Source organism: Canis aureus, chromosome 28 (assembly GCF_053574225.1).
Source record: "Canis aureus isolate CA01 chromosome 28, VMU_Caureus_v.1.0, whole genome shotgun sequence".
Classification (NCBI taxonomy): Eukaryota; Metazoa; Chordata; class Mammalia; order Carnivora; family Canidae; genus Canis; species Canis aureus.
The window spans coordinates 32,443,599-32,567,867 of record NC_135638.1 but is presented as its reverse complement, the minus strand read 5'-3'; the positions used below and the strand labels follow the sequence as shown (position 1 = coordinate 32,567,867).

Below are 124,269 nucleotides of genomic sequence, written 5' to 3'. Positions count from 1 at the left end.
GATGGTGAAATAGGTGATTGGGATGAAAGGGTACACTTATAATGAAAAAAATAATAAAATAATTTAAAATAAACATGTAGGTGAGGTATTGAAATTCTCTTTCTGGCCTTATTTTGTTTTCATTAATTAATTAATTAATTCATTCATTCATTCATTTATGAGAGTGAGAGCACACATGCCCAGAAGCCCATGTGAGGTAGGGGGAGGAGCAGAGGGGGAGAGAAAGAATCTTAAGCTGACTTCATGCTCAGTGTGGAGCCGGCCACAGGGCTTGATCCCATGACCCTGAGATCATGACCTCAGCTGAAATTAAGTCGGACACTCAACCAACTGAGCCACCTGGGCGCTTCAAGTTGCCTTTAATTGCATAGGCAATCTGCTGCTTATCTTGTGGTTTTTAGTTACTTCACTGTGTAACCTTTTAAAGGCACTTTCCGTGACAACAAGGAATCCAGACTTTATGTTAAAAATTTAACAGCTGGAGTGGTAAGAATGCAAACAATGCAGCCAGGTGACAAAGCGTTCAAGGGTTACTTCTGGGCATGGCTACATGCGGAAGCCAAAAAAACGTCTCAACTTACTCTCTTTGGCCTGGCAGCTGAAATAGTCTATTGACATTGATTATTACAGAAATCTTATGTCCTTAGTTGTTAAAATGTGAAAGATAATGTGGATCCTAGGAACAGAAAAATACAGTAATTCTAGCATTATAGAAAAATTTCTGTTCCTCAGGCATTGTGCCAAGCATCAAAGACCATTTCAAGCGTCGCCCCAGCCCTCAGGAAGTTTCTATAAGATGAAGTAATGATTACACAGAAGAAACAACAGGGAAGAAAAGCAAAGACAAAACCACTTCTGATTACATGTAAAATTATATGGTAAGGACTATGGCAAGAGCTGAAGGATGAGGGTGCCATCCAAGGGTCAAATTAATACAATTGCCTCATTATCCACACACAAGAGACTAAATGTTTGAAACTATAGTAATTGTCCATATGAATACAGTTCAGAAATTAAGCATTTTCCTGGCTGTCTAAATGCAACTAATACGGTTGATTCTGAACATCTGGAACACTTTTGGCCAAGTGGAACTTGGAACAAAGCATTTGGCATCCTTTTTTAGGGTGTGTGCTTTCACAGTTTAGGGAGGAATCCCAGATAGAATCCCACAGTTAATAGCAAATACAATTTTTACTATACTGAAAGAGTACTGTCCTGTGTGGTAGAGGAACACCCAGCTAATAACTGATGGAGCGCAGGGTAACCCAAATATTAATTTGGCACATCTCCTGTGGTCCATGGATGCATTTAGAGACTTTAATGATTTTACTTTCTTAATAGAACCCAGGTGCTCTTAAATAGTCCAGGTATTATAAAAAATTAAATCAAATATAAGTGGACTCAGTGTATTATAGTGCTCCTTTAATGATTGTTTTGGACACCGATGAAGAAAAAGAGCTATGTCCTTTTACCAACATAGCTATTTCAAGTGGGCTATAGCAAATTCTTGTATATTATTGACCATTTCTATTTCTTTATATTTTCTGTGTAAGAATCCATAGATCAAGTGCGTATTAAAATATATTTAAATTCCGCTCCTTGTAAGAATTATTCATCATGGTTAGTGAAAGAATATCGAAAATAAAACCTTGGAATAAAGCAAATGACCCAGTTGACAACTGCAACTCCTTTTTTAAGTCACATTTCACTTTAGTTTTGCTTGAAAAATTTTCAGCAGACCCCTAGAATATTTGTTTTGTGGAGGAGAGAACTTTTTAAATATGGTAAAATTTAAATATTTTAGGGAAGCAGAATTCAACACACATCTTTGAAAGGAAAGTCAAATACCATACTGTAAGTTAATTTAATCATTTTTACAAGTTATATTTAACATATTGGTATGTCATCCAACAATATTTTTATTACCTGTGAAAGGTGTGCCTCATGACTATGACAGAATTTTTAGTACTGATGACCACTTCACTCTGGCAAAATAATCTATGATGAAAAAATTTTAAAAATAGCTTTGTAAAAGAATATAAGAATACTAATTCAAAGGGATACATGCACCCTTATGTTTATGGCAGCTTCATATACAATAGCTAAGATATGGAAGCAGCCCAAGTGTCCCATCGATTGAGGAATGGATATGGAAGATGTGGTATATACATGCTATGTATATATACTATGGAAAATTATTCAGCCATAAGAAAGAATGAAATCTTGCCACATGCAATGACACGGATGGTACTAGAGTGTAATGCTTAGTGAAATAAGTTAATCAGAGAAAGACAAATACCATGTGATTTCACTCATATGTGAGAATTTAAGAAAGAAAAGAAAGCAAATAAGCAAAAGGAAAAAAAATAAGAGAGAGAGAGAGACAAATCAAGAAACAGACTCTTCTTAATTATACAGAACAAACTGGTGGATGGTGGGGGATGGGTGATATAGGAGATGGGGATGAAGGAGTGTATTTGTTGAGATGAACACAGGGTGATGTATGGACGTGTTGAATCACTATATTGTTCCCCTGAAAGTAATATAACACAGTATGTTAATTAACTGGAATTAAGATAAAAACTTTTTAAAAAGTAGCTTTGTAAGAATTGTAAGTACCTGGGAAAATGGTAATTTAACAACAGAGACTATTCATATTTACACATGAATGTTATATTATAAAATAACCAGTTATACTAACTCCAAACTTAAAAAGTAATATTTACTAAGAAATAATTGCTTTTCACAAGTGTCTTTAATTCAATGTTCTTTTTAAATAGGGAGCACCCCATGTACATTGAAAAAGTGACTGACTTGACAAAATATAATTTATCTGTTTTCCAGAAAGATAATCTCTTTTAAGTGTGATTCTCTAAAATATGCATAAATAAGTTTGTTTCAAGAAAGTCAGCTGAGGAGCTTTCTAGTGGTGGTTTAACTGTTCAATAAAACATTGTTCATAATCGTGTTGATGTAAAACCCCGAGGAAGGAAATGTGTTCCGGAATGAAAGCTAACATCATAAAGAGTTTAGGGGAGTCTGGTTTGTCATGTGGCTGGGATTTTAAAAAAGAAGAGGAAGTTGCATAATTCAATAGAGCAGGTGACCTGTGAGTGAGCAACTATTTTTGCTCTTTATGGTAAAATTAAATCTTTAGAAATAGCAACAATGCTAATTAGGATAGTACTATTCATTATTAGTATTTCAAGGACCTTAAAAAGACAAAGTTCTCAGTTCTGAAAATTGAATAAAAAAGTATCATGATCATTCTTATCTTTACTCCTACCCATAAACAACATTAAAAGCCAGGAAGAGATCCAAGAGGTTATTTTTAAAATAAGAATACTGAACTTTATAGCAAAGAATATAAAGAAATTTTATTTTTTTTAGGAGTTTATTTATTCATGAGAGACAGAGAGAGAGAGAGAGGGCAGAGACACAGGCAGAGAGAGAAGCAGGCTCCTCACAGGAAACGTGATGCAGGACTCTATCTCCAAATCCTGAGATCATGAACTGAGCCAAGGGCAGATGTTCAACAACTGAGCCACCGAGGTGCCCCAAAGAGATTTAATACGTAGTAATATCTTTGGTTAGGCATACCCTACCATGGTAATTGTTAGAGTATATTCATATTTGTGGATCTGTTTTTGTATCAGACCAAAGTCCAAAGAAAATAACATGTTCTGGAAAGTAACTACATTAATGTCTGCAGCTAACCTGCGATCATGGTTTGGGTCTAAACTAATAAATAATATGTTCATCTTACTGTATCTACATAAATATTCTTCAAAGATGAGTCATGTAAAGTGATACGATTATATGTCTTTTCTTGGTCAATTTGCCTCATTTTTTTCCGCTGCTTTGTACTCTGATTTATTAATTCATCTCCCCTCTCCCAGAAGCAGGAATCTCTTGTTCAAATATGTTACTTTTCCTGGAGACATTCCCTCTAGAGCCCTCTATCATCCAGCTTCAAATGGGATTGCTCCTTTTGCCTTTTGCATAGCTGTCATTTGAGGATCTCCCTTTGACGACATCCTTCAACTATGTTTGCCTTTCTGATGCTGAAGCCTCTGTGTTGTGGGAAACTCTTCACCCCCTTTTCCTTGCCCTTATCGTATTCTTTCATGCCACAAATGCACATTTACTTTGTCAGTTACCTTCTGATAAAGAGAACACGAGACATAGACTATGATTTTTAAAAAAGATTTTATTTATTCATGAGAAACACAGAGAGAAGCAGAGGCACAGACAGAGGGAGAAGTAGCCTCCTCACAGGGAGCCTGATGTGAGACTCAATCCCTGGATCTCAGGGTCATGCCCTGAGCCGAAGGCAGATGCTCAACCGCTGAGCCATCCAGGCATCCCTGACTTTATGATACTTTGTAGTATTTATACAAAAGTCTTCATTTATCACTCTCAAATGATCTCATCTGCTGCAGTGTAGACTTCTAGGTTAGAAATCACTGCCCTCTTTTTATTAAAGATTTTATTTACTCATGAGAGAGACACACAGAAAGAGGCAGAGACATGGGCAGAGGGAGAAGCAGGCTTCCTGTGGGAAGCCTGATGCAGAACTCGATCCCAGGACCCCAGGATCATGACCTGAGCCAAAGGCAGACAGACGCTCAACCACTGAGCCACCCAAGTGCTCCAGAAATCACTTTCCCTTGTGATTTTGAAGGCATTGTTCCATTGTCTCCTGGCTTCAAGCATTTCTGTTGAGAAGTCCAATCCATTCTGATTCTCAGTCATGAGCACAGGACCTATTTCTTCTATCTGGAAACCTGTGTATGAACTCACTCTCCAGTGCACTCTCTTCCTTAAGTGTGGGGAGCTGGGGCTAAAAGTTCCAACTCTATTCAAATGCTTCATCTTCCTGGCAACCAGCCTCCATCCTGGAGTTATCTAGGGCTCCTTCCCCCTATAGCCATTAGCCACCTCATTAGGACACACCTATCACTTCTGAAACTCAAAAGCATTTCTGAAGCATTGATCCAGGAACTGAAGACAAAGACTAAATATATATATATATATATATATATATATATATATATATATATATATACACACACACACACACATGCACACCACATACTGTTGTATGGCTTTTGACAAATGCTAATATTATTGTCTACCATTATGATATCATACAAAATAGCTTCACCGTCTTGTGTTTTACCTACTTATCTTTCTCCTTATTGCCCAAACTTCTGGCAATTATTTCTTTACTGTCTCTGTAATTTCACCTTTTCCATAATGTTATATAGTCAGAATCATGCAGTATGTAGCCTTTCTACAGTCTGCTTTCACATAGCAATGTGCATTTAAAGTTCCTCCACGTCCCTGCATGACTTGATAGCTCATTTCTTTTTGTTGCTTATTAATATTCCATAGTATGGATGTACCACAGTTTATCCATTCACCTATTAAATGATACCATGTTTGCTTCCAGTTTGGGAGCAATTATGAATAAAGCAGCTATAAATATTCATGTGCAGTTTTTTCCATTTGTTTTTAAAGATTTATCTATGTCCTTGAGAGAGAGCACGAGCAGGAGAGGCAGAGGGAGAGGGAGAGAAAGAATCCCAAGCAGACTCCATGCGGAGCATGGAGCCCACCATGGAGCTTGATCTCAAGACTCCAAAATCATGACCTGAGCAGAAACCAAGAGGCAGAAGCTTAACCTGCCTGCTACCCAGGGACCACCATGTGCAGAGTTTTCTGTGGACATAAGTTTTCCACTCATTTGAGCAAATATCCATGAGCATGATAACTGGTTTATATGGCAAGACTATGTTGGTCTGTGTAAGAACTTTGAAATTACTTGCATAATCTAAAAACTAAATTAAAAAAAAAAAAGAACTTCCAAATTACCTTCCAAAGTGGGTGTACCATTTTACATTCCCACCAGCAATGAATAAACATTCTTGTTGCTCCATATCCTCACTTCACATTTGGTATTGTCAGTATTTTGGATTTTAGCCTTTCTAATAGGTATGCAGTGGTATTTCATTGTTTTTTTAATTTGCATTTCTCGAATGTCCTCTCCATACACATACTTGCCATTTGTATATCTTATTTGGTGAGCTGTCTGTTCAGATCTTTTGCCCAGTTTTAAATAGGGTTGTTTTCCTGTTGTCGAGGTTCAGGTGCTCTTTGAATATTTTGAATACAGTCCCCTTATCAGATATGTATTTTGCAAATATTTTCTCCTACTTTGTGGCTTGCCTTTTCCTTTTATAAACAGCATCTTCCACAGAGCCAAAGTTTTACATTTTAGTGAAGTCTAACTTGTAAATTTTTCTTTCATGGATTGTGTTTTTGTTGTATCTAAAAACTTGTGACCAAACCCAAGGTTACCTAGATTTTCTCCTATGTTATCTTTGAGAAGTTTAGTTTTGCCTTTTAAAATTAGGTAGGAAAAAAAAAAAAAAATAAATAAATAAAATTAGGTAGGGCAGCCTGGGTGGCTCAGCAGTTTAGGTGCCGCCTTCTGTGGGGGTGGGGGGGATCCTGGAGATCTGGGATGGAGTCCCACATTGGGCTCCCTGCTTCTCCCTCTGCCTGTGTCTGTGTCTCTCTCTCTCTGCGTCTCTCATGAATAAATAAATAAAATCTAAAAAAATAAAAAATAAAAGAATTTAAAAAAATAAAATTAGGTTAATGATCCATTTCAAAGTAAGTTTTGCAAAAGGTGCAAACTTTTTTTTTTCTTTGCATGGGGCGTTCAGTTGTTTCAGCACCATTTGTTGAAAATACTATCCCCTTAGTGCCTTTGCCAAAGATCTACTGAATGTATTTGCATGAGTCTATTTTTGGGCTCTGTATTCTGTTCCACTGATCTATTTTTCTAGTCTTTTGTCAATACCACACTGTCTTGAATACTGTGGTTTTCTAGTAAGTCTTGGTACTTTGGCCTGTGACTTTATTCCTCTTCTTCAGTGTTGATTGGCTCTTCTGGGACTTCTGTCTTTCCCATAAAAACTTTAGGATTACTTTGCTTATTTTGTTGATGTCCAAACAATAACTCGCTAGGATTTTAATTGAGATTGTGTCAAATCTATCAAGTTGGGAAGAACTGACATCTTGACAATATTCGATTTTCCTACTCATAAACATGGGCTATTTCTCCACTTATTTGGATCTTCTTTGAGGTCTTTCATCCCAATTTTATAATTCTCATCCTATGGATTTTGTACACATTGTGTTAGATCTAGACCTAAGTATTTCATTTTTTTGTGCTAATGTAAGTGACATTATGTCTTTAATTTCAAATTCTAATTGCTGGAATATATAAGTAATTGGCTTTTGCATATGTTAACTTGTTAACAAAGTTGTATCCTACAACTCTGCTATAACTGCTTATTAGTTTTGGGGGGGTTGGTTAACTTTTTTGGATTTTCTTCATAATCATGTCACATGTTTATTATTTAAAAACAGAAAAAAATAGGTATATTTCTTCGTTACCAATCTATTGTCTAACTTTAAATGTCTTTATCAGCTAGACCATAAACTCTCTAAGTTTCCATCTTGTCATCTCTTTTATGCTCAGATTTTTATTAGTTTTACCACGTTAAATTGTTGCGGCACTAAATAACTAGAAATAAAATGCTTCTAAGTTAACGCTATTTCGTCAAGTACTCTTTGTCGCTCTTTGGTAGCTACGGTAAGCCTGGGTAACTTAGTGCCTGTTCCTCTGTGCGCTAGCAGGGATGTAAGGACTGAGGCCATACACATCAGGTTCTTAGGTCGGTACCTGGAATACAGCCCTGAGAAACACAGTTTTTTAGCGTTTGCCTGAGGATATGGGTCATGACCTGTGCGCTGTACCACACATAACCTCGAACAGCCAATGAACTTTCGCTCAGATGGACAAAGAGTAATAAAAGCCAAGGAAAAAAGTTGTACCGAAGAGGCCAGGGGTAGAGACGGGTTCGTGCAGGCAAGTCTCCGAGCCCGCGAGCGCAGAGGTCAAGTGAGAGGTCAAGACGGCTGGGGTAGAGAGGCGGGAGGAGGTCCCCAAGGATGCGATCTCGGCCGCTCCTCGGGCTGGAAGCGGAGGGAGCCAAACGGGCGTCATCGCAGCCGGACACCGCCGAGGCCGCGGCACCCGCCCCCGCACCGCCCCTCGGCCGGAGGAAAAGGCGCGGAGCCGCACCCGGGGAGCTGGCGGGCGGCCCTCCGCGCCCCAACCCCCGCGCCCGCCGGAGCCGCCCCCGCCCCCGCGCCCGCCCCCGCCGCCCGTTACCATGGGGACTGGGTCACCTGACCGCGGCCGCGCGCCTGCGCGGGCGGAAGGCGGGGGAGGCGCCGTGACGCGCTTGGCGGGCGGTCCTCGGGCGCGCGCGGCTCTCCCCGCCTCGGGTCTCGGCGTCCCGGCCAGTTACCGGAGGCGGCGGCGGCGGCGGGTCCTGCGACCGAGGTGAGCAGCCGTGGGCGGGCGAAGGGGCGCTCAGGCCGCGTCGGGATGCGGGGACCGCGGGCGGGGGCGGGGGCGCCGCGGGTCGCTGGCGGAGGGCGTCTCGGCCTCGGCGGTGTTCGGGGGGCGGCGGCGACGCCCTCTCCTCGGGGGCCCCGCCCCTGCTTGCGCCCGGAGGGGCCCGGGGCGAAAGTCGGCGCGAGCCGCTCGCTCTGCCCGCCCGCCCGCCGCCGCTGCGGGGTTCGAGGTCCCGCCCGGGCCGGGCGCCGGGGGCGGGGGGCGCCGGGGGCCGCGGGCGACGGACGGCCAGTGAGGCCCGGCCCGCCCCCGCTCCCCGCCGCCCCCGCCGCCCCCGCTCCCCGCCGCCCCCGCAGCTCGGGCGCCGGGGTCCGGGCCGCTCCGCCTTTTTGTTCCCCTCGGCCGAGGGCCCCCGGGAGCGGCGGGGCCGGCGGCTGGCTGCGAAGTCGCGGGGCCAGCCTTCCGCGGACGGCGCTGCGTCCCGACCCGGGCGCGGGGGCGGGGGCGGGAGCGGGGGCGGCGGGGCCGGCGGGGCCGAGGTGCGTGCGGGGCGCCGAGCCGCGACTCCCGGGCAGGGTGCGGAGGGGGGTTCGCGGCGCGCCTCTTCCTGGAGAAGTTGGAGCGCAGGAGGCGTTGCGGCGGCTGTGCGCGCGGGGAGCTATCCCCGGACGTGCCGTGACTCAGAGTTTTCATTGCAGGATTTCCTGGTAATAATGGGAAAGTGAAGGCATATGGATGTGGAAAGTTTCCGTCCTTACCGAAGTGGAGTTATTTAATCACGGGTCTTCCAGTGTACCGGGCTCGGAGGCGATTTCTGGGTTGTCTAGTGTGTGTATGTTCTCCGTCTGCTCATTTACTGTGTTGTTCTTTTTTCTTCTCTGTGTGAGTACATTCCTTCGAGAGTACCTTGGGGGACGCCTGCGTGGCTCAGGGCTTGAGCGTCTGCCTTTGGCTCGGGGCGTGACCCCGGGGTCCCGGGATCGAGTCCGCAGCGGGCTCCCCGCGGGGAGCCTGCTTCTCCCTCTGCCTGTGTCTCTGCGTCTCTCTGTCTTTCTCATGAATAAATAAATAAAATCTTAAAAAAAAAAAAAAGTACATTTGGTTTGCCAGACTTAACATCTACGTGTCTGAAAAAAAAAAAAAAGATTAAAAAGGAAAATTACATTGAAAACAGCTGCAGGCTGTTGGCTTTATCTTCAATGTATGTAGGTGATTAAAATTCACATTTTACTTTTTTTTTTAAAAGTTTTTTATTCGTGAGAGACACGGAGAGACGCAGAGACACAGGCAGAGGGAGAAGCAGGCTCCGTGCAGGGAGCCCGATGTGGGACTCGATCCCGGGTCTCCAGGATCACGGCCCGAACCCGAGGCAGATGCTGAACCCCAGAGCCACCCAGGGCTCCAAATCTAGATTTTCCAATCTTTAGCTTTTGTATTTGAGGTTAAGGGCAAACAGTAAAAAAAAGAAACAAAAAGTTTTTTCATGTTTTCTGTTACCAGTTTAGTTTTATCAATTTTTCTTCCTTCGGTGGTACTAGGAGCGCCTGGGTGGCTCAGTCAAGTATCTTCCTTCTGCTTAGGTCATGATCCCGTGGTTCTGGGATGCAGCCCCTTGTCTGGCTTCCTGGTCAGTGGGGAGCCTGCTTCTCCCTCTCCCTCTGTTGCCCCCCCACCCCCGCTTGTGTTCTCTCTCTTGAATAAATAAATTTTTAAAAATCTTAAAAAATAAATTAAAAAAATAAATGGTGTGTAATATTATAGATCAAGTGGTTTGTGCCACTAAGTGAAAATAAGGAAGTGGAATGTCTTTTAAAATGTTCAGGAAATAGTCCATTATAATCCAGATTTAACTCTGACAACACTAATTTTTGAGTGTTATAAGGACATAAAAATCATGACCAGAAGAGGATGAATTTACAAATAGTTGGCAGGTGAATGTACTCTTTAATAAAACCATTACCTAAATTAAACATGACTCAACTTTTTTTTTTCCTGTTTTTGTCAGATTTAGGTACTTTTTTTAGGTAGTAAATGCCAAGATTTTATATAAAAAAAGTTTCTTCTGAACAACTTTAAAATATGTCCTTTATCTAGTAATAGTTACATTATTAGCATTTATTAATTTCTTTTCCAGTGCTGCCAATATTATTTATACATTTAGATTTTGAGGAGGTCAGTAGTAACATGGCTCAAAATGTAGTTTCCTTCCTTCTAAAGGTCCTCCAGTTGGGGATGCCTGGGTCGCTCAGCGGTTGGGCGTCTGCCTTTGGCTCAGGGGGTGATTCCGGAATGCCTGGATTGAGTCCCGCAATGGACTTCCTGCGTGGCGCCTGCTTCTCCCTTTGTGTCTCTGCTTTTCTCTGTCTCTCTCTCTCTCTCTCTCTCTCATGAATAAATAAATAAAATCTTTAAAAATTTTAGGCACTGGGGTGTCTCATTTGGTTAAGTGTCAGCCTTTGGCTCAGGTCATGATCCCCAAGTCCTGGGATCTAGCCCTGAATTGGGCCCCCCACTCAGCCAGGAGCTTCCCGCTCTGGTCCTGCCTCTGCTCATGTCCGTGCTCTCTCTCTCTCTTAAATAAATAAAATTAAAAAAAAAAAAAAAAAGTCCTCCAGCCAACCACATTTCCTTTCTATAAGAGCCAACTGCTTTGTGTTTCTTAGGTATCCATCCAGGGATATCTTATAACTGTACAAACATAGAAATATATTCTGCTCCTTCCTCTTTTTTTATTGTAATAAAATACACATAACAAAATTTATCATCTTAACCATTTTTAAGCATGTAGTTAAGAGGTATTAAAAACATTGACAATGTTGTACAATCCTCACCACCATCTGTCCTTAAATAACTCAACTTGTACAGTGGGAACTCTGTAACCATTTAGTAATAACTCCACATTCTCTCCTTCCCCCAGCCCTTGGTCACCATCCTTATATCTTTACAATTTTGAGTAAGTACCTCATATAAATGGGATCATACAGTATTTGTCATTCTGTGATTGGTGCATTTCACCTAACAAAGTCTTCAAGATTCATCCAGCATGTTGCAGAAATTCCTTCCATTTTAAAGCTGAATAATGTTCCATTTTATGTGCATACCACATTTTGCTTGTCCATTTATCCATAGATAGATACTTGCATTACTTCCATGTTTGAACTTTTGTGGATATTGCTGTTATGAACATGGGTGTACAAATATCTCTTTAGATACAGATTTTAATTCTTTTGGATGTATACCCAGAAGTGGAATGCTGGATCATATGGTAATTAAAAAAAAAAAAATATATATATATATATATTTTTGTGTCTGTGTGTGGAACTACCACACTTTTTTATAGTGGGTATACCGTTTTACATTCCTATCAACAGTGCACTGGGTTCCAGCTTCTCCACATCCCTGCTAATTAATACTTAAAAAAAATCCAATATAGTCAGTGTTGTACTAGTTTTGGATATACAGTATAGTGATTCAATGATACCATATGTCACCCAGTGCAAATGCATTCCTTAATTCCCATCACCAATTTTACCCATCTCCCACCCATTGCCTTTCTGATAACTGTCAGTTGTTCTCTATAGTTAAGAGTCTTGTTTTTTTGGTTTGCCTTTTTCCCCCTTTGTTCATTTGTTTCTTAAATTCCACATATGAGTGGAATCATGTGGTATTTGCCTTTTTTCTTATTTTGCTTACTGTACTGTCTAGCTTTATCCATGTCATTGCAAATGACAGGGTGTTATTCTTTTTTATGGCTGATTAATCACTGTGTGTGTGTGTGTGTGTGTACATCCTTCATCTTCATTCATTTGTTGATGGACACTTGGGTTGCTTCCATATTTTGGCTATTGTAAATAATGCTGCAGCAAACACCGGGGTGCCAGTATCCCTTTAAACTCATTTTTGTATTTTTTTTTAGGTAAATACCCAGAAGAGCAATTACTGGATAATAGGGTAGTTCTATTTTTAACTTTTTGAGGAACTTTCATAGTGTTTTCCAAAGTGGCTGTACCAGTTTGCATACCCACCAACAATGCAAGAGGGTTCCTTTTTCTTACATCCTGGCCAACACTTATTTTTTTCTTGTGTTTTTGATTTTAACCATTCTGATAGGTGTGAAGTGATATCTCATTGTAGTTTTGATTTGCATTTCCCTGGAGATGAGTCATGTTAAACACCTTTTCACGTGTCTGTTGGCCATCTGGATGTCTTTTTTAGAGAAATGTTTGTGTCTTCTACCCACTTTTAAAATGAATTATTTGTTCTTTGGTCTTTGAGTTATATATGTTCTTTATATATTTGAATACTAACCCAATATGTCATTTGCAAATATCCTCTCCCGTTCTGTAGGTTGCTGTTTATTTTTGTTGATTGTTCCTTTTGCTGTGCAGAAACCTTTTATTTTGAGGTAGTCCAGTAGTTTATTTTTGCTTTTGGTTCTCTTGCCTTAGGATATTTATCTAGAAAAATGGTGCTACAGCCCATGCGAGAGCCGTTACTGCCTGTCCTCTTTTTTGGGATTTTATGGTTTCAGGTTTCCCTTTTTAGGTCTTTAATCCAATTTGAGTTTTTGTGTATGGTGTGAGAAATTGGTCCAGTTTCATTCTTCTGCTTGTATTTGACAAGTTTTCTCTCCATGTCTTTTTTTTTTTTTTGATAGTAGCCATCCTAATCTCCCAGTTTTGATTTGCATTTTTGTAATGCTTAATGGTGCTGAAGATTTTTTTTTTCATGTATTTATGGGCATTCTTGTATCTTTTTTGGAGAAATGTTTATTCAAGTCCTTTACCAGTTTTTTTTTTTTTTTTTTTTTTTTTTTTACTTGTTGAGTTTTAGTAGTTCTCTATTCTAGGTATTAATCCTTTATTGGATAAGTGATTTGGAGATGTTTTCTCCCATTCTGTGGGTTGCTTTTTTGCTCTGTTGATGCTGTCTTTTGATGTACAAAATTTTAAATTTTTCATGAAGTCCAGTGTATCTAGATTTTCTTTTGTTATCTGTGTCTTTGGTATCATGTCCAGAAAAATCACTGTTAAGTCCAAGGCTACAAATCTTCTTTCCTATGTTTTCTTCTAAGAGTTTTTATTGTTTTAGGTCTTAAATTTAGTTCCTTTATCTATTTTGAGTTGAATTTGGAAATAGTATTATGTAAGGGTCATCTTCATGCTTTTGCACATGGATATCCAATTTTCTCAGCACCAGTTGTTGAAAGATTTTTTTATTCATTGAATGGTCTTGGCCCTCTTGTCAAAAACCATTTGACCATATAGGTGAGGGTTTATTTCTAGGCTATTTTTTCCCGTTGATTTGTATACCATTATACTAAAAGATTAGTTTTGATTATTGTAGCTTTATAATAAGTTTTGAAATCAGGAATATGAGCCTTCTGATTTTATTCTTTTTCAAGATTATTTCGGATGTTTGAGTCCCTTGAGACTTCATATAAATTTTAGGATGAGTTTTTCTATTCCCCGAAAAAAAAAAAAATCACTGTGATTTTGATAAGGATTGCATTGAATCTTGAGGTCACTTTAGCTGATACATTTTAATAGTATTAAGTCTATCAATCCATGAACATGGGGTGTGCTTCATATTATTTATATCCTCTTTGATTTCTTTCAGCAGTGTTTTGTAATTTTTTTTAAAATGATTTATTTGAGAGAGCATGGGCATGAGCACAGGCAGTGGGGTGGGGTAGGGTGGGGGCGAAGGGAGAGGAAGAGAATCTTAAGCAGACGCCCTGCTGAGTGCAGAATCTGACCTGACTCAATCTCATAACCTTGAGATTAGGACCTGAACCAAAATCAAGATTGTATACTTAACCAACTGAGCCACCCAGTTACCCCTATAGTTTTCATTGTACAAGCCTTTCATTCACCTCCTTGATTAAATTAACACATTTGTTAATTTGTAAGTATTCTTTTTGAAGCTATTGTAAAATAGTAACAATTTTCAGATTATTTTTCATGTATAGAAATAAACTGATTTTGTGCATTGACTATACCCTGCTACATTGCTGAATTTATTAGTTCTAACAGCTTTTTCTTTGTGACATCTTTATAGTTTTCTAAACCTTAAACATGTAAATCAAATAATCTGCACAGATCATTTTACTTATTTTTCAATTTGGATGCTTTTTATTTCTTATTTTTGCCCAACTACTCTGGCTAGAACTTCAATATGTTGAATAGAAATGGTAAAAGTGGGTTTCTTTGCCTTGTTTCTGATCTTAGAGGAAAAACAGTCAGTCTTCATCATTGAGTTTTTGGTGTGGGTTTTTCATATGTGGCTTTTATTATGTAGATGTAATTATCTTCTATTCCTAATTTGTTGAGTGTTTTTTCATAAAAGGTTGTTGAATTTTATCAAATGTTTTTTTCTGCATCAATGGAGATGATCATGTGTTTTATTTCCCTTTATTTTGTTGATGCAGCCTATTATATTGATCAGTTATTTGTACGTTGAACCATCCCTGTATTCCAGAAATAAATCCCACTGGTTAAAAGATGTATAATCCTTTAATGTGCTATTGAATTCCATTTGCTAGTATTTTGAAGATTTTTTGCAGTGTTCATAAGGGATATTGGTCCGTAGTTTTCTTTCTGGGAGTGACTGACTTGGATATCAGGTTAATGCTGTCTTCATAGAATAGGTTAGGAAATATTCCCTTCAACTTTTGCCAAATTTTAAGAAGGATTGGTAATCTTTTTTAAATGTTTAGAAGAATTCACCAAGGAAGCTTAAGGTTTATGGCTTTTATTTGTTGAGAGATATTTGATTACTGATTCAGTCTTGTCAGTAGTTATAGGTATATTGAGATTTTTAATTTATTTGTGATTTAGTTTTGGTAGGCTTTATATTTCTTGGAATTTGTCCATTTAATCTAGGTTATACAATACTTTGGTGTACAGTCATTCATAGTACTGTCATAATTTCTGTAGAATCAATGTGCATATTCCCATTTCTCATTTTAGTATTTTGACTTTTCTCTTTCTGTCTTTGGCTAACAAAGGGTTTGTCGATTTTGTTTCTTTTTTTCTCAGATCATGTTTTGGTTTCATTGATTGTTGTTGTTTTCCTCTATTTTCTAGTTCATTTATCTTCTAGTTCATTTATCTTTAGTCTTTATGATTTCCTTACTTCTGCTAGCTTTAGGTTTAGTTTGTACTTTTTCTAGATCTTTAAGTTCCCTCTTGCTTGTAAGACAAATATTAGCATGTTTATATACTGCTCTCTAAAACATGCTTTGTTTTTTAATGTTATTTTAGACCTTTCTATTTTTATGTATATAGAACTTCCTTCTTTGAAGTATTTTGCTATTGCAGTTGGTGCTTCAAGAATAAGCTTTTACATATGTCGCTTTTTATGTGCAAATATATTTGTGGACTGGATGCTGCAGGGTTGGAGGGTATCTGTATTCATAATTTTGATAGATACTGCAAACTTACTTTGTATGGGAATTGTACTTCCATGAGTAATATATGAGTGTCTTAAAAAACCTTACTATTGAAGTCTGTTGTCACACTTTGGAGTTTTGCCAGTCCAATAGGTCAGAAATGGAACCTTATGGGTAAGAGGAAAGTATTCTGCTTAATAGTATATTTCATATGGCCACATTTCACAATGGCTTATCATGAGAATTTCCCTGGCTAATTATTAAAGAGTTCCTAAGTCCTTCCATGAAATCTGTGTCAGCCTGGGAAGCTATTTTTAACTTGTGCCCAGGTAATTCTGATCTGATGATTAGCCAAATTTGAGAACCATTGCTATAGACAGCTGTTGACTTTATCACAGTGAGTTCATCGACGACATTTATGAATCATCTAGAATGCTTAGTGTACCATAAAACATAGTCATCACCATTTACCATCTGAGCCCAATGGACACTTCTTTTTTTTATATATTTTAGTTCATCTTCAGAAAAATTTGCCAAAGTGATGGTAAAGGGACGGTTGAAGCACAGTTTTGCCAGAAATACAATTTAAGTAACAACTGGAACACAAGAAACCCATAGGTTTTTGTTGTTTTTCTGTTTTTAAAGATTTTTAAATTTATTTATACCATGAGCTGGATGGGCAGGGACAGAAGGAGGAGATCAGAGCATCTCAAGCAGCGCATCTGCGCTGAGTGCAGAGCCTAATGCAGGGCTCACTCTAATGACCCTGAGATAATGACCTGAGCTGAAATCAAGAGTTGCCTGCTTAACAGACTGAGCTACCCTAGTACCTCAAGAAACCCACATTTTTATTCTAAATTTCCTGGATTTGAAAGTATATATAGCTGAAATGGGCAACATCTTTTTGAGTACAACTAATTGCTCATCAGTTGGCACGTGTGAAATTAGCACGTCCCTCTTTTATTGTTCCCAGGTCAAATACATCTCTGATATGTTATAGTTTATCATTACATATGGTTCTCCTTCATGAACTTGGTTGTCAAACTACAATACTGATACTAGATTTCATATACATCTCTAATAGATTCTCTTGTTACCATCTGGTACTTTGGACTTGTATTTCCAAAATGTAGTACTTTTACAAATTTTAATGGCTTATGATTTTATGGCAAGGTTGACCCTTTTTCTTCTATGTTTGCAGAGAATTTTCATCTATATATTATAAACACCAATTAGAATAACCAGTGTGATGACTTTAAAAATTTTTCATTACATTACTGTTTTTTTCCCAGTCATCTTTGTTTAAACACCAACCTTCATTTGGCCACTTAAAATCCATTATCAAGTAAATTTTGGTCTATAAATATAAGGGAATAAAATATGGTAATATTTTATTTAGTAAAAAGGATCGAGGGACTGGTTTCAAAATGTTGCATGATAATGTTCTTTTGAATGAGTGAAAAATTTTATTTCTTTTATTAATTACAGGTATGTTTACTTATTAAACTTGAAAAACTTTAATTAGGAGATCATCATGGTCTGAAAATTCATAGTCTGTGATTTGCGTATATGATCGGTTTCCTCATTATCATAAGAATCTAGCATACAGTTACTTGTATTCTGATTTGTCTCATAAATGTCTTCCTCCTTCAGTTTCCTATTCTCTGCCATCATGGGTGAAAAATGGAAAAATTCCAAGTATTTAAGGAACACTTTGGAAAACAAGCTACACATATAGTGTCTTCAGAGTTTATATGTTCTTGAAAGAAGATGCAGTACTTTGGGTAGTACAAACTGAAGGATGAAAGAATGCAGTATTTCACTGTTGCATCATTCTGGGTGATCTTATTTTTTTGTTATTTTAGTTTCTTAGCATAGTTGCAAATAACTGATGAATTCTTTTTTTTTTTTTTTTTTTTAAGACTGTATTTATTTATTCATGAAAGAGAGAGAGAGAGACAGATAAACAGCCAGAGGGAGAAGCAGGCTCCATGCAGGGAGCCCGATGTGTGGGACTCTATCCCGGAAATACAGGACTAACCTACGCCCCAGGCCAAAGTCAGGCGCTAAACCGCCGAGCCACCCAGGGATCCCTACTGATGAATTCTGATGTAATTCTGAATTGATGAAATAGAAAGGTATTTCAAGGTGGAGGAAAATAAATTCACTAAAATCCTATAACAGATGTTAGGTTTATGAAAAAGTCCAGTTGAACTCTTATCAGATCGAGTGATTTTACTACATTTAAAGGTTTTTCTTTCTTTTTTTTTCTTTGGAAAGATTTATAAGAAAGAATAAAAGTCACTAAATAGAATGCTAAAAAGAAGGAACTCAAAATGGGTCCATTGGACCCTGATAGTATACAAAGGGTTGAGGACAGATTTCTGAACCTTGGTCTAGACTTGATTGTTTTAGTTTCTGGGCTAGGACTCCAGAATCTTTATTAACATTTCTAGTTTATACTTAACGGACTTTAAACTTGAAGAAATCCTATTTTAGGGCCTTAATGTGATTTTTAATTTGCTATTATATGTTAGTATAGTAGTTCCCCCTTATCTGCATGGTCAACTGTGGTCTGGAAGCTGATGATCCCCTTTCTGATGTATCATCAGAAAGTCAGTAGTAGCCTAACACTAGGTCACAATGCCTATGTCATTTACCTCACTTCATCTCATCATTGTATCTCTAATATCATCATAAGAAGGGCAGGTACAGTATAGTAAGATATTTAGAGAACACATTCATACAAGTTTCGCAGTATTTGTTTTATTGTTAGCTATTGTTATTAATTTCTTACTCTACCTAACTGTAACTTAAATTTTATCATATGTATATATGTGCAGGAAAAAGCATAATATATAGTTTCAGTACTATCCCTAATTTAGATATCCACTGGGGGGTCTTGGAATGTGTCCCCTTTGGATTAAGGGGACAGGTAGGACTTTACTTTAGATTACTTTCCTGATGTGCATTTGTTGTTTCTTGTGCTAATTTAACGTATTATTGAAGCTAATTAGTCTTCTATGTTTAAATAAGGGAATGGTTTGATGTGGTGTTCCTTTGAAAATAATTTATGGAACTAGAACATTCAAACCCATTGCTATTGAAGAGTTCCAGGAATATAGCATATAATGACGGCTATTTAAAGAAAAACTGTGTTCTAAGTCTTTTGCCTTACAGAATAGATACTTTGTTGATTTACTGTATCATACATTAAATTGAGACCCTGGAAAGAAGCTTAAGTTCTTGACAGAGCTGAAACTAAACTTGGCTTTTATTCCAACAGTATGTTTTTTAATTTTTTAAATTTTTAAAAATTAAGATGTAATAGATCTATAACATATTAGTTTTAAATATACATCTAAAAAAATCTCACAGAGACAAATGTCAAGAAACTTAGCATCCATATCTTTTTTCTAGGGATTGTTAGGCCTTATGTTCAAGTCTTTTAATACATTTTGAGTTGAATTTTGTGTATGGTGTAAGATAATGGTCCAGTTTCATTGTGTTGCATGTGTCTGTCCATTTTTCACAGCACTATTCATTAAAAAGACTGTCTTCATTGTATATTCTTGACAACTTTGTCATAAGTTAATTGACCGCATATATGTGGGTTTATTCCTGGATTCTTTTCTCTCCCATTGATCTGTGTGTCTGTTTTTATGCCAGTAGCATTCCCTTTTGATTACTGTAGCTTTGTAACGTAGTTTAAAATCTGGAAGTGTGATGCCTCCAGCATTGTTCTTTCAAGAGTGCTTTGGCTGTTTATAGAGTCTTTTGAGGTTCCATACAAATTTTAGGATTCTTTATTCTAGTTCTTTGAAAATGCTATTGGAGTTTTTGTAGAGATTGCATTAAATATGTAGATTGCTTTGGGAAGTATGGACATTTTAACAGTGTTAATTCTTCCAGTCCATGAACACAGACTATCTTTTCATTTATTTGTATTCAGTTTTTTTCAGCATTGTCTTATGGTTTCAGTTTATAGATCTTTCATCTCTTTGATTAAATTTATGCTTAAATATCTTATTCTTTATCATTAGATGCATTTGTGAATGGAATTATTTTAATTTTTTTGTTTTAGCTTATTAGGATGTAGAAGCACAGATGCTTTTGTACATTGATTTTTTTTTTTTTTTATCCTACAGTTCTACTGAGCTTGTTTATTAGTTCAAACAGTTTTCTTGGGATCCCTGGGTGGCGCAGCGGTTTAGTGCCTGCCTTTGGCCCAGGGCGTGATCCTGGAGACCTGGGATCGAATCCCACATCGGGCTCCCAGTGCATGGAGCCTGTTTCTCCCTCTGCCTATGTCTCTGCCTCTCTCTCTCTCTCTCTGTGACTATCATAAATAAATAAAAATAAAAAAAAACCAAACAGTTTTCTTGGTGGAGTTTTTAGGGTTTTCTATAGATAAAATATCACCCACATACAGGGACAGTTTCAGCTTTCCTCTTTTCCAATTTTGATGCCTTTTTTTTTTTTTCCTTGCCTACTTGCTCTGGGTAGAACTTCCAATCCTGTATTGAGTAAAAGTGGCAAGAGTGAGCATCCTTATCTCTACATTTTTATTCTTTTCTCCTTTTATATTTTTAATGTCACAATTTATATAATTTTTATCTTCTGTATTCCTCAGCAAGTTATTACACTTAAAGTTTTGTGTTGGGGATCGCTGGGTGGCTCAGCGGTTTAGAGCCTGCCTTTAGCCTAGGGTGTGATCCTGAAGTCCTGGGATCAAGTTCCACATCAGGCTCCCTGCATGGAGCCTGCTTCTCTCTCTGCCTATGTCTTTGCCTCCCCCCCTCCCGCCCCCATGTCTTTCATGAATAAATAAATAAAATCTTAAGAAATAAGTGTTTTGTTTTTTTTTTTAAGATTTTATTCATCCATCTGACAGAGTATGACAGTGGACAGAGGGAGAGGGAGAAGCGGGTTCCTCACACAGCAGGGAAGGCTGACGCAGGACTTGATCCTAGGACCCTGGATCATGACCCAAGCTGAAGGCAGACAAATAACCGACTGAGCCACCCAGGCACCCCTCTTGTACTTAAAGTTATTTTTATTTTTGTTTTTTAACATTCATACTAGCTTTGTAAGTGATTGCCTCTTTATGGAACTAGATTATTCTGAATTTTACAATATATTTATTTTTACCAGTGAGATTCGTATTTTCTTATGCTTTCCTAAAATTAGCTTCCTTTGGTTTCTTGTCATTCTCATCTAGCTTTCACTTGTCTGGAAAACTTATCTCTCCTTCAATTCTAAAGGACAATTTTACTGAGTAGAGTATACTTAGTGGCAGTTTTTTTCTTTGTATTATGCGACTTCTTCTGGGCTGCAAGGTTTCTGCTAAAAAGTGTGCGTAAAGTCTTATGGAGGTTCCTTTGTACATAACAAGTTGTACCGAACAAGCTTTTCCTGCTTTTAACATTCTTTCTCTCTTTTAACTTTCGACATTAGATTATAATGTGTTTTGATGTGGGTCTCTTTGGGTTCATTTTATTTGGAACTTTATGGACTTCCTGGACTTGGATATCTGTTTCCTTCTTCAATTTAGAGAATTTTTTTAGCCATTATTTTGTCAAATTTAAAATTTTTGCCCCTTTTCCTCTTCTTCCTTTGGGACCTTTATAATGAGGATGTTTGTTTACTTGATGTCCTGTTAGTCTCTTATGCTATCTTTGCTTTTGCTCTCCTTTCCTTTTCTTTTCTTTTCTTTCTTTCTTTCTTTTTTTTTTTTTGTTCTACTGCATTTAGTCTGTTCTTGAATCCTTCTATTGTATTTCTCAGTTAAATTATTGTATTTTTCAGTTCTGTGATATTTGCTTGGTATTTTCTTGTATTTTCTTTTGAAATTTTCACTTTTTTCATCATTTGTTCTCTGAGCCAAGTGAGCATATATATTGACTGCTATTTCGAACTATCAGGTGAATTGTTTATCTCCATATCACTAAGGTCTTTTACTCAGGTTTTATTTTGTTCTTACTTGAAATATTCCTTTGTTTCTTTATTTTACTTGACTTTCTATTGATTTCATTGATTAGATTAAGTCATCTCTCTGTCTTGAGTGACACACCTCACTTAAGAGATGAACTTCATCATCTGAGTTCTTGGTTGTCTCATACTTTTTTAATTGTCCAAACAGCCTACTTTATTCTTAGTTGCTCCCAGTAGTTGAAGGTGTGCCAAGATCTGTCAGTGTTCCAAAGGGGAGGATCTTAGTCAACGCTTAGATTCAGGGACCTCAGGCAGCAGCTTTTAATGTATGCAAAATACCTCTTTGAGGAAAGACTTCTGTCGGTCCATTCTGTGTTGTGCCCTAGGGTGATAGTTCACTTGGTTTTGTTTTGTTTTGTTTTGTTATAGTACTGTGGAACCTGTGAATACAGGCTTCCTCACTACCAAAGCCTGTTTATCCAGGGATGTGCCCTATGGGAAACATTTTGTGTGCCAGGCCTGTACACTAGCTTCTGTCTTGGAGACACCAAAGACTTGGTAGGGGGCAAAGGAGAGGCACCCACTGGCCTTCTCAGTCTTTGGAGAGTATTGTAGTCAGCTCTTAGATGTGTGTTTAATTAGAAGCCTATTCCTCAGGCTATAGCTATGAGGATAAGCTAATAGACTTCTTTCATAGAAAAACTGGAGGTGCATTTATTTCAGTCCGCTGTCTCTGTGTTGTGCCTTGGGGAAGATAGCCTGTTAACAACTGTTTCTGTTTCTTATAGTCTTATGGGATTGATGAATTTAAGCCTTACTGGCCACCAGAGCCAGGCAGTCAAGGAGTTATCTTTGGGCAGCAGCTACAAAAGCTAGAGTACCAGATGTGTTGTATTGCACTTTAAGATTACTGATTCTGCAGTCCCGAATTTTTATTATCCTATGATTTTTTTTTAACAGCTGGGATTAAACAAATACTATTTTAACTTAAACAATCACATGTCATTTTAAAAAAGACCAGTTTTCGTAGTTGGTTTTATTGAGGGAATGCGGTCAGCAACTCAGAAAATGATATGCATTGCCATTCCAGGTGATATTATCTGGAAAGCTTTACTAGTATGTTTCTTACCTCATTTGCCAGAGTATAGCATCTAAGAAGCAAATTAACTAGATGTTCCAAAATATAACATATGGTATTTGAGTTATGGAGGCTTTTAGTCTGCACATATGTAAAGACTCTAAGGAAGCTACCCTGACATTGCCCTGAGGATATGGGAGAGCCAAATAGGAAAGTTGATACTCAGAATAGTCAGGTATTTTTTTTATTTTTAGATGTTCTAAACAAACCCTGAAAGTGTTCCAAGCTCTGAGAAACATTTTAGTAGAAACTAATTTAGGGGTTATTTCCTAAGGCCTAGTGGTGCACTGGGTGCAGAGGTTTTTCATTACGCATGGAGAGAGTTTAGAATGGGCCAAACCTAGTCTAGGGGTAAGTGGAGACCAGTTCTTTCCAGGAATTAGACCAGTGAAACAAAGCTTTACAGTCAGGAATGTGCTCAAACTCTGGTAGAGTAGATGGCAAGATGTTTTGCCTACTAATTTCAGGGTCACTGGGATCTATACCTTATTATTGATTCTCAGTCAGCTGAAGGGGAGGCCTAGTAGCAAAATTCTGTAGTCAGTACAATAATAGTGTGTGAGAGGAGTTTTAAGTGAAAGTAAAATGCGAGTTCACATACTGATATAATAGAATTATTTTCACAATCCCTTTGAATCTCATTATTGGTCATTCTGAAATTCCAACCGTACTTGAAAGGATTTTTCAAAGGTAGTTTGGTAGTTCTTAAAAAAGGGCTAATTGTTTTTGACATTAGATCAAAGATGAACTCACTCCTACTTAATGGAACCCTTAAGAAAAATAATACAAGAATTTATTATTCTCCCAGAAAGCTTTTAACAGTTTGTATTCAAAGATGTAGACTGGAAAGATAAGAAAATTTGAACTTTTCAATGAATGTTTGAAAGATATCTTGTTTACTGCTGTTTTGGCAATATTGATCAAAATTTAGTAAATATTTGACTTGTTTTAGGATAAGGAATTATGCTAGGGAAATAAGAAATTAAAGGCCTTGATTTCAAGGACCAGAGAAACATAAACTTAGCTGTATAACAGGGAGAGTGAAACTGCTGATGTTAGAGAAACCTGTTAGGTTGAGGTCATCAAAGGTGTCCTCACAGAAGTAGCTCTTGACTGGGGTTTTGAAAGAGAAGTCCTCAAAAGGGATTTTGGGAAGAGGAAGCAGCTTTTGCAAAGATAGGGGGCACAGAAGCACTTGACCAGGATGGGAAGTAGCTGGGAAACAAAGGGTGGAGGGGAGGTGGGCGGGGGTGGGGGGGTGGGGTAACTGGGTGAGGGTCACTAAGGAGGGCGCTTGATGGGATGAGCACTGGATGTTATATGTTGGCAAATTGAATTTAAATTAAAAATTTAGGAAAAAAAAGAAATAGAAGGCTGTTGCAGCTAGAATGTTGTAATGTTTAGAAAGAAATTATGTGAAATGAAGCCACAAAAATAGTTTGTGAAGTAAAATCGTTGAGGAATCCTTCGTACCTTAGAAAAATAATGAGAGTTGATTAAGGTCACATACTTCGAACAATCCTGAAACTAAATTTTTTAAAAAGTGTAAGTTGTGATGATACTTTTTATTTAAAAAATGTCTGAAAAGCCCATTTCTTTTCTGGGATGGAGTTTGAATATTTGTATGAGCATGAAGTAATTTTTAGGAAATGAGTGACCTCAGGGTTGTTCAGACAACTTCAGTTAATATTTAAGGAAAAGCTTTATGAGGGAAATGTTTGAGAAAACTCACTGATTTTTGAAATTTACTCATCCAATTCACTTTTCATGAGGAAAAGGGGATCTTGTATGTGACCAGTGGCAGAAGTAAAAGTAGAAACCTAAAATAGAAATAGTACTACATTAAAAGCCAACATTTGGGGATCCCTGGGTGGCGCAGCGGTTTGGCGCCTGCCTTTGGCCCAGGGCGCGATCCTGGAGACCCCGGATCGAATCCCACATCAGGCTCCCGGTGCATGGAGCCTGTTTCTCCCTCTGCCTATGTCTCTGCCTCTCTCTCTCTCTCTCTGTGACTATCATAAATAAATAAAAATTAAAAAAAAATTAAAAAAAAAAGCCAACATTTGTTCCAGTGAATTTAAAATAATTTTATGATACTGATAAAATGGTTGGAAATGTAAATAAAACATGTTTACAGGGGGAAGCTTAATGATTTTTTGAGACACAGAAAGGTTACTGCATTTTGTTTCCCTGAATTAATGGAATTAAACCATTTCTTACTGTATTTTCTCACGAATTTGCATTTTATTCACATATGTAAGCCCTGTTTTCTCCTTAAAAACTGTATCAGGCCATTTTTTTTTTAAAAAAAGATTTTATTTATTTGAGAAAGAGGGGAGAGCACGAGCATGGATAAGAGGGAGAGGGGGGAGCAGACTCCTCACTGAGCAGGGAAGCCTGATGCAGGGCTTGATCCCAGGATCCCAGGATCATGACCTGAGCAAGATCATGACCTGAGTGGAAGGCAGACACTTAACCGCTTAACTGACTGAGCTGTCCAGGTGCCCCTGTATCAGGCCATTGTTTATTTGGCATTTTATTGGAGGTTCTAGCCCAGGAAAATTAGGCAAGAAAGAAAGAAGGGAAGGAGGGAAGAGCAGACAAAGGATTTGAATTGATATTTTTCCAAAGATATACAAATGGACAATAAGCAAATGAAATAATGCTGAACATCATTGATTATTAGAGAAGTACAAATCAAAACTACAGTGGGATGCTATTTCACATCTACTAGGATGGCTGTAATAAAAAAGACAATAGCAAGTATGGCAAAGATACAGAGAAATTAGAACTCTCCCTTATATGTTGCTGATGGGAATGTAAAATGGTACAGTCACTTTGGAAACCAGTTGGCATTTTTTCAAAAAGTAAAATAGTTACCATGTGACCCAGCAACTCTACTCTTAGTTATAAACCAAGAGAATTAAATATATATATGTCTACACAAACACTGGTTGTAAATGTTCATTAGCGTCATTAGTAGCATTATTCATGATAGTCAAAGGCTGTAAAAATCCAAAATGTTACTGACTGATCAGTGGGTACCCAAAATTTAGCAAGTCCGTATAGTCGGATGTTATTCCGTCATAAAAAGGGGTGAAGTATTGGTATGCACTATAGCATGGATGAATTTTGAAAGCATTATACTAGGTGAAAAAGAGACACAAAAGTCCACATATACTGTAATTCCAGATTAAATGTTCAGAATAGGCAAATCAAGAAGCAGAAAAATTTTTAGTTGCCTGGACTTGGAGGGAGGGGAGAATGGATAGGCATAGAGTTTTTTTTTTTTTTTTTTGGAGGGGGGCAGTGATGGAAATGTTCTAATACCAGATGGTAGGGATGAGTGCACAACTGTAGATATATTAAAACTGAAGAATTGTATACTCTAAAACTGTGAGTTTTATGGTATGTGAAGTGAAGTATATACATTTTTTAAAAGATTTATTTATTTTGGAGTGCACGAGTGGGAGGAGCAGAGGGAGAAGGAAAGAGAATCTCAAGCAGGCTCTGCACTGAATGTGGAACTGGATGTAGGGCTCGATCTCATGACCCTGAGTCATGACCTGGGCCAAAACCAAGAGTTGGCTGCTTAACTGACTGTGCCACCCAGGTGCCCCCAAAGTACATAGATTTCTTAAAAAGTGGTGTTATTCAGCATCCAGCTAAGAGACAGAAACTATAGTAACTTGAACAGTGAAAGTTCAATGTACAGAATTATTAACCTGAACATGAACCGGAATTGGTTGGTAAAAAGTAAAGAGAACTTTAATGAATATAGGACAGATTTAATAAGTATCTACTAACCCCTGGGCTGAGTTAGAGTACCCCAGGAAGAGACTGCCCTCTTCTGTGCCTGAAAGCCAGGCCTTGTTGGAGAGTGCAGCTGTTGGTCAGTGGATGGTGAAGTTGGTTTTCAAAACTAGTTTACTGGAAAGTCTCCCTTTGGAGTGCTGGTGGAGGTCAGCTACAGGAAGGGTGCTGCACCTTGGAACTTGGTGCACATGAGAGGAGTGTTAGGGAAAGCTACTTATGGGGAGATGCCTTGCAGGTGGCACCATGCTAGTAAACTGCTCAACAGATGTGGGGGTCAGTGTTGGTTCTGTGCACGGCAGGAGTTGAGTGCTTAAAAAGCTGTTTTCTGCCAGGAGCAAGATGCTAGAGAAGCAGGTACTGCAGCAGCCTACCTGGAGTGGTATCCCAGAACCTTTAAGGAAAAACCTTTTCTCCTCCAGTGTATCTCCAGCTCCTTGCACTGACGAAGCGCAACCTCATGCTAGCTGGCCACAAAGCAGTATTTAAGGGGACTGGCTCCATTTGCAGAGCCCCCAGTAATGTGTGGATTTGGGAGGTGGGAGGTAATACATTGATAGCCAGCTCAAGAACCTCTGACATACCCTATGCCAATTAGAGATAAATTCTATTTTGTTGGGTTTAAAGGAAGTACCAGATCTCATAGTTATGACTAAACAAAATTTTCAAGTACATAGCCTTGTAATACTTTGAGAACTTTGTTGTAAATTTTTACAAAAAGCAATTTATGGTTGCTAAAAAACATTGAGCAGTATAGAAATGTTTAAAATGTAAAAATTTCTCTTATTCCTCAGTCCCTTAATATCTGTATCATTTGTCTCCTAAAATTAAAACTATTCCTAACGATTGCTGTTAAAAGTTATTTTTTCTAAGTACATATATAATAATAGATGTGTGCATACATATATACGTATATATATATATTCCCTCTCCCCCCCCCCCCCCCCCAGTGATAGAGATTTCATAGATAATTGTATAGGACCTCTTCTAGGTTTTTGTTTGGATATAGTCTTTTTTCATTTGCAAGCACTTGTGTAAGCTAGGGTAAGTCAGATAACCATTCTCTTTGATTTTTTTAAACTTTTGAAATGAAGGGACTTTTACTTGAAGGGAAATTTAAAATCTGCAGTGGATATAGTTTGATAGTAGTAACGGAGGATGAAGTAGTTTAGTAACCAGTAATCAGTTTTTAGTGTAGGCTAGATGTTCATATTTTTCCATGTGTTCTACAATTTAAATGTTTCTTATTGTGTTAAAAATTTACATATGTTTATATATATTGCTGGTTTATGTATACTATTTAAATTTCAATGAAATTTGAAAGTTACAGAAATTTGTTTGTTTTTTCTTTAGAAAAATCTGCAAAAATGTCTCTCTACCCATCTCTTGAAGACCTGAAGGTAGACAAAGTTCTTCAGGTATGTCTAAGTTGTTTATGTGCTTTTCTTTAATATATACATTGTCACACATTCTACTTATAGGTGAAGTGAAGCAAAAAACTTAAATAGTGGATGTATTCATTTTTACATTAAACTTTTCAGTTTATTAATTGCAGACTAAAAAGTTATTAATTGCAGACTGAAAAGTTACAGAAAAGCTACCAATTCTTTTTCATTTCACTATGAATTAATAGATATGGGATATTATTACTTTAAAACTGGACTTAAACTCAAGATAGCTTGATTTTAAGACTCAAGTTTAAATTAAATACCATATATTTATGTTGGTAAAATACACTTCAACTTTTTAGATGCTCATAATTTTATTTAAAATTAGTATGTAGTTCTTTGGATCTTCAGATAGGACCTATCTTTAAAAATAATTCTTTGCCTTTACTGAGAAATTAAAAATTATAAAAATGGTGAATGCTATTAGAAGTAATATAAAGCACAATGAAAGTGATTTCCTTTAAGTGGCAGACATTTCATGTGAATATCCTCTAAATGTCTGAGTGTTAGAGATTATAGTATTTCTAATTTTATGAAGTCAAAAACTTTTTGTAGTTCTTCAAGGAAGTATTAGCTTTCAAGATAGATGCTTCTGCTTAAGAAAGTTTGAAATAGGGGTCAAGTCTTGCTGTTTTGTAAGTTTTTATTCTTTTTAGCTGGGGATAATTTGTAGTACTTCAAAGCTTCTTATTTTGAGGATCCTTTTACTTGAGGCCTTGGCCAGTTTACTCTAAATGAAAATCAATTATAAATTTGTGAGAAGTCTTTATTTTTTTTAAGGATTTTATTTATTAGAGAGAGAGAGAACGAGATAGTGATAGAGAGCTCAAGGAGGGAGGAGAGGGAGAAGTAGGCTCCCCGCTGAGCAGGGAGGCTGATATGGGATCCCAGGATCCTGGGATCAGGACCTGAGCCAAAGGCAGTCAATTAATGGACTGAGACATGCAGGCGCCCCTAAACTTGTGAGCAATCTAGACTTAAGCAACATCAAGTATAAAAGTGTCTTTTAGGCTAAATTGGCCTTTTTAAGGTATAAACCCCCAGCAATAATAGGGGCAGTTGTATGGTTGGAATTGTTACCTTGTAGCAGTGATTGGGTAAACATGTTCATCAACACATATTTTCCATCATAAATCCACTGAGAACATTAAAATGTGGTTTGTAAAACCTGAAATCTGTTCAGCTGCTAAAGGCTTTGAAGCTTCAATTTTTAGAGATTTGTCATCTTAAATGCTCTATTCTTTCTTCAGTATTTTGTCAGTATTTTTCTTATGGCATTTTTATTTCTGCAAAGTTCATCCTAACAAGAATACTTTGTTTTTAAAAAGCTTTTATCTGAAATACGTAGCCTTCAAGAATAACAAGACATTAATATGACATCAGAGCAGTGAGTGATAAGGATCTGCAGACAAATCTAAAAGAATGACTAATCTGTTTTTGTTCTTTATTGGTTTTTTTTATATATATTTTTTTAATTTATTTTATTTTATTTTATTTATGATAGTCACAGAGAGAGAGATAGAGAGAGAGGCAGAGACATAGGCAGAGGGGAGAAGCAGGCTCCATGCACGGGGAGCCCGATGTGGGATTCGATCCCTGGTCTCCAGGATCGCGCCCTGGGCCAAAGGCAGGCGCCAAACCGCTGCGCCACCCAGGGATCCCCTCTTTATTGGTTTTTATAAAATTGAATTCTAATCATAGTTGACTTTGACAGAAATTTTTGGTTTTTAAAACTTAAAAGAGAAAGTTGATTTTTTTTTTAAGATTTTTATTCATTCATGAGAAATGCAGAGAGAGGCAAAGACATAGGCAGAGGGAGAAGCCGGCTCCCTGTTTGATACGGGACTCAATCCCAGGACCCCAGGATTTGACCACAACCAAAGGCAGACGCTCAACCACTGAGCCACTCAGGTGCCCCAGGAGAGTTGATTTTGACATATGTTTGGAAAATAAAGAGAGCTACAAACACAACATACTGACCTCTTTAAGGAGAAGCAAGTTATATAGATGTTCTGAGCAGGAAGTTTTAGCTGCTTGGAGATGTAACCATGAATAAGGAGGGAGAAACATCAGTTTTTATTCTTTTGGTGTTTGAAAATATTCTTCCTCAGCACTATACTCTTGGGCTGGTTTTTCTTGTTGTTGTTTCATTTTAGGTTTATTTTTGTTCTTGAGGTGTCCCTGCACAGGTAGCATTTATTTTCTAATCTTCTGACCTTGTACACGACAGCAAAGCTAAATTGCAGCAGTGAATTGGCAGCTCCTATATTTTATAAACTACTTTACAAAAGCTGTTGCTTTTAGCATCATAAAATCCCTGAATCTCTCTCTATTGTGAATCCTTCACATAAACCTGTGGTGGTTACACCTATATAAAATAAGCTTTTAGAAACAGTGTTGTAACAGAGACTCAGTCTTCTAAGACAGTGAGCAGAAGTCAACACTATTAACTCCACACGCAGGCCTTGGTGGTAACCGTGTGCTCCTTGGGAGACCCCATTCCTTTTCTTTAAAAATTGTTTGAGATTTCACGTAAGTCTGAAATAATTTACCACATTTAATGGCATAAAGTCCTTATGCCCTTGTTGTACCATCTTTCTTCTGGTTTTGTTTTGACTATAGATTACATAATACATATATAACTGTAAGCTTTCTATATATATTCTCACTTCAGTATTCCTTGGATAAGAACAAAAGCAACGAGTAAGCAACGAGTAAAAGAATAGAAAATAACCAATGGAAAAAGGAACAATTTTTTTAAATGAATACATTTTATTACTATTTTTTATTTTAGGAGACTGAGCAGGGGAGAGGCAGAGGGAGAGGGAGACATGGAGGGAGAGAGAATCTTAAACAGACTCCACATTGAGTTCTTGGGGCTTGATCTCACGATCCTGATGTCACATGACCTGAGATGAAACAGGCGCTTAACCAAGTGCACCGTCTGGGCGCCTCAATACATTCTATTTTTAAAGCAGTTTTAGGTTCACAGCAAAATTGAATGGAAGATAAAAAGACTTTCCATCTTAGTTGTGCCTCCCCCCAACACACACACTTAGCATATCTTCCCCTACTATTAATATTCTCACCTGAGTGGTTCATTTTTCACAATTGATTAACATACATTGACATATTTTTACCACTCAAAGTCCATAGTTTACATTAGGGTTCAGGCTTGCTGTTATATATTTGGTGGTGTTTTGACAAATGTGTAATGTCATATCGCTACCATTGTAGTATTGTATAGAGTCTAGTATCGTATAGAGGTCCATACTGTAGACTACTGCTCTAAAAATTCTTGTCTATTCTTCCCTCCCTCCCCACTCATCTCTGGCAACTGCTGATCTTTTTACTGTCTCTGTAGTTTGCCTTTTCCAAAATGTCATAGAGTTGGAATTATACGGTGTTCAGGCTTTTCAGATTGGTTTCTTTCACTTAAATAATGTGCATTTAGGGGATCCCTAGGTGGCTCAGCAGTTTACACCTGCCTTCAGCCTAGGGTGTGATCCTGGAGACCCAGGATCAAGTCCCACATCAGGCTCCCTGCATGGAGCCTGCTTCTCCCTCTGCCTGTGTCTCTGCCTCTCTCTGTGTTTCTCATGAATAAATAAATAAAATCTTTTTTAAGAAAAGGTGATTTAAATTTCCTCTATGCCTTTTCATGGCTTGATAGTTCATTTTCTTTGAGTGAACAGTGTTTTTTTTTCCTTAAAGATTATCCAAGAAGTAATCCACTGGCTCCTAGCTCACTTTTAGCTGATAGCTGGTGATAGAACTTTGAAAATTCAATATACATTGAGTCTTTGGACTATTATTTAAAATTATAGAGATTTTTATTGCATTTTATTTCAGTTTAGAATGTGACAGATTGTAAAACGATAAATACTAAAGTATGACGCAATAACAGTGTCAGAACATTTACAACCCAAATGAGTGAAGTAGCATTTAATGCTTTTATAGGCTATACTTATTTAAATTAAGCATCAATCACTCCAAGCATTTTGGGACTACTCTTGGCATTAATTTCAGGGCTATAAACATAATAGTATAATTCACATTTTTTTTCCAATTAAGTAAAAAGTGATATTAAAGATTGGCCATACAGCTTTAGCAATCTTGTCTCTAAATGATATATGGCTATTTTAGAAAGTCAGATCTATCTATATAGGAAAAACGATTTCATCTTGGAATACTTAATGTGACATGGGCTGTGAAGGGCAGCCTGAGAGGAGTTCCTGGCATACTTGAGCATGAGTAGCATTTTGATAAATATATATGCTGCAAAATGATTTTAACAAGTTTGTTTAAGTTACAAATTAATTATTTTAGTGTTCTTTAATGTCAGTGATAAAGTATGCATTTGCATACTTTGTAATTTTTTTGTATTTAGTATAGTGTATTCCTTTCTTATAGTTGCTAAAATGAAGATGAAGATTATATCAGTGGGATATGTCAAAATGGCAAAATACTAACAACTTAGTATTTAAATTTTTAGGTGTTTTTCTGATATGTGACTTGTATGAATATGGTTGAGCTTTTTCCTTAGGCAAGTATTATTAGAGTAGTTGGTAAAAAAAAAATAATGAAAATTTAAAATATGCAGCCATACATTTTGTAATGCATTTTGAAAATGCTACTTTGTAATTTGCAGCACTATGAAATATTGGTTATATGGTACTTAGTCAAATTTTATATCACAGTGTTAAAATATTTGGAATATGAAATGTATTTTAGATTTGCAGATTTCCTTTTTTTTTTTTTTTTTTTTTTTTAAGATTTTGCTTATTTATTCATGAGAGACACAGAGAGGCAGACACACAACACAGGCAGAGGGAGAAGCAGGCTCCTCACAGGGAGCCCTATCCGAGACTCTATCCCTGGACTCCAGGATCACACCCTGAGCTAAAGGCCGATACTCAACTGCTGAGCCACCCAGGTGTCCCTGCAGATTTCTTTTGAAAAACTTGTTGAAGTGTTTAAAATTAAACTATTTTAGAGAAAGAGTGAGCATGAGCAGTGGGGGTAGGGAGGAGCAGAGGGAGAGGGAGAGAAAAAACCTCCAGTAGACTCCACCCTGAGCATGGAGCACACATGGACCTTGATCTCACAACCTTGAGATCATGACCTGAGTTGAAATCAGAAGTCGGATACTCAACTGACTGAGCCACCCAGGTGCCCCCAAATTAAACTTTATTGAATAATAAGACTTCAATGTTTTAGTTTCTTTTTGGAAATACTGAATTTAACTTATAAATTATATAAGACTTTTAAGCAAGTGTATATATAGCATTGTTAGAATTTTCTTTTCTTTTTCAGGCTCAAACTGCCTTTTCTGCAAATCCTGCCAACCCAGCAATTTTGTCTGAAGCTTCTGCTCCCATCTCTCAAGATGGAAGTAGGTTTATACTTTGGGTGTATTCTTCTTGAACTGAAATATGTTTAAGCCTTCTCTTACTGAAATAGGGAATCCAAGATTTTTTTTTTTTAATCTACAGCATAAAAAATGTGGCTAAAGTTCTTGTAATAGTAAAAGAATGTTTACTTCAAAAAATAATCTTTAACCAAGAAAGTGAACTATGAACATGAAGGATAGATTTTATAGCTTAGTCAGAATTAAGTGAATTAAGTTAAATCTCAACTCTCATAAGTCCCTAACTAATGACTGATTCATTTATGAAGAAAACCTATATGTGCACTGTGCCCAAACTGCTGCTCTTGAACTTGCTAAACTGTCCTCCGTCTGTGTGGAATGAGGGTGGGTTTTGAAATTTCCAGCCAACTCCTTTTGGGGGAGCTTCCCAAATTCTGGGATTTCTGCTAGGTCTCCATATACTTTTCTTTGGTTCCTTTTCCTTCTAAGTTTATAGAGACTTAGGACAGAACCCCTAAATAATATGATTTAAAATAAAAGTATTAAATAGGTTTTTGTAGCCAGTCATAACTATTTATAACATTCTTTTAGACAGTTCATTTTAAGTCACAGATTATATAAAAACACTTTTGGAAATACTAATTTTGCTACTAAGTTATTTACTGTTAATATTTGAATATATTTCTAAGATTTCATTAGAATGTGTTTAATGTTTTTTTTAAATAAGACACTAAATACACTTATAAGCTTTGCTTTTTTTATTCAGAAGAATCATTTAATAGCAATCAGTGTTTATTAATTGAGTTGTAAAGTAGCTGGTTGACAATAAACATTATAGTCAGTTGTTCAGCAGTGGAGAATCAGTGGTATGCTTATGAAATTCCTAACCAAATAGATTTATTTTAAGAAAGTAGGAAGATGATTTATTTAGAAAAATTATTTTTATCTTGACTATTTAAACCTTTTCTATATTTCTCATTTCTAATTGTCATTATAGACATAAGGAGATGATTTTCCAAGTTACTAATATAGATTCATTCTAGATTTTATAAAATACATGTAATTTCTTAACACAAATAGAAGCCCATAATAACAACAGTTTTCATTTTAAATATTCTGATTTTTTTTTCTTTATTCATTTATTCATTTTAGATCTCTATCCTAAACTATATCCGGAGCTGTCCCAGTACATGGGCCTGAGTTTAAATGATGAAGAAATCCGTGCAAATATGGCCTTGGCCCCTGGAGCATCAGTTCAGGGGGTATGTATACTGTACTTAATTTTGAATTGTATATAATATTTTAGAGATAAAAGCTCTCCTCTTCATGGGCAACTCACAAATTTATAACTTTAGCATTGGCCTCTCTTCAATTTTAGATTGCCTTCTGGGTATCACTTCTTAAATGATTTACTCTCTCTTAACCTTTTACCACTTTTCTACTTTATTAGGAGTTACAGATCCAGATGCTTTTGAGTAGTTTATTCTCCTTAGTCTTCTGCATTTAGTCAGTTATTAAGACTTGGTGATTCTGTCCTCCTCAGGTTTCTTGTATTCACTTTTTCCATTCCAGCCCTATAATAACTGCTTCAGGGTTTCTGTACTTCTAACATAGATTATTGCAGTCATCGCTTAAATTTTCTCTGGTAACTTCTTATATCAAACAGTGCTAACCTGCTGCTAGATTCGTCTTTCTGAAGTACAAGTCTGTCATATCTTTTTTTGGTCATAATCTTTTAACATTCAACATTCTGAAGTTTAAAGCTTTCTATAAGACCTCCCAACTCCAGGCTTTTAAATGTTTTTTGTAGCTTCTTACTAAGGTCCTTGCTATAAGGCCATAGCACTTTATAGTACTTACTATAATTGTAGTTAAGTCATTAAGACAGGATCCATATCTGTCTTGTTGCCATAACCCCAGTGCTTAACATAGTACCTGGCATTTATTTATTAACTGTTTATTGAAAACTTATTTATATTATTCAAGGCCCATTTGGTAGACAGTAGGTATGTCAACAGAAATGATTTAAGAAATTAGAAAGGTTAAAGAATTGAATAACCAGACATTGAAGAAAGATGTAATTGCAGAAAGTTGCTGCTCCTTCTAGGACTGGGGTGACACAGGGAAGGGTTTTGAGTTTTGAGTTTTCAGAACGTAGAAGCTTGTGGGAGGGGACCACTGCTGTCAATACTGATACCTCTGAGGGGTTGCAAGTGAGACAGGTGCTGAAAGTGGCAGTAGAAGCTGGAGAATGGAATCAACTGCTGCCACTAGGGGTTAAGGGCACAGCTCATGCAGTTGGATAGAAGCTGGTAACAGAAAGAAACAAAGCACTTGTCTTCTTCCAGCCTCCTGTGGTGGATACTTACCAGAAATCAGGAATATGTATTTTGCACAGTTCAAGCTCTACCCTCACCAAGTAGAGTCTAGAAGCATGGGTTTGGAGCTGACAAATAGTAGCTTAATACCCAGCACTACCTACTCCTTTGACTACATATATCCACATACTTTTTAACTTCAAATGACAGCAATAACTGCAGGGTTGCCCTTTAAAAGATGCAATTCTTGGTAAAATTGGGGTTCAGCCTACTTTCTTCTGTTATGGGGGACTCCGTGAGTGGTAAGCATTTTAAGCTTTGCTACCCATGCGTGGTTTCTCTGGTATTCTTGTTTGTTTGCTTTACAACCTTTTAGAAGTACAAAAGTAATTTTTAATGCAGGGGGTACAAAACCAAGCAAGTTACTATCTCTGATATAATGAAGTACCTCCTACCCTTAACCCCAAAATGGGACAATGCCAGTTATCATAACCATCTCTGGGCAGTGGCCTGTGATATCAGTTACTGTACAGTATTAATTAGCCCTTAGTAGTCACATTTCCAGCTGAGTATTTTTGACCTAAAGACAGAAGTATAAAGTTCACTGTTATAAAGAAGTCGTGTATAAAGGTAAAGGAGGTAGGCGGGAAACAAAAAGTTGTCATATATATGTATGTGTCATATATATATATATAATTTATGGGTATAATCAAAGAAGGTAGTCATAGCTACTGGGATCCAAAATATTGGTGATTTGATCACGAGGCTGTAGTTAGTATTATGACTTCCTTTGTCTGCTACACATTCTTTACACCATTGCCCTTGAGCTGGTCTTTTCTTAGTATATACTGGGGTGACCTAAACCATTTTTGAAGTGTCAGCCCCCCTTTAAGTATCTTGTTTTTTCTTTTCATTTTTGTTTTATTTTACTGCTGGCAGTTTCTATTAACTGTTTCCATCTAGTGAATTTTTCATGTGTGTATTTTTCTTCACTAGATATGTTCCATGTGGTTTTAAGTCCTTGAGTGTACTGAACAAATTTATAGTAGCTATTTTAAAATCCAGTCTGCTAATTTTATGATGTTATTTCCGAATTTCTATTAACTGATTTCTCTCCTGATTATAGATTACATTTTCCTGCTTGTTCACATGGCACCTGTTTTTTATTTTATTATTTTATTTTTTTTTTATCAGAACAGGACATTGTGAATTTTTTTACATTTTTAGGTGCTGAATTATGTTGTATTTCTTTAAAGAGTGTCAGCACTTGTTCTGGCAAGCAATGTAACTACATGTGCATCAGTTTGGTCCTTCTGAGGCTTGATCTTACATATTGTTAGGGTAGGTATGAAGCAGCCTTTATTGTAGGGTTATCATAGCCTCATTACTGCAGCTGTGTGTCCCCTCTGGTTCTTTGCTGAAGGCCTTGGGTAATCAGTGAGCACACCACTTTTGCTGGTAGGATCTTGGATGTCTCCCAACCCTGTATGATAATGCAGGAAGGCTCAGCTTTCAGCTCCCTGCATGACATCTGGAGCTTTACCTCACAGATACGGAGATTAACATTTAGCAGAGGGTTCAAAGCAATAGATCTCTGGAGATTTTTTTTCTCTGTGTAGCTCCTTCCTCTTTGGGAATCAGCCCTGAAAGTTCTGGCTGTTTTACTAGCTGCTTCACTCTTCCTGATTTTTGTCTCCTCGACTTACAGGAACACATTGCTCTGCTTGAGATTTGTACTTCTGCGTTCCAGTCCAGATAGTGGTCTGGGTAGAAAGCCAGGCGATGAAAGGGCTCACTTCATGTGTTTCCTTTCTGTCAGGGTTTACTGCCCTACACTGCTTACTGCCCAGTGTTTAAAAATTGTTGCTTCCTATTTTTCCAAAATTTTTAGTTATTTATAGCAGGAGAGTAAGCCGGGCTCCATATGACTGCAAGCAGAAGTCTGTTTTTCTATTAATTTTACTGTTGTACATGGCAGACCTAAAAGGCATCTCAAAGAACCTCCTGGATTCCACACGTAGTCCAGAATCCATTATCTAGCAGCAACCTAATTTCTTCTTGGTAACTAGAACTAATCACACTAGCCAGTTCAGTAATCTCTTCTTGCCTTTGTGTGAGTGGCATATAAATCCCAAACAACAGTTAGGTGATGACCCTTCTTATTCAGGGGGAAATATTGTATTCCCCAGTGGAGGCATTCCTCCCTCATAAATAAGACCTTCACACTGTAGAGCTCAAGATGTGGGGACAGGACGCAAAAGTTTTGTATATGGTTAGGTATAAAAATGAAAGGAACCATTCCCAGGCCACACCTTGGTTTACAGACTTTTATTTGGGCCTTGGAAGAAACTGCATCATGCATTTGGTTGCTCATTCAAAGCATATGTTGTATCCTATAAGGTAGAACCCCTTTCAGTGTGTTGTCTCCCACTGGCACCTTAAATGGGTGGAGATAGGAGCCAGTAGCTTAAGAACCCACATGTTCCAGGCACTCTGCCAGGTGTGGTAGATGCAGTAGTAAACCACAGCAGTGCCCCCCTCCCTGCCACACACAGTACTGGAACTCACATTGTAGACTGATAAACTGGTGCGTATAACATGAAACAAATGGAAGGAGAGTTAAGTGAATAGTGTTAGGGCTCCATTTCCATATAGTGAGCATATATGTTCTCTCTGAGGAGTTGACACATGAGCAGAGAACTGAAATGAGGGAGTAAGGCATGTGAGTATCAGGTGGGAGAACATTCTATATAGACAGAACCTGAAGGCTTTCAGGCAGAAATGAACCAGGTGGACTTGAGAGACAAGAGTTGTGTGGTGAGCAGAGGAAAGCAAGGCAGGACATGGCAACAGATGGCATTGGAGGGGTAGGGAGGACCAGGTGCTCTGTGGTCTTGTAAACCATGGTAAGGGATTGGGATCATAGTTGTGGGAGTGGTGTCATCATTTGGTTTCTTTTCTTTTCTCTTTTTCTTTTTCTTTTCTCTTTCTCTCTATTCTAGATTTCTGTGCTTACTCTGTGGGGGGAGAATCAGGAAGATGATCTAAGTTATTACAGTCCTTGCCAGAAATGGTTGCTTGCTTACAACAGGGTAAAGGGACAGAGATAACATGGTCATAATAAGTAAGAACACCTAGTAAGTCAAGTACTTTAAAATACTTGCTGGAAAAAATAAAGATTTTTCCAAAAGTAAAACCCATTCCAAAGCTCTCAACCCTTTTTCTATATGCCAGCTAAACTAAATAATTCATTTGCTTAAGTTTTCCTGTTTGTATCACATTTCCTGATTTTCCTTTGTTTTTTATAGCTGTAGTCATTTCTTTTAAATCTTTGTAATCTCGCAACTAATATTTTCTGGCATTACGTGTTCTGCTTTCTAGCCTAATTGTGTACATTACTCCTGTTAGACTGTCAGCTTTAGAATATGCTATCATAATTACCATGAATTCTGAACAAAAAATTTGCCATCCATGGGGATTATGTAGTTGAGTTTCCTCTTTCCCTATTATTACTGCTCCAAGCATTACAGTTATTAAGTAGGTCAGAGGGTTTTTTTTTTTTTTGACAGATTCCAACTAAGACGACTTTGATTAGCTCTTCCCTCACTATCTTTTTAGTCTATTCAGTCTCTCTCAAATAAAATCTTAAAAAAAAAATTAGTAAATAAAAACTAGGGTGATTTTTGCATAAAACAAACTTTATTTGAAGGAAACAGAATACATATCCCTTTTTGGGAAACCACAACTGAGTATATTCAAGTCAATTATCATTTTAGGTTTTTTTTTCATGGAGAATGTTTCTACGTATTGACACATTGTGTTTTTATCAGCAGTTGGTAGCAAGACCTTCCAGTATGAACTATATGGTAGCTCCTGTAACTGGTAACGATGTTGGAATTCGTAGAGCAGAAATTAAGCAAGGGATTCGTGAAGTCATTTTGTGTAAGGATCAAGATGGAAAAATTGGACTCAGGCTTAAATCAATAGATAATGTAAGTATTTTTAATTCTATTTCAGTTTGTCCAATAGCTTATGAGATACTAAGTGATCAATATTAGAAGAATTTACAGTGGAAATGTTTTAATTAATTGTAATATTTGATTTATAATCAAGATCATTTTAAAATTGTTAATTTTTTTCACTTGGAGATGCCTTATTTTGAAGAGTCAGAGTTGGTAATTTATTACTTTAAATGAATTTTGTTTTTGATCTTTCTGTAATAAAGTTCACTGGTCTTCATATATTATAACTTGGTTGTATAAATAAAATGGCATTCAAAAAGGGCATTCTATGTGATGTTTAAGAAACTGAGAATGAGAGGGGCGCCTGGGTGGCTCAGTGGTTGAGCATCTATCTGCCTTTGGCTCAGGGCATGATCCTAGAGTCCTGGCATCAAGTCCTGCATTGGGCTCCCCACAGAGAGCCCGCTTCTCCCTCTACCTATGTCTCTGCCTCTCTCTCTGTGTCTCTCATGAATAAATAAAATTAAAACAAAAAGACCAGTGAGAATTGGTAGCCTTTATAGTATGTATTTTTAAATTAAATAATGATCATTTAACTTGTGAAGTGGGTTTGCACGTTTGTTATTTCCATCCTTCATTTTGAATTTAATAGGTCATTTTTTTGAGCAAAAGTGATTTTCTAATTAGGGCAGCCATTCCTTTACCTTTGTAATTTCCCAGGGTTACTCTCTGAGGAGGCATTTAGGATTGTTACGGATATGCTGAGTCTTTACCCCGATTTGTGGTTTCAGGCATTATGTCTTAGATTCCTTATTAGTCTTAAGTCTTGTTAGCTCAGTGTGTCCAACCTTTTCACACAGGAAGTGATAATGAGTGTCACACTGGTAAATGACTGAGGCTCATCTTGGCAGGCAGGCCCGACCGACCTTGCCTGCCTGCCCAGAGAGCTGAGGTCATCTATGGCTCTGCACATGCATAACTTAGGACACATCAGCATGCTTCTTCAGGAAGCCCTAATGTTACTGCTCTCCCTTTGTTTTCAGTAAATAGTATATGTTGCCCTCCCCCCCCCCTTTTTTAAGAGTTTGTTTATTCCTGAGAGACACAGAGAGAGGGGCAGACATAGAGGGATAAGCAGGCTCCTTGCAGGGAGCCCAATGCAGTACTCAATCCCAGAACTGGGGTCACAACCTGAGCCAAAAGCAGATGCTCAACCACTGAGCCACCCAGGCGTCCCATATGCTGCCCCTTCTGTCAGGATTTCTTCTCTGCTTCTTCCTCTGTCCTAAAAGACAGGACACTCTTCACAGGCCCCTATCTCCATTGCAGATATCCCTGCAGTAGATTTCTCCATTTGGCCAGTACTCATTGCTCTGAGCATTTTACAGGGTCCTGCCTAATTTTCAGTACTGCTCTAAAGCAAACTGTAAGACACAGAAGTTGTATCTGACCCAGCCTAGGAGGATAGAAAAGGTCCAACTTTGGGATCCCTGGGTGGCGCAGCGGTTTGGCGCCTGCCTTTGGCCCAGGGCGCTATCCTGGAGACCCGGGATCGAATCCCACGTCAGGCTCCCGGTGCATGGAGCCTGCTTCTCCCTCTGCCTGTGTCCCTGCCTCTCTCTCTCTCTCTCTCTGTGACTATCATAAATAAATAAAAATTAAAAAAAAAATTTAGAAAAGGTCCAACTTTGTAGATGCTTTCATTTTTTACCAACTTTACTCTTCTATACTTATATTTTTTTCAATATCTAAGATTGGGAGTTTATAGAAGTATAAATATCATGTAGGTTTAGTTCTTTGTCGACTAAACTTGAGTTTTCTGTATTTCATAGGGGATTCCTTGTATGAAAGAATTGGAGTGGATCCCTGAGTGGCTCAGCGGTTTCGCGCCTGCCTTTGGCCCAGGGCGTGATCCTGGAGTCCGGGATTGAGTCCCGCATCGGGCTCCTGGCATGGAGCCTGCTTCTCCCTCTGCCTGTGTCTCTGCCTCTCTCTCTCTCTCTCTCTCTCTCTGTGTCTATCATAAATAAATAAAAATAAATCTTAAAAAAAAAAAAATTGGAGTAGTATTGAATGTACTCACCTTTTTAGGCTATTAAATAAACTCTAATCTTATTTATTTTTAATTTAGCAAATGGGTTAAGGAGTCCTTCAGCTGCAAGGAGAGCTATGACCTTACACTAAACTATCATTTTTTTAGACTGTAAATGAAATCATAAAATTTCTAACAGTTGACTTCCTTTTCCCTAAACAAAGACCCTGTTGCCAGTACCTATTTTGTATTCTACCAAACTCATAGAAGCTTAGATATATTATGGAAACCTTACTTTTTCTTTTCCCTCTTCTCTTCTCTTCTCTCTTCTCTTCTCTTCTCTTCTCTTCTCTTCTCTTCTCTTCTCTTCTCTTCTCTTCTCTTCTCTTCTCTTCTCTTCTCTTCTCTTCTCTTCTCTTCTCTTCTTTTTTTTTAAAGATTTTATTTATTCATTCATCAGAGACACAGAGAGAGGCAGAGACACAGGCAGAGGGAGAAGCAGACTCCATGCAGGGAGCCTAATGTGGGGCTAGATCCTGGGACTCGAGAATCATGCCCTGGGCCAAAGGCAGACACTCAACCACTGAGCCACCCAGGTGTCCCCCCTACTTTATTTTCTTTAGACTTTTTATTCCAAGACAAAGGATGATTGAAGTTGGTCAGGTGGGTGGTGGTGGGTCATGATTGGAGGTAGAAATTACTAGTGAGATCTCCCATTTTTGCCTTATTTCTTGGGGCTACTGCCTTGATAAATTTTCAGTTTTATTTATGTAGTTTTTGTTTTTTTTTTTAACTTGGGCAGATTTCTAACATGAACAGTTGATTCCTAATTTTCCAGCGTTTTTAAACCATATCGTAACAGTGGTAAATGACTGTTATTTTATCATTTCCTAGGGTATATTTGTTCAACTGGTCCAGGCAAATTCTCCAGCCTCGTTGGTTGGTCTGAGATTTGGGGACCAAGTACTCCAGATCAATGGGGAAAACTGTGCAGGCTGGAGCTCTGATAAAGCTCACAAGGTGCTCAAACAGGCTTTTGGAGAGAAGATTACTATGACTGTTCGTGACAGGTAAGTTGACTAGACAGTTCAGATGGAAATTCAAGACTAGTTTTCCATTTTCTGGGGCTTCTGAAGATTCTGTGGGTATTATATTGTGTTTCAGAAGATTTCATGTTATTGATTAGCCTTATACTCTGGCAATTGGCAGTTGTATTGCAGATTCTTCTTACATAGTTTTCTTTTTAATAAAGCATTCTGGTTTTGTATGCATCTTATTTCAAAGTTTATCAAATTCATCTTCTAAGAAGTTACTTTCCTGTTTCTATAGATCATAGAAAATGAATGTTGGAAAAGTAAGCAGTATGGCATCTCTGGCCATGCTTTCTAGTTTGCTTAGATATCCAGCATAGGATGGATAAGTGCCAGGGGCCCTGCAGAACTCTGAAGTGGTATAGGAGGAGTTCATGAAACCAAATCTGGCCTTTTGAGGTGGTAATGATGTTCTAGTTCTCAAGATAGAATATTTTATTTAGCAGTCAGTTAATAGCCTAAACAGCACATGAAGTAAGGGCCTCTGTTTATTTTCTTGCCTTTTACTAACAAGTGTTTAGGGTGGACCTATCTCACATTGTTAACAGTTAGCTTTTGGATTTTTATTCTTCTCATTTAAACTTAGGTTTTATCTAACCTTGTTTACAGTTTCTCACACATGGTAGGTATTTAGTAAGCAAGATTTCAAAGAATAAGTTGGACCAATAGGAAGAATGAAATTTTTAATTTCATTCATTATGTTTATAGGCCCTTTGAACGGACAGTTACCATGCATAAGGATAGTACCGGACATGTTGGCTTTATCTTTAAAAATGGAAAGATAACATCCATAGTGAAAGATAGTTCTGCAGCCAGAAATGGTCTTCTCACAGAACATAACATCTGTGAAGTCAATGGGCAGAATGTCATTGGGCTGAAGGTAAGGAACAGAATTTTTGTCTTACTCCTGCAGTTTTATTTTAGCAGATGTCTTTTTCCATTTGTCTGTTGAGGTTGTGTTTTCATGTTGACCTCCAAAATAAATAGAAACTCCGTGGGGGGAGATGGGTGATGTGGCACGTGGGGCTTGGGCTGTGCTCTCAGGCCAAAGGAAATTGCCTGGGTCATTTGGAATTAACATTCCTAGAGCAGAGGGCTTGACTCTTTGATCTCAGCAGTCCCTTGAACTAGAATTCTGTGGAGATGTGGGCATTGAGATTTTGATGACCTTCTGAAAGGATGATTGCTGAGCTTTTTCAACCTAGGAATAGTAGGAAATGAGTAATAGTTTCTGTTTTATATTAGTACCTTTTTTTCCCTCTACAGATTCCTATGTGTGGCTATTTTAAGGTGTAAATATTTTCATTAAGATCTATTCATTTCATAAACTTGGTTAAGGATGCACTATTAACTGGGGGGATAGGATAGTGTATGTAAGGAAAATTATTTCCTCTTAAGTAATGAAAAGATGATTTTTTAGCTAAAATATTTACTCAGCTTACTTAGTAATTTTGTTACCATCTATACAATTGTGATACTATAGAATTAAACTTGGTAAGGGAAACTGGAAAAAATTATAAAGAGTCAGATTTTAGAGATCTTAGCAAAACATAAAAGAGGACATACATATTTTTACCAAGAATAACATAGTTTCATATTTATGAAATAAAGCCTTAGTATTAATTTTCATTACGTATTTTCAACAGGACTCTCAAATTGCAGACATACTGTCAACATCTGAGACTGTAGTTACTATTACAATCATGCCTGCTTTTATCTTTGAACATATTATTAAACGGTAAGTAGACGGTACTTCAATTTGATGCTTCTGGTCCTGTGAGTTACAAGAAAGTACAGTGCTTATATTAAGTCCCAAGTCTTTGGTTCTTTTACCTTAGGCATGCCACGATATTTATATCTAGAAAAATCATAGAAATTGGTAGGTAAGGATGATCCCTAACAAATTCCCAAGTACTGCATAAAGTTCACCACACACTTCAGAAGTTTTGACATTTTCTAGTAGAAAAGAGGTAAGATGAGCACAAGTGGGCAGGCTTTCATCTCAGCTTTCAGTAAAATGGATTGTGGTTGCACTCTGCCTACAGCTTCTCTGCTCAATAGAAATCTACTGTGGTAGCTCATGATGGAGAATTCCTGCCTATGAGATGTTAGGAGTAATGGTTTTTGTGCTGAGAGCATCTAGGAGACAGGTAGAGGCTTGTAGGGGTGTGGAGTGTGGTGCTACGATGGTCCTCAGAAATGAGGATTAGGCAGCTGAGTAAGGGGAAAGGAGAGAGAGGCAGCAAGTGTTGCTACCTCCCCTAGAACTTTTAAAATCCTGGCTTCTAGCAGAGCTGCTTTTGCCAAGCCAACCTAGGTCCTTCTTTCAGAATCTGTCTTGCCTGTGGAAATAAAACATAATACCTTAATAAAATTTTTCAGTTCCTTGGTAGAAAAAAAAAAAAAGGGAAGTGTTATAGTCAGGACTCATTGTTTTCAAGTTCTCTTAAACCAGTGCTATGTTCCCCCCTCCCAGTTCATAACAGTGTTGTCATTTTCCTTGTTTTTCGTCATGAGCTTTAATATACAAAGACTTATTTGTGTCTTATCTAACTTTTCTAGCCAAGGTTCAGGAGTCATTCATACTAGATGGCAAACAACTAGATTCCCTGAGACTCCTAGATCTGAACTCATTAAAGAGACTTTCCCTCTTTCCACAATCCCACTTGATGCTCACGAGTGCTAAGTTTGAATGGGAGTTTTCCTGGATTAGCATAGCCTTTCTGAAAAAAGAAACCCAAACCTCACTTTCATAAAGTGACTGACTCTCTTGTAGGATGGCACCAAGCATTATGAAGAGCCTGATGGATCACACCATTCCTGAGGTTTAAAAGTCATGGCACAATGGAAACTTCACCGAACTTCTCCAGTTTACTTCTTGGGCAACTTAACTTTATATTATGCACATGAAGCTTTCCAGGAGCCAGAGCGCATATGCGGCATGATGAAGACCTTTCTATCTTACATTATGGCTGGGAATCTCACTGTTTAGATTGGATATCTTGTTCACACTTCAAGATTGTTGTAGCCTTATCCTGGTTTTACAGATGTGAAACTTTGGACAGATTTACTGATTTTCCTAGAGTAGTTTCTCTACTGGAAACCTGATGCTTTTATAAGCCATTACGATTAGAGTGACTGATACAGTCTTGGCTCTGTGTTAGAACCAATCACCTTTATCTTACATATCAAGTAGAGCTGTTCATATTACTTTAGTTCTATGGTATAATTGCGTTTTTAATGTGTTGCCATAGTACATGTAGAATGACTGCTTTTGATGCTTTTTTAGTTCTGTGGGTGTGCGTGTGCGCGCGCGTGTAAAACACCAAGTACACTGGTTTCATTCCATGTAAGCATTATACAGTGTATGTAGGTTGTAAGAGATTGTGTTGGTCATCATTAAATTGTAACTACCTTCACTTAATATGCTTGAACTGTCGCCTTAACTGTGTTAAGCATCTAGAATAAAAGCCAAAATAGAACTATTGCTGCCTTTCTAAAACCCAAAATGCAGTTCTATGTTAAACTGAAATGTACACTAGCCCAGAACAATGTAATGATACATACTGAGCTATACAGCATAGCTGCTTAGTTGCATTTGAGATTTTTCTAGTCATTGTGTAATGGAAATTTCTTTCTTCTAAAAGTTACCGGTATTTTAGTTTCTGAGAAATGAATCACTATGTATTAAATGTAAAAATTCTTGTACCAAATAGGATAACTATTTTGACTTCCTTTATTCACTTGTAGGTTAAGTGGAATAATACCTAATTTTGTCATTTACTCTTAAATTCTGTAACCTACCCTCTTTGAGATCGTCTTAGGATGTTTCCCAGGTAATCTGTTCCATTTCCTGACCCCTCCCTACAAACAAAATGGCAATGACACTTTATCCTGATTTTTTTCTTTTTGGTTTATGTCTATTCCATTTTAATTAAATACATATAAATAAAGTTGACTTTTAGTCTGTTATTGTGTCACTTGGAAACTTTCACCAAACTTGCACAGGACTTAGAAAACAGGCATGTGAAGTTCCCACCTTGGGCCCGTGGAAGTGGTCTCCCAGAGCAGCTGACACCCAGAATCCCTGAGGAAAGCCCTCTGTGCTGAGAGGGTGGGAGTGTCATGAAGAGTGTTTCTACCTGCGACCAGTACACTGCGGCCTGCACACTTCAGGCTGTGCAGCAGAACTCACGGAGGCCGCCGGTGCTGCTCCCTGCAACAACTGACACCAAGTCATGTTTAATCATACTTAAAACCAACTTTGAAAACTGGTACCCTGACTCAAGTTTTCCATGTCATACAGCCTACAAAATAAAACTTCTATAGTCTTTAAAAACATTGTCATAGTAGAAAGGGAAGTCAGTAGAGTTGTTTTAGAGCTTACCCTTGTTGAAATTTAGAAAAGCGAGCTGAACAATGCTTCCTGGTTTACCTGCCTTGTTAACTGGATTTGGGTCTGTGTATAGTTCCAGAAATGTAAGTGAGTGACACATCACTCAGTACAGTTTTCAAGGATCAATACTTGCAGTTCTTAAAAGGTACTAGTCTTGGCAATAAAATATTTAAATAAGAAAATGAAAACAGCTTTCATTACAGAAAAATATTTTTAATGTAGAAAAGGTGAGCATTTAATAGCTATAATGAAATAAACCGTTCTATACACAGTAAATATACTGTTACAAGAATTGCTGATCTTTCCCCAGGTTCTTAGAATCTGAGGTCAGTAGGTTATACAAAGTAACCATTCATGAAAAACACAGGTATCCAAAACCCCAATGGGCAGCAATTCTATGGGTCAGGAAGACAGAGCGACTCAGAAGTAGGAGAGAATACTGCAAGTTTTCTTGGAAAATTCAAAATTGTGTTTTCTGAAAGTTTTCTCATCTCAGTTTATTTAGTATCTCCCGGCTACTTAGCCACCCAAACCTGCCTTCTGCCCATCAGCATCCTGGGATGGTTATTGGCCTCACACATGTAATGTTTTCTCCCTAACACTGCCATATCCTTGCCTTGGGAGGATGGCAACTAGTGGCCTTCAGTGAAGTCGCCATGATTTAGGAAGTTTAAAACCACAAATGTCTCATGTGGTAAAACTTCTAATTACTATCATTGCACATTCACCAGTTCATTTGAAAGTTTGGTTTAAAAATAAATAGAGTTCGACTTAACATTCAAGAGAGGAAAAGGCACTTAATACTGCAATTTCCAGAACATAATCTGTCTGTCTTCCCCTCCTGTGATGATGCTGCTACACTGTTCGTTCATCCATATACATGTCACAGCACCTAAAAGAAAGAGACCTTGTGGTTAGGTAGTAAGTTGACCGGGGGCCCCGAAGATATACTCTAAGTACTATGTTGTCTTCTCATCTTGTAATTGGTGTATAAATTAAAAATAACTGCTTAGCACAGGAGCTTATGGGGAATAAGGAGACACTTAAATGTAAAGCTAAAATAATGGGTTGCAAATAGATATTCCTAGCCGTAGTCAGGATGGGTGAGAGAAGGTAGGGAACCGGTGTAAATTTGCTCATTCCATTTCTACTGGAAGGAGTCAAATGTTTAAAGCCAGTAAGTTAAGAATGACCTAAACAGATCACTTAATATAAATGTTAAGAAATAACCACATAACTGGGTGATAGAGGGAAAGGAGTGAAGGTGGTGGTTACTGGTCACAGTGAAAGGTAAATAGATGCTTATAACCAGAGATACTAGAAGAATTAAAAACCATAAATCTTCCAGAAGGTCAAGAGGCAACCATGCAAGTGTAAGCAAAGAGTGGAAAAAACCCAAAAGAACAGAATAATCAATATGCCTACAATGTGCCCTCTCAATAATGAGGGCACACCTCCCAGGATACAAACTGGAACCCGTCCTTCGAGGAGGAGACCGGGGGTGGGGGTGCGGGAGTCAGTGGCAGGAGGAAGATTGTTCACATTATTATTTTTGTGTTGTACAAACTTCCTTTTTGGAGTCAAATGTCTGTTAACCTAAATCTCAGTCCCCAAGGACCCAAGAGATGCAGCTGGCCTGGCCAACCAAGGTGCTGGAGAGGAACAGCTACGGCACGGGGAGGAACAGTGTGTTTTCTGCCTGGGAAGAGTATGTTTCCTGATGGGAAAAGTAGGTCTGAGTTCAGCATTTTAGGAAGAAAGGTCCAGTCAACCGCATAACTGCTCACCTGTGTGGCCCTGGATTCTCTCACTGATTTTTCCTCCGAGGAGGTCCCAAACAAGCAGTTCACCAGACTGACTTCCAGATAAAACAGAATTTCCATCCCAGATAAAGCATCTGCAAGAAAGGTGCAGAGATCATCGTCATGACGGAGGGGCTCGCTCTTACCCTGGCCAGAGCAAACCCAAATGACATGATCACGAACTTGTCTGTAAATGTTTTCACACACTAGTAGCTCAAAAAACATATTACCTCTGGGGCTCGTCTGAAGTCATAGAGGAGATGAGCATTCCTGTCTGCACATCTATGACGTTTAGACAGCCGTCTTCCCCTGTGCTGAGGACGTGGCGACTGTCTGCAACACGAGGAGACACGGCTTCAGAAGCGTGTTGTAAAGGATTCTGACATTTCACCTCTGGCATAATGTTCACTTTCCTTCTCCTTGAGCTACCTGTACTTGCCAGATGATTCTCCTCTCCTTGAAATGCTTCTAAGACCCCGGGCTGCTGACCCTTGGGTGTGAGTGCATTTGCATCTTATACATTCGTTTCTCTGGGCAGCTGACGAACTAAGAACCGTTTCCGCTACAGCCTTCCTGTAGGTGCCGATGGCCCGAGTATACGCTACGGGGCCGGGAAGCAGCCTCACATCCAGGCAACACTTTTATCAGCACTGTTTTTCTCTTTACGTTCTTCTTATTTAAAATCATTCCGATTCCCCCAGTTATCATCTGTATTACAAAGGATAATACTACCTGGGCTAAACGCAGCATCACACACGGTCCCCGAGTGACACGGGATCTGGTGCAACATGGTGGCCGTGGTGAGGTCCCAAATATTCACCGTGCCTTCTTTGGTGCCTGAAACCAACAGTGTACTCGCAGCATTTAAACTAATTGTATCTACCTAAGGAAGAAAACAGAGTAGTCCGCTTAGGGTTACGGTCAAGAGCTGTTCCCCTGGCTGGCCGAGCAAGGTTCTGCTCCGCTGTACGGTGTGCTGACGTGGCTCATGCAGATGGCCTTCACCATTGCTTACTGAATTATTTAAAAATTAAATTCTTCATATGCTAGTGAATAAAATGAAATACTGGTAGGGTAAATGGAATGCTTTTTTTTTTTTTTAAGATTTATGATTTATTTTGAGAGAGAGCACATGCGAGAGTGAGTGGGAGGAGTGGCAGAGGGAGACAATTTTCAAGCAGACTCCCCACTGAGTGTGGAGCCCAGCTCTGGGCTCGATCCCGTGATTCACAAGATCACGACCTGAGCCCGACACCAAGAGTCAGATGGTTAGCCGACTGAGCCACCCGGGTGCCCGATTTGCTGTCTCAAAATAGCCTAAAATTGACAGTTTCAGAAAGATACCTCCATGTATTACACATCGTACACGGTGCCAAACGGTCTGAAGCACAGCTGGCCCATGGTTACCTGAGGGATTTGGGAGAAGCCGGGGTCTCTCAGGGTTATGTTTCCAGGCCCACCCGGAGTTACGTACTACGTAAATATTTCTCAACCTCAGCTCAACTGTCGACCATGAAAATCAGGCATCAATTCACCACCTCCGAGCAAAGGCAGTATTGTCAGCTCTAGTGGGAGATGCAGCAGCGGGACCCAGGGGGACTGGAGGGGATGGGACAAGTGACAAAGCACTAGCTTCAGTCCTGCCCCGGCTCGGGTGCACTTCCCTGGGCCACCCCAACATCAGGTCCGTGTCTTCGCCTGTCGGAGGGCGTCATGCTAGAACAGACAGCCCCTTCCACCTTCTGTGTCAGAAAACACGAAAGCCGAGGAGGCACACTGTGTTGCCCCAAATAGTTTGAGGGTGTCCAAATATTCGATGTCTTGGAAATCTGATGGGACCATAGCTAGTTGTTGGGAACCAGCAAATTGGAGGAAAAAAAAGACAAAGCAGACTTGGAAACCCAAAGAGTCCATGCTCTCTTCCAATAAGCATAATAAAATGAGAGAGAAAAATGGACACACAGCTAAAACCAACCCCCGCCCCCTCCTCTGGCCTCAGGCTCAGCGGGGAGCAGCGCTGTTGCTGGCACTCACACTGACGTCGTGTTCCAGCTCGGCCAGCATGTCAAACCGCTGTCTCCTGGTGCAGGTCATTTCTGCAGGAACACCAGACCACACCTAAGGTGGAATATATTGCAGAAGGTATTTCTTGCGCACGAAAAGCATTTCTAACACATTCGAGAAAAATGCTTGACTGACCAACTTCCAGTTAACGTACTTGCCAAGAAAATAACGCTGTTTTTCTCTTTACATGAGAAATGCTTCTGGTTCCTCTCCTGCAGTGCCAGGCTTTTATTCCGGCCACAGGCACTCCCGAGTGCTGGTGCCTGTGTCTGTTTCTACCCTTTGCACTTGTGGCTGTGATTTTTATGAGGACTAAGGAAACCTGAGTGCAAGCGCATTGTAGTGTGTCTGTTAATGTTTTGAGAAGACCCGAAAAGGCAAGTCCCCCCCAAAAATTAATAGAATTTGGTGTAGGCAAGGGAATTTATAAGAATGGGGGGAAATCCTGAAAAACTCTTGAAGGAATTCTAACAGTTTTAGGTTCTTGCTTTCTTTTTACATAAATGCAAACTGGAAACTGAATATGATGAATACTGGTGGGGTGTTTGCCAGATAGTTGTGGAGGGTTCCAAAGAAGGGGCTGAGGATGGCCCCGCATCAACAGAATGGTGAATGAATGTGTGTCCGCCTGTGCTAACTTGAAATAAAATGTGTCCTTTTTCCACGATTCCCCACTTTAACTTGACATTTTCTAATTAACTGGTTAACTGTTAGTCCTGACTGTGTGAGATCAGATGGGCTGCTACTGTCTACAGCTGGCCCTTGAACAATGCTGGGGTGGTTGGGGGTGGGGGGCGACACCCCACCCCATGCAGGTGAAATCTACTTATGACTCTGACTCCCGCAAAGCGTAACTGCTAATAGCCTACTGCTGACTGGAAGTCTTACCAGTAACACAAACAGCTAACATAGTTCGTGTTGCATGTATCGTGGACTGTAGTCTTACAATAAAGCTAGAGCAAATAAAATGTTAAGCAAATCATAAAGTGAATTTACAGTACTGTACAGATTTATCGACAAAAATCCACTTATAAGGGGACCTGTGTAGTTCAAACCTGTGGTGTTCAACGGTCAACTGTATTTCTCTGTTAACTCTGTCTTGTGAATTCCACATCGTTCCAACCCCCCAGTTGAGCGCACATGGCACAAAAAAATCATGAAGACTTCCCATTGAAAAGTACACAGGTTAAAAAAACACAGGTAATAACATTCAGTATCTTTCTACGTCACTTACACACTTTGTGAAAAATAGTGAAGTGACTTAGCACATTAACAACGGGTAGTAGAATGGTTTATAATCCTTGTATTAACCAAACATTTAAAAAAATATTCTATTTATTTATTCATGAGAGACACACAGAGAGAGGCAGAGACATAGGCGGAGAGAGATGCAGGCTCCTCACAGGGAACCTGATGTGGGATTCGATCCCGGTACCCCGGGATCACGACCTGAGCCAAAGGCAGACGCTCAACCAATGGGCCACCCAGGCGCCCCTTACCCAAACATTTTAAGTTAGAAAATATATACAGACCTTCACTGTGGAGTCCCACGATGCAGAATACAGTCGGTTGTCATGCCAACAGATCTTACTAACGGCATCATCGTGTCCCATTAACGTGTCCTGGCGTCTTGCAAATGCTATAGAATAAAAATAGCTGACATAAAAGATAATGAGAACTATTAAAAAGCATTCCAAAAAAAAAAAAAAAAAGCATTCCAGCTTCATTCTGAGACTCTTAAACACATATTATGTTGTTTAATTCTAATCTTACTGAGACTCGCTAGAATTACAAATTACTTGTTTTCATCTTACTAAACCAAAATACTCAATATCTGAACTTAAAACTAGAAGTCTCCAGGTCTGGCTCATTTGTGTTTTTTTTTTTAATTTTTATTTATTTATGATAGTCACGGAGAGAGAGAGAGAGGCAGAGACACAGGCAGAGGGAGAAGCAGGCTCCATGCACTGGGAGCCCGACATGGGATTTGATCCCAGGTCTCCAGGATCGCGCCCTGAGTCAAAGGCAGGCGCCAAACCGCTGCGCCACCCAGGGATCCCTCATTTGTGTTTTTACCTCAGTTTAAACCACAGAGCGAGAGAGTCCTGCTGGAGAAATTATTAGGTTCAATAATCATAGTGAAAGCCACCAGTACTATCTTTAGCTAATATTTGTTCCTTTTTGGAAACAACACAGTAGAAGACCTGTGCCACCAGCAGAAGACCTGTCCTTCCTGCTTTTCGTCCCCAGAGATCACTAAGCCGAGTGAGGAATTACACCGGGAGCCCAGATACATACATGTTATTATCCCATGAAGAACTTAGGACAGTGGCATCTCCTGGCAAAAGTAAACAAGATGATAAAGCCTGAAATGCAAATGGTTCAGCATTAATTATTTACAATAATTAGTAAATCCCTAACACGGTAAAACTAACTTGTAAGCTGCCCCCAAAATTCATGCTCAAATTCTATTTACTTTTGTCTCCTCACGTTTGGGACTTTTTTTTCCCAATGGCTAATTCCAGATGCTTAGTTTCCTCCCAAACGTAAGAAAGAAAGTCAAAGCGTGTCCAGTGCATGTGGATCTAGCCTGAGGATTTTTAGGGGCCCTGGTGGCCCTCAGGGCGCTGGGCTGGAGGAGCTCCTAGCCTGGGTAAATCGTGAGGGGAGGGTGGGCTGCGTATTATCCTTAAGAAGTCTCTGGACTACAGACTTGCACAGGTAGGGAGAACTTCCAAAAATCTGCAGGGAACTTCAAAACCTTTTGGGTGGTTTACATTAACAATAAGATGCATTTTTCTTTTTTTTTTTTTTCCAGAAGAACTGGTTTTCAAGTATTTGGTGTCCAACTCAGAAATGCACACATTATTTAAAAGACATAGACATGTTTAGTTTGCCAGTTCCAGAAAAGGAAAGATTTACTATGGAGAAGTCTACTGGGTGGCACTTCTAGTTTTCCAGACTACAAACCAAATCACGGTATTATGAGAAAAAGGCACCCTGAAAAAATTTTAATTGAATTGAGAAGTAATCTCACTGAGGCATTCTGTAGACACCCCATGGGAATAAACCCAATTGCTTGGGGAGAAACGAAATGCCAGTATAGGTGCGTATAACACAAACTGCTGCATGAACTTCCATCATACCACTGGTTTAAAATTAAAGTGAACTCACCATATTTGAAAATGATATGCTTCTTTGTAGCATTTTGGATTCCTTAGAGAACATCTTCAAGGTGGAATCTGATTTAACAATGAGAAGGGAAACGTATGAGAAAGATTTCCTGACCCTTCCAGAGGTCAAACACCAACCAGAGACCAGCAGGCAGTGGGGGTGGCAGGTGGGGCCCCCTCTGGGGACCTGTCAGCCCATGACAAGGACACTGTTGCATCCCCAGTGCAGGACCAGCACCCTGCTCACATTTCAGCAGGACTGAACGTGGAGCGGACCTCGTCACGGACAGAAGCTAAGAGTTCGAGAGGAATAAAGTAGCAATTTTATAAAGACCACAAAAATTATAGTAATATATATTTTGTTTTGTTTTTTAACAAATGGCCTAATTATGGTGTGATGCCCCTGTAGAGAATTAGCATTTCTGGAGGAACCAGATTTCCTAAAGAATAATAAAGTAGGGATTAAAGTTTCCTCTCCTAACAGAAGCTTTAAAAAGTGTAGAATAATCTCTTGGAAATCAAGACTTGCAAAAATGACATTGAGCTCCAAACATCCCCTATTTGAAGCAAGTAACACATTGCCTAACTTGTAAACACACAACATGACAGCTAAAAGGTCAGAGTGAGCCTTAAACAATTTCTTCTGTATAGTAAAATTTAACGTTTCTTTTTTTTTTTTTTTTTTTTAAGATTTTACTTATTTATACCTGAGAGACACAGAGAGAAACAGAGAGAGAGAGAGGCAGAGACACAGGTCCAGAGGGAGAAGCAGACTCCATGTGGGAGCCTGATGTGGGACTCGATCCCGGGACTCCAGGATCAGGCCCCGGGCTGAAGGCGGGCGCTAAACTGCTGAGCCACCCGGGGATCCCCAAATCTAACGTTTTGACCTAATTTTCTCAACACCGACATACCAAGTCCTGAGACTTCATAAAGTGGAAAGCATTTCCAGCATCAGCTTGGAAGCAAAGTCCAAAGAGTGAACACAGCATTCCCTGAACTTGGCCCTGTGGGGCCTTCCTGAGACTCTCCAGACCGACCTGCCTTTGTTCCCGCAGTTCCGAGCATTCGCCTCAAGGTCACCAGCAGCTTATTACCCTGGGGCAGCCTCAGGGAAGGAAGCCCGCCGGGCTGCGGGTAGCCCCACGGGTAAGGATGCTGTTCTCCCAAACAGGACACCCCCCCCCCCCCGCCCCCGTGCTAGAGGCGACCCCGACAAAGGCTGCCGAAGAGCCAGGCTCCCAGCTGAGGGCCACCCAGGTGCCCAGGCAGCGAGGTGTACACCCCGGGTGTGAGCAACACGGGTCCCTTCGGGGTGACCATCAGGATACGTATAAATCAATAATATGAGTTATTAACAGAAGAAACAAACAGGAAAAAATAAAAAAGCTCTTGACTTAAAAAAAAAAAAAAAAGGACCCGCTTTCCCCTTTATTTGGTAATTGTACAAAGAAGTGATAATCATGCTTAATGAGCCTCAGGGCTTTATGGCCTGGACGCTCCCCAGACTCGTGGTTTACAAGGTCATCCAAGTACAACAGACGGAGGGACTGGATGAAGCACATCAGGCAAATCCAGCTAAGAACGCAGGCTCTGCTTAAAGATGAAGCCTTACAGAGACCCTGCTTTCCAGAGGCCTGTGGTCTCGTGTCACGAGGCTGGCACCCTGTGCGGGCAGGATCCTGGGGAAACGCAGACGGCTTCCCTCTATCAGAGCATCACCGTGTGACCCCAACGGGGCCCAGTCGTGTCCTGCACGGTCGCTTCCCCTGGCCCACAGCAGAATCATCACCTACGCTTTGGGGAACATCCTGCTTTACGCATCCTGGGATTGCACTTGAGAGAGAGACAGGAATGACGTGCTACAGGTCATAAGCCATTACAGAACCTGAGTGTGGTGACTGATTGCTCTGGAAGCGTTTAGTTGCAGAGCACCACTGCCAAGCTTAGTCAATGAAAAACATAATTTCATATGATAAAGAAAGGCTAAGGAACAAGTACCCTGCAGGCAGCCAGCTACTAACTGCCAGAACAAGCTGTCTTAAAAAACAGAAGCAGGATGGCCAAGAATTTGATGACGTATAAGGACATTAACAACGTATGAGTAAGATTTCCAGGGAAATTCTATAACACACACCCTGAAGTATGTACCAACTGACAAAAGGGATAACCTTAACAGCGAACGAACGCACACTTGCAGGCGCTACAGCACACCATGCCCTGGGGCATCCTGCGCTGGACCGACCCTCCACTGTCAGGCCTGTTCTTGGCTCAGGCGGAGCCGTGGCGAATGTGCAAGGGTCCTGCGGCAACGGCAAAAGCCCCCGCTGAGCAAGAAGATGGGAAACAAGCTCCTTCTGCCCTGTCCCTTAAATTTCCAGAAACAGAAAGGCATTTTCATGATTGTTTTGGCAAACTGCAAAGACGTTATGTTAAATGCCATGAACTGCTCAAAATTCACTTTACGTGGAGGCAGCACATTCCAGAACAAATCCTTGACCGAGAGCTAAGAAACCTGGATACTGCATGGTTCCAGTAAGCCACTTTTCAGGCAGGAAGACATACCTTGTGAGGTTGTAAAGACAGAGGACCCGTTGCAAGAGACCGCTATCCCAGTAACTGCCCTGTTGAAAGACAGAGTGTTAGAAGTCCCCAACCACCGGGTGCTGGGACGCTAGTCTCTTTCAAGTCCTCGATTTCATTTTACCAAGTTTCTGTATTTTCTTTTGTCAGAGCTTGTCTGCTGGATCTGCCCCCCCACCCCACCCCCACATTACACCCCCACTACCAATTTGAATTTAGTTTTGGCAATACCCGTGGGTGGAAACCACTCCCGGTCTCAGCTTTCCTAGCTGCCTGATTTAAAGTTGAATATGTTCCTGATGCCGGGAAATCTGCTTCTTTTTCGATTCCACCTTATGTGACTATCCCCGAAATTACTGAAAGTCTTCTTTACAAGCACTTCACTTGCTTGACTTCTGAATCGAATTTACCAGAGCATCTGTACGGTAATGATACGACTGTCTGGTTCAACCATTTCCTCTTACAGGTTCATTCATGTCTTCACTGCTTTGGACAATAAGGCCTCTTTCTATGTGTCACTTAGAGAAGTTGAGGAAAGGAAAGCCACTGTTATCATCAGTAAGGTGGAACTATGCATATCTTTGCAGGAGGTTGTGCTCTGATCTGGAGCCATCGATCTGAAGCAGACTGGCACCTTCAGTCCCATCCACAACAAATGGTGTCTGTGATACCAACATGTCAGACACGATGTCTACGGCCAAGGTGCAGGCCAATGGGCTCGTCTCTGAGCCCGGGTTTTCTCATCTGTAACAGGATGTGGCTGAGGGGAGGCCAGTGTTTCTCAAGCCTTTTTGTCAAAATGTGTAAATACCTTTAATGGTATAAGTCTGAACCCTCATAGCCCCTCTGGGTTTGACAGGAAGTCCTTTCTTTGAAAGTATAGGTATTATTTTTAAAACTCCTGGGAACTTAGCCCTTTGATCTAGAAAGCCCTAGAAAGACCAGGGGGTAGAAATGACAGCATGGAAGGCTGACATAAATCTATTTCTTTTTAAAGATTTTATTTACTTATTTGACAGAGAGAAAGAGAGAACAAGCAGAAAGAGCAGCAGAGAGAGAGGGACAAGCAGGCTCCATGCAGGGAGCCAACGTGGGGCTCGATCCCGGCACCCTGGGATCATGACCTGAGCCGGAGGCAGACGCTTCACCGACTGGGCCACCCAGGCGTCCCCAGAAATCCATTTTGTGCCAAACCTTCCCTTGCCACATTGACCTCAGGTGGCTGATCACTATAGATGTTTTAGGGGGATGAGAACTCTCAAGACAAATCAAAGTAACGCTGAGAGGGACTCCCACCCCCTGGACTCCACAGGCAACAGCGTCTCTGCAGGCCAAGGGCCCAGGTTCTGCACGGACAGCACGGGGACGTTCTTACTCTTTGTGGATCTTATACTGGTCGTGTAACTGCAGCTTGGCGATGTTATTCCAGGCCAGGGTTTTGCTTTCTTCCGTCAGGTCTTCAAAGGACTCCTCACCTGGAGAGACTACAGTGAGCTGTGGCTGAGTGAGGCACCTCAACTAGTACCGCGCGGCAGACAAGCAGCACCGCCCGCGACGTCCCGTTCAGGCCAAACGACCAAGGAGGCACACCTTGGTCTCGGCCCCGAGACCGAACTACTCTGAACGTGCCTGCTACACAGCTCCCTGTTTGTCAAGGGAAGTGAAAAAATGTGTGATCTAAGAAAGGAAAAAAAAATCCTTTGGCGAAAGATGACAAAGTTATCATCTTTGAAATATGCCGGTCTTTTTACACTCGTAGCAGTGTTTGCCGACGTGCCGCTCGGCCGCTGACTTAGGAACCTCAGGAAGTACGAGGCTGAGTAACTATTTCCTTGTCAGGAATCGCTGCAGAAGCCGGTTTGTTCCCCAAAACGCTGTGGGTTCACTTTGGTGCTGACGGGGGAGAAAGCGGCCTGGCGCCCAGGCCTGGACAGGGGACGCCGTCCCTCCCGTGCCACGAAGGCCTGGAACAATCACCCTCGGGTGCAATCACAGGACAGTGGGATGAGCCTGGTGACTAAGCGGGCCCGGGTTTGAGAGGCGTCACAAGATCATCCCATGGTCTCTCTGACGTAAGCCCGGGCGCATTATCTCTCAGAGGCCTGCTGGCCAGCCCTGGGTCCCCGGCCGCCAGCACCCCTCCACGCCTGGCGCCCCCACCCAGAGCAGACACGCCTGCAGGGGCCGAGCACTCACGTGACCCCGCCCCCCGGGTTACACAGAGTGCGGGACCCCTGGGAGCCTTCGGGCTTGAGGCTGTGCTCTGTGAAATGTCCGACAGGGAGGCTGGGTGAAGGTGAGTAGCCTTTCCTCCTCCTCCACATACTAGATGTGACACGAGGGTCACGTTCATTTTAGCACCCAGCACACAATGGGGGGGACTGTGTGTCTGTTCCAATGACTGAGTAGGAAAAAAGAATCAAAGACGACAAAGCACCCTGAATTCGAGATGTGTGGGGAAAGAGAAGGAGAATTAGGGACAGAGGAAGGAAGTCCTTTCTGGGAGAGCCCAGGCGAGACAGCAGGGCCAGCAGCCGGGTGTGAAAGTGACAGGCTAAGCAGCCAACGCTGCCTCGGAGAACCAGACAAACGAAGGAGAACCCGAGCCACAACAACAACAACGCACTGCCAAGTCTCATGTAAAATGAGTAATACCACCGGGAAGTAAAAGGAACTTGATTTTCTTTAAAATCAGCAGTTAAACACAAATGAAACAACAACAAAAACAGGCTTGTCGGAGCTGTTTTTCAGGAGAACTGCAGCAGGACGCCCGCACGCAACCTCTGTCTGCCACACGACAGTTCAGGTTTCCCCTGGCCTTCGGAATCTTCAGGAACATCTCGATCAGAAAAGAGAAACAAAGGGTGCTCACATTTATTCTCTTTACAGAACTCACCTGGAGAATCTGCCATGGGAGCATTATGACTATAGGTTTGGGAGAAATTTTTAAACTTTGGGGTGATCCGTCGTGGATGTGGCGTCACGAAGAGTTGTTTCGGCGTCTGGCCAAACTCCAAGATTTGGGTCAGCATGGCTACTTTCTCATCAGGGTCCTCAATGCTTTAGGACAGAACACAAATAATGCAGTGAACCACGAGGTTCAAGTTCTTTGAAAGCATAAATGTCAAATAACGCAAATTAACAGCAGACAGATTTAACCCTCAAAGAGTAATAGAGACTACATGCCAGGACTGTCTAAGCCTCATCACACATCTTTAGAGAATTTTCAGAGGCTCAGTACCTTACCGAGGGGGGGAAGGATATCTTCCTTCCTTTACGGGGGAAGCAAAATATGATTCACTGTAAAATTTCCACACCTTAATATGATCAAAGAGCTGCATTAATCGTTTAGACAAAAAGATATTTCGTGACTCAAGTAGAAACTCCTAGACATACAGGTACCTGTTAAGGTCTACGCCTCCTTCATAGGTCAGGGGATGAAATACTGGAGAAAAAAAAAAAGAGAGATGAAAAACACTCTTGAAAGAGGTGCTGTTTGGTTTATAATAGGCGCGCTCTTGTACAGAATCTTAAAAACTCAACAACTTGAAACTTCTATTCAAAGAAACTGATGGTCACTTTGCACAAACAGACTGGTAACATCCAACAGCAACAAATATCAACTTGAGTTATTATCTTTTGCTGAGCAGAAAGTCATCGGGCAGGTGAGACAGTCTGTTATCTCCAGGTATTTGCCAATTAGCACTTCTGCCCCCAGGGGAAGCACAGATCACCCTGCACTGCCCAGCGAGCGAGGTCAGGCCGGAACTTCCAGCTCCTCTGACCTGCTAGCACCACCCAGCAACCTGGCGGCAGGTAAGAAGGAACCTGAGCAGGACGTGTATCATGCTGGCTTCTTTCTGATCAATTAATAAAAAGCCCTGGGTCCCTTCAGAGGAACTGGGGGTGCCCTTCTATCATATTCTGATTTAGTTTAAGATTTTATTTATTTGAGAGAAAGAGAGAGAGAGAGAGAGGGAGGGAGGGAAGGAGGACGGGGGGCAGGGGTGGGGGGAGCAGAGGGAGAAGGATAAGCGGATTCCCCACTGAGCAGGGAGCCCGATGTGGGGCTCCATCCAGGACTTAATGACCTGAGCTGAAGGCCGACAGATGCTTAAAATCCACCAGCTGAGCCACCCAGGCATGCCAAGATTGAGTTTTAATTGGAATTAGTGAGTGGGATGGAGAGTACATGCTAAAATTGGAAGACTGGAAAAACACCTCTCAGAATCATGGTGGGGTTGGGGTTCTTTAGGCAAAAGTGCTTCCTCCTCTGTTACTCAGTATCTGATCCAGGGCCACTGAGCTGGGAGCCTCTGTTTGCCGATGGAAGATGCTTCTGCTCAACACATGAGCCTGACTGGTCTGGTCTTGATTCTTACTTTTTTGCTTTTGTTTTTGTCTAATGTGCTATGAAATTTCCGAGACTCTCACACACCATTATGGGCCCCAACGGCATCGCTCCCTTTTTGCTTGTAGCCAAATATCAGATCGATCCACTCGTGGAGGTGCTCGGACACATAATTGCTTTCCAGCGCGTCTTTGCTCTTCTGGAGAAAATCCTCGGGACCTATTAGATTAGACTCGATCAAAACATCAGTGTCTTGGTTTACTGTCTCCCATTTCTTTTGTCTATCCATATGTAGCTAAAGCTTCTAGGAGAGGGTAGAGGTACATATTTCTTAATGAGGTTTTTCTCTGTCTCCATCATACAAAATATAAATTTTGGCAGGGAGAGGGGAGTGGTGAAAATCATCTTTACAACATTTAGGTCTTCCACGTTTTTACATTGTAGACTCACAGACTATTTCTGATTTGGAACAGGACTGACAGCGCCTCATTTACATAGAGAATTATACTATTAGTTTTTAAAAATCCAGGCAACTAAATCATAATACTGAAACGGTCCCCCCAGGTGAAACATTGCTCTAAGTCAGTACTTCCAAGGTGGTACTCACTCCGTGCCCAGGGGGGAAGTTCCACATCATCAACCATCTGTCCTCCTTGTCTCTTTCCCAGATCCAACTTCAGATTATTGACTAAAAAGCTGACATCATCACCATAGAATTCTGGAATCAACTGAAAGTTTCGCGGGGGTGGGGGAGAGAACAGCAATGAACATTTTTTTAAAGCAGTTAGAAACCACAAGTCCAGTGAATTATTACCTTTATTAACTGCTTACCTCTTTAAAATCTGTTGCACCATCCAAACAGTTTTTCCAAGTTTCTCCAATACTAGATAAAAAAAAAATTAACTGATCTGAAGTCTTGGGTCTGGAAATAGCAACCACAGCACTGTCTATACACCTAAGTGTTGTCCTACACTTCACCTGTATTAACCTGTTTCTCTAACTCATTACTCTCAACAACTGTGTCAGGATCCCCCTTTGACAGAAGAGATGAGACGGCTCCTCAGAGCTCATGTGGGGAGTGACACCGGGTGAGGACACAGATGCAGACAGGGCATCTCCAAGCCTACACCATGAGCCTCCGTGCATGCACACTGCCTCATTGACAGGCCAACACAGGGTGGTACATAAACACGGATAATCTAGCACGGCTGTTTCAATAGCTCATTTCAAAAAGAATTCAAAAGAAACATGCATACAGTTTAGAAAAAGACTGGAGAGACATAGACCAAAGGATTAACAATGAATATTATCTAAGTGTGGTTGGGAGGTCAAGTGAACTTAATTTTCTTCTTTGTATTTTCTAACTTTTTGGCAAGGAAATATTCCTTTTATAATTAAAAAAAGTCATTTAAATACTTATAGGAAATTATATTCAATTCACAGCAGAATTATTTAGAATAATGAGATACTGGAAACAGTCTAAATGTCCAACAATGCAGAGACAGTGAAAATACTTAAATTATGGCATATATTAGGATGTGATACAATAATTTAAAAGTCACTGAAGAACATTTGATAACATGGGGAAAACTTCAATATCTAATACAAGGCTAGGACAGGCAGGACAAAAGCTGTATTTAAAAGAAGTTCTGGGATCCCTGGGTGGCGCAGCGGTTTGGCGCCTGCCTTTGGCCCAGGGCATGATCCTGGAGACCCGGGATCGAATCCCACGTCGGGCTCCCAGTGCATGGAGCCTGCTTCTCCCTCTGCCTGTGTCTCTGCCTCTCTCTCTCTATCATAAATAAATAAAAATTAAAAAAAATTATTAAAAAAAATAAAATAAAAATAAAAGAAGTTCTTACACACACACACACACACACACACACGACTAGAAAAAGCCTGAAAGGAATAGATGTACCCATTAGTGATTCTTTACATTTCTTGACATTTTTGTATCCAGGTTTTTTGAGCAAACATATTGTATGTTTATAATTAGAAAGTTTAAAAACTGGTAGGTGAAACATTGGGTCAAACCTGTTGAACATTCGGTCTGCATTATCAAATCTTCCATTCTGCAGGCACAGCATGTACTCGGGCGCTAGAGGGGAAATCAGAGTTAAGTGAGAGAACAGAATCTCTGAAGAATCCACATGAATTGGGAGGGTTGATAAAGAATCTTACCGATCCTAACAAGATAAAATAGCACATAACCCGGGGATGAGTAGTGACTGCCGTACATGAACTTTGGCTCTGGCATTTCCTGGTAGCGGGCCTACAACAGATGGAGAGAGATCCTGCTTAGATGTTGGCCATGAAGATAGTGACTGACTCAACTGGTCAAAGCCTAAAATTGGGGCATGGATACATATCCCTTAGTTTCTCTCTTAAAGGGGAAAAGGAGAAAAGAAAAGGGGGGAAAAACTGTGAACACACACAGTATTCCTGTGACAAGTATTTTGCTTTTCTTGGCTCTGTGGGAACAACACTGGGCTGGATTGAACAGAATGGATTTTATGTGTCTCTTATGTGATTTACCAGAGAGCACCTTCGTGCAAATAAATCCGTAAACTGATTTGTGATCAAGCCACAGTCTCCTATGTCCTGAATTGAAGGCAGAAGAAGCAAACGGTGGGTGGGTGAGCAGCTAATAAACTTACAGGGGAAGGCAGAGGGCAGAGAGGAAAGTAAGAAAAAATAGGATGTAGATCCTCTAGTCACTCATCATAGACCTCCCCTAAGTCTTGGAGAAAGGAGTTTCCCTTACTACAAAAACAGAGGCCATGGCTCATGGAGGTGCTTAGAAGCCAGGCATCCCCAAAACCACGTACCAGGAGTCTCTCCAGCCTTTCCTTGTTTAGGGCCCCTACTGGCCTGCTAAGATCCCGGAAGGTTCCTGGATTTGACAAATCTATAGAAATAAATACATTTTAAAAAATGAATTAAAATAAAGCAGGCAAGCTTATCCTTAATAACATTATCTCCTCCCCATAATGGATACATAGGCACACACATTTCTTTCCACAAATAATTCTTTTTTTTTTTTTTTTTAAGATTTATTCGAGAGAGAGAGAGAGAGAGGCAGAGACACAGGCAGAGGGAGAAGCAAGCTCCATGCAGGGAGCCCGACGTGGGACTCGATCCCGGGTCTCCAGGATCACACCCTGGGCTGAAGGCAGTGCCAAACCGCTGAGCCACCTGGGCTGCCCTTAAAGATTGAGACAGACCCCAGAATTATAGTATTTCTGATAGTCACTTACATAGCTGTAAAGGTTAGCGCTTGAGTTCCGAGTTAGCAAGTCACTCAAGAGTAGCAGCTCTTAATTGAAAACGCCCTGATTACTGATTTTTTTTTAACTGTGTTTTAACTATGTTCCAAGGAAAACAACAAAAAATAATCACATTTTAAAAGTCAGTATTCTTCTACCAAGATTTAAGGTCGATTAGAGTGAATATTATTATTCTCTGATAATAACATAATACGAGAATTGGGGACGGAATATTTATCAGAGGAATAAATTATCATATTCCCAGAAAGTCTCTTATTTCTTTCAAGTGAAAGGGTTTGATTAGTGAACTATCAGAAGGAATTCACTGCTCACAATATATAATTTAGACTATTACAAAATCAAATTATAATAGTCACATTTTTGTTACAATAATTTGAGAGAAATACATATACCCCAGGGTTAACATGGTTCTCTCTCATTTATGTAATTATTGATTTTTGTTTCCTCCTTTAAATATTCCAGTACTTCCTAAATGTTCTGTAATGCATGATTACTACTTTTGGCAACCACATGCTTGAGTGTGAATTTTATCTTATTTTACTTTTTAAAGATGTTATTTACTCATGAGACACACACAGAGAGAGGCAGAGACATAGGCAGAGGGAGAAGCAGGCTAGAGAGCCTGATGTGGGACTCGACCGCAGGATCTGGGATCATGACCTAAGCCAAAGGCAGAGGCTCAACCACTTAGCCACCCAGGCGCCCCTTGAGTGTGAATTTTAAAACAACAGGACAATCTGAGACAAATTTTCAAAGTGAAAAACTTAAAAGTATCTCAAGTGTGGTCGTTACAGGTAATAACGCCAACATCGGCTTAAAATCATAGGCATACTTTCTGGGTGGGTCTTTCCAGAAGTCTGCGAGTCCTCTTTTCAGGATTATAAGACTTTAAGGGAGAGTGGAGAAAACACATAAAGAACCCCCAGAATTTAGATAACGCTGATCCAGTACATCAGAATGGAAGCTAGCAACCTTTGGTACAAGAATCCAGATGGGTTCTAATCTGTCTACACATACAACACGGCTGGCAATCGGAACACCCCCTTTCCTCCAGAAACCCCACCCTGTGGCATTTACCAAGCTCGGCACTGCAGTAGTCGCTGATGATCCAGGGGAACACGGGGTACTGCGACAGGTCGTTGCAGCTGCGGTCTGCCAGGTTGTTGAGGTGGAGCAGGTACTGGTAGTTGGAGAGGTGGCCGCGCTGCCACTGCAGCGTGTAGCTCTCGGCCGTGCGCTCGGCCACGTGGTGCTCTGAGGGGAACAGGGCCCGCAGGGTCACCGCTGAACTTGTCCAACCCTGGCTACATTATACTGAGCGTAAGAAACTAGAGGCTTTACATATAGATTCTTCGATGCATTTTTTGAAAAATGCATTTTAAGAAAGCGAGGTAGGCCGTGGTTGGTTTTCACCAAACACCTGTTGCACTGAGCTGGCGTATCTCCCAAAGATATTCGCCAGGAGGGAATATTATTACATATGATATAAAATACATCATATATATTAAATATTTGTTGTAAAACAAATATGAAGGTATGGAGCAAATATGTATGTATTACGTGGTGACGGATGACGTTCACTATATTATATACAGGCCGCCATATATACAAAATGTTTGAGTTTCAATGCCTTTAAGAAGCTGTGACCATTCGTAAAAGTTTATTGCCCCCAATATTTATGAAATTAAAACAAAAAACAGTCTTTTAAGTTTTCTTTTAGATCAGGAGGAGGTGTACAGCCACAGGTTTGCCAATGCCTGTGTATTATGTATGCGTGTGAGGAGTGAGAAAGGAACCCAGTGAAGGAGAAAAGGTCTCTGGCAGGAAAGCACTTCTCAAAGACCAGAGCCCGGCAGCTCCCCGTCCCGCCCTGAGACTACCTCAGGAAACATAGGGTTAGTCAGCAGCCGTAGGGGGGGGTAAGGACAGCTTTCCTCTCAGGGAGCGAAGTGACTCTACTGTTTTATTTTGTTCAGAAGATTCTGCCTTAAGTGTTTTGTTGGCTGGACCAAGCAAATTATCTAACTCATCTGTTGATTCAATATTTATTCCTCTGATTTTTACCAAGTTTCTTCTCTAACCAGCTATGAGGAAAGGGCCTAAAAAATCAAAATGCTTATTCTCATTTCCCACACTCACAACACCTCAGAAAAAGTCTGGCCAACCCGAGGAATCAGATCAGAGAGAGTAAGGAAGCTTTATAGAAGACAGGTTTTTAGGTCATGGCAAGTGTTTTGACTTGAGATTTTAGGACTCACCATGAAAGCTGAGTTTTTTGTTGTAATCTTGTTATACAATTAGAGGAATAAAATGAAAAAAAAAATTTAATCAGGAGGCAGGAAGTAACAGTCAACTTGTACCAGAGCTATACTCAGGCATTAAAATAAACATAATAGCTTAATGTGAGAAGAAAAAGATATAAACTCTAAATCAACTATAAAATAAAATATATTCCTTATTGAAAATAAACTATTCTTCTGAGGGAAAATTCTATTTCTAAGGGAGTAAGAACAGCGAAGAAGATAAGATGGCATTAATAAAATCCCAACATCTATTTTTGAAAATCAACCTATTTTAGTTTTCTAACAACTTGTAAACAAAAATGATTTACTTCAACCATACAATTTCATATGTTTATGCCTAAAAAGAAAAATGAGGTGCTCTTTCCAATAAAGGTGGGAAAATTCACATTTTTCCAGGAGACTTAGAAACTATGAAAAGCAAATCAAGTCTCATGGTACTATACTGAGTACAGAAGGCTCATGTGCTCCTTTTATGTGTTTTCCAGCTTTGTGATTAAGACCACAGCTAACGATCACAAGCACATGACCAGATAACTCACTGCTTCACATTAAGAAACCAAGTCTCGGTTTCCATAAACGAACATAGACATAACTGAACAGAAAAATAATGAGGTCGATTCTTTATACTCCATTCAACCTGGGGGTTGTTAAAATACAAAAAACATTTAAAAATATCAAGAGTTTTTCAAACGCACAATTGGAATGAACTATTACCAAATATCATTTATATTTCCCTTAGCTTTTAGAATTCCATTTTGCCAACCTTGTCCCTGAGAGGACGACCCAGAGAGGTGATTCTAGATAGCACTTCTCTTACTTCCTAACTCAGTACTTAAAAGTTGAACTACCTTCATATGAACAGATACAATGAAGGCTGAGCACCATACCTAGATATGTGGCAATATAAAAATAGAGGTCATCTCTATCTTGAGGTTCATAGAACTTTAAGTAGATGTCAGAACAGAGATCATCTTCTGTGCAAAAGACTTCCAAGCCCTATAAATTCAGAAAGAAAACAGTAAAATAAATACCACTGGATTTACCTTGCAATCTCAAAACAAGCTATGGAAGTACAAAAGAAAGACTTGGAGTCAACGTGCTTAATACAACATACTTGCACTTTTCAAACATGCCATGAGTGCTTACAAGTCAAAGTCAATACACCATTGGCCGAACTGAAGCTATGATAATCATCCACCCAGAAGTGACATTCCACATGAACTCACCAAAGGCATGAGGCCGTGCCTCCTTTTGTAAATGCGGCGGACATCTTGGAGTGTTATCTGGACCACAGGTTTCTTTAAAAGTAGAAAGACAATCTCAAAAATCAACATTCAGACACAGTTAGAAGCTGTCCTTTGGTACCAGAAATGTGAAAAAGTGGCCAAATCTTGCCTTCCCAATGTGTTACATGTGAACAGTTGGAAAGGGAGCTTTTAGAACAGGCATTTCTGGTTTTATGTCCTGGTCTGTCCTCTCTCACTTACTTCCTGACCATGGACAAGTTTCCCTACCCCCACTCAGGACCTGCCAAATGATAATGCACTGATGTATCATTTAGGGTTCTGCAAGGCTGCTGAGTGATAAGGGATATTCAAGTGCTGCTACAGATAACCTCTCAGGAATTCTGCTATCTTTTTATAGATCAATGGTTTTTTTTAGAACTGACACAGTACATCTTTTTTTAGAATCTCGTTCTTTATCTCCGTAAAAACTATATTGTATTAAGGCTCATAACAATAGTAGCAAGCAGGGCCACTAAATTTTTCTTTTGTTATGAGGAGGAAATTTTTCTTGCTTCTTTAGAGGCTTAAAACACTAGTTATAGGAGAATGAAAAGCCACTGAGATTGGCTAAACGGTGACATATCCACCTTTCTCCTAAGTGAGAGGGAGGAAGAGCCCACATGTGGAAACTGCCTGAAGACTGGTCAAGGATCCTAGCCCAGAGAAGTGGGAGGGGATACATGCTCCCCCATCGATCGTGGAGCTACAGCACATACTCAGATAGTATCCCACAAGCCACAGTTACAGCAGTGGCCAAGGCACTATCACACCAGCGGACAATGCCCTTCAGCACTGTGAGCATCTATGGGAGGGCTGGGTGAGGGTGCCGCGCCACCTTCTGGACAGGACTGTCACAGCACCATTGTTCACGTAGAAAAGTATTAGATGTTTCAGGGACCTAATGACTGGCCAGCCTGGAGAACTTCTAGGACGGAGCTTCCTATGACAGAAAACACGTTCTTTAAGCTGCCCTGCCAAATGGTCCAACGCACTATCAGAGTGTATTAGTGTTTCTATTCTTCTGATGAACCAGTCCAAAAAGTATTCACATCTAAATAAAGTGACAAATCTCTACAAATTTTACTGTGGAAATCCGAGTTTACTTTTACAATCTGGCCCAGCAAATCTAAAGTCATTGTGAAAGAGGACACTGTTTCCACCATCACGGTAGAAACGCTACAGCTGCTCAGTTAGAGCATCTCCACATGTGCCTGTGTACCACCTGGCAGAAGATATTGCTTGTGACAGCTTCACATCTACTGATTTTGCTCCTAAAGAAAAACAGGAAATACCCACTTATTTGTACACATAAGCAGATATACAGAAAATACCCATTTCTCTTTAATTTTAGTATATTTCATTGGTCTCTTCCAGAAGTGCTTCCAAGTAGAATGGTAGAAACCTCTAACAACCCTTTACTAAAATTGGGGGGGAGCAGGGCAGGGTTACTTTTCACAGCAGGAGCAAGTGACCCAGGAATTACTGAAAAGAGTTCAGAAGAGCTGGAATCCGATCAGCAGGCATCAGGATGACCCAGGGAGGCCTGTTAAACACAGAGCTGCTGGAGGGGAAGAGGGCGATTTTCGATCCTTGACAAAATAGGAGAACACTGTAACTGTGAAGTGAAGTCCACAGGAAAGATGAAGACCCCAGAGCTAAAGTGGCTCTCGTCTGACTCTGTGTCTCTACTTACCGGGTACCCATTGAGAGGCTGAAAATACAGGTTTGTGTCAGTGATGCACACATGTCCTGGATTCGTCACCAGCGGTGTCACCATTTCTGCTTTGCATTCCATGTGCAGCTTTTCAGAAACACTTTGGAATCTGACAATACAGTTTTCAGCAACAATAAGAAAAATCACAAATCAATGTATGTTCTAGGTTTAGCTTTCTTTAAGGGAGCTATAATGTGACTACACATGACATCTGTCTAAACACTATACTTAATACAAGAAAAATGGTAATATAAATCCATTGCTTAAGTAAAACTGATGTTCTTCACTTATTTAATTTCTTAAAAAAGATTTTATTTATTTATTCATGAGAGACACACAGAGAGAGGCAGAGGGAGAAGCAGGCTCCCCGCAGGGAGTCTGATGTGAGACTCGATCCCAGGACCCCAGGATCATAACCTGAGCCAAAGTCAGATGCTCAATGACTGAGCCACCCAGTTGCCCCAAAACTGATGTTCTTTAAGAGACAAAAACCTGACATTCTTTTAAATGGTGTAGTGAGGGATCCTTGGGTGGCGCAGCAGTTTGGTGCCTGCCTTTGGCTCAGGGCGTGATCTTGGAGACCGGGATTGAGTCCCACGTCAGGCTCCCGGTCCATGGAGCCTGCTTCTCCCTCTGCCTGTGTCTCTGCCTCTTCTCTCTCTCTCTGTGTGTGTGACTATCGTAAATAAATAAATAATAAAAAAAAATTAAATGGTGTAGTGAGAACTCAAACAACAACGAAAGATGGGTTTATGTGCCACAGAAGAGAAGACAGGCAAATAAGTAATACCAAACAACCCTTTATAGCTGAACTCTTCTTCCAGAATAAACTGGTCTCGAAACTATTCCTATATTAACATATTTTTCTATTGTTGCATCTCTAAGCCCCATTTTTATAGTCATAGGTGCCATTTATTTCACACAGCACTTTGTAAGGCTATGAGTCCATAATTACAATTACTTGAATGTCAGTTCCAAGGTATGTTCTTTTGTGGCTTTACTACAGTATAACCAGTCAAATGTGATTTTTCTACTACCCCCTCCTAAATTATTTAACTAGTTGAAAAAGTCCATTTTATTTTTGCTTACTAATTAGTAAAAAAAATAGAGGGGAAACAACCAAGTTATCAGTATTTGAAGGCAATTCTTTAGTTACATAACTGGGTTAAAAATAAATCTCCCCATTGTTATAAGTAACAACGGGACAAAAGCCCACGGGATAGACTTCTACTTCCTTAGGAAGTGAAGGGGACCTTAGAGCTGTCACCCTAACCACACACACCAGCTAGAAGAGCTACACAAGCCTTTTTAAAAGCCATCAGAAAGCTCAAGATGCAAAGAAACCTAAATGAAGAGAGCCACGATTGGGTGTTGGGTGGCAGGAAGAAGAGCCACCTGTCACAGATAAGGAGGACTGCAAGATGGAGAGGGGTCTAGACGGAAGCAGAAAGCAGAGTCGGGACTGGAGAGCAGAGGGGCGAAAATGCTGCCAGCTGGGTGGAGAGCAGAGGGAAATCTTCCAGGGTTCAGAAAGCTAGTGGCTCAGCTGGAAGGTGCAAAGATTATTTCCAGGGTCATTAGAGTGCTCAGATCCCAAGCTCCACTGGAAGAAAGTCCTGATCCCTCCCCCCAAAGAACAGTGGGTGGCAGAGACAGGGACATAACCATGGCTGCCACAAAGCCCTGACCCCACTAGATCATAGATGGTGCTGCCAGAGCCCCCAGGACAAGATCGGGGACAGAGGGGTGGGCGCAAGCAACCACTTCTGGAGGTAACATAAAGCAGCATTCAGTTAGGTCTCTAAGGTTCCTTTGAACACATGGTACCCAGCATGCAACAGAAAATTACAAGAACCTTACAAAGCAACAAGGAAATATGACCCATGCTCAAGAGAGAAAAGATTCAACAGAAGATGACTCAAGGTGGGACCCACTGGAGGGAGACTTCAAGATAAGAGATATGCTAAAGATCCAGAAGAGGAGCAACATGTGTGAAGAGAAGGAGCTTTCTCTCTAAAAAGTAAATTCAAAAAAATGAATTAAACATTCTCATTAAAAAGGGAGGTTGTCAGACTATAAAAAGCAAGACTCAACTATATAAAGTGTGTGTTTTTCAGAAATAAGGACACAGGTTAAAAGTAGAGGGATAGAAAAAGATATACCATGCAATCATACCACATGAAAAACTGGTATGACTAGATTAAAAGAGGACAAAGCTGACTTCAAGACAAATGGAAAAGGAGGGATATTTCATAATGATGAAGTGTTCAACCCATCAAGGAGACATCACACATATTAATGTTTGTGAACCTAACAATACAGCTTCAGAATACACAAGGCATAAATTTGACAAAAATGGGAATAATTTCACAATCATTACTGGCAATTTTAACATCTTTCTCTCAGTAACTGATAGAACAAATTGACAAAAAACCCCAACAAAGTATAGATGATCTGAACAACCTCAACCAGATGGACCTGAATGACAATATTCAGTAACTTCAGGTACACATTCCTTTCAGGGACAGAGGATGCATTCACCATGACAGACCATATGCTGAGCCCAGAACCAATCTCAACAGTAGCAAAATACTGAAATCATATAGAATATATTTTCTGAACCAAGATGGTATTTAATTAAAAATCCATAATGACAAAGTAATAGTAAAATCCCCATATATGCAGAAGTTAAATAACACACTTCTAAATAACCCACGAGTCAAAGAAGAAATAACACAGGAAATCACAAAATATTTTTACAGTAATGACAGTGAAGACATATCAAAATGTGTGGGATGCAGCTGAAGCAGTGCTTAGAGGTCAAGTTACATTTAAGTACCAATTATGTTACAAGAAGGTCTAAAGTTAGTGTTCTAATCTTTGCAACATGTTAGAAAAAGAACAATTAAACCCAAACTAAGCCAAAGGAAGGAATCATAAGAGGGCAAATCATTTTTATATAAAATGGAAAAGTAGAGAAAAATCAATAAAGCCAAAAGTTGGTTCTTTGAAAATAATAAAATTGGCAAATCCCTGGCAAAACTGACAAAGAAAAAAAAAAAGAGAAAATACAAAGCCGTGGTATAAGGAATGAAAGAGGGACCATCACTATAGATCCTACTGACATTAAAAGGACTTTAACAGCTTCATACCAATAAGCCTGGTATGAAGTGGACACTTTTTTTTGAAAACCACAACTTACCAAAACAGGCACAAGAAACAAAACCAACACAGTCTCATAGTAAGTAAAATAAATAAGAACACTCAGGCCTATAGGACTTTACCAATAAATTTGATTAAAATTTTTAGGAAGAAATACAATCCAAAAAAAAATTAAAAAAAAAAAAAAAAAAAAAGAAGAAATACAATCCAGCACACACTCTTTCGGAAAACAGAGAATAAAGGAACATTGCTACACTGATTTGATGATGCAGACATAACTCTGATAGCAAATTCTGACAAATACATTAAAGATTTACAGAGCAATATCCCTCATGAACACAGATGTAAAAATCCTTTACAGAACACAGGCAAAGCAAATCCAGTAATAACAAATTATACAAAAAGAATACATCATGAGCAAGTTGGATTTAGCCCATGAAAAAGGCTGGCTTAAGACTGACAAAAATCAATCAATGTAATTCACAATATTAACAGAATAAAGTAGAAAAGATATGATCATTTCAGTAAGTACAGAAAAAAATATTTAACAAAACTCTAAACCTATTATTGAAAATACTCTCAGCAAACCAGAATAAAATGGAGCTTCTTCATTCTGATAAAGGGCATCCAAGAAACACCTACAGCTAGCCTCATTCTTTAGTTGTGAAACAAACCCTGTTCCTGTAAGATCAAGAACAAGGCAAGAATGTGCTCCTGCCACATCTATTAAACAGTACAACGAGGCAAGGCATAGAAATAAAAGCCATAAGGATTTCTGTGAAACTGTCATTATTCACAGATTAAACAATTATGTATACAGAAAACGCTATGCAATCTATAAACAACCCACCAGGACTAATGGGTAAATCTGGAAATGTCACAGAATACAAGGTGAATATAAAAACAAAACTAAACAACAACAATGTATATACCAGTAACAAATAACTGGAAAACAAAACTTGAATAGCATCAAAAGTCACCAATCGGGATACCTGGGTGGTTCAGTTGGTTGGGCATCTGCCACAGCTCAGGTCCTGATCTCAGGGTCCTGGGATCGAGCCCCATACCAGGCTTTCTGATCAGCAGGGAGTCTGTTTCTCCCTCTCCCTCTAGTCTATCTCACCCTCTCTCTCAAATAAATAGATAAAATATTTTTTTAAAAATCACCAATCTAGGAATCCATTCGATCAAATATGGCCACATGGACAGACTGAACATATAACACTGGGGGAAAAGAGGGTAAGGTGTAAAAGACCTCTGTGTATCTTTACGCCTTTACTTATCTTTACCTTATCTTTACCATCTTTACACCTTTTCTTTAGATCTAAAATTAGCCTCAAGTAAAGGGGGATATTTTGGGGTACAAATGGGGGAAACTTGAATATGAAACTATAAATTACATGACGTTAGAGAATTATCGTTATTTGGGTATTGTCATAGTATGGATGAGTGCCAGAGGATACCCTTTGAAGAGACACATGTTGAAGTAGTTATGGGTGAAGTGTCATGATGTCTTGCAATGTAATTTCAAGTGATTCTGCAAAAAGTATGTATTTTATACACAATGCAAATGTACATACACGTACACATGACCTATATGTATAGACACATATAACACATATATATCAGACATACACACACTACATATACATGCGCACACACATGCGCTCACAGACCATGTGAGAAGTAAAGCAAATCTGACAAAATGTTCACAAACGAACACCTGGTGACTTGTCGGGTATCTGTGTTCATGTTATTCCTCCAACTTGTGAGGATGTGAAAATTTTCTAAATGAACAGTAGGGAAAAATAAATATAGTTATCACCTCATTTCTTCAATAAGAAAGTATCTTCTCAGAACTATGATGAAAGCTCACTTTGGCAAAAGTTTCCTTTTTTTCTTTGAGAGGATGTATACAACACCAGAGTATCTTATCTTCTACTGCAAGTTTCTTCCCCAGATTCTTCAGCCTAACATTTTAGAGACTGGATTAAATTAAGACTTCCAGAGTGAGCCATTTTTTAAATTAATGTCACACTGAAATCCAGGATTGAGAAAATCACTACTCAGAAGAATTATGCATTCTAAGTAGGTCAAGAGAAACTAATTATTCTTATTCCTTTTCCTTGCTAAACTGGAAGCTATTCTTCCCCTCAGCAATCCATTTACTTAGCATATCCTGCAAGTATTAAAATAGAAAGAAAATTAATGCTATGTAGGTGAAACAGAAAAAGCAGCAATCAAATATAAACACAGAAACATTACTGGCCAGATGGCTTTACTGGCAAGTTCTTCAACACTTCCAAATGAAGTGAAGGGTCACAAATCTCACAACGATCACAATAAAACAGAATATTACAAACTAATCTCATATATAAACATAATCTTCTAGCAAAAGCCTAGCACATCATAATCCATAAATGAATCTACTCAACCAATACTTTCTACGTTGTCCTTAAGCTGTAGTGATTACAAATGCAGAAATCTAAAATAAGAATCTAAAAAAATATATATATTTATAGTGAATAGGCCCTGCAATAATTTGTCCATAAGATTTTGTCCACGTTACAGAGTTTATAAATAAAGTCAATGGAACTGATCAGAAAGTTTAGCAGGGTTGCTGACAACAAAATGAATACACAAAAACCCGCTGTGTTCTATATATCAATAATAAATAGAAAGTGAGTTTTTTAGGACACCATTTACAACACCATCAAAAAATATGAAGTACTTGGGATAAATCTAACATAAGAGAGGAAAGACCTTTATGGAAAAAAAACCTTAAGGAAGACATTACAGAAGGCCTACATAAATGGGTGATTCATTGCAATCACAATCAAAATCTCGGGGAGCTTTCTTTTCTGGAACTCAACAAGCAGTTTCTAAATTTATACAAAGTGTGGCATAAGGCCAAGAACAATGATGACATAAATTAAAAAGGAAAATAAGATGGGAGGCCCTGAACTTGCAGATACCACAAGCTACTTCATATAAAGCTATGTGACTGCTACAGTGGTGATACAGATGAGATGCAAATCTACTTCGTAGAAGGCAAGAAAGAAATAAGAGAATGGATTCATATAAAAGCATAATTATTTGCATGAGATATCATATACTTAGAAAAGCCAAGAAAATCAATGAAAAAAAAACACTGGACCAGTAGGAATGTGTCTCCTGGCCCCTGCAGGACACCTTAGCAAGGTACCTTAGCAAGGGTCAGGAAAGACTTTCCATAACAACTGACAGCTAAGCTGAAATCAAGTAAGAGTCAGCCTGGTGCAAAAGAGGAAGGAGGCTGAGCACTCTAAGCAGAGGCAAGCGTACAAAGGTCGCAGGGAAGAGACCCTGGGACATGTGCGGGATCCACATAAATGTGGATAGCAAGCACACAGAATTAAGTCACGTCACCAGCGACCAGGGTTGTGCACAGGGCTGGAACCTAAGCCATGGAGGGTTAAGACTATCCTGAAGGGAATGGGAGATCTTGAAGAGCTTTAAACAGACAAGTGACATAATTAAGCAAGTACTTTAGAAAACTTGCATTTTCAAAGTACACTCAGGACAGTAGGGAAAACAGGACAGGAGAAGGGAAGACAGGGGTCCGGTGGGCAAGCTAACAGCTGTCACAGTGTTCCAAGTGAAGGTGATGGTGGCCTCAACGACAGTGGGAAAGGATGGTGACAGACTAGAAAGATCCTAGAGAACACTGGTCAATGGGCCTGGCACACTGGCCATACTCAGGATAGAGAAGCCACAACGTGCAGGTCAGGGTGACACAGATGGTAATGCGGGTGGTTCAGGACAAGCAGGAGGAGGCCTCCAGGTGGAAGACATCCACTCCTTTTAGGGGTGTGAGGGAGTGAGGGGTGCCTCAGGAGCTCAGTTGGTTAAGCATCTGACTCTTGATTTGGGTTCAGGTCATGATCTCGGGCTCAGTGGTGAGTCTGCTTAAGACTCTCTCCCCACTTCCACCCCCGCCCCGCCATACTCACATGCACTCTTTTTCTCTCTCTTTCAAATACATAAATATATCTTTAGAAAAAACAAAAAAGACTCAGGGAATGAAATCATTAACTTACCTGTTTTTGTCAAATGATGTCCTAGCCAAACGTGACTGCAAAATAGCTGTTATCTATGAAAACAGAACCATGTAAAAGTATTTATGAGAAAACCATCAGTACGATTTAATTCACAAGAAAGACATAGACCTTTAGAAACTCTTACCATAGCAGTCTGGTCTCCTAGTTTGTCGAGGCAGGATGCTCTGTGAAGCTAAAATATTGCAAATATACAAGAATTTATTTTTTTCTCTAAAACATATAGGTATTTCCTTAGAACTAGAAATGAAACACAGCAATCATTCTGTTACTTGGTAACGGTTAAGATCACTTCTCATAAATCTATGACTTCTTCCCAATATACAGTTTTCAAATTCAACATATTCAAGTAAACTGCTTCATATTTATAAAAGAAATTATAGTTTCAGTGAGATGTGTAAATATGATTTTTTTTTTAAATGTTATGCTGAAGTTTGCTTTGAATTTTCTGCCCGATGAATGCCTGAGCACGGTGCTGGCTTACCTGAAGCAACGTCTCCACCACATCTTCCACTTTCCCTGAAACATCCAATTCAAAGACATACTCCATTTTGCCCTGACAAAAAAGGGAAACAAATCAAATCAAAGAGAAGCGGCATGTCAATGTCAAGCTGTATTCCTTTAAGAACACCTGCACCCCCCCCCCCCGGTTGACCCGTGCATGTCTGCCTGCACCCCACCCTGGAAGGTGAGCTCCAGGTGAGCAGACACTGTCAGATTTACTGCTACATTTATTATTTCTTCCCTTCTGCTAACTTGGGCTCAGTTTGCAGTTCTTGCTCTAGTTTCTTGAGGTGTATAGTTGGGTTTCTAAATCTGAGAAGTTTCTTTTCCTTAATGTAGGCACATATCACTACAAACTTCCCCTTAGTATGTACATTTGTGGCATCTCTCAGTTTAGGTGTGTTCTGGTTTCGATTTTGTTTCAAGATATTCTTTAATTTCCCTTTTTATTTCTTCTTTGACCCACTGGTTGTTTAAGGGCGTTGTCCGACTTCCACACAGCTGTGAATATTCATTCCGCCATGTATTTCTAGTTTTATTCCATGGTGGTCAGAAGGGATGTTTGGTAGGATTTCAATCTTCTTGAATTTGTTTTGATTCATTTTTTGACCTAACATTTGATGTCCTAGAGAATGTTCCATGCACACTTGAGAAGAGTGTGGATTCTGTGCTGTTAGGTAGAGTGTTCTCTATGCGTTCCTTAGGTCCATCTGGTCTACAGTGTTGTTTAGATCCTCTGTTTCCTAAATGACCTTCTGTACGGATGTTCTATCCATTAATTAAATTGGGGCATTGAGGTCTCCTATTATTATTAGGTTGCTGTCAATTTCTCCTTCCAATTCTGTCAATGTACGCTTCAAATATTTTGGTGCTGGGAAGATGGGTGACTACATATTGTGAAGGTTAATGGGATGTGTCACATGCTCTCCTCTTCTCTTTGTCCTGAGGGAGAGTCTGCCAGGAGAGTCCTGTGCTGTCCTCTGTCTGCTAGACCACGGGTCCCCTGGAGCAACAGCCTGATGTCCAGCTCTTATTTTCAGTGGCCCCAGGCATCTAGGGCATATGCCAGGTCCTGTCCCCACTCCAAGACAGGCAAGACAGAAGCCAGTCCCTTGGGCAACCACCCCAACAGAACACTGGACACATGGTCCAGTCTTGTCTTTCCCTCCGGGGAGAAGTTGGGAGCTGGGAGTTCTCTCCCATCATGTGGTACCGTGTTGCGGGAGGGCCTACAGTGAAAGGCTATTGCAAATGCCCCTATCAGCTTCAATGAGGCTGAGTTCATGCTAACCTGGGGAGCAGGGTCTCTCAGTTGGTTTCCAGGTTTGTTGCAAAAGGCATCATCCATGTACTGTCGACTGAATCAGTGTCTTCATGAGAGGAGCAAGGGCCTCCTAGTCTGCCATCTCTCATGGTCACCATCGGTGTCACCATCGCCCTCTTTCTGAAATCTGAAAATCCTTGGGTGTTCTAATTCCCACTGGAACAAAAGAGCTTTTCTTTGCTTCAGACAACCTCCCTAATCTCCTTTTACAGAAATTTTCAAAGAGCCAAGAAGAGCTTGGCACTTCAAGTGGATATGAGGAGGGCCTTAGGAGGGAGAGCCCCAATCCCCCCTGGCGGTGGTTCTCAACTTGGGGGTGGGTGGGTAATCCACCACCCCCATGAGGCTTCCGTCAATGTAGGAGATACTATCCAACAGTAGGGGTAATGGTGAAGAGGGGGTGTTTAGTGGCTGGGAGCAGGCTGCACTGTAAAGGATGGCCCCACAAAATTAAGAACTATCCTTCCCCAAATGCCAACAGCACCACCTGGGAGTAATTAAATCTCATATTTACAGTTTCTGACTAGCACATGTAAGTGTTTCTTGTGCATAAACCCCCAAGGCCACAGCATGTAACTAACCCACATGTTCCCTAAGTGCTGGCTGAGAAGCTGCAGAGACAGAGATTCAGCCTGTGAGGCTCTTCCTCATTTACAGAGGTGTCCCTATATAGGGCACTGATGTAGGTCCTATAGCCTGATGTAGGTCCTATAAAGACTCTTTTTTGGTAAAAGTTATCCCTTTGATATATATTAAGCTGAAGCAAAAGAATTCAATAAAGCATAGTATGGTTAAATGTAACATTTATGCTTATGTGACAGGTCCTGGAAAACCAAACATGGCAGTCAAACCTACTCACAGCTTCTCCCAATTAAGACAATTTACAAATTATAACTGAGCTCTCAAGAGTATTTTATAACCTATAAATATTTCTCAACATTTTAAAAACTATATTCTCAGTAATATCCAGCAAATAATCTTACAAATGATACATATTCTGATTTCAATTTCTCATCTAATAATTTAAGTTTTTCCCCCATTAGACACATTTGTTTTTAGGCCAAAAAGTTAATTGAAATGTCTTGGACTAAAGTCTGGTTCCCTTGGGTAATTTTGTTCTAACTGCTGGTAACAAGCTTTAAAATACTATACTCATTATTAGTATGTTTGATTAAAGATGCTATGAATAAAGTCACAGAATTTTATTGCTTAAAAAACGATATGAATTGCTAGGAATAAATGAAAAGTGGTACTTACCCTTTCTATTTTATATGGTGCAACAATGTTGTGTTCTTTAATGAAATACACCTGAGAAAGACAAATTGATACTTGTAAAATAAAAATTTTCATAGTAATGAGTTGCTATAAATTAGGATATTATGAATCAAATTTAGATCACTGTTACATAATCTCTATTTCCAAAAGCACTTGCATTAATATTAGTATGACTTTAAAGTTCCAATGTTAGAATGACAAACACTACATTAAAAAGAGATTCATCAAGGGGCAGCCCAGTGGCTCAGTGGTTTAGCGCCTGCCTTCGGCCTGGGGCCTGATCCTGGGGACCCGGGATTGAGTCCCATGTCGGGGTCCCTGCATGCAACCTGCTTCTCCCTCTACCTGTGTCTCTGCCTTTCTCTCTGTGTCTCTCTCATGAATAAATAAATAAAATCTTAAAAAAAGAGAGAGAGATTCATCAAGGCAACAAGGTAGCAACCATTACTGGGTAAATAAAATACTTAGGATGTTTTATGAATGCCAGTACTTGTACCAGGTAACCAAGTACACCAGTGAAGGAAGCTAGCTAATTTAAGTGCAAATTTTGTAAGAAATGGGTAAAACAAACTGTCGTATGAAATACTTTTTAAAAAAGATTTTATTTATTTATTCATGAGAGACACACAAAGAGAGGCAGAGATATAGGCAGAGGAAGAAGCAGGCTCCCAACAGGAATCACAATGCGGGATTCAATCCCCCGACCCCAGGATCACAGGGCAGATGCTCAACCATTGAGCTACCCAGGTGCCCCTACATTTTTTTATATAAAGAAATTCCTCTTCTCGAGGTGATCTGGGCACATGGTGCTTCATGGCCACCTGCTGACACTATGTATTAGTAACCATGTCCAACAAGCAACGCCACTGCCCCCTGTGCCCCCTAGAGCCGTCAACATGGAGCAAGAACCCTTCGCCCTGCTTTCCCTCCTGTTTTGATGAAAGACCTGCCTGGGCCATCAGAGCCAGTCACTTGACTAGGCTGTTCAAAAGCTTCTGCAGTAACATGCTTCCTGCACTTTCTCCCATTTGAGACAAACCATAGATAAAAACCCTCCCTTGGTCTTATATCCTCCTTTTGTCATTTCTATTCCTTTGTGTGGCAAAACTCTTTGCAAGAGCTGACTGTACTTTCTCTTGGGTTCAGGACAGGTTTTCAGCTGCACTGTGTTATGGAATCCCCTCCTGAGAAGGTCATAAAAGGTTCAGAGGAACCTCCATGTCACCAAACCCAAGAGTCTATTCTAAGGACATCCTCCATTCTGTTTCTCAGAGTACATGACAGAGCTGATGGTTCTTCACGAAGCAGCTTTCCAGTTGGCTTCCAACCATCAGCTCCTGGCCCTCTGCTGCCTCACCCACTACTCCTTCTGCCTTCCTTTGGACCCTCTCTCTTTCCAACCTCCCCCTAGTAGAGTCCTCAGACCTCTCTGTGTACACTCAGCCCCAAGCCTTCACCCAGTTTATCTTTCTTGCCTTGACCTCCTCCCTGAAGCCCAGAGCAATGCTCCCAAATGCCCATCAGCCTCCAGGAGGCCACATTCTAAACAAAGCCTGCTCTTCCCCAGGCTTCTTTACAGCAATAAAGCCACTGCTGCTCACCCTGTTGGAGTCATTCCTGTTTCCCTTTGAACCCTGCAGCTAGCCCATCAGCACATCCATCAGGTTTTTATTCAGGATATATCCAAACACTGACCACCTCTCACCCTCCCATTGCTACCATCCTGGTCTGAAACCTCTAGGTTCTCAGTACCCCTAAAGGCTCTCCTTGCTGCTGCTCATGCCCTCTACAGCATATTCTCTATCTGCCTCCAAGAGATTCACAAATACATACAAATCAGATCATACCCCTCCTCACAGCATATTCTCTATCTGCCTCCAAGAGATTCACAAATACATACAAATCAGATCGTACCCCTCCTCTTTTCAGCTCTCTGGGGGTGGGGGTTCTCTTTTGTGCTTTATTGGGACTCCCTACTGTGGCCCGAGGACCCTCCATGACCCAGACCCTGACACTACTTCAACCAACCTTCCCAGCTGCCCTTCGTCCCTTCCCTCAGGCACATTCACCCTCACCGGGCCTGCCACCAGCCAGGCTATTGCCTCTCAGGGCCTCCACTGCTCAGGATCCAGCCTGGCTAATTCCCTCAGGCCTTCGGAGTGGTGTGCCTTCACACATACCTACTTGGGGAAGTGCCCCCGGCGGCCATTCTGCCTACAGCAGCACATGCCCTCCTCATCATTCTCTACCCTTACATCCTGTATGCATTTCCTTCATTATAGAAGACGTCTGCTTATTGTCTGTTGCCCTAATCTCAAGGTAAAGTCCATGGGGAGAGGGGCTTGGGATATTTTATTCTTCCCTGTATCTTCATAGCCTTGAATATACTTACTGAATATATAAATGCATGAATACAAACTATAATTTACACACATACACCTCTTTTTATTCTACAAAAGAAAATCTGGAAGCAAAACTCTCTAAAGCCTAAAGGACCCTAACATATTTCTGAAACAGTGTGACCACTTAAGGAAATCAAAACCCACAAAAGTTGAGTATTTTTGGTTGTATACTTAATCCAGGAAGCTCAAAATAATTCTAGAAAGAAAGAGTAACTAACTGCTGGCTAGTCACCCCAGGATGTTAAGCTGATTCTGAGTTTACCTGACATGAGGCCTCTTCTAATAAGTTCTAATAAATAAATATACTAAAATGGATTATTATTATTATTATTTTTAATGATAGTCACACACAGACAGAGAGAGAGGCAGAGACACAGGCAGAGGGAGAAGCAGGCTCCATGCACCGGGAGCCCGACGTGGGATTCGATCCCGGGTCTCCAGGATCACGCCCTGGGCCAAAGGCAGGCGCCAAACCGCTGTGCCACCCAGGGATCCCTAAAATAGATTATTTTTATAATGGAAACCACACTTCTGACTGAAAAAATACCTCTTCCTTTCAAAATATGGACTTTCTAGCATAAGGCCATGATGCAGAATGATACTTCAGAGATAATGAGAGCACAGGTGCAGGCCAGAATTAATAATGGTGTCCCCTACGATCCAGAGTAAGATGGCTACAACCCTTTGCACATATGCCAGTTAAAACAACATAAGGTCAAAAAATAGGCTGTGAAATGTTTTCTTCCTTAAGATTCATCAACGCATGGAAGGCAGACACAGAAAAGTACCTAAGCTGGTATCTCCTAGCTTTCATAAAATACTCTTCAATGTAATTGAAAAGTGTTCCATGAACAGAAGAGGCAAGTGATCCAAATATCACTGGGAACACCCTCTGCTCCCAACCATCGCCTCTTGAGACCTTTGAGGCATTTCCGTGTGCTAAGGCTTTGGGTCGAGTCCTGAAGGAAAGAAAGCTGTGTCTTTGCTCCTCACAGCTTTTCCTACATTTACTTGACCAAGGAAGGATGTTCCTTTGAATGTGTCATGAAACTAGAGCTCTGCATATATCTGGGACAACATGATCTTGAACCCTCTCATTTTAGCAATGAAAAAAGGTAAAAACCAGAGCAAAAAGCAAGTGGGAGAGGCCCTGTACTCCCTTCTTATTTATAAGTTAAAAAAAAAAATCTATAGATGAACTAAATGTATGATTGGAGAAAAGCTGTGTTTTAATTTTTCTGTGTTGCCAATATTAAGCACAGTACTAGGTACATAAATGTGTGCAGAATAAATTTAGGATGAAAAAGGTCAGGACCCCAAGCCTCATAACTGTACAAGACGGCATGTCCTGAGTTGGTGCCTTGGCTGCACCATGAGTCACCCTGAAATCCACCTCAATGCTGTGCGGCCTGTCTCCCAACCTTCTAATTGGCCAGGAGGCTGCAGGAGGGACTGCAGGGCTTTTGGCTGAACCCCCACATGACTGGGGGATTGTCAGGATTCCCAAGGATGAAACCACAGGCCTGTGGTATCACACAACTTTATAAACATTAAGGATCTCATGAGGGACCACAGCTTTTAAGACATATAGTTCTTAATGGTTCAGTTTTAAAAACATGTACACATCTATTCCAACAGTCTTCATCTGAGATTTCTACAAATAATTTTACCGTTCTAAAAAAAGAAAAAGTGTGCATATGTATGTTCATTCAGGTTAGTAAAAAATAATTACTGTGTGATGCTTACCTGACTGAAAATGAGTGAGATCTCCCCGGATTTTGTCCTACAATGCAGACAAAAGTCATTAAAAAATTATAATTTTTTGGTAGAGGTAAAATTAAACACTTAGTGACAATGACATACTTTGCAAAGTGTCTGTTGGATCCATTTTCTCCATGTTTTCCTATTTTTATACAATCTCTCAAAGGAATCTGGATAAAATTGAGAGGGAAATATTACAAAAATATGCAAGGGTAACATATACACAAACAGTAGGAATGTCTCTGTTCATATTTAGGATGCACTTACCTTAATGATGGGCTGAGATATGGCATCTGGTTCAAAAATAACTGATTTTGAACATATTTTTAAGGAGCCTCTGATTTTCCTAGGAATCAAAATATAAAGGATTATTATCTATGAACATAAAGTCACAAAAAATCATAATACAACTTTTAACTAGAAAGTAGATGCTAAAGCATTAACTAAAAGAACAGCAGTGTAATTAAAGATTAGTGACAGGCCAGATTTTAACCTCAGGGCAAGAGTTTGCCAACCTGATCCCATTATTCATTAGGGGCTGAAATTTTTATGACTCCTGGGTTTATTACCTAGAATTCATCCACAAAGAACAACTTTCCAGTACTTATCTATGATTTGGTTACCCTGAGTACAATCTGTACAAAGAAAGCAGAAAAAATGCTAGATTCTTTACTTTTATTGATCAAGTTTCAGAAAAGTGAGTTGGTGTCCTAGGATCCCTGCCAGGTAACATACGTATCTTATGAACTTGTGGGTTTTAACAATTCTGATACATCTCCCACCACTGCAGGCATTATTCTCTTTTGATGTGTAGTTTGTGCCATTTGTTGCCCAATTCTTCAAGTTGGCCCTTATGTCCTTTTAATTGAATGTACAGATTTCTGGTACCTCCCTTACTGCCAGCAGGACAAGATCTCCCAGGTTCATCTCGTACCCTTCCTGCCCCAGACTTAGACTCAGCCACTTCTCACAAAGCCTTCATTCCTGTTAGTGGGACACAGTATTTAGACAGCATAATCTGGGGGATCATTGCTATAGGGTTGTTTCTAGGCCTTTTCAGAGGGGAGTGCTAGAAAATACTTTCTTCTAAAAGGAAAGTATATACATCCGTATAAACATTCCCAATTCTAATGTAAGATTAGGCTTTGAATTTAACTCCTTTACTGTTAGATTTGTATCTTTCATCCTGCAAGTCTTGGTTTTGGCCTCAACACATACTCATTTGCTCCCTCTAACTATATAAATCTATGTGCACGTGTGACTAAACCACAGTTTCAAAATAATAATATCAAAAATTACAGCAATATTACTACTAAAACATTTACATCATTTTTTGTGATTCTTTTTCTACTGTGGCTATACCACATCAGAGACAAAAATTACTATGCTGTGAAGCTGATTAAAATAATTCTTCTCTGTGGTTAACCCTCTAACTTACATATATAGTTAAGTTAATTTGTTTCATTTTCTTTTTGAGTTTTAAGGTTCAGTGTTTATTCTGAAATTTAATTCTATATTAAAGTATATGTAAAATATTTCTACAGTTCCAAAAACAAAGCTATAAAATAAGGGATATTCAGAGAAGTCTAATTGCCATTTTATATCATACCCTCATTGCTCCTTCTTCTGTGTAGATGATCATTCTCGTTAGGTTTTAGTTTATGCTTTTTAAAATGTATAATGGGCAGACTGGGTGGCTCAGTGGTTTAGCGCCGCTTTTGACCCAGGGCGTGATCCTGGAGACCCAGGATCGAGTCCCACGTTGGAGTTCCTGCATGGAGCCTGCTTCTCCCTCTGGCTGTGTCTCTGCCTCTCTCTCTCTCTCTCTCTCTCTCTCTCTGTGTGTGTGTGTGTGTCTCTCATGGAATAAATAAATTTTTAAAAATTAAAATGTATAATAAAAATTATTTTAATTTAAAAAATATTTTTAAAAATAACAAAAATTATTCTTCTCCTTTCATAATGATATGAAAGACAGCATACAATATACAGTATTCTTCCCCTTACTGTTTGCACTAAATATACATTAGGGCTCACTCCACAGCACTATACAGAACTTCTCCACTCCATTGTAACAGCTGCAGAGTACTCCATTGTGAGGACATGCCCTGTTTATTCAATCAGTCTACTAGACTGTTTCTAGCACTTTGCTATTACAAGTAGCGTTATGATAAATAACCTTGTACATATGTCCCTTTGTGTATTTCCCAGGGTACCTTCTTGAAATAGCCTTCCTAGAGCAACAGGTTAATGTTGTGAGATACCACTGAATTCATTTCCACGGGTTGTCCCACTGAACTCTAATAATAACTTAAAAATTACAAAAGCAGGTCTCAGTTTGCAAGCTTATATTTATGTCTTAATAATAAATATACTGAACTTTAAGCAAGACATTGTTATGATATAGGGAAGAGGAGCACTGGGAGGAAAAACAAAGGTACAGAATTAGGGAGAAGAATATGAGCAAAATTGCAGAAGAAAGCAAGGTGCTGGTTTCAATGAACAGTAACTGTCTAATTTGAATGCTATGGAACAAACACGTCAGAAGCTCCCAAATAAAAAGCTAAGTGATTTTCACTGTAGGTTGTTTTTTAAACAAATACCACATGGCTCTAAAGGTCCTTTCAAGATAAAACCTGAAGAGCACTAACAATTAAAAAGTTTATCTGAAAAAAAAAATAAAAATAAAAAATAAAAAGTTTATCTGACATCAAAACATGTTCAAGCTGTGGCCTGTAGTTGTTGAGGGACATCCCCAAAGAAAATCATTAGCAGATAAAATTTTGCAGGAACAACTCTGATCTTAGTTAACTCCCCAAGTTGGCACTTTTAAACCAAAAAACTTCACTATACATTTTTGTACACAGCTTTCAAAATGTATGGTCAAAGAAACTGAATCTGTTTTTATAGCAATAAGCAGTAATTATTACAACACAGAGAAAACTGATTTTGCTTCCAGTTCAAATCCAATTATTCCTTTTGAAAGTACTGGTTTTTCTGCCACTCTGGTATTTTATGATTATTACTTTATAATACCATAACCCAAATAATTGAGAGCATTAAGTACAAAAGTGATACAAGAAAAAAGAGCTGAATGAATCAATCCTGTCCAGTTGAGTTGAGACACCCACGTTAGAGGAATTCATACAAACTGCTTCCCAGCTTTAGAAAACATCTGAAGTTATGACAGTAACTTTGAAGTCCTCCTTTCTCATTAATTCCCAGTACAAAAGAGGGAGGGAATCTACATGACCATACATTTAATTTGAAGTATCAGACAAACGAAAGGTCTCACAGAGATCCAAAAATCTTCCTTACCTTTCATTCTGACCACCCTTGTTCTGAATATGATTAGCGGTATGTTGTTCAAAGTAGTATTCCTCCAAGTTAAGCAGGAGCAAGGAAAATCTGAATTTGGAAAAACCAGAACAAAAAAAAACCTCATGTTATTGTTGTTGTTTTTTTTTTTTCTAAGTATCACGAAAGCAGAGTATTTAAAGCATTTGTTCCCAAAGTGTTTGTCCATTCATTAAGTTAACAGGTACCTATGAAGTGTATATTATGTACCAGATGCTCTTCTCTACTCAGCAGGAAAAAGCAACAGATAGTCCTGCCCAGCCAAGGCAAAGATAAAATAAATAAAAAATAATTACAGATGGATTTTTTCAATTCCTTTAGGAGAAACCCCAGATTTCTTAAAATTTTCTTTTAATTTATTTATGATAGTCATCAGAGAGAGAGAGAGAGAGAGAGAGACACAGGCAGAGGGAGAAGCAGGCTCCATGCACTGAGAGCCCGATGTGGGATTCGATCCCTGGTCTCCAGGATCGCGCCCTGGGCCAAAGGCAGGCGCTAACCCGCTGCGCCACCCAGGGATCCCGAAACCCCAGATTTCTGAGATAAAACGTATTCTTGTCTGAACAAAACCTGGGGCTCTCTCACCTACAGAGTTTTTTCATCCTTTGCTCCTGCTGACTGACCACCAGGCTTCCCCACCGCCCCTTCCAGGCTGCACACCCCCTCTGCTCCCATGTCCTGCCTCATGGTTAGTGGCATTCATCCTACTACTTCCACAAGATCATATGCCTGTGAGAGGCATGTCTCTAGATATTTCCCTATAATAATCAGTCTAATGCTTTGGTATTGAAGAAATACGTAAACCAAACAGAATAGGATTAAAACATAGTTCTTTTTAAAGTTTTATGTGTTTTAAACCTTTAAAAACAAAATAAGGAAATAAGAAGAAGTATTAATTTAGTTGTCCAGCCACAGAAACAAATACATGGCAAATAACTGAAAACAAGTGTTTTTTGTTCAGGAAGTATCAGTGGCATCTAGATTTAACAGGAAAAACTCTTGTGGGGATGGGATACTGGAGTTCTGGTGTGCTGGAGGATGCTATCTCCAATAAATATAGCAGATCAAGCATGTATGTCTATTTCTGCTCCCTCTGGAAACACCACTTAAATTCTGGTGACTTAAAATATTTTTTTAAGGGGCACCTGGGTGGCTCAGTGTTTGAGCATCTGCCTTCAGCTCAGGTCGTGATTCTGGGGTCCTGGGATCAAGCCCCACATCAGGCTCCCCGCAGGGAGCCTGCTTCTTCCTCTGCCTATGTTTCTGCCTTTCTATGTCTCTCATGAATAAATAAATAAAATCTTTAAAAAATTAAAATATTTTTTAAGTGGCAAGACCACAGACCAAAGAAAACTGAAGAGTCTCAAACGAAGATGAGAGCAACAAATCCGTGAGAAACAGCAAGTGGATGGGAGGAATCGGCAGTGATCAAAAGCCAGAATGGCAAACACCTCCAGGAGAAGTCACCAATCAGGAGAAAACCAACTCAAGTCATAGGACTTCCAAAAAGTCCCAAAATCGCAGGTATCAGGTACGAAGAAAGTAGGGAGAAAGCCTGGGGGGACGGTGGGTCTGAATGAGTCAGTAGTCCACACCCCTCCCCTGATGCATACCCTACCTCACTCTAGCTTTTTCTAGACAAAAACCGAACACGAGGCTCCAAACTAGACATCAAACATAGTAGAAAGCAGGGCTGTGGTGTAAAAAGTAGGAAGACATAACCATTCCAGAAAGAGTTTGGTAGATTATTTTTAGAAAAAACTAAACAACAACAACAACAACAAAAAAGAAAAAACTAAACAGCTATGGAGAAAAGACCTATGGTATGGATAGGAGTATCTGAAAGAGCCAGGTCTTTACAATATCATCCCATACTGAAGCCCAACAGAAAAGGCCCACCCACAGTGACACAGAACAACACAATTCACACTTAGATATGAATGGATAGCCTAAGACCACCAACCTCTAATATGAAAGAACTACACCAAAGCAAGTGGAAGAACACAACTTGAAGTTCTAGGCACAATACAGAAAACAGGAGGTCAGAAGCCTATACTAAATATATTTACAAAGAAGAAATTATATTCATGGGACAAGAAGACATTGCCCATTGCAGAGAAAATCTGAACCAAAAGGAAAATAACTCATAAATTAAGAATAATGACAGCAGGAACCAGCTTTATCATTCTAATAGGTAACTTTTTTATTAGCCTATTAATGTCTTTAAACCCGTGAATAACAATTAATCATGAGCTACAATGCCAGGGCTCAAAGTAAAATGCTCACTATTAATACTTACTCTTGAATTTCAATGCAATCACAAGAGTTAGGATTGCTAGAACAGTCCTTTGATGCATCAGATAATTTCCACAAAGGTTTAAATCAGAGAGATACTTACTAGTTACCTTGCCTCTTAATTTAGCTTGTTCTAATGACCTGAAACCCTTGGCTTGGGCTGGAGCTATATAACCCTTCCTTCCCATTCTTAATCTCCCCACTCCTCCTCTTAGAGAGAAGGTAAAGTAAGTTTCTTTAATAAGACAATGGCATACAAAGCACAAGTAGCCTTCATAGCCAACCAGTTCTTCCACATGATTGTTAAAATATAGTCCTATTCCTTGCAACAGCATGAATGGATCTAGAGGATATTAAGCTAAGTGAGAGAAATCAGAGAAAGATAAATACCACGTGATTCACTCATATATGGAATTTAAGAAACAAAACAAATGAATAAAAAAGGAGACAAAGAAAAAAACAGACTCATATACAGAAAACTGGTGGTTGCAAGGGAAGGTGGGTGGAGGGATGGCTAAAATAGGTGAAGGGTTTTAAGAGCACACTTGTGATAAGCACTAAGCAATATATAGGATTGCTGAATCATTGTATTATACACTGAAACCAACATAACACTGTATGTTAATTATACTTGAACACAAAATAAAACTTTTTTAAAGAAAAATATAAAACATATGTAATCCTAACCTTAATATTATTAAAATGTCCATACCACCCCAATGATTTGTACATTCGATGGAATCCCTATCAAAGTCTCAGCGGCATCTATTACAGAAACAGGAAAAACAATCCTAAAATTCATATGGAATTTAATAGCCAAAACATCAAGAAAGAAAAACAAAGCTGGTAGCCTCACAGTTCCTGATTTCAAAACATATTACAAAGCTATGGTAATCAAAACAAACTCAAAATCAGCAGAAAGACAGACATATACACCAATGGAACAGAATAGAGAGTTCAGAAATAAACCCTCACTTATGTGCTCAAATATGGGTTCCAAGGGCATACAATGAGAAAAGGACAATCTCTTCAATGAATGGTGTTGGGAAAACTGGATTTCCACATGCAAAAGAATGAAGTTGGGCCTTTACTTCAACATCACATACAAAAATTAATTCAAAATGGATTTAAGACCTACATGCAAGACTTCAAAGTATGAAACTCCTAGACAAAGACTTGGCAGAAAGCTTCATGATGTTGGATTTGGCAATGATTTCTTGGATATGACACCAAAAGCACAAGCAACAAAAGCAAAAATAAATGTGACCACATCAAACCTAAAAACTGTGCAGCAAAGAAAACAATCAACAGAATGAGAAGGCAACCCAAACAACTGGAAACAAGATTTTTAAACCATATATCTGGTAAGGAGTTAGTAACCAGAATACATAAAGAACTCCCACTGATCAACAACAATAAAATGTAACCCAATTAAAATATGGGCAAAAGATTTAGAGAAGATATACAAGTGGCCAAAAAGTGTATGAAAAGATACTCAGTATCACTAATCATCAGGAAAATGTATACCAAAACTACAAATGAGCAATTACCTCACACACTACTAAAACAACACCTGAAAATAACAAATGTTGGTGAGGATGTGGAGAAATTGGGACCCTTGCCCACTGTTGGTAGGACTGTAAAATGGGGCAACTGCTATGGAAAAGAGCACGGAGGTTCTTTCAAAAATTAAAAATACAACTATCACACAATCCACAGTTCCACTTCTGGGTATTTATCCAAAAGAACTGAAAACAGGATCTCAAAGAGATATTTGCATAACCATGCTCACTGCAGCATTATTTACAAGAGCCAGGAGGAGGAAGCAACCTAAATGTGCATCAACAATGAATGGATAAAGATAATGTGGTATATATATACAATGGAATATTATTCAGCTTTAACAAAGAAGGACGTCTTGTCTTATGCTACCTCATGGATGAACCATTATGCTAGTGAAACAAGCTAGCGGCACAGGCAAATACTACATAATTCCACTCACGTCAAGTATCTAAATTAGTGAAACTCTTACCAAGAGAAAATAGAATGGTGGTTGCTAGGAGCTGGTAGTAGGGGAAAGAGTGGAGCTCCTTTTAGGGAATTGCTTTTCAGGGCGTAGAGATCTCCAGTTTTGCAAGATGAAAAGGTTCCAGAGATCTGTTGCACAACAGTGTGAACATACTTAACACTACTGTACTATACATGTAAAAGTGGCTAAGACAGTCAACTCATGTTACGTGCTTTTTACCACAATTAAAAAAAATTAATATTAACTATTATAGAACTAGAGTCATTATCTTGACCAGTAACTTACATCCTCCTTAATTCACCAATATGCATATTTTGTAAGAGATCCAAAACACATGGCAAAGGGATAGAATCGAATCATGTTATTTAAAGTGAAAGGATTAAGGAATTTTTCTGAGTCTGCATTTTCCTTCCGCTGATGTGTTCAGTTTTACCTGCTTTAAAATTTTTGTATGTAAAAATTATGACAGTAAAGTTTCATGGCATTTTGAATGATGATTTTCAAACCACATCCTTGGGAGGAAAAGGTTCTTGTGAGGTCACTTTTATAATTTTAAATGTTTTCTTTAGGAGACCCCTGGCCCTGCTCCTGGGGATTCCTTAGTTCAATTCACCTTTACAAAGGTGTGGGCGGCTCTTTGGATTCTCTTTGATAAATGTACTCATTTAGCTACTTAATTTCCTAAAGGAGAGGCTGTCCCATTCTCACATCACCTAAATTTTAAAGCATCCTACTCATTGAATAAGTTCACTTTAGGCAGCCCCTGTGTTTGTGCCCACCCAACCACTCGACCCTCTACTGATGAGCAGTAGTTATAATGCTAGTCCATCATTTCTCTAGATTGCAGCTGCAGGGCAGGTTTCACTGTGTTGAGGGGAACTGCTTTGTGCTCCGTGAGAAACAGCGGCCTAACGCCTGAGAGATGTGTACACACGCACGGGAGAGGGCACGAGAGGCCCGTACTTGCCCTCTCTACTCTGGGTACCCCAACGCTGTCCTTGGCTCAAACTAGACACGAGGGCCCCTACCACTCAGAGAGTTGGTGCAACTAAGTGGGGCATTTTTGTGAGCTTTTTAGAGTGGCTCTGAAATGAGGACATGAAGAAAAATGCTGAACAGACAAGGGCGAGAACACAGTCCTGTGACTCACCATGAAAACGTTCCTCCTGGAATACATTTGACAGTAACCTCTGAACAGTCATTCAGAGACACATCATTCCGCCAATCTATACTAACATTAGTTTCTCCTTTCTCGATTCCGCTATTAAGACATCAAAACCAAAACAAAACTCAAAACCCTTATCCTCTGTCAAAGTTCCCATGAGCTAAGCTACTGCATGTCCCTGACCTACCAGCCAAACTCTGTCAAAAGAGCTGAGCATTGATGTGACTTTATAGTGGATTCATTCTGGAGACTGGTGGCAACAACTTTCTCTTCTAGCATTTTATAAATAATCTGAATGATCCAGAATTAGCACTAAACTTACTTAGGCATATATGTTCCTTTGGCACCTTTCAAAGTTCCTAGATCCCTGAAACGGTTCTGGGGTTCCAAGCTCGAAACTCTCCCAGCAGCTCCCAGCAGGAGATGTAGCACACATTGGAAGGCTTATCCTGTCACTTCCCATCTGAAGGTCAGTATTATTAACACAAATAAGAGCCATTTCCTCTCTTATCAATCAATTTCCACTATCAGCCAAGGCCTTGCGCGGCAGCAGCCTGCTTTTAAATTCAACTTTAGGAAACTGTGAAAATGTTTTTAATCTGCAGCATTTTTTAAAGCCACAGTTGGGGCTTTAACTTTCCTGATGCTAATTGTGCAGGTCTGTGACATCCTCTTAATCTGTCCCTGGTTGTTGTCCTTGTTTTACATTTTTAAAAAAATTATAAGGGGGATCCCTGGGTGGCGCATCGGTTTAGCGCCTGCGTTTGGCCCAGGGTGCAATCCTGGAGTCCTGGGATCGAGTCCCACATCCGGCTCCCTGCATGGAGCCTGCTTCTCCCTCTGCCTGTGTCTCTGCCTCTCTCTCTCTGTGTTTATCATGAATAAATAATAATAATAATAATAATAATAATAATAATAATAAGTATAAGCTCAGAGGAACACCACCTGTGCAACTATCCTATGTTTAACTGCTTGTCTGATTTTCTGTAACTCTTCACCAAAGACCATTTGGCCTGAATGTTCTGAATTTTATTTTTGACAGTTTCAAAACTTTCTGGATCAATATCCATTCCAGAACTGTTCAGTAATAATGGCTATCTTCCCCACCTCCCCCTTGAAACTTTTAATATCTGCCTTCTAAAAAATCTACTTCTGTTATGAGTCCATCTTGGTTTCCTCTGGGCTTCAGCAATAAATAACTTGACAGGGACTGCTTTTTCTGAAGGTTTCCAGCACTGCTACTTAATTAATTTCTATTTAATACTCAGAATTTTACCAAGTTCTCAAGTTTTCTGCCTTCAAATAGATTGAAATTTCAACAAGGGAACTTAAGAAACTAATTCTATCTCACTAAACATTGACTAAGTCAGGTCTCCTGTCATTATCTGTGTTGCTATTTCCCATTTTTCATCTACATCAGGTACATATCCGCCATTCTTTCTACTCACTTAGGTGGCCTGTAACAAAGGAATGCAATTATCTCTGTTCCTCTTTTTAGTAAGGTCCCAGGTTCTTCCCCTCTGTTAATGGATTCCTCTGCACTTGTGCTTCTTGACATTCAGGGCCCACTGCCTCACCTCCTGACAAGTCTTCCCTTCTGAACAGATCTGTAGCCTTTCAGCACTAGAGTCTAATCTTTTTTTAAAGATCTCATTTATTTATTTATTTACTTACTTATTCATTCATTTATTTATTCATTCATTCATTCATTTATGAGAGAGAGAGAGAGAGAGAGAAAGAGGGAGCATGCACACAAGCAGTGGGGAGAGGGAGAGGGAGAAGCAGACACCCCCTTAGCAGGGAGCCTGAAACAGGGCTTGATCCCAAGATCCCAGGATCACGACCTGAGCTGAAGGCAGATGCTTAACTAACTAAGCCATCCAGGTGCCCCTAGATTCCATTCTTGAGTCCTCATCCTAATAAGCTTCAATAATACCTAAGACACATTAATTCTCTTTTGTAATAAAATTTATTTTATTATTCATATTCTGCATATTTACATAAAGACACCTGAGTGACTAAATGTTATTTCTAGGTCCTACACAGATTGTTTTTTCAAGCAAATTACTGCCCCCTCTTCCCGTACTGTAGCATTCCATCTCCTACCTACTCTCGTCCAGTGTAATCAATGTCACCATTTCATCTGGCTTTGTGATCCTTTCCCTTGGGGATAAGTTTAAAACTCTACTACTTGGCCAGACTGTAGGAAATTACATTCTCCTCTGACTCTACTTTGCAGTTACTTCCTGGACTAGATGGTTCAGATATCAAAATCCCTTTCATTGACACCATTCATAAGACCAGTCATTTCTACTTTCAAGTCTCAACTATCTTGAGAACAAATGGCAAAAATATCATCCACGCTTTCAAAATCTTTCAATTTCCTCACTGGGGTCATAGCCTGAAGAAGGATATTCCATGAGCCTTCTCCAAACTATGGAGAAGATCAATGTGGAAGCATAGTTCAATGGCACAAAATTAAAAAAAAAAAAAAAAAAAAGAGGAATGCTTAATTACTGTTATCTAGAAAGTGCTTCTCAAACATAAACATGTGTACGAGTGTACGATCATGTAGGGGTCACATTAAAATGCAGATTCTGATGTGGCATATCTGGGGTGCAGCTTAAGATTGTGCATTTTCTATCAAGCTCTAAGGCAATGCAGAGGCTGCCAGCCATTGTATTACACTGAGAATAACAAGGTTTCCATTATTCCTAAACATTCTAAATTTCTGAGGTACCATAAAAATAAGCACCGGCCTCATATTTAAAACAGAAGCAGCATGTTATGGTGGCAAAGGTGATGGCCTTGGATCAGATAACATCTGTTCCAGGCTTAGGTCAGCCATGACTTGGCCATTAGACTTTTAGTCCAATCACTTTATTTAGGACTCAACTATAAAATTGAGGGGAGGGAGACAAATTAGATTACCTCAAAAGTCTCTTGTTAACCAGTGGGTTTATAGATTTATGAAATAAACCCAGGCTTAAACAAACCAGCAGGAATTCCAATTCAGACATTATGGCAGATTATGTGTCCAGAAAAACAATCTCACTATACAGCATCTAAAATTGCTGGATAAATTAATACAATCCTTTTTTTCAAATGCTTGGCTGAGGTGATACAAAGGTGAGGAAAGCCTCAGTAGAGAAAACTTAGCAGGCGTTGGAGCAGTCTTTTCCTCTGGGGGCTCTGCCCAAATCTGAGCAGTAGGGAGCCTGCTTTCATAGGGCCCGGTGCCCTGAGAAGACAGCAGAGGGCAAAGAGGACAGAGAGGACAGGTAGGGGCAGAAAAAGCTAGGATCCCTAAAGTTAACCCTTGGAGGATGGAAATAAAAACCACCCATCCCCCTTTCCTAGAGGGAGATGGTAGGACCTGGGTGCTGGGCTAGGAGCAAAGTCAGTCTCCCTTGAGAAGATAAAACCACCAGCCTGCCCTGACATACATTTGGGACTAGAACTCACTACTTATTTAGCCCAATAAAACTCAAGACAAACTAGTGTGGTCTCTCCCAGCACCCCAGACAGAAATGAATACAAACACTTTCTGGAAAAATCCACCTGAAACCCAGGCCTGCAAGAACTCCCAAAGATAAGTTTCCAAAGAAGAAGTGACAAGCAACTAGAGAAAAAAAAAAATTGTAAATTCTAAGATGGATTTAAATACCCACAATGCAGCAGAGAAAAATGCAGATTAATAGGAAAGAGCCTTTAGGAGACATAAAAACAATATTCTAAGAGCTGAAGGCTTGGCTCCACATTTCCTAAGAATGTTTCAGCTTTAGGAATCCCAATTAGGACAGGTGAATAAAAAGAAATTTATAGATAGACCAACAGTGAAACACTACAAAGAGGAGATCTTAAAAGCAGCCAGAGAGAAGACAGAGTCCTTAAAAGAAAGCTGGACTTAAATGCTAGGGGTTTGTTGCAAGCTGGTCTCCCCAGAATAAAGTGGCCTCCTGCGAAGCTCCCCAGAAACTTACTGTGCCCTGGGGCCAAAGTCAAATGGTCCTCCTCGAATGCAAGGCTAGGACCCCAGTGTCTTCATTATGCCAGAGAGAGTTCTGGTGGTTCCCTAACCACAAACACAGATACAACAAATCCTGCTCCCATCCTGCCACATCACACAGACTCAAGTGCAAGGCTTAACAGCCCCAGTCAGGCCATGGTGAGCTAAGGTTGCATCACAGCATAGCTCTACTGCATCCTGGCTCCTGCTCACTCCAAGGATCCAAGTTTCTCCTGAAGTCTGAAGCTTGACCTGGCCAGGTAGCTAAGAGCTGTGTCATGGAAGGCACAGCACACCTGTTATTGACCTCTTCTCTGAGTTTGAGAGCTGTTTCCTCCCACCAAAAACTGCTCTAGCAGTTTGGGTGCATATTCCCTGGCTATCTGTCTTTATTTGCACAATCTTCAAAATGCTGAGAAAATTACAGCTAACTCCTGAACAACGTGGGTTTGAACTGTGCTGATCCACTTATAGGTGGATTTTTTTTTCCCAATACACTACAGTACTGAAAATGTATTTTGTCTTCCTTAAGGAGACTTTCTAAGTAACATTTTCTCTCTCTTTTTTTTAAGATTTTATTTATTTATTCATGAGAGACACAGACAACGAGGCACATTCACAGGCAGAGGAAGAAGCAGGCTCCCTGCAGAGCCCAATGTGGGACTTGATCCCAGGACCCTGGGATCACGACATGAGCCGAAGGCAGACGCTCAACCACTGAGCTACCCAGACGTTCCTCTAAATAACATTTTCTTTTCTCTAGCTTGCTTTAAGAATACTTTAATAATACTTTTTTCTCTAGCTTACTTTAAGTACATAATGTATATAGCATACAAAATATGTTTTAATTGGCTGTTTGTTATTGGAAGGCTTCTGGTAAACAGCAGGCTACTAGTAGTTCAAGTTTTGGTAGGAGTCAAAGTTATACACAGATTTTTAACTGTGCAGGGGTTGGTGCCTCTAACCCCCTGTTGTTCATGGGCCAAAAATTATACATCTAGCAAAACTGATCTCCAATACAAAACACAAGCACATGCTCAGACAGACAAAAGCAGCTTACTACCATTAGGGGAACTTCTAAGGATATTCTTCAGGAAAGAGAAAATTATACCATAGAGAAGGTATGATAGGTGAGAAGGAATGCTGGACTAAGACAATGGTAAATATGCATGTAAAACTATATAAGCATAAACGTTAACTAGACAATTGTAATGTCTGATTTGTAGGTTTAAAATCTAGATTGAAAATACTAGACAATAGAGACTATAATTTAGGATGGGTCAATGGAAGCCCTCCAAGGTCCTTGTATTGTTAGGGACCAAGGTTAAGAGAACGATTAGTTTCAGATCTTAAGCTAAATATAAATGCTAAACTTTCAAGGTAAGCTCTAGAAAAACAGAAACAGTATATAAGTACCACACTCTTCAGGAAAAATGAAAGAGAACAAGGGGGTCTTAATTAATCCAAATGAAGGAAAAAAAATAAGATAAAACTAAAGAAATAAAAGAATAAAGTCCAAATATATTTGTAAAATAATAAATGTAAATGGACTAAATCTATTAAGACAAAAATTATTGGAAAATTATTTATTAAAATATCCAACTATTAAGCTATTAATGAAAATATGCCTATAACCTAAGGACAAAATCAAAATGTAAAAAAAATGAAAAATTCCATATAATGCAAATACTTCAAAGAAATTTGATATATTAATATCAGAAAAAAAAAACAGAAAAAATCATTACTAGAATCCTTGATAAAAGATTCAATTTTCTAAGAAGATAGCAATTTAAACTTACATAGACTCAATAACAACCCTTGAAAATATGATAGCAAAAATTGACAGAAATATAACTCAGGGACATCTGGGTGGCTCAGTGGTTGAGCATCTGCCTTTGGTCCAGGGCGTGGTCCCCAAGTCCCAGTATCGAGTCCCACATCAGGCTCCCTGCATGGAGCCTGTTTCTCCTCCCTCTGCCTATGTCTCTGCCTCTCTGTTTCTCATGAATAAATAAATAAAATCTTAAAAAAAAGAGAGAGAAATAGAAGTCAAAGTTTATATCACGAAGCATCTCCCAGTAACTGCTAAGTCACTCAGAAAAAAATTCATTAAGAAAAATGAAAGATCGAAACCCAACTGACAAGCCTAAAGTAACAGATATATAGATATTATACCAATATTAATATACATGTTTTCAACCTCACATCAATGTGTAAAAAATGACTACCATCTACGTCACAATAATTTCAAATAATTAGTATTAAATAGAATTTGACTAAACACAAATTTAAAAATAAAAAACAGGGGCACTTGGATGGCTCAGTCAGTTAAGCATCTGACTCTTGATCTCAGCTCAGATTTTGATCTCAGGGTCCTGAGTTCAAGCCCTATGCTGGGTTTATTAAGTGGCGTCCACTTAATAAAACAAAAAACAAAGAGATAATTTTCAAAATTACTGAGTCATAAATGTACAGTCACAATTCTACATGTCTGATGAGTAAAAGATGAAATTGCAATGGTATTTAGAAAGACAAGCAATGTTTTCATTAAATGGCCAGACCCACTTTACATCACGTTAAAAAAAATTTTAAATAAAAACCATAGAGCAAACCCACTCAAAGTTTGTGGTTATTTTCTTGTGTCTTCTTAAATGGTAGCAATTTTGGAAGAAGCTAATTTCAGACAGCAATAGGGCATAAGGTAAGGTAAAGGCCTAAATAATGCAGTTTGGGTAAAGCCAATATAAATTCTAAGTTAATCAAAATATCTGCAACACTTATTTCTTCTCCCACTCTTTTTTGTTTTGTTTTTTGTTTTTATGTGAGAAAAATAAACCCTATTTCTGAGTCACAGGTAGATTTCCTTCAACTCTTCAGCATTCCTGTGGTTCTGCAGTTTATATTCATTTTCAACACCTGGCATATACCAATGAGACATTATAAGAATAGGATGGTCAGTCTTAGAAATAAAAGCATAAACAGGAGTATAGCAAAGCACTCTGCCCTCTCAACCAGTACTTGTAGTATGATAAATACAGAATCAATCGATAAAATATTAAATAAAAGACATTTAGTATCAGCCAAAAAATTTAGTATCAGCATAACCAAGAGAATCATATACACGTGGAATGTCTGAAAGCAAAGTTGAATTCTAAGAAGTGCCTGTAAATCATTAATGAAATATGTGTGCTCAACATAGAATTCATGATTACTAGTGTTTTATTCTGGGATGATAGCTTAAAAGTTACACCTAAGTAATTTGTTGTACAACATTACAGAGAGGAAAACTGGACTCTCTCCTGGAGGAGCATGCCTCAAGTATCTCAATTTCCAATCACTTAAGAAAAAAATAGCTATTCGTCCATCACACCACTCCTAGATGTGAAGACGAAAATTATTTAACAATTAGCCTACTCTTGAAATAGAAATGTCTTTTTTTAAAGATTCTATTTATTTATTTGACAGAGAGAGCACAAACAGGGGGAGCAGGAGAGGGAGAAGCAGGCTTCTCACTTAGCAGGGACACCCCCTCCCTCCTGCAGTGATGTGGGGCTCCACCCCAGGAGCCTGGGATCATGAGCCAAGCTGGAGGCACACACTTAACCAACTGAGCCACCCAGATGCCATGAAAATAGAAATATCTTAAATAGCAGCAGTTTGTAAAATATCCTTATCTGCAAACGCACTGTACACATTTGTTATTTCCAACATCATTTCTAAGATATGTGAGTTGTCTTTTAAACTTCTTCCCATTTATTTTCATTAACACCTACACAGTACATTTTTTTTCTTTTTTTACACAGTAGATTTTTTAAAAGCCAGTAAAATCAATATAGTTTCTGGAATCTAAATCTTAACCAAGATACAACTGTACTTAACTTTAATGACCAAGCATCCCTTTGTTTTCAAATACTGAAAATTACCAAAGCATTTCTTTTTTTTGTTGTTGTTGTTTTTTTATTTCTTTTTTGTTTGTTTGTTTTTCAAAGCATTTCTTTATAAACAGAAATATTACTAATAAGTGGTACCACCATACAGTTGTTCAAGCCAGAAACCTGAGAGGACTGCCATTTTGCGCAAATAAAAATACAGAACACCGACTTAATTCTGAATTTCAGATAAGTTACCAAAAAATTTAGTATTAAAAAAATTTAGTGTAAGTATGTACCAAATACTGCATGGGACATACTTGTACTAAAAGTTTTTCACTATTCATCTGAAAATCAAATTTAACTAGGCATCCTATATTTTATCTGACAAGTCTAGCTGGGATTCTCTCTATGATATCTTCTATATGAAATCCACCACACCAAGACCTGTCCATTCTACTTCCTAAAAACATCTAAAACCCATCCACCTTTCTTCATTTCTTCTGCCCCCATCTTGGTCTAAGCCACCAATCCAAAAACTCCCAATCAGACTCTCTGCTTCTTCTACCTTTATACTTTTATAGAAATATCACTTACACTAAATGCAGTAGTATCAGTTTAATACTAAAAGAAATAAAAGCTAACTTCAGGTTTCTCCTTTCCTGGGGTCATTACTTGGTAGTGGCAGAAATCTAAAATCTTGAAAACAGCATGAAACCAATGAACTCACAACTCTGAGGAGGTGAGGCCTTTTGTTGGGTCACCTCCGAAGCAGTCCCAAAGAAAGTTAACAGTTCTCTTAGGTATGACTGAGCCAATGATCTACATCAATCATTGTGCTAAATAGGTGTTTATTGCCACAAAGGGATGAGCCAGGAAAAATCTGTGCAGAAATAAAGCTGGTTTAAAATATTCTCATCTTTCAGAGTGCATTCATTCTTAGATTTACAGAGACTGGTTGGTTCTAGCCCACACCTGATTGTGAGACAGATTCCTTTCATCCAACTGGTATTCTTTAGACACCTTTTGGGTTAAAGTCGGCTTATCAGTCCAAGATTGCAAAGCCAGGGAGCAGAGCATTAAAAAATTGGGGCAGTGAGCAAGCAAGATTCAAATATATCCAAGATATGCGGCACCAACTTCTTCTGATTACTGATGCTCAGAACAGCTGCTGCCTCCTGACAGATGAATAAGTGTTTTGGTTGTGAGAGCTACAGTTATCTCCGTGCACTGCTAGCCTGTCACACTGATCAATAGATACCAACAAAGCAGATTATATGCTGAAACCTCAGTGCAGACTTCAAGATTTGTGTGACACTGCAGAGCTGCATAAACTAACTAAATGAAACAAAAATTACAGCTATCAAATTAACTGGCAGGTCTAAAGAAAACAGGTTTTCCTCTCTATCAAAGAGGCCACAGAATTGTTACAAATGATTCTTTGAGCACAGAACATGATGGCAATTCAAGTGTTTCTAAGTTCTCACAATGCAAATTTGCACATCCATCTATTTAGTACAGAATACCCCCAACTCTTAATGATGCTGGCACAGAACAAAGAAACTCAAGCTCCTTCATATGAAACAAGCCCTATAAACGAAGTCGGAAGAGCCTCTACAAGTGAGTTACTTTATTTAGGGTCCAGTTATTATTTATTATTAAAAGATAAACGTTTCGGGATCCCTGGGCAGCTCAGCAGTTGAGCTGCTGCCTTCTGCTCAGGGAGTGATCTCGAAGTTCCGGGATCGAATCTCACATTGGGCTCCCTGCATGGAGCCTGCTTCTCCCTCTGCCTATGTCTCTGCCTCTCTCTCTCTGCGTCTCTCATGAATAAATAAAATCTTTAAAAAAAAAAAAAAGATAAGCCTTTCTGTGGATAAAACATAATCACAAAACCAAAAATGTTTTTGAAAGCCATATCCAAGATATGCTTTTTTTTTTTTTTTGGATACATCTTGTCATCTTCTCTATGGTGGGGAATGAAATTTTAAACCATCGATGGCCTGGCCAGGCCAACATTAGAGATTAGAAAAGGACATGAGTGTCTGGATGAAAGCAGTCAAGTCACGTCTATAAAACAAGTGTGGATGCTGCGAGGCCACACACAAGCCTTAAAGTCTCCAGCCTGTATTTCCACGTATAATCTGCTTTGCTGGTGTCCCCTATAGGGGCCAAGGGCAGGCTGCCCCAAAATGTGCCCCTTTGGCATATTATTTCAAATAAAAGTTACTTAATAGCCAGTGCAACGTCATTCAGACCCTCCCCTGTCCTCCTAAAAGCAGGAAACAAATGTCCCATGTGAGAAATACCCTCCCTGTGCCAAAAAATAAAAAGACATCTTTACCACCCGAGATAAGGACTTTAGAGCCAAGAAAGACAAACAGACCTTGTTGTTTTCTAATCTACTCCCTCAGCCTAAATTCCGCTTAGAATCCTACTAATTGAGGCTCCCAAACACCTGCTTTCTTTATCCTGTCGATTCCTCACACACATACTGTCTCCTTGTCCCAAAATGTATAAAAACTGCCTGCCTTGGCCATCTCGTTAGGTCTCTAATGCTGGGCCTCCGCACACGGGTAATAAAACTTCGGTTCTCTCCTCCTGTTCATCTATTTTATGTGAATTCAGTCCGGCTGTTAGACCTTCAAGGGTGAGGGAAGAGGTTTCTTCTCCTTCCCGCAGCGCCGATCACAGGTGACCTGCTCGCGGCGCCCCCGATGACCTGCTCTCAGGGTCAAAATCCTCGTAAAGCGATTCGTTCCCAGTCCCTTTCGGCACCGGCGAGTGGGCGAGTGAGGCGGCGGCGGCGGCGGCCTCCCCAGCGCCGAGTCAGGAAGTAGGGGCGGCGCTGCTCGGCCCCGTCCGGCCGCTGCTTCGCGGGACCCCGGGTCCGGCGCGGGCGGAGTGCGGGGGGGGCGGGGGCTGCGGAGTGCGGGGCCCCCCGGGCGGGCGCTGAGGACCGTGCGCCGCCGCCCCCGAGCGCGCCTGACGGCCGGACCCCGGCTTCCGGCAGAGCGAGGCCTCGGCGGCGGCGCGGCCCGACTCGCCCGGCCCCGGCCCGGCCCCGCGGCCTTGGCTCTGCACAAGTTGGCGGCAAAGGGCGGGGGAGCGAGGCACCGCAGCCGCCCGGTGCAGGCGGGGCCGGGGCCGGGGCCGGGGCCGGGGCCGGGGCCGGGGCCGCGCGGGGGGAGGCCGCCGGCCCGCGCACCCCGCCCGCACCCTCCGCACCCCCCGCACCCCGCCGGGCCGCGGCCGCCGGGACCCGCCGAGCTCCGCCCGCGCTCGGCTCGCCCCGGCCCCCCCGGCCCCCCCGGTCCCCCCCCGGCCCCCGCGGCCCGGCCGGCGCTCACCTCTCCCTGGAGTAGAGCTGCAGCTGCCGCTCGCGCCGCTGCTTCCGGATAAACGCCATGGAGCGAGCGCAGCGCGGGCGCCGGGTCCGGCGGGACTGCGGACGCGGCCGGGGGCGGGCCCGGGGAGCCGCTGCGAGGTCCGCGCCGCGAGGGGGGCGCGGCTGCGGCGGCCCGACCGCCCCACGCTGCGCCCCGGGCCCGGCGTCGGCGCCGCGCTCAGCCGAGCGGGCGGGCGTGGGGACTCCCGCGGCGCCGTGACTCAGGCCCGGGCCGCCCGCCCGCGGCCCCCGCGGCCCCCGCGCCCCCGGCCCCCGCGCCCACGTGCCGCGCTCGGCCTCCGCCGGGCCTGGCGCCCTGCACCTCTGCCGAGCGCAACCCCCGGGCCGCACGACTCCTTCCTCTTTTTCCGAGGGCTCTCTTGAGACGGAGCTCCCGCGGCAAGCAGCCCCCCCATTTAGGGTGTGCCCTCGGGGGGGGGGGGATGGTCCCGCACACGCACCCCCGGGCCAGCCGCCCCACCCGACCCGAGCCTCCGGGTACCGCGCCCGCCCGCGCTGCCTTCCCGCGCCTAGGAATGTGCCCCTTCCCCGCGTTCCCTACAAATGCAGTCATACATTGTGTAGCCTTTTATGTTTGGCTTCTTTCATTTAGCATAAATGTTTTTCAGGTTCATTCGCGTTTCGGTATTTCAGTCTTCTTTATGGCCCGAGACTATTCCAGTGCGTGGATATACCACGTTTTGTTGGTCCATTCGGCGCGTGGCTCGCATGAACAAGGCTGCTGCGAACACGGCTGTACAAGTCTTTGCACGCTCAGGTGTTTCCATTGCTACTGACTACATACCTAGGAGTGGAACTGCTGGGTCCTGTGGTAGCTCCGTGTTCAAATGTTGAGAAACTGCCAACCTGCCTTCCAGAGCGGCTGCACCTTTTACATTCCCAGCAGCTGTGTGTTAGGGTCCCAATTTTTTCACATCCTTGCCAACACTTATGTCTGACTTTCGATGATAGCTCTCCTAGTGGGTGTGAGGGGTATCCCGCTGCCTTATGACTGACTCCTTAATATAGCCTGAATCTGGGCCTGTGGTTGTAAAGGGATTCCTAAATAATAAACTTCTGAATTACATATATGGTGACACTTATCTAATATTGCCTTACAGATCAGGTTTTGCAGAATAAGATTTTTAAAGGCTTCTATGTAAATGTGTATTTCAGCTCACTAAGATGCTGCAGGACCCTGAAGGGAAGATGGAAAGCCGAGATTAAAAGCCAAGATGGATCTTACTGAGTTTGATCCTAGCAGCATTGGAAAAATGATACCCATAAAGTGGGCACCTATTAGAACTGTGAAGCTGCATAAGTACCCTGTAACTTGTCTTAAGTCCCTTCCACGTGATTCTCACGTGCTGCACAGAACCTGTAACTGTAAAAACACGTCAGAGACATTAGCTCAGTGTACCGATAGGAAATTGTGCTTAATCGGAGTGCCAGGACAAGTGCACCAATGGTGAGATAGGATAACGAAAGTTGCAAGAGGTACAACATGATAGCTTTCTGTGTGAGAAATAATACAACACATGTTATGAATTCAGAAGAGAGGTATCACTTCGGCTGGAATAAGGCAAGAAAACAGCACTCAAGTTTTCTCCTTTTAAACGTTAAAGGGTAATGTGATTCTTTTTGGGTGGAGAGTGACAGTTTCTCCTTGACCAAACTTTAGCCAGGCCTCTTTGAACCTTCTTCTCAGCTAGGCCTCAACCGTGGCCTATAAAAGCTACAGACTCCCGGCACAAATGATTTCGTCCACACTCTCCCCCACATTAAAAGACTTAAATCAACACTAACATGGTTTCTAACAGCTCAAGGCCTCATGCTTGGGATGACCCTAAGCCTCCTTCAAAGTCCCTGTCTGAGAAAACTCAAGGTTGCCCAAAGAATTTACTGTTTCTTGTAGCCAACACCTAACATAAGCCCCTGACTGCTGTTTCTTAAGCATTTACTAAGAGGGGTTTACAATGGTGAATTCTTTCTCTGGACCTTTGAGGTAGGCATATGTGTACCTCCTACAACTCAGGAGGGCCTTTCTCAAGGACTTGAAAGCCATTCCTTTGAAATGTAATCATCAGGAAGGATCGGCTTCTGTCTCTCAGGCCCCAAGATAATTGCCAGCTAGCAGATACAGAGACAGCATTTACACTGATTAATCACACTTTGTAATTTTTAACTTCCCCAGCTTTATCTTTGACAAGAGGAGGGGAAGAAACTTGCTCAAAAGGATCCTCTTGAACAATAGCTCAGAAGATCGATGCTTCTGCTGTCACAGAGTTTGTGTTTGTGGAGAATTCAGCCAGAATTGACTTGATGGGATGAGCCCTGGGTGTCATACCAAATGTTGGCAAATTGAATTTAAATTTAAAAAATAATTAAAAAAAAAAAAAAACCGAGATGGAATTTCCTCAGTCATCACCCTCTGCCTCCAAATCATCCAGCCTACTAGCATCTGCTCCCTTGCCTTCATTACTGCTATTTTAAGATATATTTGCTCCTACAAAGGCCAACTTCTTTCTCAACAATGTAGCCTTTATGATTATGTTCTTGTCTCTTTTCCCTTTCTCTCTCTTGCTTTGTCAATTTCTCCCTCACTTTTGAATCATTCCCACCCAAATATATAGTTTTTTGTTTTTTGTTTTTAAATGTTGCTTTAATTCCCTCTGGCTCCCCATGCTTAGCAAAACTTTTAGAGACACCTGTCAGAATAGGTTGTCTGCATTTTCTCTCTCTTCAATATATTCTAACCAGGCTTCTGTTTCCATCACTCTTCTGAAATGTTGCCAAGTCACCACATTTACCAGTCACTTTTCTCCTTTCAACTTCCCTGAACTCTCAGCAGAACTCGGTATAGGTGAACATTGCATTTCTCATAGTTCCTTGTGGAAGCGCCTTCCTCCATGGCTTCCAAGGTCCCACAGTTTTTTTGCTTTTTTTTTTTTTTTTCTTCCCTGGGTCTTTCCTCTTTCTCAGTATCCTTGGTTGGTTTCTCTCCTGCCTAACTTCCCAAGGTTGATTCTCTGCACTCACAGGTCATTGTAACCTGTGCTGTGATTGGGTGGGGGAGAGGAAGGAGGAACCAGGATAATGTGTTAGGTTTAGGTGTGTGAGAATGAAATTGAGTAGCAAATTTCCAAGGCTCTCCTATGTGGGTACCTACCAGGGAAGACGTAAGGGAAAATTTCAGGACATGGAGCAAAGTAAAAGACCGCAGTGGAGGATGAGAGACAGATGACTTTGAAATGTACAGTCCCTCAAGAAATGGGAATTTTGGACAGAACACTGAACTCCCATAAGACCACTTAAAGCCCTAAGCCCATCTGATCTTTAGTTGTTTACAAATATGGCTTGTGGTAATATTGCCTACCTCAAGTGAAGGTGATTGCGCATCCGGGAAATATGGTGAAGCTCTGGGAGGGACCTTATCTCTTTACCCCTTCCCCCGTTATCATCCTCATAAAACTCAGAGCTTTATTCTTTTAAAACAGTTTCCATTCAAAGCTATTTTGCAATCACCAAAAAAAAATTTTTTTGAACTCTCAGTAGTATATTTATTTTTATTTTACAGACTCTGAAAACCTCAAAAAGGTTGTACTCATCAATTTTTTAAAAATTGTGTTTATTGCAGATGACGATAAGTACATTTATGTACCTCCCATTTGCAAGAAATTCATCAGCAGAGTAAACAAGAATGTTGTCTTTATCTGTAAGATAAATTATCTTTCAGTAATGCATATTTCTGAAGAATGTCTACTTATTTTTAAAAATCTTATGGAGGCATACATATTTAATTACCACCCTTTCTTAAGTTAGAAGTGGTAGCATATTTTTTTTTTTACCTAGACAAAATGGCTTATCATCATTCTCTTATATACGTTACGTCTTGCTACCATTATGTCTTGAAGCTTCCTGTTCTCTGCTTGATATGCCATTTTGCCTTTCACCCAACATTTCTCCCTGTTGAAATCCTACCTAAGTTTCCACTCAAGACTTTGAGGCCTTCTCCAATGCACCCAGGTGGAATTCATCTACCACCCATTCACTCAGTACATATTTATTTCATAACAGCATGCATCAGACATAGTCGTGGGCACTGGATAGTGACTTCACAAAGCTCACAGATGGGGATTTTAACAGTGATCCCAGTCTATGTTATATTATTGAGGCCTTTCTCTCTATTTAGGTTAGAAGCTCCTTGGAAATGGGAACGGTGACTTGTTGGTCTTTGTATCCACATTACCATTCCCCACAGTGTCTTGCACTTAGTGGTTGTTCAGTAAATATTTTTGTCACCACTGTGTCTGTTATGATTTTTTGCGCTATAGGTAATAGAAAACTCAGTCAACAGTTGAAGTTCTTTTTCTCATTACTAGTTTTGTTTGAATAGTTCAGTGATATGACATGATTTTTCTCTTAGACTTATAGCCAGTCATGTGGTCCACAGATCACTGCTGGATCGCCATGATCATACCTGGCTTCTGAACAGAAATAAGGAGGAAAGAGAGTCAGACTTGCTTGTCTCTTTTACGAGGCAACCCAAAGCACTTCCAGAGACACACTCCAGATTTCCACTTCCATCCCATTGACCAGAACTGTTATAACAAGTTTGTGGCAGCAATAGAAGCTAAGAAAACAAGTATTTGAATCTTGAAGGCAGGATAGTGGAAAGAGCCAGGCAGGAGGGTTCTCAAATCACCCTATCAGCAGTATGTACCCTATTACTAAAATAAAAAATGGTCAAGGACTATACTTTGGTAGTTCTTAAGGACCATCACTCTTTGAGACTACTATTCTATTGTCTTCTTTATTTTTTTCTACAATAAATATGTACCAACTGTTTGCTGCATGCCAGGAAATGCTCCAGGTGTTGGAGACACAGTTGTAAATAAAGTCCTTGCCCTTATGGAACTTACACTTTGCTGAGATGGACAGAATTAAAGGCAATAATCTGAATTCAGGCAGGAGTAAGTGCTATGAAGACAAATTAGAGGAGAACAAGGGATAGAGTGTGAAGGGGGTAGGTACTGCTTTCAGTAGGGGGGTCCTGGAAGCCCCCTCTGATGATTGATACTTGAGCTAGTGAATGATTGAATTTAGACATAATTGTGAAGATCCCAGAAAAGGCATTCCAGACAGAAAGGGACAATAACCATAGCGGCACTGAGACATGAGGTGAAGTAGCTAAGCGTGCTCCAGGAGGGGTGCTAAGGTATCTGTGGCCAGGGCCATGGAGCCAGGGAGGGCACTGGACTATTCATCAGTATTGTTATTGTCATTGTTAACAATGTATGACAGAAGCCACTGGGGGATTAAAGAGCAGGGGAGTCGTCTGATCTGATTGTTTTTTAAAGATTTTATTTATTTATTCATGAGAGACTCACAGAGAGAGAGAGGCAGAGACATAGACAGAAGGAGAAGCAGGCTCCCCACCATGAGCCCGATGCAGGACTCGATCCCAAGACCCCGGAATCACCACCTGAGCTGAAGACAGTCAGCCACTGAGCCACCCAGGTGCCCTCACTGGATCTGATTTAAATGTTTAAATGTTCCTATGTTGTAACTAGCCTGACAGAAGCCCAGAACCTACACAGACAGCTTTGAAAGTCAGATGGGAACAGTTATTGGCCATTTCCCTTTCACTTCTTGCTTAAGTAACAAGGAGAATTTTTGGCTCAGGTACCTGGAAATCTGAGGTAGAGTGGGCCTCAGGGTTTATTGAGCCAGTCTCAATATTTTCATCAAAGACACAGCTACTCTACTCTTAGGCCCTCAGCATCATTAGCTGATTGTAAGATTGGTCCCCCTCCCTACAGGGCTCACAGGCAGTTTAGATTTTCTCCTTCAGGGTGAGAGACCACATCTAGCCCAGTATCTTAGCAAGGATCCAGAGATTCATCTTGTTCAGACCTCCTAGGTCACACGACTACTCTGAATCAAAGACTTTAGAAAAAAAGAACGTTCTATGGGCCGTAGACCACAGCCATCTCGAAAATTAAAGTAGGAATGAGTTTTTCCCAAAGCACATGGCTCAGTGAAGAAGGGGAGGAAAACAAGTGAAAAGTATGTGAGAAGGACCAGATTGTGGGGCAGCAATGAGATGTTAACTCTGCCACTCCCAGTAGACACTACGCATAACCATTTGCATTTTTCCACGTTGGCAATGTGGGCGTGTACCTGTTCTTTTCCCTTTTGTGCCTGTGCAGGCTTTTGAGTTAGTGTTGAGGTCAGTAGACCTCACAGTTTTGCCAGGCAATTCTTATAAGCTAGATTTTGAAAACTTTTAAATGATTTCCCCCACACAGTTAGTATTGTTTCTGAGATTCAGATTTCTATGGCCAGTTGCAAAATCCTAATGTGCCTCAGGAAATATATACGCCCACAATTGCATCAAGTTTTTCTCCTCAGGTAACATACATTCGTCAGAAGGCACTCATAATCTGTTATCCGCACAGAGTATCTTGCCTGCATGAGTGAGGACTTTATAAACCCAGGAACTTTTCTATCCTCGTTGTCCATTAGAGATTAGAATTGATTAGATTAGAAGGTAAGGGGTGCCTGGCTCAGTGGTTGAGCATCTACCTTCAGCTCTGGGCTTGATCCTCGGTCTGGGGATCGAGTCCCACATTGGGTTCCCTGCGTGGAGCCCACTTCTCTCTCTGCCTGTGTCTCTGCCTCTCTCTGTGTGTCTCTCATTAATAAATAAATAAAATATTTTAAAAAAAGATTAGAAGTTAAGCAGCAAATGATAAATGAAGCAGTGACTTTAAGATATATTTTATATCCTTCAGAATGCAGAAATGTCAACTTCATTGGTAAATAAATAAAAAGTAGGGGTGCCTGCTTGGCTCAGTCGGCTAAGTGTTGACTTGGAATTTTGGCTCAGGCCATGATCTGCTTGAGATTATCTCTCTCTCTCTCCCGTTGCTGCTCCGCCTTCTTGCATGTTCTCTCTAAATAAATAAGTAAATAAAATCTTTTAAAAAATAAATAAAAAGTAAAACACAATGAGATGCCATTTTCATATATAAAATTACCAAATAATCAGTGCTGTTAATGGTAGCATTGGGTACATGTGAGAAGAGTATTGGGTACTGCTTTAACACAACAAATAGTATAATTCAGTACCTGTTTCAGGTGTCTGCTGGTACAGGTTTAGCAACTAGCAAGCTGGGAGAAAACAGACTGATTTGGAGTGCTGGCCAATAGCTGTGGTATAAATACTCCAGTCATGGCCAATTTCAAGCTACCAACATGATGTCACTGAAAACAGAGGTGAGAAGGGATAGGCAAGTGAGCTAGCTCTTCTGGAGGGCAATTTAAATAGGTGGCAAGAGGGATCCCTGGGTGGCGCAGCGGTTTGGCACCTGCCTTTGGCCCAGGGCACGATCCTGGAGACCCGGGATCGAATCCCATGTCGGGCTCCTGGTGCATGGAGCCTGCTTCTCCATCTGCCTGTGTCTCTGCCTCTCTCTCTCTCTGTGTGACTATCATAAATAAATTAAAAAAAGAAATAAATAAATAGGTGGCAAGACTCCTTGAATTCACATCTAGGAATTTTTTCTTAAGGAACTACTCAGCGGCACAAAGACACTTATTTCTTGATCCAAAGGTACTTGGGGTATAAGAACTTTAACACAGCAGGAAAGTTTAAGAGTTTGGGGAGATAAAGGAGATGAGAGATGGGATCAGATTTGGAATGTGTGTCCTGTGTCAGTCAATGGCCTGAGAAATTTGGCTTCTCATTATAACACAAGTGAAGAGATGAGAAGTGGGAGGAGGGGTGGGAAAAATATAGCCTTTTGTCCTGACTACATGGCTCTTTGACTTCTGGCTCATGTTCACTTCTGCATCTCCCCAAGCTTCAGAAGCCCGGGAAGGATGCATACTTACACACCCAAGTGTTTGCAAAGTTGCTTTGAACTCACTAACTTCCTTGTCCTCCCACTTCTCATTCATGACTCAAGCCAAATTTCACTTCCTCCTTGAGCCATCCCCAGTTGCCATTTTACCTAGCCAGACCCTGACTAAGACACAGGAGATACTGAATGCCAAGCATTTTCAGTGTTTCTTGTTTCTAGTCTAATTTTCTTTTCCTTTCCTTTCCTTCTTTTTTCTTTTCTTTTTTCTTTTCTTTTCTTTTCTTTTCTTTCTTTTCTTTTCAAGATTTATTTATTTATTCATGAGACAGAGAGGCAGAGACACAGGCCGAGGCAGAAGCTGGCTCCCTGCAAGGAGCCCAAGTTGGGACTCAATCCTGGGGATCCCAACCTGAGCCAAAGGTAGACACTCAACCACTGAGCCACCCAGGTGCCCCCACAGTTTAATTTTAGATCATACTATAATGTAACTATTTGTTCCCATGCCTATTTACCTTCCTCTAGTAACATCTCTTCAAGGGCCAGAGCTCATGTCACACATTTCTGATCCCTTGTGATTAGTAGAGTTATCTGTCCAGTGCGTATCTCATCAATGAAAGTTGATGAAAGAAGGAAAGATTCAGCTCTATTAGTCTATTACCTACTTTGTGATGTGGTATTTCCTCTTACTTACTGTACTCTCTTGTTCAATTTTCAGAGTGCCCCTTATAGTAGTATTTTGAACTTAGCTAACAAATCTATCTTACCTCACTCACATGGTTTAGATGTGTGTGCCATGTGTCTTTCTAGTCTGTATCCTGGCAAATTCAAATTCAAGAGTCCACACTTTGTCCTTTCAATGGAGTTTCTCTTTTTCCACTGTTCCAATCCCTTCAATTCCCGTCTCCAAACAGTGAGGTAGAGTCTCCCTTTGTGCTGTTGTTCAAAAAGTAGTAACTGCTTCACTCTATCTTTATTTTTTATTTTCTTCACTGGGGCTTAAGATTGACTTAGAGGGACACCTGGGTGGCTCAATGGTTGAACGTCTGCCTTTGGCTCAGGATGTGACCCTGGGGTCCTGGGATCTAGTCCCACATCGGGCTCCCCACGGGGAGCCTGCTTCTCCCTCTGTCTATGTCTCTACCTCTCTCTCTGTGTCTCTTATGAATAAATAAATAAAATCTTAAAAAAAAAAAAAGGCCAACTTGGAAAGCTGACAGTAAAACAGGTCCCGGTTGTCCTTGTGAAAGAGATGCAAAATATCACTCTACACATGGCCTTGACATTCAAGAGATTTTGTTTATGAAACAGACCACTTTTTTTTTTTTTTATCACTGAGGATTGTGTTGCTTGCCAGATTTAATGTAATCATTTATTTAAAGGGAATTGGCAAATGGCAGGTGGAAGATGAAGTTGAAGGGTGTATTATCTGTCTCCAGATACAAAAAGAGTCTGGAAATTAGAACTTAAGCCCTAAAATAGTCATAGTTAGAACAAAACAAAACCTGCAAGTCTACTTCAGCACAGATTTATGAATAAGATAGCCAGTGAAGTCTATGCAAGTAGAACATATTACTTTTTAAATGCTATAAATTGCTTTTAAAAATAATGAAGCCTCCTCAGATGCTGCCAATAATTATGCAAGGCAGAATAATAGCTCCCTGAAGATCTTAATTCTTAAAACCTGTGAATATATACCTTCCATGGAAAAATAGATTTTGACAATGGAATAAATTAAGGAGCCTGAAAATGGCAACATTATCACAGATAATCTGGCTGTGTCCCCAGTCTAATCACATGAGTCCTTTCCTAGTTGTGTTTAGGGAGAGACATGCCTATGGAAGAAAGAATCAGCAGTGTGAGAAGGACTCAAGCCATCCTTGTTGGCATTGAGGACAGTAAGGACACCATGAGCCAAGGAATGTAGGTGGCCCCTATAAATCAGAAAAGACAAAGGGACAGATTTTCCCCTAGAGCCTCCAGAAAGGAAAGTCGCTTTCCTGACACCTCGATTTTAGCTCAGTGAGACCCTACACAACAGTAAGATAATAAATTGTGGTGACTTAAGTCACTAAGTTATGGCAGTTTTATATAGCAGCCATAAGAAAATTACATGTGACTTTTTTTTTTGAAAAAGTAATGGAACTGTTTACCAGAAAGAAAAACAAAAAAACCCAAAAAACCTGGCAAAGCATTGTATCTAATTTAGATGGAAATGGGGAAAATAACTTTAGGACATGAATTATCTTTGATTATTCTTTTCCTAGATAGGTCTAATGACTAAGACAAATTAGAGAGAAACAGATATATCATGTACATTAAATATTTACAGCATTATCTTTATTAGTGGAATTATACTTTATCTATTTTTCTATTTTCCTATTTAATTTTTTAAAAAAGATTTATTTATGAGAGACAGAGTGAACAGGGGGAGGGGCAAAGGGAGAGGGAGACAAGCAGGCTCACCACTCAGTGAGGAGCCTAACACGGGGCTTGATCCCAGGACCCTGAGATCATGACCTGAGCTGAAATCAAGAGCTGGATGCTTAACTGATTGAGCCACCCAGGGGCCCCTGTTAGGTGTGGAGCCCAACATGCCCAACTCATGACCTTGAGATCAAGACCTGAGCTGACATCAAAAGTCAGATGCCTAACCAACTGAGCCACCCAGGTGCCCCTTGCTTAATTTAAAATTTTTCTATAATAAATATACGCCATTTTGTATATTACAAAATATTTGCCAAAAAGTGGAGGTTGACAGAAGAAGAAATGATTTGTCTATAGAAAGATCTAGTTCAGGGATCCCTGGGTGGCTTAGCGGTTTAGCGCCTGCCTTTGGCCCAGTGTGCGATCCTGGAGTCCTGGGATCGAGTCCTGCATTGGGCTCCCTGCATGGAGCTTGCTTCTTGTTCCTCCTGTGTCTCTGCCTCTCTCTCTCTGTCTCTCTCTCTGTCTCTCTCTCTATGTCTATCATAAATAAATAAATAAATCTTTAAAAAAAGAAAGAAAGATCTAGTTCAAAGGTCATTCATGACAGAAATTATGACCCATGAGTAAGTTTTCCAGTCAGTAAGAAATTCTCTTTCTTTCTTTCTTTTTTTAAAAGATGTTATTTATTTATTCATAAGAGACACAGAGAGAGAGGCAGAGACAGGCAGAGGGAGAAGCAGGCTCCATGCAGGGAGCCCGACACGGGACTCGATCCTGGGTCTCCTGTATCAGGCCCTGGACTGAAGGCAGCGCTAAACTGCTGAGCCACTGGGGCTGCCCAAGACATTCTCTAAGTACTGTGCAACACATGCAGACACACACTCATCTTTGAAGCAAAAATTAGAATTTTTGTATAAAAACATGTATAAAACCATGAGCTTGATAGTTTCCTAATATTTGAAAGAATGTTCTTGATGAAATCAGTGAGGATATTAGCAAGTGTGACTTTTTTTTGACATTGCAATAATGAAATCTGTTGGCATTTGGAAGTTACACAAACACATGTTTAAAAGAACCATTCAGAATGGGAGATAGACTAATGGATTTTCATGTAACAGAGGAAGAGAAACTCACTTTGGTTCACTTATGGTTTTGGTTTCCACATCCAACCATTCTTTTATTTTTAAAAATATTTTATTTATTCATGGGAGATCCAGAGAGAGAGAGAGAGAAGCAGAGACACGGGCAGAGGGAGAAGCAGGCTCCATCCAGGGAGCCCGATGCGAGACTAGATCCTGGGACTCCAGGATCACGCCCTGGGCCGAAGGCAGGTGCTAAACTACTGGACCACCGGGGCTGCCCCAACCATTCTTTAAAAGGCTGCCACTTGATGGGTTCCAGCATAGTACCAACGAAGAATATTCAATCACACAAGAAAGCTATTAAATTGTCTTCCCTTTTCTAACCACATATCCCTGTGAGATGAGATTTTCTTCATATACTTCAACCAAACAACATTATCATATGAACTAAATGCACAAGCAGATTGTGGAAATCCAATTTTGTTCTATGAAAGCCAGATATTAAAGGAATAGCCAAAATGCAAAACAAAACCGAGTCTTATAATTAATTCTATTTTAAAAACTTTTTTTTGGTGAATGCATTATTTATGTTTACAGATAATGGGTTTATCATTTTCATTTTAAGATATTTTTAAAACTTCTCACTATTTCTAATATGGTAAATATCAATAGCTATAATCCACATAAACAAAAGTTTTCAATAGTTTTTAAAAGTATAATGGGGGCAGCCCGGGTGGCTCAGCGGTTTAGCGCCACCTTCAGTCCAGGGTGTGATCCTGGAGACTGGGATAGAGTCCCATGTCGGGCTCCCTGCATGGAGCCTGCTTCTCCCTCTGCCTCTGTCTCTCCCTCTCTCTCTCTGTGTGTCTCTACGAATAAATAAATTTTAAAAATCTAAAAATAAAAAAATTTAAAAAATAAAAGCATAATGGGTTTGGTAGACCAAAAAGTTTGAAAACTACTCAATAAACAAAACCATCAGAAAGTTCTAGAATCTAGCAGCTTCTGACAGAGAGATTGCAAACATTGTTAGCTAGAGATGTCTTACTTGTTTGACACACTTGTCATTTCAGGAAAGGTTAAAAACATCACAGCTTTAAGGTTTCAGTCACCCACATGACCGCTAAGATTTCTGGTTGGTGTGATAAACTGAATTATAAATGATTTACATGAATATAAAAGAGATTTTCTTACCCTATAAGTAATAAAAAATGCAAAGTATGAAAGACATTTTGGTCCTTCGCTGTCAGAGAAAATGGTACTTTATTAAAAAGAACAGGGGGGAAAAATGAATGGAAATTGACATAAGAAGGTTAAGACTTTGGGAATCACTTAACGAGAAAATAGCCACTGAGAAACTTGGTGATAAACCGGATTATAGATTATAGCAAGACTGGAATTTCTAACAGGGTTGAAGGGATATTTGAAACAAGAAGAGTAATCTGTCAGTTTAAATAAAACCTCAAGTTTAAGAAACATTCTTTATTCCTTTAGTTTTTATAAAGTATACTGTCATTGCAGATAACCAGAGAAAACATATTTCTGATCCATATAATTTCTCAGTTGCATTTCAGAGCCCAGCTGGGTCATGGTCACGGCCATGGTGACAAATCGCAGCTCTTGAACTGGCAATCTGTAACATGGAGAGTTCACATATGGAGAGCTGGGAGTTTATTTCATGTAATTTAATTTTCCCTCTCTACCCAGCAGGGAAAACGTTTCAGATATTTTTGGGAGTAAATGATCATGTTCTCCTGATTATGATTCTAGAGGTACAGTACTTTAATGCCAGTTAATTGAGCCGATGACTCCCTCAACAAAGAGACTCCACTAGTTCCACACAGGAGCTAAATGGGCTGTAACGTAGCACTGGCCCGGGAGGGCTGTTGAAGTATTCCGTGGCCACACATGGTTCTGCCACAACGATAACGGTTTGATGGTGATCCAGATGGATGATGATGACTAGAACTTACTGATGTTGCCATACCACCGACCATTTTTTTTTACTACTCACTCACTTACATCCTATCACAGCATATCCAGTGTCTCATAAGTTAGTAGTTTAGAAGAGATACAAAAGCTGTTTTAGAATTGGATTAAGGGTCTATTTTTTCTTAGCGAAAGGCTATAGATGAAAAATAATATGGTTTTATAATGATCGTATTGCAACAATTGTTACAGTGTTTGCACTAAAGTTAATTTTAGGACCCGAGTGTAGAACACGGGTGATGGCTTTTTGGCAACCTGCATCCCCTGCCTCTTTCTCATAGACCATGTTTAATTTCCTTTCGAGGATTATTTTATCTCCTGTTAAATTTAGTCTGGTGGAATTTTTTGTTAGTCAAATGTTCTTTCCTCACCCAGCTAATGGCTGGGCACAGAACCCAAACTTCATGCACCTTCCGTGAAATTTAAATCCCAAGTAGAATACAGACTAAGGATGACCGAATGATTTATTCTAGTGGAGCTAACTAGGAAAAACTGGTCTTGTTGCCACTTCGTTCCTGCTGCTCTTGTTCACTAGTCCCTGGAGCTACCTGGGTTCCTGCCCATAAAAACCCTGCTGCTTCAGCCTGCTCATTGATTCTCAGTATTCCTAATTCCTTTCCAGAAAACTTTCTTTTTTATTTAAGGTAACCAGAGCCCAAACATCCAGTTTCTGGCTTGCAACCAAAGAACCTCAATGTGAAAAAGCGTCCATGTACATATTATGACACGAAACCTGTAATTTAAACATGCATTTGTAATTTAATGCTGCCCGCAAAGCACTACCCTTAGCCGTGTGCAAGAGAGTGTTGGCATAAATACCATAGGCCTCTGTCAATTCCAACATCTCGTGTATCCGTAAGCACAAAGGACTTAATTCAGGAATCACTATAGTTTACTTTGCATCACACAGTGTTCTAAACCCTAAAGCCAGGTATTGGTAATGCAGAGACAAGAATAAAATAGTGGCTCATTTTCAAAGAACTTATAATCTAACAGAGCAAATAGACATGCACACAATTAAACAGAACCAGCATTATAAAGTATGGCCAAACCAGAGAAACAGCAGCAATTTCCTGCTGCCAACTAGTTCCAGAAGGGGTTTCTGGAGCTCAGGAAGGAGAGGAAGGCATCTCAGTCAAAAGCAACACAGAGGGAGATTAAAAAGAAAGACCATGGGGATCCCTGGGTGGCGCAGCGGTTTGCCTGCCTTTGGCCCAGGGCGCGATCCTGGAGACCCGGGATCGAATCCCACGTCTGGCTCCCGGTGCATGGAGCCTGCTTCTCCCTCTGCCTATGTCTCTGCCTCTCTCTCTCTCTCTCTCTCTGTGTGACTATCATAAATAAATAAAAATTAAAAAAAAAAAAAAGACCATGAAAGATTGTGGCTGGTTTGGGCAACAGCAGGAAGTTCAGAGTGGATAACAAGAATACGGGAGGTGTAAAGGCCTTTACAAGGAGGCAGGAGGAGCTTGTGGACGTCAATGCAGGGGTGATGATGAGTTTAGGTTTTGAGCAGTTGGCTGCAGAGAGCCAGGACATAACTTTGGATTGGAAAAGAGAGTCAAGAGAATGACCAATCCTATGTTTTACAAAGGCAACTCAGGGGCAATGAAGACTAGCTAGCAAGGAGACAAAATCACTACAGAATGTACTGGAGTGGGTGGTGATACCACCAAATAAGATAAGAAACAGGATAGTGTGCAAGTTTGGGGGAAGGAGATAAGGATTCTGCTGAGGACAGGAAAAGATTGCTACCATAGCAAACTTCTAAGCTACCCATGATGTAGGGAGAGGAAAGGAGCGAGTTGGGGTGACCTGATTCTCCTGAGTGGCAGCTAGGAAACAGCTCTGTGATGGCTCCAGGGACTCTCTGGACCCTTTCGCTGTGGCATGTGGTCTGCAGCAGTAGGGACAGGTTTTCACTGCCATGCCTATGATAGTGCCCACCATGTAGTGGCCTCAGAGTCAACATTTATTGAATGGATGAGTTGGCCACATCTTGAATCCTTCCTTCTTTCCTCCTTTCTTTAGGCTAGCCGGAGATAATTCTGCCAAAGGGGACAGATTATCTCTTTTTTCTTATGTTGCTATATCCCAGTTTCTAGACTTCAAATTTTAGTAGAATTAAATTTGAAAACAGTTGAAAATTGTGGAATTATCTGCTTCCGTTATGGTCTTTAATTGATACTCATTCACACAGCAACTGGTGCAGAATGGGGGTGGCCACTTATTTGGGCCCTATGGGGCTCCCCATTCATCGGTGTGAGCTAGCTGGGTTTAAAGAAGAATGTGGAGGATATGTCCTGCCTACTCTGAGAACCAGAGTAAAACACTGTTCTTTGGCAATTGTGTTTATAGCATCTTGGTGTTTGTTTCTTTATTGATAAATACATTTTTTCCCTAAAAAATGGACATATAGATATATATCTTCCTGATGCTCAAGTTTATCACTTTGAAAATGAAGCCATCAAAAGCATACAGTACCAGGAGCATGTTTTCATGTTTTTATCAACAGATTTCATCATCCAACAGATGCTAAAAGATGACATTCTTTGAATGGTATAATTTCCAGAAGACTTTATCATTAATGACTACCAAGTCACATCATCTGTATTATCAGTGATATTTTATCCCTCTCTCCATTCATCACAACTGCCTGTTCTTACAGGAAATGATATATGGGGATAAATATATATAATGAGAATATTTCAAACCTTGGAGTTTTGCAGGAATGGTTATTGAATACATGGAGGTAGATTTGGCTTGGCATTTGTAATTGAGAATGTCAAAATAGTCTGTAAAGAGAGGATCGGGTCCTGAAAGCTACATTCACCTTAAATTCACTTATTGATTGACTCAGGTATAGTAAGTGGGATTATGTGTAGGCAAGGCCCTTCCTTGGACTCTGGGGATAGACAGTTGAACAAGACAGATGAAGTTCCAATTTTCAGGCTGCCTACATCCTAGCAGGAGAGACAGAGATTAAACAACCAATTATGGAGTGAATTATTTCATTACAATTGTGGTCACTGCTAAAAAGATTAAGTACAGAGGCCCTGTGAGATCAGGTGGCCTGAATGAAATTGGGTGTGTGACACACTGACATACTGAGGAAATGGCTGGAGGCATAGAGGAAGCCTTTCTTCGAGAAATGCTGTTAGTCTCTATCTGAGAGATCAGTTGTCCAGGGTGGTGAGGAAAGTGCCTGGAGCAGACAGGAGCCTGGCAAAGTGAAGTGAAAGAAGCCAGAGCTGCAGGAGCACAGACTCTATGAGATGCCTAGACATGTGGTAAAAGTTCCTAACAGCCTCAACTTTAGATTCTTGGTCTCATCTCCAGTTGAGGTTGTGTAGACAATCATACTGTTTGTGAATGTTTAAATTGGTTTATTAAATAAATATTGAAAAACACACTGTGGTTTTTGATTCCTTGTTTTTATCATTTGGAAGGGGTGGTTCTTTTCTGTCAGGGGCATGGAAAATTTTATGTGGCTCAGGTCCTTCTTACCTCAGAAAGACTCTACTGACAAAAAAGGGAATCAGCTCACATGGGACCTCGTCAGCTCTGCAGAGAATTTGGGGGTCATCACTCTAGGGCAGTGAAAGACTGACAAGGGCTTCTGCCATATGTGAGAGAGGCTGTGTCCATGTTTTCACACTAATTATCTATTCCTGCTTTTGTCACTGCCTGGTGAGGAAGGTATTTCTAGTTTTATTTTACAAATGGATAAACTAAGGCTAAGAGGCCAAATAATTTCCCCAGGTCACACTGCTAGGAAGTGGTGAAGCTGACATTTTAATACAGGCCTAACTCTAAAATTCGGGCCCTCTCGACTGCTTCATAGCCAGCCCACAACACTGTGGAGTATTTTTGTTTTCAAGCAGGTTTTTAGTAGCCCAATGCCAGGCTTGAACCCATGCCCCTGAGCTGAAATCAAGGGTTGGACACTTAACGAACTGAGCCCTGCAGTGCCCCTGTGCTGTGGAGTTTTAAGAAGGATGGGCAACACGGCGAAGGAGAGTGCTATGGACTAAGTTGTGTCCCTCCCTCAAATTCATATGTTGAGAGTTTAACCCTCATTACTTCAGAATATGACCATATTTGGAGATGGGGTCTGTCCAGGGATAATTTAGTTACGATGAGGTCATCAGGGTGAGCCCTAATCCAACAGGACTGGCGTCCTTATAAGAAGAGGACATTTGGTTACAGGTGTATACGTGAGCAGACACAGGGAGAAGATGGCCACCAGCAAGCATCCGAGAGAGGACTTGGAAGAAACCAACTCTGCTCACACCTTGACCTTGAACTCGCAGTCTCCAGAATTGTGAGAGTAGAAATTTCTGTTGGGTAAGCCTCCTAGTCCCTGATGCTTTGTTATGACAGCCCTAGGAAGCCAACATAGGGAATTTGTTACTATCTTTATGCCTCTTCAATTTTTTTTTTCCACAGGTGCCCACGGTTGGTCTTGGCAGATTTCCGGACACAATATTCTGCTGGCTACAGACAGTGCTTTGCACACCTGATCTTCTCCCCATAATTAAAAAACATCATCAAGTTAACCCTCAGAGCTGTACCTTCCTACCATAGGATAATGTGGAGTAAAAGATTATGGTGTTTAAGCCAACTCCCGCCAATAATCAGTATTAGCCATCCAAGTTGAGGTGAAGCCTTAGCGCAGTTAAACATGTGATATTTGATAAAACGTAACAAAGCTTAAAGGTCTTAGGGTAAGATGTGAATCTTAAGAATTTAGGCCCTAGGGATTACTCAGAAGAGAGATGTCTGGTGAAGGGAAACTTTTGGCATCTTTTGAAACATCCTCTAAAGCTCGTGCATAAGGCTGACTCCACTGAAAATAATATTCTGGCAGATGGAGGGGTTGAGAAACCCTGTGTAAATTTACTCTCATTTACAATCTCATGGCTTGTTTGGCTTCACTAATTGAATCAATATTTCTTGTGTATCTTTTTTCTCTCTCTCAAAAAAAAAAAAAAAAAAAAAACCCCACAAAAATACAGTACCAACCTAATGCCTTCAGGCACTTGTATTCTGTCTTCTGAAGACTTTTTAGTGTTATAATTCCCTCAGCCACTTTGTAATCCTTTATTAAGTTTTAATGTGGTTTAAACTCTCCATCTGTAGACAATATATTATTTCCCCCTCTTTGCCAGCAGGTCTAATTCTTCCCAGTAGTCTGTTTTAGAGCTCCTTCTGGTGGTTTAGTGCTATTATGACACATCCATCTGTAGCATCTGCATCCATTCAATCTCACCGTGATTGCTAAGACCTAATCATCAAAACAAAATCACAGCAAGTGAATGGAACAGAATGATGTTCAGCCTTACAAATCAGGAATATTCAAGTTGTGACCATTAGAAGAAAGGACAGGAGAATTTCTGGGGGGGCAGGTTACAAGCATTCTAGCAAATGGTCATTCTTTCTCCTATGACTATAACATTCGAAAGGACGCATTTCATATTCCTATTGTTTGCTGAATTAGATTACATTTTTGGTACGGTGTGAAGGTGGAGAAAGGGTTCTAGTTTCGTGTTATAGTTTTGCTCATATTCATGCTATTTTGAGAACAGGCATATTAGAATAGGGCAATAAAAAATAGAATAGGGCAATATTATTAATTATTAGCTTCTTTTAAGATTTGATTACTTCATGAAATGTTAGTAGAAAGAGCTCAGTAACTTGAATTCACAATTACTTATTTGCCTTCTGATCTAAATGTCTGTGCCTTTCTTTTTATTTATTTTTTGTCTTTTATTGTGGCAAGAACACATAATAATATAAAGTTTATCATTTTTTAGAAATGATTTTATTTATTTACACATGAGAGACACAGAGGGAGAGGCAGAGACAGACATAGGCAGAGGGAGAAGCAGGCTTCTCACAGGGAGCCTGATGCAGAACTTGATCCCAGGATCCCAGAATCATGACCTGAGCCAAAGGCAGACTCTCGACTGCTGAGCCACTCAGGTGTCCTAAAATTTACCGTCTTAACAGACTATTTATTTATTTATTTATTTATTTATTTATTTATTTATTTATTGAGAGAGGCAGAGACACAGGCAGAAAGAGAAGCAGAGAGAGAAGCAGGCTCCATGCCGGGAGCCCGACATGGGACTCGATTCCGGGACTCCAGGATGCAGGCGGCGCTAAACCGCTGCACCACCAGGGCTGCCCCTAAAATTTACCATCTTAATCACTTTAAAGTGTGCAGTTTCTGTGCCTTTCTGAATTTTCCTACCTGTTCTATCATGCCCTTTGTCATTTCATACAAGTTATTATGTAAAATTTACGTAGTAATATTTAAATGAAATAAAACATATAGGATTATAACGACAAATTGGCCTGTATT

General features: G+C 40.2%; 2 protein-coding genes across 9 annotated transcripts; one reads left to right on the top strand and one right to left on the bottom strand.

Moving 5' to 3' along the window:
* The first annotated feature begins 8,283 nt into the window (after window positions 1–8,283).
* SDCBP (syndecan binding protein) lies at window positions 8,284–46,898 on the top strand. 4 transcript variants are annotated; one of them, XM_077876871.1, is made up of 10 exons: window positions 8,287–8,425; window positions 9,139–9,268; window positions 28,072–28,136; window positions 33,483–33,561; window positions 34,690–34,799; window positions 39,686–39,847; window positions 42,744–42,919; window positions 43,649–43,820; window positions 44,587–44,678; window positions 45,717–46,898. In XM_077876871.1, exons 3-10 carry the CDS (start codon window positions 28,086–28,088, stop codon window positions 45,769–45,771), a joined length of 897 nt encoding a protein of 298 aa, XP_077732997.1. In that variant the 5' UTR covers window positions 8,287–8,425; window positions 9,139–9,268; window positions 28,072–28,085; the 3' UTR covers window positions 45,772–46,898. The 4 variants fall into 4 exon arrangements, with proteins under 4 accessions (XP_077732998.1, XP_077732995.1, XP_077732997.1 ...); XM_077876870.1 differs by having other exon boundaries at window positions 9,139–9,272; XM_077876872.1 differs by lacking the exon at window positions 9,139–9,268 and having other exon boundaries at window positions 8,284–8,425; window positions 39,689–39,847.
* Window positions 46,899–47,528: 630 nt separating this feature from the next.
* NSMAF (neutral sphingomyelinase activation associated factor) lies at window positions 47,529–104,644 on the bottom strand. 5 transcript variants are annotated; one of them, XM_077876864.1, is made up of 31 exons: window positions 104,499–104,644; window positions 87,743–87,832; window positions 84,692–84,770; window positions 84,527–84,594; window positions 84,410–84,446; window positions 80,244–80,294; window positions 77,643–77,714; window positions 77,286–77,333; window positions 77,141–77,193; window positions 69,879–70,008; window positions 68,126–68,197; window positions 67,787–67,895; window positions 65,674–65,850; window positions 64,138–64,217; window positions 63,491–63,581; window positions 63,344–63,407; window positions 62,141–62,192; window positions 61,917–62,037; window positions 61,397–61,528; window positions 60,361–60,403; window positions 59,855–60,018; window positions 58,334–58,442; window positions 56,941–56,999; window positions 54,377–54,444; window positions 53,501–53,568; window positions 52,735–52,858; window positions 51,173–51,256; window positions 49,871–50,021; window positions 49,369–49,471; window positions 49,124–49,233; window positions 47,529–48,228 (listed from the first exon to the last, which is right to left on the bottom strand). In XM_077876864.1, exons 1-31 carry the CDS (start codon window positions 104,555–104,557, stop codon window positions 48,134–48,136), a joined length of 2,763 nt encoding a protein of 920 aa, XP_077732990.1. In that variant the 5' UTR covers window positions 104,558–104,644; the 3' UTR covers window positions 47,529–48,133. The 5 variants fall into 5 exon arrangements, 4 of the variants coding, with proteins under 4 accessions (XP_077732990.1, XP_077732991.1, XP_077732994.1 ...); XM_077876865.1 differs by having other exon boundaries at window positions 58,334–58,433; XM_077876868.1 differs by lacking the exon at window positions 104,499–104,644 and adding an exon at window positions 103,680–103,727.
* Window positions 104,645–124,269: the final 19,625 nt, after the last annotated feature.

Coding starts and splice junctions, on each gene's coding strand:
- SDCBP (XM_077876869.1), top strand. CDS start 28,086: ATGTCTCTCTACCCATCTCTTGAAGACCTGAAGGTAGACAAAGTTCTT. Junction 28,137..33,482: donor AGGTAGACAAAGTTCTTCAG/GTATGTCTAAGT, acceptor TTTCTTTTTCAG/GCTCAAACTGCCTTTTCTGC. Junction 44,679..45,716: donor TTTGAACATATTATTAAACG/GTAAGTAGACGG, acceptor ACTCTCTTGTAG/GATGGCACCAAGCATTATGA.
- NSMAF (XM_077876864.1), bottom strand. CDS start 104,557: ATGGCGTTTATCCGGAAGCAGCGGCGCGAGCGGCAGCTGCAGCTCTAC. Junction 80,295..84,409: donor TCTCACTCATTTTCAGTCAG/GTAAGCATCACA, acceptor TGTCTTTCTCAG/GTGTATTTCATTAAAGAACA. Junction 57,000..58,333: donor CAGTATAAGATCCACAAAGA/GTAAGAACGTCC, acceptor GTCTTTCAACAG/GGCAGTTACTGGGATAGCGG.